This window comes from Xyrauchen texanus, chromosome 9, assembly GCF_025860055.1.
Source record: "Xyrauchen texanus isolate HMW12.3.18 chromosome 9, RBS_HiC_50CHRs, whole genome shotgun sequence".
NCBI classification, from domain to species: Eukaryota; Metazoa; Chordata; class Actinopteri; order Cypriniformes; family Catostomidae; genus Xyrauchen; species Xyrauchen texanus.
This window is the reverse complement of record NC_068284.1, coordinates 26,979,347-27,123,525: the sequence shown is the minus strand read 5'-3', so window position 1 is coordinate 27,123,525 and position 144,179 is coordinate 26,979,347. Positions and strand designations below refer to the sequence as shown.

Here is a 144,179-nt window from a genome sequence, read left to right as displayed (position 1 = left end):
ATCCTGTCTGAATAAGGTATATCCCAGGACTTCTAAATCTCACGATGGAGGTCTGGGGAAAAGGGAGCGGCCTACAAGGCATAGCTGCATGCTGGCCCGCTAAAAAACTGTCATCTAAGATCGATTTACAATCCTCAGACTGTGCTTCATCCAGCCAATCCAGGTGCAATTTTTCCACTGCACGTGTGATAACCTCCAGCAGTTCCACATAAGTTGCCAAAGGTCTTGAAATCCTACCGCTAGAAGGCAAGGCTGTCAGACATGAGCTGATAAAAGGGAAGGTCCTTTTTTCTTTTCTTATGTAAATTACTTTAAACACTGAAATCTGGGCTTGGATGCGCAAGGAAGATCCCAGGACCCAGGGAGTGGATAAAAAACAAACAAATCTGGAGTTTAATTAACTCCCTTCGAAGAAAGAACATTTCTATCGGGAAGACACGCAGGCTTGAGTGAGGTTTAAGATGCCATTTATTTGATGAATGAAAATTAATGTCTCCCTTTGGCGTAGGCCCCGTCTGGCGGTCTGAGGGAGTTGTACTTGGAACCATCATATCCTGCCGGAGATAGGAGGCAGGGTTGTGGAGCCTACCCCCAAAAGAGATGATACAGTTTGGTACAAACCAGGTCTTGTGTTATAGATGAAAAAATTATAGATGTGAGCATCTGAATTTGACATTAAATTTGCAATATATCTGGCATGCTTGTGTGAAGCCTTTGCAATAGGAAAGCATTTTTTTTTTCAAAAAATGTTTAGAGTGTGATATTGGGCTCCCCGTGGACATGGTTATGCAGAATCTTTGCCTAAGACGAGCAGCTTGATATGTGGCCCTATGTTAGGCCGGTGTTGCTGTGCACTATCTTGAAAGATAAACACCATTTGATTATGAAAACTTTCCGACAAGGGAAGAGTTGTTTGAGGTATCTTTGCCAAAGGTGGGCAACGTGCGTAAAGCCATACGAGAATGGTGACGTTGCGTGTAGTCCCTTCGTTGAAAGATGACATTTGATGTGAAAACCCTCCAATGAGGGAAGGGTTGTTTGAGAACATGTATGTATATGTATATGTGTATATTTACATTTACATTTATGCATTTGGCAGACGCTTTTATCCAAAGCGACTTACAGTGCACTTATTACAGGGACAGTCCCCCCCGGAGCAACCTGGAGTTAAGTGCCTTAGCTCAAGGACCCAACAGTGGCATCTTGGTGGTGCTGGGGCTTGAACCCCCAACCTTCTGGTCAGTCACCCTGAGCCTTAACCACTGAGCCACCACTGCCCCATATGTATATACATATATAATTGTGGCCATTTCCCTGTGATCCATGATCCTAGAAAGTAACCTCTGAACCCTGAAGAGCTAGTGTGAGGAAGCGGGAAATGAGGAGTGGCCTTGGAGAATGATAAGCATGGCAAAATTGAGGTGGCTTGATAGGGACTGGAGATTGCATTATGAGACCCAAACTGACCAGAGAACGACGGCAAATAAGCCTGATCCTGTCGTGTTTCTTTAAGCAGGGAAGTTTGCGTGTTTAGAGAATAGAGCGTGATGCCTAGAAATTTGAGAGATGCACAGGACAGTTTTATTTTTGAAAGAAATGCGCCCAAAAACATACAAAAATGTGTGTCTCAAGCATGGATGAGTACCAACTGTTCGTGTCAATATAAATCAGGATCTTCAAAAATGTGATTCTCAAGCATGGATGAGTACCAACTGTTCGTGTCCTAGCTTTACGTACTGAAGATGCATATCGGACTTTATATTTGTGAATATTTGCAAATCTCCTTTCCAAATGTGCTTGATGGCTGATTCCATGGCTAATGCGTTAAGCTACCATTGTCTCTGACTGCATTCACAGAGACCGGATATACATATATGGCTGAACTCTGAATATCATCAGAAACTGACTCATCTGATAAGTCTGACTGTGGAACAGAATTGGGACACACAGTTCAGCAGCAAGCATTAATGAATTACTTCACTAATTGGATTTTGTATACTTAAAAAGTATGCAAAACAACAATGCTGAAAGATATTAAAGGAGAAATCTGTTGACAATGAAATATGTATATTTCCAGGTATATGAAAAGAACTGAAATACTATACCAGTTGCCCAGAAACTGAATAGGTTGGGTCAGTTAAGGTGCCTCTCTTTTTGCACATTATTTTATTTTATTTATTTATTTATTAATTTTTTGAAGAATAAAAGTTGAACATACTGAATAAAGAAATCAAATTACATCCTATTCATTTGAGAACAGAGTCAGGTTGGTTCAACACTTTATAGTTATATTAACATTCATTCGATGAGACTAGGTTGCAGCGTAGCTTGGACATTCTGCTAGCCAGGTAACTCACACAGGTTTTAGGTGAATAAATAATGACACATTTTTGGGCCAACTTTCCCTTTAACAACCATGTCACGATGTTTATTGCCTATGAGGTATGATTGAGCAATTTTGTAAATTGTAGACCAGTAAATGTAAAAAAACCCAGAAAGACTTATAAGTATATTTGTAGTTCCACAACATCTCTGCCCTTTTTGATAAAATGGGCTTGGAGAGCGCTCATTGCTTCTCAGTGGGAAAAAAATGGTAGATAAACAAGTCTCTCTACAGCACAACTTCTTAGAAAGGCCATCCAGGTCCCTGGAAGTAATTACCCTCAATCTACACACAAACAGGCAGTGTGTCATCTATGGGCCGGTAATGAAATGGGCAATTATGTAGTTCATTATTTTTAATGCAAGCTGCCATGTTGAACAGTGGTGTGGAGAATCCACCAGCACTAGCTCTTGCACCATAAACGTAGTCATCAAAGGCAATATGGGAATTTGCTGCACTCCAGCAAGCTCTGTGTTGTACAGCTCATCACAGTTTGATTCCCCAAGCAATTTATGTGTACAGGATCAAATGCATTTGACATTGCGGAACTCATTCAAGGTCTATTTTTGTGGTAACTAGTACATCTGAAAAAGAAGAACAAAGAGATGACAAAAGCAGTATGAAAGAAAGAAGCACTTTTCTAAAATATCCAATACTGGGTTGTGCAGGAATATCCACATAGTTATGAGTGTGAAAACATTTTCAGAAGCATACAATCAATGATTTTTACAATTCTAGCAAGAAACATGGGCCTGCCAACTCCAAGGGCCCCTGACTACAATGTTTTTGTATGGTTACTTAGCTTTGCATATCTAGTTCAATATCTTTGTGTTGGACCGAACTTTTTTAATATCACAGTCGGAAAACTCATAAGTAAAGGTTCAAAAGCATTGCCACACATAAAACAATTATATTTCCCTGCAGCATTCCTAGGAAATCATTAGCTGCTGGATGGGCTCATTTTGAACAATCAGAATTAAAAGTAAGACGAAGCAGGACTACAAGGAAATAATCAATTACAAAAGAATAAATCATGAAAGAATAATGACTGGAGAGTCACATATGTAACGTTTGGCAGGAGGAGGCAGACGAGGATTGAGGATCTACACGCGGGTTTTATTAATCAAAGGTGAAAACAAGACAAACAGGAACAAACAAAACATCCACGTTGGGAAAATTGGAACTAAAACATGAAAACATCAGGGGCACACGAACAGGATGGATACAAGGCAAGACAGGCAAGACATCTACTTCTCAACATGAGCAAACAACGATCGACAAGGGAATGGAGGAACAGCGGAGTTTAAATACAGAGACATGATGATAACAAAACGACAATCAGGTGAGAACAATGACAGAGTGATGAGGGCCAGGAATCATGGGAATTGTTTTTCATACCAAGTGACAAGAGAAACACTGGGCAGACAACAAGGGATCGTAACAAGATAACGCCATGTGAGATTCGGACGTGTGAACTGCGAGCTCTGCGCACTTTGCTAGTTTTAATACTTTTTATGTCATAAACTGGTGAGATTCGATACAGCCAGTTCCATAAATGTTCTAGGAAGATAATATGTCAAATAATTAAAAATCCTTGGGTTCTGGAGACATCAAAAGACACTTGCGTGCTGAAGATGACACCCCTGAGGCCCAGAGCCAGGGAGCCGATTTGGCTGGGAAAGTGAGGGAAATTCAACGAAAATTGTTGAACATGACAGCAATGCTGACGAAGGACGTTGATGACTTGGAGGATCTTCCTGTAATACTTCAATCTATCACTGCCATGGAGATTAAATTCACTGAGGTGATTACAAGATTGGGGGATGTCGAGAAACAGATAGATTATCTGGAGTCATCGAGGGAATTATCTGCTAATCTCCTAGAGACCAAGGTGGATTTGGAGCACATCTGGGAGAAGTAAGAGGATATGGAGTTGGCAGAATATCATCCTTATTGTTGGAATTCCTGAGGTTGAAGAAGGATGGGATATGGTGAAATTCCTAGATGGGCTCTTTCAAAGTCTGCTCGACATAACAGGCCATAAGCTGGAAATCGAGCGAGCCCACAGGGATCCGGCTCGGCAATCTGCTGAGGGAGATAGGCCCTGATTTATTCTGGCAAAATTTCTGAGATCATCCAATAAAGATCTCGTGCTATGTGAGGCGAGGGTTAAAGGAAGGGTTTCTTGGAAGAACCACAGCATTTTCTTCTTCCCAGAATTTGCTAATTCGATAATAGTGAATCTTGATCGATTCAAGGAAAGGATGCAAGAAACTCTTACTTCAACGGAAGTTCGCTTTTGCACTTATGTTCCTGGACAAATTGAGAATAGATACTAAGGATGGCCTTAAAACAATTACATGTTCCCAGCATGCAATCTCCTTCATAAAGTTAATGGAGTGAGTTATTTTGTGGTTCTCACGTTGCAGCCAAGTGGACCAACTCACTAAACATTCACATGACTGTCTGAGGAAACTGAATGCCCTTTTTTGTTTCTTTTTGTGTTGTTCCACCTAGCGGCTGGAGTTTGTTATAGTGTAGTAACAATCCTTTTTTTTTTTTTGCTGATTCTGCCTAGTGGATGGAGTTTATTTGGTGGAGGAACTGCCTTCGGGCAGTTATGTGGATGAATCTTCACGTTCTTTGTGCTTATTCTGCCTATTGGCTGGAGTTTGTATTATAGATTATCTTCTGTTGTGCAATTCTGTCTCACAAAATTTGTATAGAAACACCAGACATGAGCAATCCGACTTCAAAGTTGTCATAGGGGCTCTATTACATGGACTGTTTGAGTTTAGAGGAATGGACACTAGTTCATGCTGTCGTGTGCAGGGTTAATGTGCACATTTTTCTTTCTTCTGTTTGTTTGGTTGTTGCACTAGTGTTGGAATGTGGTCTTTAGACACACAATCTATTTATTCTTGGGCTGTCAATCGATTACAATTTTTAATCAAATTAATTACATGGTGTACTGATTAATTAATCGCATTTAATCGCATATACAAATGTTTGCTGAGAAAGCCCCTCATATAACAACAATTCAATATATAATGATGAAATAATTATACATGGTTATCTTTAAATATTTTTAAATTGTATATATATATATATATATATATATATATATATATATATATATATATATATATATAAAAATAAAAAATATTCAGATAATTAAAATACATTACATTCTTCTTGCAGAAGAGTTAAACATTGAAAAGCAGCTTTAGAATACAATGTATTGTTTACTACCATATTATTGAACATAAGCCAATCATTGGCATACATTTCACAGCAATCCATTTCACAAGTGAATTTGTCAATCAGTTCGAGATTTATTATGAGGGCTTGTTTAAGGACCTGCCAATGTACGCCTGTGTCAGACATGCATGTGTAGCGTCTCGGGGGCGTTGCGTCATAAACAAAAATGTTTTAGGTCACTTTGTCAAGTTAAATATAGTTTAATACTTAAAACACACTTTGAGATCCCTTAGTTCGAATTTGCACTCTATCAAGTGTTTTGAACACAAGAACATAACACATGTTTGTGTTGTACTGCCTGCTGAAGGGTTGTTTTGTTCACTGTATAAACTGCGCATTGCCATACAGCTGAAGTTTCACTTACTGCCCTCTGGAGTAAACAGGTGGTACTACAAGCTTGCATTTCTCAGGAATCTTCCTTATTATGGTCCGGGGGCATTGCGATTAATTGCATAGATTTTTTTAACGCATTATTTTTAATAAAATTAATCGCACTGAATTAACACGTTAAATCGACAGCCCTAATTTTTTATAATATGTCAAAAGTTAATATGACTGGATTGTCTCTCTCTTATCTTTTTCAGGTTTGGGAATACTTTTATTGGATAGATTAAATTACTTTATAGACATCCAGTACGTACGGTACAAACAAATTGATTCATTTCAGGTTATTTTACTCTGGATAGGGGCACCCAGCAGGGATGCCCTCTTTCCCCATTATTGTTCTGTCTTGCCCTGGAATCATTAGCAGCCACGATAAAAAAGGAAGATGATTTTCCAGAAATAGAAATAGATTTCAAATTATGAGGGAATTATAATGCAAAAATACAAAATAATTAAATACAGAAGCACTCTCGTTGAGGAATAATCAGAGCTGTCGCTCGGCTAAAGCGAAACTTGCATGTCACGTGTCTTTAAAGGAAACACCCCAGCGTTACATATTTAAAACAGTTAATATAATGCGTTATAGCTTTATTAAAGTTCAAATAATAAGGAAGCAGGTCATGTAAATAATGAAACAAACTCTGAAACTGCCTCTTCTATGAGTAGCGCAAAGTGTCCCTATCTAAGGAGGAGAGATTGAAACTGCACCCGACTGAGGCACTCTGGTGCGGGTACACTCATCTCTTGAGCGTGCATGCTTTCTGCAGCTAGATTATAACATGATGGCTCGTGACTTATTTTAACATAATATATGCGTCACTGTGTGTTTATTATCATGAAGAAAATTGGCAATATGCACCTTTATTAATAGAGAGAGTTAAAAATGGATTGAAGTGAACAGAAAGGTGAGAGAGGGTAGTCTTCGTCCCATTATACACTGCAAAATTTTGTTTTGGCTTGTTTTCCAATATAAATATCTAAAATACATTTTAAAATAATGTACATTTACTTCTCCAGCTATACTATACTATATATAATATTAAAAATACAAATATTTTAAAACACCAACTAAAAATCCTTTAAAAAAAAAATTGCATTCACCTGAGAAGAAGCATATAAGATATTTAGACTTGCTTATAAAGAATAGATCTTGGACATAAGTATATTTAGTATTTACTAAAGTATAACCATGTGGAAAAAATACACTTATATACAAAATACACTTTTATTTGTCTCTTTAAGCAAGTGTAAACATCTTATGTTGCTTCTCAAGTAAATTTATTTTTTTAATGGAAAATAATACAAAAACACTTGATAACCACATGATTTTTTTAGTGAATTAAACTTAATAATACAAAATGTTTTCCCTTTAATTCAGTGAATGTCATTTAGAGGTATTTTTAAAAGATAATTTGTTTCCACTTTATTGTTAGAAAGCACATTTATTACAACCTTTTAAGTCTGGGCACAAGCTGAATAGTCGGTTAAGAGCTAATGATTAATCATTGCAATACTCACCAGAATAGTCGAACATTCATTCTAATAATTGTTAGATTAGTCGATTATCGTTAATAACAATCGTTAGTTGCAACCCTACATTATGCCATTTTCTATTTAGAGAATTTCACACAAAAATAACTCAACAAATAATGAAAAGATAGTTCGTTTTAAACTGTATCACAAACTGTTGTGATGTTTTAATTTCTTTGAGAGTATTACAATGGAAGAAAATACATATGGCGGGTCTGTTGGGGTGTCTTCCAAAATGTTTGCATAATGCATTAGTAGGCCTACAGTGAGCATTATTCCAACAGAGTTCTGTCACAACAAAAGTGTGCTAGTCATTAGCACAAATACTGTAGACAAACCTAATGTCACGATTCACTGTTGTCTGCCCTGTGTTATGCCTCTGTGCCCCCCTTGGACTGCCTGTTTGCCCCTTGTGCCCTCCTTGGACTGCCTGCCCCCCCGAGCCTCCCCTTCACTCCAGGGACGATTTGTTTTTTTTGGAGCGTCTAGAATCCGCTCCTTAGAGGGGGGGCTATGTCACTATTCACTGTTGTCTGCCCTGTGTTTTGCCTCTGTCATCTGTTCCCCTTGGACTACACTTCCCATAATTCACTACCCTCATCACTGCCAGCTGACTTCCATTGTCCTCACCTGTGTTTAATTTACTTATTAGCCTTTGTGTATATAATGCCCTGATTTCTGTTCAGTCTTGGTCAGTTGTTGAATGTAGTTGAATGTATTTGACCTACCGTGTTCTGCCCGTACCTTTCGTGGATGTTTTTGCCCGTTTATGTTTTGTTTCCCATTGTGGATGTCTTATTTTGTTCCCTGTGTTTTGGTGTATTCTGAGTTACATGGTTCATCTTTTGTTTTCATTAAAAGCTGCATGTAGTTCCTCATTCCTCGTCTGCCTCGTTACACCTAACTTCAACTCTGATTTATCAGAAAGAATCACAATAAAGGCATTTTATATAAAATGAACAATTATTAACAATTAAACGTATTTGAATGCATTTATTATACCCAGCAATTTTTTCTGAAACATTTGCTGGGTCAGCAGAAGCAAATTTCAAACAACTCATTTCACATTACAATGATGGTACATCTCACAGTTCAGAAATTTACTCATCTGATAAGTCTGACTGTGGAACAGAATTGGGACACTCAGCTCAGCAGCAAGCATTAACAAATTCCTACACTAATTGGACTCTGTATAAGTATTTTTATTTATTTATTTATTTTTATTTTTTTATTTAACCTTTATTTAACCAGAAGAGCTCTCTGAGATTAAAAATCTCTTTCACAGGAGTGTCCTGGCCAAAATGTGCAGCAGTACAATCAGTTCCATTACAGATAAACATCACACAGACAGACTAAAAACACTTAAAAACAATTGCATAATGTTAGATCAGCTTCTATTCGCCGGATAACTGATTTAAAACGTTCTAGAGTCAGCAGATTTTCTAATTTTAATTTAGATTGGAAAAGATTCCAATCAAACGGCGCTGCGTACATAAAAGACTTCTTACCTAACTCAGTTCGAGTAAAAGGAACAGAAAGAGTATAGAAGTTTTGCGAACAAAGAGAATAATTCTTGATAATTTTCTGCTGCATAAAACAACAGAGATAGGAAGGCAACAACCCCAAGATAGCTTTGTAAATAATTAAGTACCAGTGCATTTTTCTTCTGGTAGACAGAGAAGGCCAACCTACTCTATGGTACAAGGTGCAATGATGGGTTGAAGATTTACAATTTGATGTGAACCTTAAAGCACCATGATAAACGGCATCTAAAGAAGAAAGAAGATAAGAAGGTGCAAACTGATGTACAACATCACCATAATCAAGGACAGTAGAAGTAGAAGTAGAACAGGGTATGCAAAAAGACAACACTGAAAGATATTATATGGAGTTCTTAAACTGAAATTCCGAGAGTAGCTTCCTCATCTAATCAGCCTGAAGGCTGCACAGTGTATAAGCCCCCACTTGCCTCAAGACAGTTTTTCCCGGCATTTGGCCCCGCCCACTTACCCACATCAGATGCGACAGAAGACCTACTATGGGTGCTTCACATTTCCTAAATTTTGCTTCCTCGTTTCCTCACTCTTCTGTCCTCAAGCCTGTGACCTGGAAAACGATCAAAGTCTGCCATCATGAAGGATATATCAGTTCACTAAATGCACCATGAGGAGGCCAGTATCGAGGACCGAGGATGCTTGAGCGAGGAAACACAGGAGCTTCCTATCCGGAAGACTTTTTGGTCGAAGCACCTGACGCACGCATAAATTCTCCTCCTCCTTCACATCTGACACAACAGTTTTAATTCATGCTTCACCATTTGTTTTGGTTTAAATAAACCATAATTGTCACATACTTTAACTGTGCATCTTGAATGATTAGGTTTTGTAATGAAAATTTTAATTTATCAAGATTCAACAATATAATGGAAAGTGCTCCGATGTAATGCAGCTGTGCAAAGATCACACTCTGAAGTGACGCGTGAGTGAGCAGGACATTCCCTCGAATCTTCCTTCCATTCCTCTGTTCTCGTTTCCTTTCATTCCATCCTTTTCTCATTTCCTAATAGGGTGGAGAAAAGGAAATTAGGAAAGGAAGCAAGGATAGGAAACGAGGATGCACAATTTCAGAAATGAGAAGCACACTATGCACTTTCCGCAACGAGAGACATGGATGCAACTCCGGTGCGAAGTACTTGATCTATTCAGATAAGCCCCTCCAACGCAAATACTCAAGTTATTCAACAGATGCAGCCACAGCAGCTCTCTATTTGTATACCTTGCAGCAGTGGAAAGCACAGACCTCAGCAGAGACAGGGGCAAAATGATAAAAATTGCACTGATTTTTTTTATTTAATTTGTTCTGAATACTATGCACCCCCTCCCATTATAATTAAGTAAGCAGTCTACATTTGCAGGTGTGCCATGTGATATAAGAAATGCGGTAGCAATCGAGTATTAGTCTGTTGATGAACTTACAACGCATTACATAGAGTGGACATTTTCTCTGACATGTGTTGGTTTGCGTTTATAGTTCTGCGTTGATGTGTCTGCGTCATTATTTGAGTAGGCTACTCAGCCAAAATGCTAACTATATGCTTCATAAATAAACAATTCAAGCAATGTAATTTCTGGATTCAAAAGTTTAATAATTAATAATTTAATTATTGTAGTATCAAAAATTTGTTCAAAGTATGTGAACATGTTTAGTTACATTATTATTAATGTTGCATGCATTGCAGGAAGAAAATACATGAGGAAATTACTGTATGCATGCTCTTGTGTCATTTAACCTGTTGATATGTACCCCCTTTTTGAGCTCAAACCATGAAAATTACATACCTGAACTCAAATGTTGTATTTACTGGACCCTTTGGAGTATGGACACAGTTGTAGTATATTTTGAAAGAAGACACTTTGGGCTTTATTTCCAAAGTTTCAAAATTAATATATGTTGTTATTTTTAAAGTTAGAGAAGCTAAAGTTTATAGTAATGGAAATATTTTGGGCTGAAGATGATTTTATAATCTAAAAAACAATAAAATAATTGCCAAGACATCCCAGATATACAATTTTCTCAAAGCCACAAGTCTAAAGAAGTTATATTTCAAATTTGAAGATGATCTAACAAAAAAAGAGGTTCCTGCAATTTTCTCTGAAAATTGCTGCCGGTATACAGAGTAAAATTAAAGTTCCACCTTTCAAGACGACACAAAATCTGACTGCACTGCTTGGCTATTTTGTGTAAAAATATGCCGCATTTAAAAAAAATAGACTTTGGAGACATGCTCAATTTGTTTCTGAGACTCTAATATATAAGATAATATACAGTTTTACAACATGAATGCTGCTCAGATTGCATAGTTTGATGAAGAACGATGACGAAAGGCAATTCTTTCAGGCGAGATCTCATGTAAATAATGGAGAATATATCAATACTTCTCAGATTTATCACTTTTATGGACAAAAAGTGCCATTGGATGTTTTTCAATGAATGCTTACCATGGACAATTGACCCAAGTGTGGCGAAATGGATTCATCTGGTGATCGCATTTAATTACTGTTTCTGGAGCATTGCTATTGTAAAACAGAGATTTGATATCATTGTTGAACCCTTAAACCTTTGAAAAGATGTATAATTTGTTAACATTAATTACATTTATAGATGGTAAATTATATATTAAATGTAAGCAGAGTGACGTCACCACCGTGTGCGGGGTAATTGTGTATCAACAGGTTAAATAACAATACATAAACAGGTTTTTGCATACTTTTGACATTTCTTGCTGAAAAAGAAATCATCAAAATAATTAATAACTAGTCTACTCGCCTCAATAACACATAATTGGTGTTGTTTTAAAGAAGTTAATGCATGCAGGCAATATAACCTTTGCTGACAAATTAGAAGTGTTCCGTTTCCATAACTTATGAAATATGATTATTTACTCAACACAAACTGTCAAACATACGGTCAAATCATTGTGTCGATCGGAAAGTTTGCATTTAGAAAACAACATATTATTTCAGTCACGTATTAAATTATATCAAGTAATGGCCAGGAGAAAAAAAAAGCTTTTAGAGTGCAAATGCTGTGAACAGATATGTTCTGTCACATTTCACTCGTAACTTCATGAAACACAAACAGAATAAAAAACAGCTGATGCTCCATGACGCGACTTCGATGCTCCGGGGCGAAATCAAAACGACATTTTTGCTCCCTCAAAGGGCACTGCTGTGGGAGGGGATGCCACTCGAAAGCTCGTTCCAACAAAGTGAGAAAATGAATGGGCCCTTGCACTTGACATAGTGTACATTTATACAGTAATTCTCTGTTCCCTCAGATGACCTACTTTTCATTGGCTTTGGAGTGAGTAATGCATAGGGAGGATAACTTGCGATTAAATTGCATACCCCATCTGCTGTAGCATGCGCTGTTAAAGGCACCTACACGTCATTTTCTTTAATACCTCCGTGATTCACAAAGAAACCTCATAATAACACATTATTACTGTTATTGTGAGATTATTACGAGATTTTAATTTAGTTTTTTTTAACAGTTTTAATTTAATTATGAAAAATTCTCCTTTTTTTTTGGAAGACCAGAAGGGCACCTTTAAAATTGTGAATGAAATGCTCGTGCCCCTGCTGCCCCCGTTCAGTGCTTTGCCGCTTTGGCGGCTGCCATTTTAACTGCTGTGTTCTAACCTGTCTTTCCAATTGCAGCTTCATTACCAGGAGGCATTTTATTCCCACGCACTCCAGTGCTTCATCTAGTTCTACCGCACAGGTGGTTCCACTCAGTTTAATTACTGCACTTTAGCTGTCTCCCACTCTCTCACAGTTCCAGAGCAAACTCCTCATGCAAGTCAATCCATTCAATATTGATCGCAAATCGATTTGTCCTGCATATCCATATGCAGGCAGAGCTGCGGCTCTTTTTATTCTCAGATAATAATATGCTGTTGCTCACATAATTGTTTCAAAACCTGTAATTCCCAGCTAGACCATTTCTCCTGCATTTCAGTTTACAGTGCAGAGCTGCAGATCTTTTTATCCTTAAATAATTGTTTTGTTCTTGCTCACATTAAATTTGTTTCTAAAGCTGTATTCCCAGGAAGTCGTCAATACTATACAGCTGGTTGTGGATGGGGTTTCAGACCTCTACAATCAATATTCTCAATTATCCATTCATCATATCCCTCATACTGCATCAATTTCATTTCTCAAGTGGCAATATTTCAAGATACTAGATTACTCGGTTTGACTCATTAAATTGAGATGATGCTCCTCCGATTATGCTGGTCGCTGCTATCGCACATCAGATCACAAAAGTTTATTCATATGTCTACATCCACTGTTCTCCTAAAGGAGAAGTACCATCCATTGCTGTGTGTCCTCTGATACCTAGTGGTAGAAATTGCTCATTGCATTTCCTCTAATTCAAGATATATCAAGGTACAAATTACTATATCCGGCTATGTTACATGTTTCACTTCATTAGATTCATTCTGGCATCATGAAAGTTTAGAGATTTATATTTGACATTTTACTAAAGCTATTAACTATTTTATTAGAATAGGAACCCTTCAAAACAATGAGGCCTTCTAAACAATGTGGATTTATCACAAATGTATGAAATTCAAGTTTGTACATGCAGTTCATTTTCTGCATACGGTATGATGGTCAAAATATAAGCGTCCATTTAATGCTCTCTATATTAGTTTAACAATATTACAATTATTTAAAGTTATCAAAGCAATTTGGTAATTTGCTCCATTCACCACATACAGTATATGCTCGTGGTCGGGGAAGTAACACTTAGTAGCAGGTAAGTAATGTATTAGTATACATTTATTGAGATAAGGACAGAGCTGCAGCTTTTTTATTGCCATATTTTATTCTGTTGCTCACATTATTGTTCCTAAATGTTCCATATTTCACAGATTTGTGATAACTCCAATAGGTTCACCTTATTAAGATGATGCACCTGAGCAAATTATGATAATTTGTATTTTCTACAGGACACTCCTGCAACTGTGCCATCCTCATGGGCACCAATATTACTTCCAGCAGGTGTCTGTGAGAGTCCATTTACATTTCTTTCACAGGATTGTATGCAGGATTTATTCCACTTTCTATATAGGCATCTTTCCAAGAATTTACCACCTCCTTCCAAGGGATCTTGATTTGGCCACCTACTTAGCCCCACAGGGCTACGCCGTCACTCCCCACCCCACTTCCCATCCAGATGCAGTGTGAGTTCTATGATCCATTTGTGGGCTCTCCCATTCAAATCGCATTGTGAGCTCTCCCATCTGTATGCTACGTTGGCTCTCCCCTTCAAATTGCAGTGTGGGCTCCTCCAATTGAAGACAGTGTGAGCTTCAAATTTTATGTACAGTGGGCTCTCACATTCAAATTGCAGTGCAGGCCCTCCTTTTCCAAAGCACCACGCAATCTTTCATGCTCTTAATCAAGGGTATCTCCCATTCAGATCGCAGTGTGTGCTCTCCCGTCCGAACGACTTGACTGGAGGTGCCGGATCTCATCATCTGGGGGCACCGGGCCCCCTCATCTTTCCACGGATTCAGACACTCTTTTTGGGGGGAGGTCTATTTTGTGGTTCCCTCTTCCTGCCACTGGGGGTGCAGGGCTCTGCTTGGGTGTCTGTGGGCCAGTTTCTTCAAGGGTTACAAACTCTCGCCCCTTCTGCGACATCACAAGCTTCATGTGATATGATTCACAGTCTCCTTGTCATGGAGGTAGTGGAGGGAAGTGTCCCACTTGATACTGCCTCAGCAGTCTCCGTTCATGCTTGATAATGCTGCTTCAGTGCCCCGCTTGAATTTAATTGTAATCATCATGTTTTATAACCTTTGCTTCTCTCAAAGGTGTGTATAGCCAAGGCCAAAAGTATTGGCAGTGACATAAATTTTGTGTTTCGCAAAGTTTTCTGCTTCAGTTGTTGTGGTGTTGATTAACATTGTCAGATGCATTTTAAATAATTACAAAAATTGACCAAAAAAAAACACTATTGCAAAAACCCAAATTTCATAGTTTTTTTTGGTCCTGGAACAAAATGACCAGCTAACATATTTTCACTAATCATATCAGCAGCACCTGGGAAAGTGTGAACGGGTACTAGTCAGGTCTGATTGGATTATAAGAACAGACTGATTGCTATAAAAAGAGGGAAGAAGTGCTTCCAATCATTGTGTTATTGTTCACAATGGTTACCTCTAAAGAAAGACATGCAGCCATCATCGCTTTGCATCAAAATGGCCTCACATGCAATACATTTCAGCAAACAATATTGCACCTGAAAGAACCATTTACCTAGTCATCAAGAACTTCAAGGAGAAAGGTTCAACTGCAGTGAAGAAGGCTTCACAACGTCCCAGAGTGTCCAGCAAGCGCCAGGGCCTTCTCTTCCTGAGGAGTCAGCTACTGAATCGGATCACCACCAGTGCAGAGCTTGCTCAATATTGGCAGCAGGTTGGTGTGAGTGTATCTGCACGCACAGTAAGGCGAAGACTTTTGGACAATGGCCTGGTGTCAAGAAGGGCAGCAAAGAAGCCACTTCTCTACATGAAAAACATCATGGACAGACTGATATTCTGCAGGAACTACAAGGATTGGACAGCAGAAGACTGCTGCAAAGCTATTTTCTCCACCTTTCAGCTCCCTTCCGACTGTTTGGGACATCTGGTAAATCGATAGTCTGGAGAATAAAAGGTGAATGCTACCATGAGTCCTGTGTCGTGCCAACATCCTGAGACCATCCATGTGTGGGGTTTCTTTTCATCCAAGGGGGCTCTCTCACAATTCTGCCCAAAATCACTGCCACTAATAAAGAATGGTATCAAAACGTTCTGCAAGAGCAACCTCTCCCAGTGATCCAGGAGCAATTTGGTGATGCATTTTCCAGCATTTTTCCAGCATGATGGAGCACCATGTCACAAGGCTAGAGTGATAATGAATTGGCTCGGAGATCATTACATTGAAATTTTGAATCTGTGGCCAGATCTTAATCCCATAGAAAACCTGTGGTCAATCCTCAAAAGGTGAGTGGACAAGCAGAAGCCCACAAATTGTGATCAACTCCGAGCACTAACAAGGCAAGAATGGATCAGTCAGGATTTGACCCAGAAGCTGATATCCAGCATGCCAGAGTGATTTGCAGAGGTTATGAAGAACAAAGGTCAACACTGTAAATATTGACTCTTTGCATAAAAATAATGTTTTTGCCAATAAAAGCCTTTAAAACTCATGAAACGCTTATCATTGTTTTCCAGTATACCATAGAAACATGTGAAAAAAATTATCTACAAATACTGAAGCAACATTCTTTGCAAAATACAAAATTGATGTCACTGACAATACTTTTGGCCACGGCTGTACATATGTAATTGCCATGTTTTCCTAACTAACCTTTGTTTCCCTTACAGTCGCACACAAATTAAATTGGCATGTTTTTCCAACTAAACTTTTGCTTCTCTTACAGGTAAGAAAATATTTCTATTTTCTCCATAGTGTGATACATTTTTCAAAGTGCATCTACAACAATGGAAGCTCCTTTACTCCTCCAGCTTGAGCTTGATACTGCCGCAGCAGTACTCCATCCATGCCTGATACTGCCGCAGCAGTACCCCATCCACAGCTGATACAGCTGCAGCAGTACCCCATCCATGCCTGATACTGCCGTAGCAGTACCCCATTCACCACTGATATTGACACAGCAGTGACCCACTTGATACTGCAGCAGCAGTGCAGCTGCGACCTGCTCAAATGTGTGCACAAATAAAATTGTAAAGTTTCCCTAACTACCTTTCTGCTTTCCTGACAGGTGCTCTCAATTTGTAAATTCAATACCTTTATCGAATTGCTTCTACAACAATGGAAACACAGCAGTGCTCCCACAGGAGCTTCTTCACTTTGCTCAAATACTCAACTCCACTGCCATAGCAGTGCCATAACTCACATAACCCACTTTACTCTTCTGTCGCAGCATTATTTTACAATGCTTCTGCTGAAGCCCTTAGTCCTTAGTCGCTTTATGCCAGGTGCAATGAGCATTACAGAAATGGTTCCTCCTGTTCATTTATATAACCCACATTTTCCTGTCTCTTCCATCAGGAGCGAACCCTTGCGTGATGCTGCCTCCGCAAACTGGTTGCTTCTGTGCAATTTTTCCATGTTACAACCCCTTTTACTACATAAATGTCCTTTGTCTAAACCAACCACCCAGAGCAGGGTCTTGTGTGAGGCTGCCTCCACAAGCCGACTGCTTTGGTGCAGTTTACTAAGATTTAGCTCTTCTGTTAGCCTTTGATTTGGCATTTTTTATACACATTTTGGGGGAGGTTATACATTGCGCTTAAACTGTCCTACTACAGCATTATTTGTCATGTTCGTATACACGAGATAATATTCTATAAATATTTAGCTAAAAGCACTTATGATCTTTCCATTTGCTTGCTGTACTTTATTTTCAGCATCTTTTGGTGGGTCAATTTAGAGCTTGAGCTGAGCCTCTTCCTCGAGCACCTCCTTTGTGGACAGCAAGCATTTACCACTCAAAGATTATATGGGCAGGTGAACTCCTGACAGGAGAAATCTGTCAATAAAATCTATGTTGACTATGAAACAATTTTTCTATGGTTATGAAAAGAACTGAAAGACTATACCAGTTGCTCAGAAACTGAAGAGGTTGGGTCAGTTATCACCTTTTTTATGCCAACAATTTTAGATGCAAATGCATAATAGATCTATAGGAATGTGTTCCTCAACATTGATACTTTCATATAAAATGGTTGCACACTTCACCCATCAGAAGAGTAGCGAGGTCAAAACATAGTCTGTGAAGAAATGAGAAATCAGCTCACACCACAAATAAATGCAGCAGACCTTGGTCGCAAGGCTGCAAATCCTTGAAGTTATGAAAGTCTAAGTCTTGGGTCCCCATGGCTGTCCTTTTTATATTATCAGAAGTATTTTGAGTTGCCTGGTTTTATATCACACCTGTGTTATTACCTTTCTTGCTTCAGTCAGTGTGGTCTACACTGTGGACTACACGTAATAAATTTTTGTTGAATTCAAAATAACTAAATTAAAAAGAAAAGAATACAATAAAAGTATCAGATTTGAAATATAGCTCTATGAATAAGTCATACAGTGACAATTTTGGTCAGTTTGTAAAAATGCAGACCTCTTTCACCCCACTTCCAATTGCCTTAAATAAAACACTTTCTTTGCCTTGGGTTGCACAATAATGATGTATTCAGCTTGCAATAATCAGGGTCAGAGTGCTGATGAGCTGATAGATTGTGTAGGAAATGTCCATTTCTGTGATGAGGCTAATCAACAGTCTACATCATCATCACCACCATCATCATTAACTGCATAAAAAGCCTCTTCTTCAGTGCAAACTAAATCTACAAATGATAAATCACGATTAAAGGCTGAAAAATGCACTGGTGGATTGGGTGGGTGTGGTGTGTTGTTTTCTTTATGTGTGGATTTGGGTAAATAGGAAGAGGGAATTTCATGAAGGCATAGACATTATAGCATAAAAACAGGCTATTTGAGGCACATCACACAATAAAATATTTTAAGTGCTAAATTTGGTGGCTCAGTGGTTGAGGCTCAGGGTGACTGACCAGAAGGTCAGGGGTTCAAGCCCCAGCACCACCAAGATGCCACTGTTGGGCCCTTGAGCAAGGCCCTTAACCCTATCAGCTCCAGGTGCGCCGTATCATGGCTGACCCTGCACTCTGACCCCAGCTTAGCTGGAATATGTGAAAACTAATACATTTCACTGTATATATGCAAAAAACTGTGTGTATAATGTGTGACCAAAATAAAGGATTCTATTCTATTCTAAATGGTTTCAGTAAAATGACAGTATTAATGGAATTAACCAACAACATCATTAAATCATTTCTAATCCCAGACTGTATATGGTTCTCCAAACCTTCTGCCAAAAGTGTCACTGTGCAATGGAAACTATTCAAACTTATCCTCTCAAGACAACATATTTCACTTTCGTCTGTCCACCCTTCCTTTGTCTTTTGTCATTCTCAGTATTTCATGGTACATACAGTGCATCCGGAAAGTATTCACAGCGCTTCACTTTTTCCACATTTGTTATGTGCCTTATTCCAAAATGTATTATATTCATTATTTTCCTCAAAATTCTACAAACAATACCCCATAATGACAACGTGAAAGAAGTTTGTTTGAAATCTTTGCAAATTTATTACAAATAAAAAATGAAAAAGTCACATATATATATAAGTATTCACAGCCTTTGCCATGACACTCAAAATTGAAATCAGGTGCATCCTGTTTCCACTGATCATTCTTGAGATGTTTATACAACTTGATTGGAGTCCACCTGTGGTAAATTCAGTTGATTGGACATGATTTGGAAAGGCACACACCTGTCTATATAAGGTCCAACAGTTACAGTGCATGCCAGAGCACAAACCAAGCCATGAAATCCAAGTAATTTTCTGTAGACCTCCGAGACAGGATTGTATCGAGGCACAGATCTGGGGAAGGGTACAGAAAAATGTCTGCAGCATTGAAGGTCCCAATAAGCACACTGGCCTCCATCATCCATAAATGGATGAAGTTTGGAACCACCAGAACTCTTCCTAGAGTGGGTTGCCTGACCAAACTGAGAGATTGGGAGAGAAGGGCCTTTGTCAGGGAGGTGACTAAGAAAACGATGGTCACTCTGACAGAGCTCCAGCGTTTCTCTGTGGAGAGAGGAGGAACTTCCAGAAGAACAACCATCTCTGCAGCACTCCACCAATCAGGCCTGTATGGTAGAGTTGCCAGACAGAAGCCACTACTCAGTAAAAGGCACATGACTCAGACCATGAGAAACAAAATTCTCTGGTCTGATGAAACAAATATTGAACTCTTTGGCCTGCATGGCAAGTGTCATGTCTGGAGGATATCAGGCACCGCTCATCACCTGCCCAATACCATCCCTACAGTGAAGCCAGAGCGCTCTCGACCTCAGACTGGGGCGAAGGTTCATCTTCCAACAGGACAATGACCCTTATCACACAGCCAAGATAACAAAGGAGTGGCTACGGGACAACTCTGTGAATGTCCTTGAGTGGCCCAGCCAGAGCCCAGATTTGAACCCGATTGAACATCTCTGGAGAGATCGTCTCGGGTTACATGGTGTAACCCTTGTTCCCTGAAAAAAAGCGGAACGAGATGCTGCGTGGAGAAAAGCACTTTGGGAACAATCCTGCATTGTGACCAGCTGTGAATATGTGTGTAACACGTCACATGACATTGACCGGAATTTATAGCCTCGGCTGGTGAGATCATTGGATGCACCTGTGGCCAGGCTATAAATAGATGCATCACCAGCGTGTCGTCAGATATTTTTTCTGAAGAGCAGTCCTGGGACATCCCAGTGCGGTGAAGAAGCACAGCATCTCGTTCTGCTTTTTTCAGGGAACAAGGGTTACACCACGTAACCCGAGACGTTACGGCTGGCAAAAAAGCCTGTAGGTCCCCAATTCTCTTTAGAGAGGTAATCGCCATAAGAAAAACCATCTTGAGAGACAGAAGTCTGTCAGACGCTGACTCTAGAGGTTCAAAGGGGGTCTCAACCAGACCCTCAAGGACTATTGTTCATGGTCCTAGCAGGGGATGCCTCAAAGGGCACCCTGTCCATCAAGGCGTGGCAAGCCGAAATGGCGGCCACATAGAATCTGAAAGTGGTGGGGCATGTGCCTACTGACAGTTCTTCCTACAGAAAGTCCAGAACTGAAGCGATCTGGCAGTTAGCTGGTTCTGCAATATTAATTTTTAGTAGAGGGAAACGCATACAGGCGCATTCTGGGCATTGTATGTGCCACCACGTTCAGCCCCCGGGGGTGACTCGGGGAGAAGTAGAGGAGACATTGCACTGTTCATAGAGGCGAAGAGGTCCTCTTCTGCCCTGTAAAATCTACCCAGATTTGTTCCAAGTGGATGGAGCCCTAGCACTTAAAATGTTCTTGATAACCCCAGGAGAAAGCCCTGTGTACCTCAGTTGGTACCCAACAGGGTCCAAGCATGAAACGGTTCCACAATTCAGTCCGGGGATGAAATACAGTCCCCTGTGCCTGAGAAAAAGATCCTTCCTGTTCGGAATTGCCCGAGGCGAGCCGTCAAGGGGAGAATTTAACTCCGAGAACCATACCCTGTTCGGCCAGCGTGGCGCTATTAGTAGTAGGCAAGACCCTTGCTGGCAAACCTTGGCCAAGACTCCCAGGAGCAGGAAAACCGGGTAAAAAACGCTTTCAGATGCATTCTGGGTCTTGTATGTGCTCTTACATCCAGACCCAAGGGGCCTGGATGACTCAGGGAGAAGTAGAGGAGACATTGCGCTATTCCTAGAGGCAAAGAGGTCCTCTTCTGCCTGGGAAAAATCTCACCCACTACCTCAGGGTGGAGTTTCCACTCCCCCATCACTATTTTCTGTTTGCTCACATACATGGGCATCCAGGGATATAAACTGCCCTGAGTGACAGGAGCTACCCTGGGCCCCAAGGAGAATCCGACGTGCCACAAATTCAGCTGACATGTACGTGGATCTCGCTGATAGTTTATGTAAGAGACTACCACTGTATTGCCCACCCACACCAAGACATGGCAGCCTCTGGAGGAAGTATTTCAGTGCCAGAAATACAGCCATCAACTCGAGACAGTTACTTTAACAACCGAGCTGACGACCCTTCTATTCCCTTTAAGCTGAACGACCACTTAAGGCTGCTACCCAGATCATCTTGATAGGCAGCATCATGGACTTGAGCACCCAGACTGGGCAGTTCAAGCTTTAAGATCTAAGGCCAGACGCAACTCCTCACCCTCCATGGGAACCAGGAAGTCTTCAGTGTAATAACCTGACTCTCTCTCTGGAAGGGGAACATGTTCTATGGCCCCTTTAACCAGGAGATTTTGCAGTTTTCCCCCACAGTAGACATAACTGATCCGGTTTACGGTAGTGGGAACCATGGCGTTGAAACATGGAAGGCGGCAAGTGAATAAAATTCTGTAGCCCTTTTTTACTGTTCTTAGCACCCACAAAATAAATGGGTATAAATCTTTTAACACTTCCTGTTGAGGGGGTGTCAAGTGTTCCAAGTCCTGGATAAATGCAGGGAGCAGCGAAACACCCAACGTTTTGATGGGAGCCTCTACCACCCGAAAAACCAAAGGCGGCAGGAATGGAGAGGCTTCGCGGGGGTAACGGGAGGGGCGAAGTGGAGCATGCGCCCCGTACCTAGGGGAGCTACCCCCACAAGACTAGGCGCAAGACCATCGGTGTTTTCTTCTTTTAGAAATTAGGGTCCTGAGGTATTGCTTTAGGGGCTGCTGAGGGCGACGAGACTGTCCCCAATTCCTGGAAGGAGGAGCACGAATCACCATGCTTTGCTTTTGAGGCTCCCTTCAAACAGGACCTAGGTGGGTCTGGGTGGCCGACGGACCCGCCCCCTGAGTGCAGCGAGGGAGGAATTGCCCGAAGGCCTCCTCATAGCTTTTCGCCTCTTGGAACCTGAAGATAACCGTGCTCATGGCGTCTCCGAATAGGCCAATAGACAAAACCGGGGCATCAAGGAGGAAAACTTTATCCTTGTCCTTGATGCCCTAAAGGTTGAGCCAAGTTGCCTCCCCGTGCTGACCAAGGCAGACATAGACCGGCCAATAGCACGGGCTGTTTGCTTGGTTGCGCGGAGAGAAAGATCTGTGGCTCGACAAAGCTCAGAAAAAACTTGCTCGTCGAGCGCAGCACCCACACTCAGGTCGTCCAGCAGGTCAGCCTGGTGAGCCTGTAATACAGCCATTGTGTGCAGAGCAGCACCAGCCTGACCTGCTGCTTGATAAGCCCTCCCCACTAAAGTGGAGGTCATCCGGCAAGGCTTTGTGGGGAGAGAGGGCTTTTTAAATGACGATGCCGAGCCTGGCGAGAGATAGTCCGCAAGCGTCCCTTCGACCGGCGGCATCATTAAATACCCCCGTGTCTCAGCACCCATGATAGTCGACTATATTGACATCAAGGGCAAGAAGACACAGGATGTAAAAAGATTCCTCCATGAATGAGAAAGCTCATCATGGAGGTCATCAAAGAAAGGAAGGGACTAATATAGTGTAATATAGTTTTTTAATTTTTTTTTTGCCACCATACAGAAATCTGTCTTATAGTTTGGAGCATTTAGGGGGGGTCTCTTGTTTGCGTGGCCAGTCTAGCTGTAGTCTGGCCATAGCCCAAGTAACCACCTTGAGTAATTACTCAGCCACTTTATTATTATGCGTCGGATGTACAGAGGTTCAGCGCCCCCCTCGTGAAATGAAGAGGCACCGAGGCACTCTTCAGGCTTACGAGAAGGATCAGCTGGTGTTACACACATATTCACAGCTGGTCACAATGTAGGATTGTTCCCAAAGCGCTTTTCTCAGCGCAGCATCCTAGTGAAGCTTTTTGTAAAGGGAACTGAAAATGGCTGTGCACTGACGCTCCCCATCCAACCTGATGGAGCTTGAGAGGTCCTGCAAAGAAGAATGTGAGAAACTGCCCAAAAATAGGTGTGCCAAGCTTGTAGCATCATACACAAAAAGACTTGAGGCTGTAATTGGTTCCAAAGGTGCTTCAAAAAAGTATTTAGCAAAGGCTTTGAATACTTGTGTACAAGTGATTTATTTTTTATTTTAATACATTTACAAAGATTTCAAACAAACTTCTTTCACATTGTCATTATGGAGTATTGTTTGTAGAATTTTGAGGAAAATAAAGAATTTAATCAATTTTGGAATAAGGCAGTAACATAACAAAATGTAGAAAAAGTGTAGCGCTGTGAATATTTTCTGGATGCACTGTATATTGAGTATGTAAAGGAGGATTTGTAGAAGGAATGGGTACATCAAGGCTCATATTCTCAAATTATTACCCTCATTATTGAAATATTTTTAGTAATAGCTGCAAGGCAAGCTGTACAAAAAAACATATGCAAATTAGACTATATGCATAGACTGAGAATACACATGTGTGCCCATTTTGAGAATAGGCCTACCCATCCTTGACCATATGTATTTTATAACAAATCAAGACATAAAATCTATCTAAACAATATAATTCTGTAATGTCCTTCAAAACATAATTAAGAACCTTTGTGTAAAGCATTGTTCATGTATGCATAATATATCAGCATATTTATTCTAAGGGAAAACATATTTGTAAATGAAAAACATAATTTTAGCCTGAAGTGTCTTTCTTTATGAGATACAGTATTTATGAACATAAGCAACCAATAAACGCTTGAGATGGAGTCTTCCTTGTTTAAATCCTTAAATATTGCTATACTGTACTGTTTAAAAAAAAAAAAAACAGTTTCCATTTGTACTTTAAAGGTATCAATATGTTACAATATACAGCCGTGGCCAAAAGTATTTGCAGTGACATAAATGTTGTGTTTTGCAAAGTTTGCTACTTCAGTATTTGTAGATTATTCTTTCACATGTTTCTATGGTATAATGGAAAACAATGATAAGCATTTAATAAGTTTTAAAGGCTTGTATTGGCAAAAACACTCAATTTATATTTATTTATAGTGTTGACCCTTCTTCTTCATAACCTCTGCAATTCGCTCTGGCATGCTGGATATCAGCTTCTGTGCCAAATCCTGACTGATCCATTCTTCACTTATTAGTGCTCAGATTTGATCACAATTTGTGGGCTTCTGCTTGTCCACTCACCTTTTGAGGATAGACCACAGGTTCTCTACGGGATTAAGGGGGAGTTGCCTGGCCACAGATCCAAAATTTCTATATAATGATCTTGAGAAATGCAAGGATCATCATCAAATTGCTCCTGGATAGTTGGGAGAAGTTGCTCTTGCAGGATGTTGTGATACCAATCTTTATTCATGGCAGACTTTTTGGGCAGATTTGTGAGAGAGCACACTCCCTTGGAGGAAAAGCAATGCCACACATGGATAGTCTCAGGATGCATCACTTTTGGCAGGACACAGGACTCATGGTAGCATTCACCTTTTCTTCTTTGGACTATTGATTTTCCAGATGTCCCAAACAGTCAGAAGGGGGCCTTATCAGAGAAAATAACTTTGCACCAGTCTTCTGATGTCAAATCCTTGTACTTCCTGCAGAATTTCAGTCTGATCTTAGCTCACTCACTTAGACACGATCAACCAAGCCAGAGCTCCCTCTACCAGGCAGCTTTACGCCCTTAAGTGGTGTTCTTTCCGATCTGAAGACCCTTAGAGGTCCGCAGTCAGGTCAGTGCTCTCATTCCTACAGGAAAAGCACCTTAAATGTGTATGTAGCCGCTACAGAGGCCCACCACGATGCAGTGGATGGTAAGTCCCTAGGGAAGCAGGACTTGATTATCAGGTTTCTAAGAGGCGCCCGGAGGTTGAATCCTCCCAGGCCATGCCTTTTCCCCTCATAGGATCTCTCCGTGGTCCTTATGGGCCTTCAGAGAGCCCCCTTCAAGCCGCAAGAGTCAGTCTAGCAAAGTGCTCTCTTCCAGAAAACGGTTCTCCTTATTGTGCTTGCTTCCATCAAGAGAGTTGAAGACCTGCAAGCATTCTCTGTCAGTGACACTTGCCTAGAGTTCGGTCCAGCTGATGCTCCTGTCATCCTAAGACCTCGACCGAGCTATGTGCTCAAGGTTCCTATGACCCCTTTCAGTGACCAGGTAGTGAACCTGCATGCACTGCCATGGGAGGAGGCAGACCCAGCCTTATCGTTGCTGTGTCCGGTACATGCTTTGCGTACCTATTTGGACTGCACACAGCACTTTAGACTCTCTGAGCAGCTCTTTGTTTGCTTTGGTGGACAGTGGAAAGGGAACGCTGTATCCAAACAGAGGCTTGCCCACTAGGTAGTCAACGCCATCGCATTGGCCTATCGGACCCAGGCCATGCCTGCCCCCATGAGGGTTCGAGCACATTCTACAAGGAGTGTGACATCCTCGTGGGCAATGGCCAATGTTACCTCCTTAGCAGACATCTGCAGAGCAGCAGGCTGGGCAACACCAAATACCTTTGCGAGATTCTACAATCTACGGGTTTAGTCAGTTTCATCCTGTGATTTGTCAGGACCGAGCATATAGAACTCAGTAACACAGAACAACTGACCGGGTATACCTCTTGCACTAGTGCCTTTCCCCACCACTGAGGCAAACACGTGCGCTTTTACTCCCAGTTGAGCCCACAAACTTGCGCTCCAGAGGGCTGATGTTCTTCCTCCCCAGCCCTCTGGCTCGCAAATTCAGCAGAGGAATTCCTGACCAGACCCACTACAGGTTCTAATTACTCTGTACTGGAATAAGTGCTCCAGAGGTGCTGGTTATCATGGTAACCCCCTGGAATGTATTTTCTGTGATGCGGTCCCCCTGTCAGGTGGACCCGCTTCTCCTTTGGGCAGTCCCTGCTGCCGCGGTCGCAGTGTTTGTAGAGCCCCTCCCTCATTAGGCAGGACCTACCACCGTGCCACTCCCATTGTGTGGCGTAACACATGGTATGTGGTCTCCGGTCTTTTCCCCCTGAAGGAATAGGACTGGTAACAAACACTTTCCCCGATGCGTGTTATAGCTAGATGGCACCAGCAGAATCTAACACTCTATGAGGAGAAACATACAGAGAGAAAAGGCCTGCTCCCATGCTTGTCACATCGCTTGTTCCCACCCCTCAAGGAAAATGCTTGATCGGACGCCGGGAACCTAATAAAAATAATATGAGGCCTTAGTGGGGCGATGGGGAATTTTACTTGCAGTCTGATGCTCCTTTGGCACCAACAGCTTGCTTAAGCCGGCATCAGCAGATCACATAACATGGTTCAGTGTGAGTGGCATTATTTAATGGGACCCCTGGTGTCACTACAATCAACACAACGTCAAGTGAGTGACAGACGGGGAACATCTAGGTTACTATTGTAACCCCCGTTCCCTGATGGATGGAACGAGACATTGTGACCCTCTTGCCACAACACTGTACCAAGCCACTGTAATGGCCGAACCTTATTCTCGACTCCTCAGTGCAGAACCTGACTGAACAGATGCACAATTCTTCACCTTTATACCCATCCGTGGGCGGAACACGCATATTTTTCATTAGCCTTTTCTCAAATTCAGAGGTAACCAAGGCTCTCGAAAGAAGCCCCTAGTGTGACCACAATCAACACAACGTCTCGTTCCCTCCATCAGGGAATGGGGGTTACTATAGTAACCTAGACATTTTTGTGAGTTTAATTTTTTTGGCCAATGAAGATTTTTGCAATTATTTAAAATGAATCTGATCACTCTGCACAATAATCTAGAAACAATCTGAATCAACACCACAAAAACTGAAGCAGAAAAATTTGTGAAACACTACATTTATGTCACTGACAATATTTTTGGCCACAGCTGTACAGCTTTCAGTAGCATTGATGTTATTTGATCATGTTCAGGCAATGGCCTGATTACAGAGTGCAAATGATATTATCATAACAATTATGTTTGTCACTGTTATGGTCTTAAATACCAGTCAAAATAAAATCAATTGGATCTACACATGCCTCTATATTTACTGGCTGTACCAAAGTCATAAACGTACCGATTTCTATAGAAGGCCTAGAGGAAAAGCTTATTGTAATTTAATACACCCTGTCTAAAGAACAATCATGAGGCAACGTATTATTCAGGATATGACCATTATCATCTAATATTCCTTGCAAAATGACATTTTGTGCTAAAGATGGTTATGAAACAAGGCCTTATCTTGCTCCTAAATACAAATCACAATTTTCAAAGGCACTCATCTACAACTAATTACATTCATTTTTTGGAAGTAAAATGAATTAGCCTGCCAAAAACAGGGATACCTTGTGTTTATTTTAACCAATTTAATTTTCTTTTTAAAATCACTGATTTATCTGTCAGTAGTTATATTTTTGTACTAGGCTTGCTAATTAGATAATGCTGCTGTCAGAGAAAAATAACCCACATTTAAAACTCCCTCAGCTTTCAAAAAGTGGTCCTCAAAAATAATTCAACACTACTTCTGACAGCTGAGCACGTTTAGATCAGATAAATCTGCGTGTGGAAGGTTTGAAGTCATCATCATCATTACGGTGGGTATTAAAGCGGTCTTTTGGCTCTTTATCTGCATGTTTTAAGGCTCGTGGGAATTGATCAGGACTGGATTGCAACACACAGTTGATTTATAAGTCCTAGGAAAGTAATAAAAGCTGCCCACTCAAGCATTTGAATCCAATTATCTTTCACAGAATGCTGTTGCTATCCAATTAAAACTCTCGGTGCTCAGGAGATTTATAATAAGGTAGTTCTTGGTTTTGACAGACTTGATTTTACTGAATGTTGTACATTCTATTTTGAATGTTGATCAAGTAAAGAAGGTTCTTCATAATGGGTAAGAATGGTAACTTAAAAACTACAAGCTGCAGAAACATAAATCAAATTTGTACTGTTTAATAATAAATCTGAAATGAAAATAATCTGTTTTGTATGAAACATTTCACCATAAAACAGATGGTAAATTGAAGTGGAGTGTATTTTGGATCGTTTCTGCTATATTAGCACACTGAAAAAAAGACAAATATGCAACAGAGGTACATTTTACTTATCTGTAGCCATGAATTTTATTAAGCAATAGAAAATATACACCAGGGAAAATAGCTTCCTTTATGAGTTCAAATTTTTTTCTCGATTTTAAACTTTATCTTCAAAAACGTAATTTCTCCACTTGTAGAGGCCAGTGAAAAACAACAGTCAAATAATCCCACAGCAAAACTGGATGACAAATTTTTTTTTTCTGCTGTCCCATTTGACCAGACATCAGGAATACAACGAACATCTTCTGGTTTTACAAAACATGCACAGCCATTATGGTGTGTGCTGGTTGCCTTTCTCTTGAAAGAGTCTGGAGAGTATTTGTACCTCAGGACCCCAGTTGTCAACCTCACTGAGGTCCAGGTCTGACTGAGGCTCAGGCAGATCCAGAGAACTGATGGAACCAGATGGCGAACCACGGCCCTCGTAAGCATACGTCTGAAGAGAATCATATGGAGGCCATTTCATATCCCCGTTGGCCTTATCCAACTTCCGTTTAATCACCTCATTGATGTCCTCATCTGGTAAGGTCAAAGAAGGTGTAAGAGCCTCTGTCTCCATTGCTCTCCATACCTCCAACTGAAGGTCCTTTCTCAACCTCATCTCCTCCGCCACAGCAGGGTTCCTTAGTGCTGCTATGTCAAAGGCCTCCGTATCTTCCTCGCCTCCTCCCTCATCATCGTACGTCACTACGTTCTCCCTAATATCCTCCGCCGAAATGATAAGAGGCTCCTTCTTGCTCTTCTTACTTCGCAGAGTGACAAACAGAACCACGATGGCTACAAGGGAGAAGACACAAGCTCAATTTTTTCATCCTTGTTAATGGTGATTTGAATTAGCTTTACTGTTATCATTTCTGAGTTTGCAGTGTACAGGCGTGCAAAACATTTGTGCAAAATGTACAGTCTCCCTGATGACATTTCAAAAGGGGGCTGTTACGAGGAGGGTGTGGCCAGGCTGTGATGGGGCACGGCCTGCGCTGAATCAGCTGATTAGCGGGAGAGCGCGATAAAGGGACGGCCGGAGATACCGGTTTGGAGAGAGAGATGCACGCAGACGTATGTTTGTTTATGTTGGTTTTAAGTTATTGTTAAACCATTAAAGTTTAGATTTACTGTTCAGCCGATTCCCACCTACTCCTTGCCTGTCCTTTTACTGTTACAGTTGTGCCGAAACCCAGGAGGGATGAGGGATGTGCTATTGCGGAGTCCTTGCCACTGCCATCCACCAGGGGAGCAGCCGTGGCTGTCTGCCTGGGGACGGAGGGGTCGCTGCTGGCTGCCGAGAGCCGGAGAAACCGCAACCGTCTGCCGAGAAGGGGAGGTGTGAGCTGGCGTCCGCCAGAGGGCGGAGGAGCAGTTGAGGACTGGGCAACAGCATGTCCGGGAGCTGGCGAGAAAGTTCTTCTCTCTCTTCTCTCTCTCTGCTCGCCTCTCACCATGCCTCCTCTCGTCTCTCCACCCAGGATCACAGGAGGCGGGGTGGGCCACCGGCTGACAGAACGGCCGGAAGGGCAGTGTATCTGTTAAGGCAGGGGTTAGTCAGGGGGGTTACTTATCGGGTGGGCCAGGAGTGACAGAGGAAAAGGAGGGCGTGGCTGGACCGTGATGGAGCACGGCTGGCGCTGAATCAGCTGATCAGCGGGAGAGTGAAATAAAGGGGTGGCTGGAGATGCCAGTTCGGAGATAGAGACACACGGCCACGCTGCACATTTGTTTATGTTGGTTTTATTGTAGGTTTACCAATAAAATTTATTTTTACTGTTCAGCCGGTTCCCGCCTCCTCCTTGCCCATCCTTATACTGTTATGGTGCAAAGCTTTGTCTGGATAAATAATAATTTATTCACTGATGTGAAAACAATGATGTTTTGCTATAAATGGTGGTGTCTCTTAAATAAATAATTCACCCAAAAATTATACATCACTCCTCCTTCACTAACACTTCTGTTGAATCAAACTGGTATGACTTTTTTTCCACGGAACACAAATGTAGATGTTTTAATGGAGTTATGATGTCTGTTTGTCCATACAATACAACTAATAATCAAATTTTTAAGATCCAAAAAGGACATAAAGGCAGCATAAAGGTAATCCATAAGACTCCGGTAGTTTCATCTTCTGAAGCAATCCAATTGGTTTTGGGAGAGAACAAACCAAAATATAATGCATTTTTTACTATAAATCAGTGCAGTCTCCTTAACGATCATGATTTCAAGCTCAATTACACTTCCTATAGTGCCATCTAGCACTCTGCACATGCGTCAAGTGCTAGGAAGTGTAATCGAGCTTGAAATCATGAGCATTCCTTGAGAATGCAATGGCAAGATGTAAAGTTAAGAAAGAGTTACAGTGCATCCGGAAAGTATTCACAGCACTTCACTTTTTTCATATTTTGTTATGTTACAGCCTTATTCCAAAATTGATTAAATTCATTATTTTCCTCAAAATTCTACAAACAATACCCCATAATGACAGTGTTTAAGAAGTTTGTTTGAAATCTTTGCAAATGTTATAAAAATAAAAAATAAAAAAAAACAATCACATGTACATAAGTATTCACAGCCTTTGCTCAATACTTTGTTGAAGCACCTTTGGCACCAATTACAGCCTCAAGTCTTTTTGTGCATGATGCTACAAGCTTGGCACACCTATTTTTGGGTAGTTTCTCCCATTCTTCTTTGCAGGACCTCTCAAGCTCCATCAGGTTGGATCGGGAGCATCGGTGCACAGCCATTTTCAGATCACTCCAGAGATGTTCAATCAGGTTCAAGTCTGGGATCTGGCTGGGCCAATCAAGGACATTCACAGAGTTGACCCGTAGCCACTCCTTTGTTATCTTGGCTGTATGCTTAGGGTCATTGTCCTGTTGGAAGATGAACATTCGCACCACTCTGAGGTCCAGAGCGCTATGGAGCAGGTTTTCATCAAGAATGTCTCTGTATATTGCTGAATTCATCTTTCCCTCGATCCTGACTTGTCTCCCAGTTCCTGCCACTGAAAAATATCCCCACAGCATGACGCTGCCACCACCATGCTTCACTGTAGGGATGATATTGGCCAGGTGATGAGGTTTACTCCAGACATATGACGCTTGCCATTCAGGCCAAAGAGATCAATATTTGTTTCATCAGACCAGATAATTTTGTTTCTCATGGTCTGAGAGTCCTTCAGGTGCCTTTTGGCAAACTCCAGGCAGGCTGTCATGTGCCTTTTACTGAGGAGTGACTTCCGTCTGGCCACTCTACCATACAGGCCTGATTGGTGGAGTACTGAAGAGATGGTTGTTCTTCTGGAAGTTTCTCCTCTCTCCACAAAGAAATGCTGGAGCTCTGTCAGAGTGACCATCAGTTTCTTGCTCACCTCCCTGACTAAGGCCCTTCTCCCCCGATCGCTCAGTTTGGCCGGGTGGCCAGCTCTAGGAAGAGTCCCGGTGGTTCCAAACTTCTTCCTTTTACGGATGATGGAGGCCACTGTGCTCATTGGGACCTTCAACGCTGCAGACATTTTTCTGTACCCTTCCCCAGATCTGAGCTTCGATACAATCCTGTAATAGTCTTGGAGGTCTACAGACAATTACTTGGACTTCATGGCTCGGTTTGTGCTCTGACATGCACTGTTAACTATAGGATCTTATATAGACAGGTGTGTGCCTTTCCAAATCATGTCCAATCAACTGAATTTACCACAGGTGGACTCCAATCAAGTTGTAGAAACATCTCAAGGATGATCAGTGGAAACAGGATGCACCTGATCTCAATTTTGAGTGTCATGGCAAAGGCTGTGAATACTTATGTACATGTGATTTTTTTTCATAAATTTGCAAAGATTTCAAACAAACTTCTTTCAAGTTGTCATTATGTGTTATTGTTTGTAGGATTTTAAGGAAAATAATGAATTTAATCCATTTTAGAATAAGGCTGTAACATTTGGAAAAAGTGAAGCGCTGTGAATACTTTCCGGATGCACTGTATATTTTGGTCTCACCCAAATCTGATTGGATTGCTTCAGAAATCATGGATTAAGCCACTGGAGTTTTATGGATTACCTTTATGCTGCCTTTACAGTAAGTCCTTTAAGGAGTTTGAAAATTTGTTCATTTAAACTTTTTTCTTTTTTGGATTTTAAAAGATTTACAACAAATACATGTTATGGTATAAAAGATTCTATACATTTAGCCCACAAATCAAATAAGCACATTTGTGACATAGACCGTTAACTTCTTTGTATACAAAGACAAGATGCTCTTTGGAACATTCTCAAATCATGCTGTAGTGTTGTAGTACTCTAGACCGGACTCTGTACCACTTTTTGAAGGTCTCGTCTTAGAATCTACAGCATTTTACTGGGATTTTACAGCATCTTGTCTCGGTCTCAGACAAAGAGGACTCAGGATTTTATTTCAAGACCGGTCAAGACCACAACTGCGGGAATATCACTAAATTGTATGTGCATTGTTTAATTTATTTGCTAATATCATTACTGTGATTGGATGTAAAACGTCACGCTTCAAATGCAACCAATAACTTCACTCATTTTTATTTGAAATTACCCATCACCCCTCCCCGCACCCCAAAAGTGAATGAGGGAGATAGGTGAAGCAGCGGCTATCTGCCTGGAAGTTGTCAGCAAAATCAGTGATTAATTAAATTTGGTTACCTGAACCACAAAGAATTTACAGTTGCATCCAAAAGAAAACACAGCAGTGTGTAAATTCTGCAATGAGATGCTCACCGAGATGGCTGGGACCACATCAAACATTTACCGGCATTTAGAAAGAAAACATAAAAAAGGTAATCTAAGTGGAAGTGATGCTAGCAAAGCTAGTTACACAACATTTGCAATCTCAATGTCATTTTTAAGTAAGTGTCAGTGAATTTGAATGGTGTTTGGAGCAGACACGTGGAGCTCCTCAAGTAGGGCTGAAACTGAAATATTGAGTGTTTTGCCACAGCAATTGTTCAGGTTTTGCATATTATGTCATCATTTTTTAAACTCATTTACAGCTTTCCTGCATTTTATATGTTGGATGTTTGGCATTCTTTGTTCTATTTTCTATGTGGTTAGCAAAACTGCACACACTTGTTGGTTCAAAATAACAACAACAACAATATATATATATATATATATATATATATATATATATATATATATATATATACATATTTGTATGTATGTGTGTGTGGCAATAAAAGATGTGAATGCTTTTTGTGGGTGTTTTTATAGGAACGTGGATCTTTCAGGTAAATTTGGATCTTTCAGGTAAACTCGCACTGGTTTGTCTTGACCCGGTCTCGCCCTGCCTTGGTCTTAGTCTTGACTCGGTCTCGCCCTGTCTTGGTCTTGGTCTTGACTCGGTCTTGACCCCTCAAAATCTTGGTCTTATCTCGGTCTCGATACACTCTGGTCTTGGCCATGGCTTGGTCTCGGTTTAGGTGGTCTTGACTACAACACTGTCATGCTGGGATAACTTTGATCATCAGGTTTTGCACAAACTTGTGGAGTCCATGTCAGCTCGAGTGCATGCTGTCTTTAAAGTAAAATGAGGACATACTAAAAACTAAGAAATTATGATTATATAAAAATTTTCACTGATAATATCATTTGTGATAAAAAAAAAAAAATGCAAAAACTGGAAAATGCAAAATAGGAGCATTTTGACTAGACTTTTGAACCCCAATTTATCAATGTTTTTCCCCTGACTGCACATAAGCACATGAAAGATAGAAATAGCCTATTTTCATGGCCAATGTGTTTCCAATCTTACCCAAGAGGATGAGCACACAGAGCAGGATGGCAATGAGGGCTCCAGTGCTGAGTCCTGCTGAGGAGAGGAAGGGTTGAGCCCTGCACACAGGCAATCTGGCCCCGCTCTGGCATGGACATACCCTCAGCGTAATTGTGATAGTGCTACTGAGGACAGGCTCTCCTCCATCCCACACAACCACGGGCAGTTGGTACAGCTCCTGTTCTGCCTGGCTGAAGCCTTTTCTGCGCACCAACACGCTCGCGCTGCTATCTGTCAAAGAAATTAGAGGTTTATTCTCGCTGGCTGCATGCATGAGGATGCTATGCAACACAAGGCAAACAAAAAAAATTGCTTCCCATCCTTGGCAGTTGCTTCTGAGAATGGAGAACATATTTTTGTTTGCATCACTTTGTTTCTTCATTTTCAAGCTGCTTGCTCTAGTTTTGGATTTAGTTCACAGTTAAAATGAGAACAGCTATGTGTAGATGTACCTCCACACTTTACCAAAATTATTTAGAATTTATGTGAATGCGATACATAACTGCTGTTGCCTTTAGAGCTGTCATCAAAGCAATTTTTGCCACCTCTTGTTTATAGATTTTAATAGCCACATTAAATGCAGACATATTTCACTGCCCAGCATCAGCATTATCGCTGAAGTGAACTTAAAGGAATATTCTGGGTTCAGTACAAGTTCAGCTTAATCGACAGCATTTGTGGCATAATGTTGGTTACCACAAAAATGTATTATGACTTGTTCCTCGTATTCTTAAAAAAAAAAAAAAAAAAAAGTGAAGCACTTTCAAAACAAGTTAATGGGGTCAATTTTTGAGTTTAAGGTAAAAATGTGAAGCTTATAATTTTGCACTTTGTTGCCGATCTCACTGCCTTCCTTATCAAGGAGGAAGTAGGAGGCAGCTGGGCAGATCTCGTAGACTTTACTTACATACAGTTCACGTAGACACAACATACACAGTGGGCTCTTGCCAGCAGACACGCACACAGTTGCAAAGCTCACTCCGTTGACTTTTCAGCCCAACGCAGATTGCGATCTGTGTGCAACTCTCTCTCTCACACTGGTGTCCCTGTATCCTCTTTATCTCCCTCTCTAGCTGATTGATTAACTCAGTGCCTTGGCCTGGCCAAGCTGTCCTCCTTGTCACACACTTACATTAATTCTTCTGTTAAAACGTGTATTATTTGAGCTGTAATGTTGTTTACATCATCATTACAGTCTTTTTATGGTTTTAGGGTTTGTTAACATTACATCGGCATGGCAACAAAGTTGTAAAATTGGATATAACTTTACACAGAAAAGGTTAGTAAAATATTTTATTACACAAAAATCACATTAACAAACATAATGTTTACGTCTTGTGACCATACTTACAAACAGTGAGTATTTTAATGTTTACGGATTGGTCCCCATTCACTTCCATTGTCAGTGCCTCACTGGAACCCAGATTTTTGCTTATTTTAAATTAAAGGAGGGGCAAATCAAAATAATTTTTTGTGGTAATCAATATTAGGCCTATGTCACAAATGCTGTCAATTTACCTTAACTTGTATTGAACCCCAAATATTCCTTTAAGTGTCACATTTGCATATAGCATGGTTCATGCATATAGTAGTTCAGATTTGTTTACTTTGCTCAACTATGTTGCCAAGTGTAAATGGAATGTGCATACCCAATCATACACATGAAGAGACTGTGGGTGGTTTGCACATATAAGGATTAAATTAAGCAGAGTTTAGAGCTAATCCAGGGTTTGTTGATCTAACCTCTTAATTTTAAACACGGTGTAAACTTTTAACCTGTGATTAAAACCTTTACCTGCGATCAATTTTGTCCACCATGATGGATTTTGACCACAGGTGTTAGATCGTTAGTACACAGTGCCAATCAAGCAGGTTAGGAAAATATTAAAACAGTGTGAAAAGTGTCACAAGCTTTAAAATATGGCACCTTAATTTAAGAAAAAAGGACCACACAGGTCTCGGATTGGCCACCTCCCCTCGTAACGCCACTATTGTGGACAGAAATTAACAGCCCTGGCTGCCAACTGAAATGAGTAGAAAGGAGGGGAGCAATTACGATTAGGTTATTTCAGTAAGGGGCGGGATATTTCCGTAACCATAATTTGCACTAATAAAAGTACATAAACATATGTACATTGTGACTCCAGTCAGGCTTCCTAAGCAACCAATTGGCCTTGTTGCTAGGGTGGGTAGAGTCACATTGTGTTAACCTACTCGTGGTCACTATAATATGGTTTTCGCTCTCGATAGGGCGCATGGTGAGTTGTGTGTGAATGCCGAGGAGAATAGCGTCATCCTCCGCCACCCCGATTGAGGCGAGTCACTATGCCACCACGAGGACCTAGAGCACATTGGGAATTGGGCATGCTAAATTGGGGAGAATATCCCAAAAATCAAAAACACATACTGCAGGTTATTGCACAAGTCTGTCACTCACTTCGACGTTGTGTCGAAGAAGCGACACTAGGGGTCTCGCTTGAGTGCCGAATATACCTCTGATCTATGAAAAAAGGCCAATGAGAAGTTGGCAGACATAATTTGCATGCCCCGCCCCGACATACGAATAAAGGCAGGGAAATGCGTCTGTTTCATTCAGAAATTTTCTTCTGAGCCGATTGTCGTGTATGCAGCGAGCTGCGAGTCACAAACCTGTTCCTCTACCTCTGAGCGATCTGCTGTTGGATCTGCGGCACACTTCACTGCGGCTTTCTCCTTCTCTGTGCAGTTTACCCCTGGGCGCTTCGACAGCGCTAACTGTTGTTTAGAGTGTTGTTAAAAGAGTGATTTTCTCTAAAAGAGTATTTTCCTCTAAAAGAGCAATACACAGCGGCGTTGAACGTCCTTTTCAGGATGCTCTCAGGAGGCTCCTGGGGCATATGGCGCCCTCCGCGGCGGTCGCACCGCTGGGGTTGATGCATATGATACCGCTTCAGCACTGGCTCCATACTCGAGTCCCGAGATGAACATGGCGCCGCGGCACACACTGTGTGATGGTCACCCCCGCCTGCCGCCAAACATTCAAACCCTGGACAGACCTCTGCTTTTTGCGGGCAGGAGTCCCCTTGCAGCAGGTGTCCCGACGCGTCTTGATCACGACCGACGGCTACAAATTGGGTTGGGGCGCTGTGTGCAACGGGCACACAGCCGCTGGCTGTTGGAAAGGGGCCCCGCTGCGCTGGCACATCAACTACATAGAGTTGTTGACAGTATTCTTTGCCCTGCGTAGGTTTCTCCCACTGGTTCAGGGCAAACACGTCTTGATCAGATCAGACAGCACCACCGCGGTAGCATACATAAATCGCCATGGCGCTGTACGCCCCCGCCACATGTCTATGCGAGAAACATAGAGAGAAAGAGGCCCGGCTAGGCTCGACCCATTCCCAGGTTGGCAAGCGTCACCTTGTTCCCCTGTCTAGGGTAACTATAAGGATTCCGACAACTTTATGGGGCATTGGGGAAGGGTACGTGCAGTCTGATACAGCTGGTCATTTTGGCACGTCAAGTACCTGCCCGCTCCTGTGTCAGCAGTACATGTACACGGCTCAGTGCATGGCGATTTAAATTGGACCCCAAGTTTTGCTTCTTCGACACAACGTCGAAGTGAGCGACAGACGGGGAATGTCTAGGTTATGGATGTAACCTCCATTCCCTGATGGAGGGAACGAGACGTTGTGTCCTTCCGGCCATGTCGCTGAGCTGAGCCACTGTTGTGCAGTGTACAGTGTCCACTGTTTTCCGGCTCCTCAGAAAAATCCTGAATGAAACAGATGTATTTCCCCGCCTTTATACCCATATCTCCGGGAGCGGGACATGCAAATTCTGTCTGCCAACTTCTCATTGGCCTTTTTTCATAGATCAGAGGTATATTCGTCACTCAAGAGAGAGACCCCTAGTGTCGCTTCTTCATTCCATCCATCAGGGAACGAGGTTACATCTGTAACCTAGACGTTCTTAATAGTGTATTGAACACCATGCCAGCAAGAAACTTAAACTGCTGTACAATTTGTAAATTTATGTGGGACTATAATTACAACACTTTTTACATATGTACTCTATATAAATGTCAAGAGATCTGGTGCATGTGTTTTTTTTTTGTTTTTTGTTTTTTGTTTAGTTGTTTATGGGGGGTCTTTCATAAATTCACTGTATGCCCACTTCTTAAGACACTACTACACCATTGCTTCTGGAGTAAATTCATGCCAAAATAACAACATACTGTATCTAAAGGTGACATTTCTTATAATTGTGTGTAATTGTTGTAAAATAATTAGCTAACCATGGTTTTACTAAAGTAACATTGTAATAACCATAATTTTTTATAAAAATTATTTATTTTTTTTGGCTGAAACCATGGTTTTTCTACAGTAATATTGTAGTAGTAACCATTGTTAATTGTGTGGTAACTAAGATTTATCTAAATATCATGGTTAAACTATAGTTACTTTAGTGAAACCATGGTTAATTTTTGTAAGGGTAAACAAAAGAGAAGTTTAATCATTTTCTATTTAGGCCTACAGATGTAAAAAAAAAAACAACAAAAAAAAACATTATTAATTCTGACAAAATAATATTTTAAATTACCCATTTTATCCTGCGAAAACAAAATCATATTGGATTTGAAATTATTGGTGTTGGATCGAAAGGAAAAAAGTGGTATCGTCCATCCCTAATAACGTTCAAATGTTGCTTGTTACCGCTCTCCTTAAATACCAAATCACTCTCTACTCTTGCTTGTCTTTGAGAGACCTGTCTCTGTCCCTTGTCCGCATGTAAAGGATGGGGAAATTAGAAGAGCCGCCATACTCGCACCCCGAATTTGAAAGCATGTATCGCGACCAATGAACCAAGATTACGGATCGTAATTAACATTAATAATATGATAAACGTCTCACAGAGGGCTGACAGAACATTCGTTGTTTCTTTACCTAGTCATTCACGTTTAATAATAGATCTTTTTTTTTTATTATTTAAACCAGCTCAGCTGCAAGTTCAAAGTTAATCCTTATATAAGATTTAAATAAGAGTTTCAAGTATTGGAGCAACAGGATTAAAATGAATTCAGATTTACCGTGAAATTTAAATCAGGATCATCGATGGTAAAAATGTAACCCTCTTTATTTTTAAACAAGGTTTAAAGTGTGGTGCAAGACAAATATCAGATAAACCTTGATTTAATCTAAATTTAAAATGAATCCAGGTTGGTGCAAACCACCCTAAGTGTAATTATATCACGGTACTCTGGAAGACTCGATTCTGACTGGCCAATGGCGACATCTAGCGGTCTGATATCTCTGAGCAACCACCTGATTAAAAATCAGACCGGTGATCTGGGAATTAAAAGTAATCTTTCCTGCTTCTCAGCATGGATGGTTTACTGACCGTGCCAATGGGGCCAGTGCCCAGTCCCCTTGACGGCCCGGGGGAGCCCTGGGCTTTAAGTTTGCACGATCCAGATTGGCAATCCCCCCACTCGAAAACCCAACTTTTGGGCATGAAATAAAAAGGTCAACAACTTTTGGAGGGTGCCCCTTAGAGATAATTGGTCCTGGGGCCTTTGCAAGTCATTACCCGTCCATGCTTCTCAGATCACTGCGATCTCTACAATTAAGCTAATAAACAAATTTCAGCTCAAGTCAATGTTTCATGTCCATTTATCAATTTATTTATTTGGAAAAATATTCTTGTAATAGGCTGGATAATGATGAGTCAGACGGTCATTTTCACAAAATAAACAGCAACGCAACTCATGTCAGATGTCAGTTGTTCAGCAATAATTTTTTCTTACTTAAATAAATAATTAATTTCAACACAATTCAATATCTTATGTCAATTTATTTATTAATTTGGTTAGAAACCGCATAATAAGCCAGGTTGAAACGTCTGACTGTACATTATCCCTTACCTACATGTTCATCTATCTCCACACTTTAAAAAACAACAACAACAAAAAAAACATTGCATTCTGACATAATCAATCAATTTCATTAAGGTTTAATTTCTTTTTCAGAGTCACACTGGCCCATCTTGACTTGTGTATGATGACTTGACATTATTGACTTGACAGCATGCTATACTGCTGTACCTCTGAAAAATAAGTGTTTGAGCACTCGTTTGCTTAAAGTGTGTAAACTCCACACAGTGACAAAAGCGTCATGCTTTATTAACTCCCCACAGTGCACCAACTTTTCTCATTTTTGAGAGGCTTGTGCAGGCTTTTTCACCCTCTCTCTAGCTGTCTCTATCTTCATTTCTCACATACTCACCAACCCACCCACAGGCAAATTCTAAGCACCTCAATGTATGCAGAGTCATGCAGCTTTTGCACATTGCAGATGTGTGTTGAACAGGGAAGTGTCATTCGACTCTTGAGCCTGTGGGAGATTTGTGGAAAGGACTGGGGCTGCAAAGGCAAACCCTGTTTCCCTTTGGCTGTTTTTCTCCAGGGATTTAAGGCATTCAGAACCAGCAGATATTGTGCATGCATTATAAATTACAGGGAGCAGTGTACAAATTGAAGGGGTGCCTGGGGGGAACACCATATTAAAAAAAAAAAAATATATATATATATATATATATATATATTTGGGGGCCTGTTCTTTTTCATTGAAAAATCTAATTGTTTCCATGACAGAAAATTAATATTATTAATATTTTTAACCATTTTTCCATAAGTTATTAAAAAACTGATTTTGCGTCTGAAAGTTCTAAAATTGCCCAAGTCATCACAAGGATTTGTGAGGCATTTACAACATGGGACTGACACTGCTGATCCTAGTATTCACATTAAAAGTTATTTTTTATGACACAATCTAACATAACTACCTGCTAGGTAACGTTAACAGTAGTAGTTAGAGCATGATTAGGTAAAGTCAAGCTGCCACAGAAAATGCAGAATTCATCACTGCTTTGAAGTGAAGTTAATCAATTCAATGACATAACTAGTTAAAATTGAACAAATGAGACCAGTTCATTTCATACATCCATTGGCATGCATTTAACTTTTTTTCTTAAGGAGAATTCTATGTATTCCAGCAAGGGGGATTGAACCCGTTCAATGCTAACAATTTAGTAAAAATGTGTTCTTGAAGATGCAAATATATAGTTGAGCAGGGGTTTTAATGTTATGATTTTTACTTGATAGGATACATTAAAGCACAAACTTTTTAATTTGATTTTGCATGTGCATTTTTAACCCCTGGTATGCTTCTGATAGAGGTCTTCAATGAACTAAGAGAGAGCTTGTTCAGGAGGAGAATTTAAAAACCCAGGGCTATGGATAACACCACTGTAATTAGCATCTCAGAAATATTTATGCATAAATCAGCTCTTCATGTGGTGATCCTTAGGTTTACCGAGTTTGTGTTTGATTTCATGCTGTAGGTGTTTTATTAAATGGCCTGCAAGTGGATGCTATTTAATTTGTCCCAACAATACATTTAAAAAAAATTATAATAAAATGACAGAAGGTAGAATGATCATTAGTGACACTGGGCTAAGTGGAAAATGCATCTAAAATTATAAATGGATGGGAAATTCAAGCAAGCGAATCATGTATGCACTGCAGATAATTATTCTTCCTCCCTGTGAGATGTGTTGAGCAATAAATAAAAAAAAAATAAATAAATAAATAGAAAATAGCAACAACAACAAATACTGTCAATACTGCATTTCTGGCATGAGTCCTGATTGCTCTAGCTGTTGTGAGTGTTCAAATGGTGGAGATAAATGACTTGCAGGAGAATTGGCCCAGGAGGTACCCTCTCAATGTTATGTCCCACATCTCAAATGAGATATGCTATTACACATGCATAACAGACACACATTTAAACTCTTGCCAAAGCTATGGCACAGCATCAAATTTTACTTTCACCATCTTTGTTTACTGGGGCACACCAGGGGCTTTCCAAATCCTAGTAAGCTGTGTTGCAGCCTCCTGCCTACATAATAAGCATGTTCATATTTATAATAGAAAATGATCTCGCTTCATATGCAATCTTGCATTTATTTGTCCACCAAACTTAACAAAGTACATTTTAAAATAGCCTACGCTGTGAATTATACATGTGATGCTGCTTTAGAATTTGGCCAAAAATGTAACAAAGTTGCCTACCTTCTGGAACAGCCTTCATGTCAATAGCATGCCTATGATGCCTTAAAATGCTGCATCCATAGGCAGATCACTAAGTTTTGGAACAGAGCTCATGTGTTTCATCACCCATTCTACAGAAATTCAGATTCAGAATAAGAACTATGTCAAACAATATAAAAGTCAAGATATTATTACATTGAACCTACTGCCATTTCCCAGAGGGAGAATAAGAATACCTTCAGAAGGAAATTTTTTCCATCACCACACCTGTCTCACCCTGTCAAGCAGTGTGGTCATGTGGACACTGGCACAATCAGTACATTGCCACAAGCACAATTGAAGAAACATCATTGTGATCTAGGATGACAGTCCTACACACCCACACAGTCAGCAAGCAATTGGTTGCAACAGAGCACTCTTTAAAGGAATTGTTCTCCTAAAAATGTATTCTATTTTTTATTTTAGATTAGTTTTCGTTTGATAAATTGTTGTTTTTTATTTTTATTTAAATTATCAAAAATGTTTAGGTTTCTTTTTAGCTTTTGTTAACAATAAATCACAATGACTGTTTCTGAGGAGTAACCCAACCCCAATGTGTAAAACTATTAATAATAGTCCATCCACAGGGATATTTTTTTATAAGAATGGAACAGCCTGAGGGGGCCTTGGCATGTGTTGTAAGATACAAACTGAAATAAAGATCTAAAGCACTACTGCTCTGAACTTTGTGGTCACTATTCATTATGTTTGTTCAGAATCAGCTTTATTGCAAAGTATGCTTACACATACAAGGAATTTGTCTAGGTGACAGGAGCTTCCAGTCAACAACAATACAAACAATACCAAAAACAGCAGCAAGACATAGGTAATTAAAAACAAAAAAGAACACAAAATAAATAATTATACATATACGCACATACACTCACCTTCATACATACCCACATACACACACGTAGTGCAAATCTAATACAATCTGTTATATAAATTATGTACATTATGTATTATGTTGTTGAAATGTTATCACATATAAATTGCATAAGTTTGTGAATAATTTCCTTATCGTAATTTTAAGATGTGTTTTTTAGGCGAAACGGAACAACGCTACACAAATACAGCTGTAACAGGGTTTTAAAATGTGTCCGATACAAACACATTCAAACATTGTGCTCCTAGTGCCACAGCAGCAGAGATCTCCCTAATAATTTTTTTTTAAACTTTGTCGGATATTTAAAGCATGCACATTAGAAGCTCAGCAACAGTTACTGAACTAAAATGACTTTACAGATTACAGAAGGAAAGAAAAGAAAAAAGTGGCAGTAAATTATTCCAAATTATGTAAATATTATATGCATACATACATACTGTATATACATATAGTAATAAACAGACTTAGTTTTTTATGTATGTCCTCATGAAATCAGAGACTCTCCCCTCAAAATAAGAACACAAATTGTCAAAAGAGATGACTATATATAACTGTGAAGTGTCTCGCTTTAACAATTGTGATCAGTTCACCCAAAACACATCTTAATGCCATTTGTACACAGGGCCTCAGTCGGGGACGTTGATATACCCAGTCTGCGATCAGCTGTGTAGTGTGCACTCCAACACGACAGACAGTGAGTCGCAGGGCTCTGATTGCAAGTCATTTAGTGTGCGCTTGGTAATAGTTTCCATTAGTTTTCCATCTATTTTTGTAATTTTTAGTTAAGTTTTAGTATTTTACAGCTGACAAATTTCTTGCTTTAATATAATTTAAATATGTTTAACAGTTACATTTCTTGCAATCTAGTGTTATTGCAATTATTTACTTCATTTTATATTATTTTAGTTCATTTTGGAGTCATGACAATTTATTTTAGTTTAGTTTCCATTTGATAAATTGTTGGTTTTTATTTTTGTATTTAAATTATATATAAAAAAAAAGGTTTCTTTTTAGCTTTTGTTAACAATAAATCACATTGACTGTTTCTGAGGAGTACCCCAACCCCAATGTGTAAACCTATTCATAATAGTCCATCCACAGGGATGTTATTTTCTTAGAATGGAACAGCCTGAGTGGGCCTTGGCACATGTTGTTTGTAAGATACAAACTGAAATAAAGCTCTAAAGCACTGTTGCTCTGAACTCTGGGTTCTTAGTGTCTGTCTCTTATCTCACTAATTGCCCTGTTAAACTTCCAGTCCACCTGCAGCTCCCCACTCAGCCCTGATTCCCCACTCAGTCCTGATTCACAAAAGATGTAGTGCAGCACTAAAAGGAATCATTATAGCCCAGCCGTCTCCACCAGGGAGCCTTGAGCTAACATAAACACAGACCTGGTTTCCTGGGAAACAGCACCACTGGCATTGCAAAGATATGTATAAAAAAAGAGCAAGAAGGGGAGGAGAAGCCAGAAAAGTAGGGTGATCTGTGTGACAACATGTAGTACTAAATATGTTTGTGGAGAGTCACTGAGGGTTTGCCCCGAGCAAACATCAGGAAATCAGTCGGAAAACAGAAAGATTCCATTACTGAGAGAGTCTCTTAAGATCAGTCGGATCTTATTTGACTTTTTTTTAACTAAATACAGATATTGTTTTTCTAATCAACTCCTAAAACACAGGCTTGACTTGTCAAACAGTTTTAAACTCATCCGGCAATTTAGATTATTTATGATCAAGTCAAAACAAACTCATTGGCACTGTGGAGTAGTTTATGTAAGGAATAATTGACAACAGACTGTTTTATTTATACTAAATGCACATGCAGTTACAGGAAACTATTACCTTCATTGTCCTTCAGGGTAAAGTTTGGATTCTCTGGAAGGTCTTCTGGTAAAGCAAATGAGAACCCACCATTGGCAAAGTTATCCTTGTCTGTGGCCCTGATGGTTTGAATCACCTACGAGAAAAAAAAAAAAAACACAAAAAGAGATAGAGAACAGGTGAAACAAGAAAAAAAGGAGGAACGAAAAGAAGCTTAGTTTGTTCTCCATTCAAAAAATGAAGGATGAATTGAATGAAAAATGGCACTTAAAATATCTAGAAGAGGCACTTTGCTTCTCCAAGAGAAAGGGTTTGTCACTCCCTATAACCCATAAATGTAATTGCACCACCTGGGCTTCTTCTTCCTCTCCACATTTGAAAGACATTAACTTCAGACTGCTGACCTAAAGCCCCATGCCCAGTGGGTTGTCTGGATCACAGACATTGAATAGATAGCTGGCTTCAAGCATAGCTCAGTCTTATGATGTTTTGTCAGCTTGTTAACCTAATTGGCTCCTGCTAGCACATCAACTACAAGTGGGAATCTCCTCATGCAGAGTATAGGCCAATTATTGAAGCTCTTCATCTGTCTGTGCTGCACAATCTATATGAGATCAGGGATTTCTCTCTCTAGGGCAATTTCACACTAGAGATTTTGGAACATACCCAATTCTGATTGCTGTTAGAGTTCAGTTTCTTTGGTAGGTGTGTAAGTGGTTTTAAAACTCAAAAGCAAACTACAAACATCAACTGCTTGAAAAAGGTGGCCTGCACCTTTTAGCATGCACTAATCAGCTGTGAGCTCGAGGTGACTGTGGCAGCAGGGGTGTGGTCGAGCGCCAGTCCGGAGAATGAGAACGCGGTAAGGGCTCTTGCACCTGAGCTAAATTATGTCCAACACCTGTCTCTAATTCCAGTGAGCATGGGGAGAGTGGCATATAAATGGCCACACCGCCGTCAGAGAGAGAGAGAATTACACGAGTGAGCACTGACTGGCATGTCTTATTGAGTGTTTTTATGTTATTGTGAAGCTGAAGACTCAGATAATTTTGTTAACAAAGTACCTATTGTGAAGCTGAAGACTCAGAGAAGTTTATGTTGAGAAAGACACTGATCTGATTATACTGAGAAAAGCACAGAGAAGAGTGCACGCAGAGTGTTGAAGGCATAGAATTAAAGAGCCTTACTTGACTGTATCACTGCTCTCTGTCTCCTCCCTTCCATCTCTGAGCTTGAACGTGTTACACTGGTGCAAAAACCTGGGATCTGGAAGTACACACCATGGAGTCCTCCCGGATGGCCGAGATCCTCCAGTCCCTCGCCAGCCTACATCAGAGTCTCCAACAATCCCTGCTTGAGCTGCGTCAAGACCAGGATCACCGGTTCTTTGAGATCCTGCGAGCACAAGAAGAGGACCGGCATGCAATCCAGAGCCTCCTCGGCCATGAGAGAGCCCCGGCCGTGACCCTGGAAAACCACAGCTCCCTTCCCCCACCCAAGCTCTTGAAAATTGGGGCAGAAAATGACAGCAAGGCTTTCCTCAATCTGTTTAAACAGACCGCCGAGATCTGGGGCTGGCCGTGTGAACAGTGGGTTGCCAGGCGCCTTCCGTTGTTGTCCGGGTAAGCCCAGCTTGCTGCCCAAAAATTGCCGCTGGCCAGTCTGCAGGGGGTGGGTCGTAGTCCAGAGCAGTACCGCCAGCTCTTCCGGTCCTTGAAGCTGGGGAAGACCGCCCATTTGCCTTATCCCATCGGCTCCGAGATGCATGCCAGAAATTGCTGCTGGCGGGGAACCGTGATGTCGTGGGAGTGCTCGACCAGGTGGTACTGGAGCAGCTAATCCTTCGTCTGCCAAAAGGAATGGCGGAATGGGTCCAGTGCCACCGCCCGACGTCGCTGGAGGAAGCTGTCCAACTTGCTGAGGATCATATGGTGGAGTACCCAAGGGCAGAAGAGCCCTCCCCTCTCTCTCTCTTTCTCTCCCCTCCCCCTGTGTGTTCCCCATTTCCTCTTACTCTCCTCTCTCCCCAGAGACCATTCCTGCCCCGCGGAGGGGAGGAGCTCCACCTCTGTGGCCAGTTTCCTCCTGCCTCTAGAGTGCCCCGCCACTTTCCTCCTCAGGTGGAAGTGTCCACCGACACAGGTGTGGGCATGGCGTCTGGGCCAGCCTACTGGGGTTGCAGGGATCAGGGGCACTTCCGGGATCAATGCACTGTGATGGAGCTGGGGACAGTGGTCCGGATCCCCGACACCCCGCAGGCTGCCCCCGACCTGGCCGGAGCGTACCAGATATCGGTAAGGATCAAGGGTGTACTCACCAAGCATTGGTGGACACAGGTTGTAATCAAACCATGGTCCACCAATGCTTGGTTCAACACAAGGCATTGGGCACAGATAAAATGGTGAGGGTGAAGTCTGTGCATGGGGATATTCATAAATACTCTATGATGACCCTGCGGATTAAATTTCAGGGAACAAAACAGTGTAGAGGACGCGGTTAGTTCCCGCCTCAACCATCTGCTGATTTTGGGGACTAATTGGCCTGAATTCAGAAATATATTAAAGGGAATATGTGCAGATGGGTCCTGCTTAAAAGCGATGAGATGTGATTTGTATGATGCTCTGGCAGGGAAGGCGGAGCCAGGGCGGTCTTGTCAGCTCCACGTCAAGATGACGTGAGAGGGGATTTCCCGAAGGGGATTTCAGTCGAGAGATGAAACCCTTAAGCATGCCTTCGACCAAGTGAGAGTGATAGATGTTCAACAACTACGGCCAAGTGTCGCACTTTCATATCCCTATTTTATGATTATAAACAAGCGGTTGTATAGAGTGACGCAGGACACGCAAACAAAATAAGATACAATCCAGCTTTTAATACCACGGAGCCACTGGAAATGGTGTTCCAGGTGGCTCACTATAATCCGATGGCAGGTCACCTAGGGGAAAGGAAAACATTGAACCGCTTAATCCAATTTTATTGGCCGGGCATTGGCGGTGATGTCCACAGGTGGTGTGCGGCATGCCGGGAATGTCAGCTGTTGAATCCACCGGCCACCCCAAAAGTGTCTTTGCGCCCCGTTCCTCTAATCAAGGTCCCCTTCCAGAGAATTGGTATGGACCTCACCGGGCCATTAGAGCAGACAGCACGTGACATGTCTTTGTATTAATCCTAGTGTATTATGCAATGCGATATCCAGAAGCAGTGCCTCTGTGCAACATCTCAGCACATAGTGTTGCAGAAGCACTCTTCAAAATAATCTCCTGGGTGGGTATTCCAAAAGAAATCCTCACCGATCAGGGCAAAACCTTTATGTCATGGACACTATGCAAGCTTTATGAATTACAATCCACAAACCGATGGCCTGGTGGAGCAATTTAATAAAACCCTTAAGAACATGATTCGTAAACTTGTTCACAAGAATGCTAGAAATTGGGATAAATGGCTCGATCCCCTTTTATTTGCAGTACAAGAGGTCCTGCAAGCCTCCACAGGGTTTTCCCCATTCGAGCTGCTATATGGCCGGTGCCCACGTGGGGTGCTTGACATCATCCACGAAGCTTGGGAGGAGGGACCTTCAGATAGCAAGAATGCATTTCAATACATTCTTGATCTTAGAGCAAAACTCTACACTTTGGGGCAACTAACACAGGAGAATTTGCTCCAAGCTCAATAACGACTGAGCCGACTGTATAATAGGGGAGCTCGTCTGCGGGAATTTGCACAGGGAGATAAGGTACTCATATTACTCCCCACATTGAACTCCAAATTACTCACCAAGTGGCAAGGACACTTTGAGGTCACACGAAGAGTGGGGGACTTCGATTATGAGGTTAAGCGAACCGACAGAGGGGGTGCATGTCAAATATATCACCTCAACCTCCTTAAATTCCGGAGAGGGCGGAGCTTGGGCCGAAGGTGAATATAAAACCTAAACATAGCACTCCAGTCACTCCTGAGTCAGGCAGTGGGGATATGTGGCAGCGGGGGCGTGGTCGAGCGCCCGTCTAGAGAGAAAGAAAGCAGTAAGGGCACTTGCACCTGAGCTAATTTATGTCTAACACCTGTCTCTTATTCCAGTGAGCATGGGGAGAGCGGCATAAAAATGGCCATGCCGCCGCCAGACGAGAGAGACAGAACGACACAAGTGACCAACCATATATGTTGCAGCCTCCCTGAACATGTGCCAGTCAGTACACTCAAAACAGTCCTCAAGAGCAGAGATGGCTCCTGCTGGCCAGGTTTTCACCTGCTTCTGAAGCAGTTTTGTGCATCTGAAGAGCGGTCTGTATGCTGGAATTAACATAACAGAGATGTGGTCTGAGTAGACGAGGTGGGGGTGGGGCTCCGCCCAGTATGCACCTGGGATGTTTGTGTAAACAAGATCAAGCGCGTTCACCCCTCTTGTTGCAAAGTCCACATACTGATGGAACAGCTAAGTGCATTCAATTCTAAAACCCATCCGAAAGTTCAGTTTCAGGCAGCATATGATGTTAAGACAACACAAAATGTTTGACAGACATGGGACAATGGTAATCAGTACATAGATTCAGAATTTTATAATGCTACATTTTATTTAACATGGTTGGTAGTAGGGTTGGGAACCGAGAACTAGTTCTTGTTCAGAATCAGTTCCATTCTTTACAAAATACCGGAAACGGATGATCTTAGTGACTTTCAGTTCACGGTTCCCCTGCGTAAATTTTCCACCGATGCGTCTGGAACACTGTACTGAAATATTCTGACAGTGTTTCCAGCAGTGCATTTCTGCAGCAGCGCTGCCCTCTACTGGGTCTGTAGTGCAAAACACACAAACAAATTACTCTTACGAGCCAGCAATGTTGAATCTACAGTAAAAAACAGACAGTGCCTCCGATATGGTCCGATTCATGAAAGAATGTTTTACCTGGTTCTTTTGAATATACAATGTGAAACATACAGCGCTTCTGGAACAGTCTGATTCCCGAAAGGATGACCCATATAAGCCGATTAATTTGAATCTAAAGCACGAAACATAGCACTTCTGGTCTAGTCATTATTCTAGTCTAGTCAAGTTATTAATGTCTTCATGTCCCCCCGGCATGACATAAATTACCCCCCCTCATCCGTCATCCCTATCTACCTGGAAGAGGGAGGGGACAAGGGGAGGGAAACCAAAACAAATTTGGCACCTACGAGCCGTAATGCCGATTGTGCCAAATTAACAAAAACATTTCAAAAAGAGAGGGAAAGGCCAACACGGAGCAGCAGTGTGAGAGAGAGAGGAGAGAGAGAGAGAGAAAACCAAAAAAAACACTTACTAGTCGATTCTCTGATACACCGGAAATTGGTCTACACCTCGGTCACTCCTCCAACCTCCAATGGATGACAGCCGCGCCTCCCCGGACGGATCGGAGGCAGTATTCCAGCCCCTGGTGGATGGAACGCCCCGTCGTGTTCTTGGGAAACAGAAGGGGACTCCCCTGCCCCTGGCAGCGATTCTTCAGCTCCAGTGCAGGAGGGCCAGGTGAGCCCCCCACCCGCTCGCGGTCGGCGGTCTCATACCCCATCGCGTTTCAGCGGCTGGTAGGGATCTCCTCCGCCCCTGGCAGCGGTCCTGATCGCTCCAGGTGGTCAGTTAGGAGCCCCTTCTCCCTTCATGGTCGACGGCCGTTTGTCTGCTCTCAGGTGGATGGGCTCCTCTGTCCTAAAGCAGATGGTCACGGCTGCTCCATTGGGGTGGACGGTAGTGGCGAGGACTCTACTATGGGGCATACCTCCTCCTTCCCGGATTTTGGCACCAGTGTAAAGAGATTAATGGATAGGAGGTGGCGAGATCCGGCTTGAAAATATAAATAATAGTTTAATGTAGAACTAAACAAAAAGACAAACACAGAAAGTTGTTTGACAGCTGCCCTTAAATCTCTCTCTCTCTGTCCCACTGCAGCTTCCAGTCAGCCTTTATCCCTCTCTGAGGCTTGATTAGCCTGATTGGAGCCATGTGTGTAGCATCACGACCCGGCCCTGCCCTCCACCCTGTTAGACAAATGTACTGTGTTTCGTACCCCAAAGCACAATGTGAGTGGTGCAAGAGTGGTGGAATCGAACTTGGGTTTGAATCATGGCAATCGGAACAATTGTGCAAAGAAGCTAAGAGACTGCACAACAGCTTTTTGTTAAATTACGGTGAATGGTTTCATGCAGCACAGTGTTGTGGATCAATGAAGATCAGATCAAACGGAGAAAAGCTTGCTGTGAGTTGATGCCAGTACATGCAATATGGTTTAGCCTTATCTTTGTGGAAACACTTAATAAAGGACCACAGTATGACAGCAATCTATGATCATCTTGCGCAGTTACAATCACAAATTTTGGTAATTGGAAAGGTTTAATTTCAAAAATGGATAGACCAGTTCGAGCTCAGCAAACCAAAAGTCATTTTCTGCACTTATGAATGGAACTCTGCCTTCTAATGACACGTAAATGGGTTACTTGGATTGGATTAAGTTGCATATAAAAAAGCTCCATGGTGCCTTAAAAGCAGCCTTTAATTAGGCAAAAGTCCAAGATGAAGACTGCAACTTTGTATATAAATAAAAGACTCCCAGTTCCAGGAAGAATGATTTGCCATACCTTTATTTAAAAACAGTTAAGGTTTATCTCCAATACTGTGAACAGAATTGTTTGGAGAGGTCCAGTGATATTAAATCTTAAAATGGCCACCTTCCCTCTGTGTTTAAATTTTGTGTATCCAACTGTTTGTCCGTGGCAGGTGTGAGCACTGGCTCATAGAGCGGAGGCAGGCCTGGCTCATCGACTGGGACGTGGGACACTGGCTTGACCATGACATGGGATACTGGCTCATCGACCGTGATGTGGGATGCTGGCTTATCAGCCATGAAGTGGGTCGCTGGCTCTGCAGCCGTGACTTGGGACGCTGGCTCAGAGGCCGTGCCGTGGGACGCTGACTCTGCACCCATGATGTGGGACACTGGCTCGGCGCCCGTGACGTGGTAAGCTGGCTAGGCGACAGTGATGTGGGAGCCTGGCTCGGCAACCATGACTTGTGACTCTAGCTCGGCGTCCTTGACGTGGGACACTGGCTCGGTGGCCGTGAAGTGGGACCCTGACTCAGCAGCCATGACATGTGAGGCTGGCTCGGTGGCAGTGACTTAAGACCCTGGCTCGGCGGCCGTGACTTGGGACTCTGGCTCGCCGGCCATGATGTGGGACTCTGGCTCGGCAGCCGTGATGTGGGACTCTGGCTCGGCGAGTTCTCTACATATTCCCTCAGGCATGATTCCCCTGACGTAAATGAAGAAGCTGAATTGCTGGGTTAATTTTGTTGTCAGGAATTCTGTAAGGATGCTGGCAATGACAGAGAGACGATGATGATGAATTGTAGAACCAAAGAGCAGTTTATTATTTGAAGCATGAAAACCAAAAACGTGACTACAAAACATAAACATGAACTAAACAAGAATTAACATTACTTGACTTGACTTCCAAACAATGTTACAACACAATTCCTGACCAAGGACCATAGCAAACATGAGGGTACAAATACATGGACAAGGGTAACAAGACAACCAATGAACAGACAGAACTATAAACCAGATAACAAGACTAATATACTTAATAAACCAATGACAAACTAGAACTGAAAATGAGTTAAGACAATAAACCAATGAAAACAAGACACACGAACATGGAGGGAAACAGTATGATCACATGACTTGACATGGGTTCAGGAAATCACATGAAATGGCAGGGAAATAGGTAATACCATGACAAGGAACAACATTTCAAAATAAAATACATAAAAACAAAACATTAACAAAAACACATCTAGACATAACATGTGTTGTTCCCGTGTTTACCTGTGCGTCTATTGCATGGGTGTAGATGTGAATTTGTGTATGTTTTCATTTGTCAAGTCAAGTCAATTTTATTTGTATAGCGCCTTTCACAACACACATCGTTTCAAAGCAGCTTTACAGAAGATAAGGCATTAACAGACAATAAAACGAATGTCTATAATGTCGATGAATCATCATTGTGTAATTAGATAAAATACGATTGTTTATCGCGTGTGGCCCTGCGATGGACTGGCGACCTGTCCAGGGTGTCCCCTGCCTTTCGCCCAATGTTAGCTGGGATAGGCTCCAGCCCCCCGCGACCCTGTACACAGGATAAGCGGTTGACGATGGATGGATGGATGTTTATCGCGTTTAAAAACAAGTAATTAAATAATATTTGTATTAATAACCCTAGTGAGCAAGCTGAAAGCGACTGTGGCAAGGAACACAAAACTCCATAAGATGTTGATTAATGGAGGAAAAATAACATTGGGAGAAACCAGACTCACTGTGGGGGCCAGTTCCCCTCTGGATAACATCATGAATATAATGTAAATATTATGTATGTATAGTTAAAGTCATGGTTTAAAATGATTAAACTAAGTAAGTGTTAAGGGTCAGTGTTTAAACATCGATTTTGTTTGAACTGTAAGATTAATGACCAGTATCTTTGAAGTCCATCTTGGATTAACTGCAGAATTTCACATAGGTGCAATTGTCCTTGTTAATTGGCTGATGAAGGCTTTTGTTAGCAATTGTTAGTCTATGCATTCCATTTCAAGATCGTAGTCCATCAATAGACTGAGGTGATGCAGGCAGAGATCAGGGATGTGAAATGCAGTTCAACCCGAGGTTGAGACAGGGAAAAAAATTAAATAATATAAGCATAGATGCCATTCAATTTATTGAAGAGATATAAATCATGATCAAATTTTCTGGTTTCTGGTTCCGGCAGACTAAACTAAAGCAGCCTAATTGTGGGTTGGAGGATAAATTAGGTGTATGCCTGGCTAAATAGATGAGTCTTTATTCTAGACTTAAACTTAGTGAGTGTGTCTGAGTCCCGAACATTGTTAGGGAGACTATTCCATAGTTTAGGAGCCAAATATGAAAAGGATCTTCCTCCTTTTGTGGATTTGGATATTCTAGGAACTATTAACAGGCCAGAATTTTGCGATCGTAATGAACGTGATGGAATATAGCGTGGTAGAAGGTCACTTAAGTATTGCGGAGCTAGACCATTCAAAGCTTTGTATGTAGTTAACAGAATTTAAAAATTAATACGGAATTTAACAGGTAGCCAATGTAACGATGATAAAATGGGTCTAATATGATCATATTTCTTGGTTCTTGTTAGCACTCTGGCTGCTGCATTTTGAACCAATTGCAGATTATGTATTGATTTTGCTGGACATCCTACCAGTAATGCATTACATAATCTAGTCTTGAGGTCATGAATGCATGAATTCGTTTGAATTTGTCAGCAACAGTGAGCATGTGCTGTAATTTAGCAATATTTCTTAGGTGGAAGAATGCTGTTCTACAAACATTGGTAATTAAATTTTCAAATTACAGATTGTTTTAAAATATAACACCTAAGTTCTTCGCTGTTTAAGATGATGTAACAGTACATCCATCTAGAGTCAAATTATATTTTAGCGGCTTATTTTCAGAGTTTTTTGGTTCAATAATTAGTACCTCTGTTTTGTCAGAATTGAGTAGAAGGAACTTTCTGGCCATCCAATCATTTATTTCATTGATACATGCAGCTAATTTCGAGAATTGTGAAATCTCATCAGGTTTTGAAGAAATATAAAGTTGTGTATTGTCGGCATAGCAGTGGAAACTTATTCCACGATTCCTGATAATATCTCCCAGGGGAAGCATATACATGGAGAAAAGCAGAGGCCCTAAAACTGATCCCTGTGGCACTCCATATTTTACTTTTGTTTGGTTTGACAAATCATCATTTACATAGACAAAGTAGTAGCGGTCTGATAAATATGACCAAAACCATGCTAATACAACTCCACAAATTCCATCATAATTCTACAGCCCATTCAAGAGAATGTTGTGATCTATCGTGTCGAATGCATCACTAAGATCTAAAAGCACTAGAAGAGAAATGCAGCTGCGATCAGTTGATAAGAGCAAATCATTGTAAACTTTAAGTGCAGTCTCTGTACTGTGATGAGTCCTAAATCCTGACTAAAATTCTTCGTATATACTATTTCTCTGTATAAATGAACATATTTGGGAGGATACTTCTTTTTCTAGTATTTTTGACATAAACGGGAGATTTGAAATCGGTCTATAATTAGCCAATTCTCCAGGATCAAGTTGTGGCTTCTTAATAAGTGGTTTGATATCTGCCATTTTAAAGTTTCTTGGGACATGTCCTAAGCATAGCGAGGAGTTAATAATATTAAGAGGAGGTTCTGAGATTACAGGGGATACCTCTTTTAAGAGCTTAGTTGGTATAGCATCTAACAAACATGTTGTGGCTGTTGATGTTTCGATAAGTTTTGTTAGCTCTTTATGACCTATGACAGAGAAGGATTGAAGTTTCACGTGAGGAAAATGATTAGACATTGTTTTCTGAGGTGCTATGACAGATGATTGCATAATTCCAAATTTATTTCTGATTATTTCAATTTTATCTGTAAAGAAATTCATGAAGTCATTACTCTTGTGCTGCAATGGAATATCTGGTTCTGTTGAGGCTTTATTCCTAACCAATTTAGCCACAGTACTGAATAAACATCTAGGACTGTTGTGGTTTTTTTCTATGAGTTTACTCAAATATGCTGACCTGGCTGATCCATGCACCACGAAATACTTCTAATTTTGTATTTTTCCACATGCGCTCCATTTTCTGAGCTGCTCTCTTGATAGCATGAGTGTGATCATTGTACCATGGTGCAGGGTATATTTCTTTAATTTTCTTTAATTGAAGTGGGACGACAATATCAAGAGTGGTAGAGAAGACTGCATTTATATTTTTTGTTATTTCATGAAGTTCTTCTGGACTCTGGAAGATTATTAGTGAAGCTATCTTTAGTGGTCGAAAGAATAGTTCTATCTGAAGGATAGCATGGTGTAGATTGAGTAATATTAGCTGATTGCAGCATACAAGAGACGAGGTAATGATCCGAGATGTCATCGCTCTGCTGCAGAATTTCTATATTATCAACATCAACTCAATATTACAGAATTAAATCTAGTGTATGATTATGGAGATGAGTTGGTCCTGTTACATTTTGTCTGACTCCAAGAGAGTTGAGAATATTGATAAATGCTAATCCCAATGTATCATTTTCATTATCTATGTGAATATTAAAGTCACCAACAACTAAAGCTCTATCTACAGTAACTACAAGATCTGATAAAAAATTAGCAAATTCACCAAGGAATTCAGAATAAGGCCCGGGTGATCTATACATTGTAGCAAGGACAAAAGACGACAGAGATTTTTTATTTATATCTGACGGTGTCACATTAAGCATTATTAGTTCAAAAGACTTATATTTATATCCTGTCCTCTGAGTAACACCAAAAACTTCACTGTAAATTGTAGCAACACCTCCTTCTCGACCCTTCAGACAAGGCTCATTTTTATAACAATAACCTGGGGGAGTAGATTCATTTAAATGAATATATTCACCCGGTTTAAGCCAGGTTTCAGTCAAACAGAGTGCATCCAATATATGATCTGTAATCATTTAATTAACAATTAGTGCTTTGGTAGAAAGAGCTCTAATGTTTAGTAGCCCTATTTTTATAGGATGTGTATTTTTTATTTGTTTGTTTTGTTCAGGTTTGACCTTAAGCAAATTTTTTATAAATGATTTAGTGAGGGTATTGTGTTTGGTAGTTCGGGGAACAGACACAGTCTATATGAGATGTCTAGGTGATACAGTCTCTATGTGTTGTAGTTTATGTGACCTGTGTGTCATCTCAAGGCAGCTCGCAGACGTTTGGATTAACCAGTTTGTCTGCTTCCTGACCTGGGCCCCAGTTAGTCAAATACTATCATTAAGACTATAAGTCAAATTACTAGAGAGGAGAACGGCACCTTCCCTGGAGTTTGTCTCTCTTTAACAGGTCAGGTCTACACCAAAAACTCTTCCAATTGTCTTTAAATCCTATTTTATTCTTCAGACACCACTCAGACATCCAGCCATTCAGTGACACTAATCTACTATAAACCTCGTCACCACGACGAGCAGGAAGGGGACCAGAGCATATTACAGTGTCTGACATTGTTTTTGCAAATTCACACACCTCTTTAACATTATCTTTAGTGATCTCCGACTGGCGAAGCAGGATGTCGTTAGTGCCGACATGGATAACAATTTTAGAAAATCTACATTTAGCATTAGCCAGCATTTGTAAATTTTATTTGATGTCAGACACTCTGGCCCCCGAAATGCAATCAACAATAGTGGCTGGAGTCTCTAGTTCCATGTTACTTACAATAGAATTGCCGATAACAAGGGCTTTTTCAACATGATTCTCAGTGGGTGTATCACTGAGTGGGGAGAATCGATTGCAAACTCTATCAGGAACGGGAGAGTTGTGTCTCTTTGCTGAGCGAGTATGCCGCTGAGACATCACCCAAATGCCCTGCTGCAGGGGCTGTACAGCCGGAACCAAAGTTTTTATGTTGCTCTCTCTACTACTCGTATCCGAAACAGTATCTACAGTCTTCTCTTTCTCACTGACCTCCACTAGCGTTCGGATGCGAGTCTCTAACTCATTAACCTTCTCTGTCAGCCTGACTAGTTCCTTACATTTATCACAAGCGAATCTATTGAATTAGTCTGCATGAGAAGGAAAAATATAGTATTAAAAGGAAAGTACACCCAAACCTTACAATTCTGTTGTCATTTACTCACCCTCATCATGTTTTTCTAAACAGTATGACCTAATTTCAACAGCTCTATGGAAAAAAGATGCCATAAAAGTGAATGGTGACTGAGGCTAACATTCTGTCTGAAATCTAATTTTGTGTTCCACGAAAGAAACAAAGTCTATATCATAAAGTCTAGGTTTATATCAAAGTGGTTGCAGAATTTTCATTTTTGGATGAACCTACCTTTTAACCACAGCAAAAGGAAGAGGCTTGAGAAAACAGAAAAAAATTCAGAAAAAGTGCAGGGGCAAAAGGAAGGAAAGAAAGAGACAGTATAGCAGATAGGAGAATGACGCAGGGAGGGAGTTTCATGGTTCAGATGGAAGACGAACACGGAATGAGACAGGTTGAAACTGAATGATAGGTAACTGAGTAAAAAGGGACACTTAGAAAAGGACTGAGTGGAGATAACTAACCTGGCCAGCCTTGGAGCTTTCACACACAATGAGGGTGCTGTCTTTGGCAATATAGGGGGCATTGTCATTGACATCCAAGACCTGGACTGTGACTGGAACAAAGCTCACCAGATTTGGATTGTCTAGAAAACAAACATGCAATCATGGGGGTGTTGATTTATTTATAAGAAGAAAAAAAGCCCTTGAAGATTGATGTATGAGGGATTTTGCATGATTTCATTCACGGCATATCTGGACAAGACAGAGACAGGCGTACAATTTGGATCAACATTTGAAGATGAATACCATCTTTTATGCCAAAGAAAGTTATTGTTGCCCTGAAATCTGGTTCAAGTAATTTACAATCCAATTTTATTATAGAACATTGTATTATACACTAAATGTCCAAAAGTATGCGTACACCCAAATGCCACACACATAGGATCTGCAAGAGGTCTGCAACCCGACCAAGGCCCAACAGGACCTGAGAAACTGACAGGGTTTCTGGCAGGGTTCGGTCACTTTTTCAAGTTTGATGTCTGGTTTGGGTTCGGGTTTGTAATTAACAAATAAATAAAAACTGACTTCCTCGCTTGTTTCTGTTATGAATACCCTGTCTTGTTTCACTGTTGCCCTTTTGTTTTACCATTGTTGTCACTTTTGCATTTCTTAGTTTTCACTTTAGTCCCTTATGTAACTCCATAGTCTCTTTGTTAGCGTTCGTGTTTCCTCTGTTCATTGTTTTCACCTGTTCTCATTAGTTTGCCTTTTACTTCTGTTAATCACCTTGTTATCTTGTTTGAGTTCTGTTTGTTCATTGGTCCCTTTTTCCCTTGTTTATGTATTTATACCCTGTGTCTTTGTTCAGTCTTCGTCTATCGTTGTTTGGTGTTAACCCAGTGTGTGTTTCCTCCTCGAGTCCCCTGTTTTGCTCACGTCGTGTGTAGTTTACTATTTTATGTTTATTTCCCCATCGTGGGTTGTTCCTTTGTGTTTTCCTGTTTTGGTTCGCTCAATAAAGTTCAAGCTGCGTTTGGATCCGCATTTCCTCGTCTGCCTCGTTACTCAAGCATAACAGTTTCACACATGCAATCTCATTCACAGACCCAGTGAATTTACACTGAACATGTTTTTGCGAGCGTCGACTGCTCTGTTTTTCCATTGTTTTCCTATGTTAACACATGCTGGATAGACATGTTTGACTGTTGCACCATGTCTCGCTGTTCTTCAGCATCTCGAGCAGGACCAGCAAATTATTTTAGACATTATGTCAAGTTAAAAAATCTTGCCCTGCATGTTGAGACACCTGTGTTCTGTTTCATTCGTTGCGTAGCAGCTAGCTTGTTTTTAGCGCAGATGTCCTGCTGAATGTTCTGAACAATTTCAGGCTGCAAAGACAGGGACTGTTACATTGATTTACATTATTCCATAAGCACTACAACAACTGTGCATTTGTTTTCCACATTCATACAAATCAGGTGTACTACTGTTTATGACTTTATAAATATGTATTTTTCGCACTACTACTCACGCACTGCTATGTTATGATATCGAAACACTTTTACTCTAATGCATCATTTGAAAAACAATATATTTTAGCGCTTGTATTGCAGACCCACCTACATTGTCACACATATTCAAACATGACTAGCTTCCACTTTAGCTCATCTGATAAGAGTTTTGGACTTTGGACTTAGAGGCTGAGCCTCGAGCCTGGTCAAGGGCATTCAGAGTGAAAATTAAGTGAAAGTGCCATAGTAGCGTCACAAAATAAGGTGGTTGCTTCAGTGTGGTTTTCATGTCAAAATTTGCTTTTAAAACACTGTTTGGTTAAGGCTTTGGTTTAGCACAAGGATGTCTGTTTTGTTCACCTGTCATTAATATTTTTGAACACTATTGGTTAGGTTTTGGTTTAGTGAAAGGATGTCTGTTTTGTTCGCCTATCATTTATCTTTTAGAACACTATTGGTTAGGTTAAGTCTAAAGTTTAAGGTTAGGGAGGTACATTTTACTCATCCATCCATCAAAACATCCATCTACTAGAATATTCACCTTAAAAACCTTGTCTGATTACAACATAATTTTCCTCACTTTCACTAAGAAACTGCAGCCAAAAGTGTAATGAAGCAGATCATTTTGGTTTTGAAACATTTAGCCATTGTCATGTAAATTAATGAGATCAGGCTGTAGATGCTTGTTGAACATATATTTTTAAAACCATTGACATAGATGGTAGATGGTTCTTCCTAATGACTCTCCTGCAAAGGTTTCCACTCTTGATATTGGAAGATGTCTGCAAGGAATTTGGTCCTATTTAGTCACAATAGCATCAGTGTGGTCAGGTACTGGTGGTGGCCCATAGGGCCTTTTCATCCCAAAGGTGTTCAGTGAGGTTCTAAGTCTAAGTTTAGTGCTGGCTGTCAATTCTTCAGTACAAAGCCTTAAACCATACTTGTCCTTATGGATCTCACTTCCTTCCTTCCTTCTTTCTTTCTTTCTTTTCTTTCTTTCTTTCTTTCTTTCTATCCATTAATTTTTAATGGTGTCATTCTTACAGTGATATTAAAATTAATGGTTACATTCTTATAGTGAGATACAAATAAGCTTTTATATTATAGTAGATTCTTACTTCTCTTGTGGGCTTTACTGGTGTGGGAATGTACATTTGGAGTGGGAACATTAAATTATGAGTCAGTTTGTGCAAGTTACATAGTTCAGTATGATTGCACTGATATTAACTACCGTGACCTAACATTATCAGCCTAGTATCAGCAAGCACTATCAGAGGACAGTCTCATCCCTTTAGCTGAACACCATTGTGAAGAAAGGGGCAGAGGAAATATAATTGCATAGATATGCATCTGTAAGAAGAAAAAATAAAAAGGAAACATGTAATGAACCTGTCCACCCTCAAAACCACACCAGCATGCTACCTGCCACCACAGAATCGGTCCCACTATTCAACACTCAGTCAAGAAGCTATTAATTTTGGTCAATATCGATGATTTAGAATTCAGGTCCAATGATTCCTCTTGGACAAGCTTTTTCAAGTCCATACTTCAAGAAGAATGCTTGTTTCAAAATGAAGATATCATTAGTTAAATTGTTCCCTGTGTTTTTCTCAGAAACCCACATAAAAATTGATGAGTGCAGACAGGACTCTGGCCTTATAGCAGTACATACCAATCTCTGAAGCCATAACAGTGATGTTGTGCCAGGCCACCTCCTCTCGGTCTAGACTCCTGGTGGTTTTAATGAGTCCACTGTTGGCATCAATGCTGAAAAGTGTACCTCCTTCTGCACTTTGGTCAATGGAGTACCTAAAATTGCAATATTAGAGTTCTTCAAAAGAATTTCAAAGTAAAAAAATGCAAATATGATGAGAATAATTGTACTTTAAAGGAGTTTTAATGATGTAAGGTGACCTTATCTTCAAAAAATTGTCATAAGACTTGCTGTTAATCAGTGATGGTACTTATACAACCAGATTTTAATAATAATAATAATAATATAATAATAATAAATTTTATTTATAGGCGCCTTTCACAACACTCAATGTCACCGTACAAACAGAACACAAAAAAGTAAACCATGAAAGCATCAATAGTAAAAACATAAAGCAAACATTACTATGATATACAATAAAACATTGGAAGATACAATTGATAAACTTAAAGCATGCACAGCCATAAAAAAGCCTGTTTGAAAAGATGTTTTAATATGAGATATAAAAGTATGAATACTTTCACTTTTACGAATGTCCAGAGGAAGCAAATTCCATAAGTGAGGGGCAGTGTAACTAAAAGCTCTTGAACCCATAGTGTTCAGACGGATACGTGGTATGACACGAAGAGTTGACGAGGAAGATCTGATATAGGTATGAAAAAAATCAGAGAGGTATGAAAGAGTAAGATTATTTAGCAAAATTTTGAAATCAATTCGGTACTTAAATGGAAGCCAGTGCAAATGTTTAAAAACAGGTGAAATGTGTTCAATAGAGGGGTTCTAGAAATTATTTGTGCAGCTGAGTTCTGGACCAGCTGAAGTTCATGGAGAAATTCGGAAGGAAGACCAGAGAGGAGAGCATTGCAGTAATCAATATGTGATTTAACCAGTGCATGAATAAGAATGGGAGTGCTGTTCAATGTGAGAGAGGGATGAAGACGATTAATGTTACGTAATTTAAAGTATGCAGAGCGAGTTATGTTATTAATATGGGTTTCAAAGGATAAGGTGCTATCAAGGACGACACCCTGTGCTAGCTACTCAGATATAAATCATCAGCAACTCACATCATCTTTTTATACAAAGCATTTCATTATTTGAGTGGATTCTGCTGCTTTATCAACCTAAACAGATTATCCGTAAATATTTATAATGAAAACACTTAACCAGAACAAAAAACATGAACAACCTATAATCATTCATAAGAATTCAAACATCCATACCCTGTTCATCACTCACTGAAAACCATGTTAATTTTATCTAAAGAATATTTCTCCTCAAAAACTATTGGCAAATGTATTGTATGTTCTTTTTACTAAGCACTATAATTTGCTCTGAAAGCATTTAATACCATTTAGAATATACTTCAAGGTGCCATACCAGTATTGCTGTCTTGGGAAACTCACCTGACTTTACTTCTAGTGCTGTCGGGGTCTTGAGCAGTTATCATGCCAACCTCTGTCCCACCTGGAGAATTCTCATACACATCCATGATATAGTAGTCCATAGTAAAGACTGGAGCCTCATCAACATCCCCAATAATGAGCTTTAGCGTGGTGGTATCTTTAAAGGGGCCCAGATAAGAAAAACGAGGATCCAGATGAGTGTTGATGCCTTCTATGTTCAAAGAGTAGGCCTTCTTCTTCTCATAGTCCAGAGGCTGGAATGAACATCAGTTATAATATCAAGGGAGAAGCAGAAATTACATTTTGGTCAAAGACAAGACATGGCTGTTCGATCAGACATAAATTTATTTGGCAGCAGAACAACAAATTTGAAGCTATCAGTTTGTGGTATGTCTGTGTGAATGGGGCAAGTCGTGTTCAGACCTTTCTGAGGGAGATGATGCCTTCTCTCTTATCACTGTCAGTAGAGATGGAAAACATGGCAGCCCCTTCTTCATTGGTAATTCTGTATGTCATCTCAGCATTGATGCCAAGGTCTTCATCATTGGCTTTGATTTTGCCTACAGCTTTCCCTACCTGAGCAGATTCTGGAACGTACAACTGATAGTTCTCTGAAGCAGAGAATAAACAAATGGAACAGATTAGATTTTATTAAACATTAGAAAGCTTTGGATTCAAATTCTAAGGAGTGATACTTGTGCTGAGCTAATTTCGAGGGTTTATAGAGGATAAGCTCAAGTTTACTCAATAAAAGTTGTTTACTTGCACAAAATAAAGCTCAAATGAATGCAACCATTTGGCATAAATTCACAGGATATTCAAAGGGATTTAGGGATTAGATGGTTTCTGTAGTAAAAAGCCTAAAATCCAGATTTTCCATGATGAGAGAGAGAGAAGGAGATGGCATACTTTGAGAGAATCTTGGTGGATTGTCATTGACATCAGTCAGTGTGATGTTTACTGTGGTGGATCCAGACAGACCCCCCACAGAGCCGGCCATGTCTTTGGCTTGGATGATGACAGAGTACATCTCTCTACTTTCTCTGTCCATGTTTGGCAAAGCAGTCCTGATGACACCTGTGACCGAGAGGGTAAAAAGGATAAATATAGCTTCTGCTGACCTAAATAACCCAGTTCCCTTCATTGTAGGTTCAAAATGAAATTCCAGTTTTTTGCAAGTACACATTCCTACACCAGACAGAAGGCTTAATGGGAAAGCTTAATGAAAACTCTGTTTCAGTAACTAACCCTCAATTTGTTCACAACCCGTATGAGTTTCTTTCTTCTGTGGAACACAAAATGAGAAGTTTTGAATAATGTTCATGCTGCTCATTTCCATACATCTAAGTGGATGGGGATCAGAGGCTATCAAGCTCCAAAAATGACAAATAAGTCCACACGACTTCTGCACAATATTCCATGTCTTCAGAAGACAAATGGTAGCTTTGTGTAAGGAAGCTGCTCTTCATTGACCACCTTTGCTCAGCTAAAACTCTGAAATGGACTACAAAAGTAATATGGACAACAAAAACGGTACATGGATATCATTTGGAGACAGCAACAGCAAACATAATAGGTTCTTGCATGTTGAGACCAAACATAATTTAAGTCAATGGTACCACACCTGTTATGAGAACTATAGTGAAGGAGAATATTTTCAGTGAATAAAAACTTACATCAGTCTGTTCCTCACACCAAGCTATAACTACTATACAGTAGCTTCAGAAAACTTGGAATATAGTGCCTGAGTAGTAATAGACTGCTTTTATGATATTTACAGGTGCTATTTTTGTCATTTTGGATTTTGACAGATCCAGTTCTCTTTTACTTTCATTATGTGGAAATGATTGTCCAGGGTCACCTTTTACGTTCCACAAAATAAAGAAAGTCAAGCAAGTTTGGAATGGTATGAATGTGTGTAAATGACAAAAAATTGTTTAATGAAGCTGCTAGCTACACCTGCTGGCATTTCCAGCAATAACAGCCCAGTCTGTTGGAAGGGCACCTGTTCAGAATATCATGTGTATACTGCAAATCATTGACCTCTGTTTATTGAGGTGGTGAGTTAACACTGCATGTTTTTATCCAGTTTTGTCCCTTCTCCAACTTGTTGAAGGATCTCTTTGAATTTGACAATGCACCAGCAGGCATGGACCGAACCCTAACCTCCCCGTACTTTATGTATGAGTTGAAATCAGCTGATCTAACAATAAATTATATCCCCTAACCCTACCTCTAAACGTAACCCTCACAGAAACCTTTTTGCATTTCTTTAGCAAAAATCATCTAGTATGTTTTATAAGCCATTTCCGCATGCTGGGCCCCACAAGGTAGGCGATCTCAAGTTTTACTATCCTTAGACATTTGGTCCCCACAATGTAGTATAAACATGTACACACACACACATACAAAGCACCAAGCATAATGGCCATCATCTCCCACACACACCACAGATCTTTGGCAAAGTCTGCCATCTGCTCCGGCCATTCCCATATTAGGAGGAGGATAGAAAGACAGAGGGATGAAGGGATGGCTGGAGAGCTGAACAGCCTGGGTTTGCAAGGCGAACTTGCAATTGTGCCCATTTATACCATGAGATCCCATGGTAATGTTGACAAGACACACCCAGGTCCCTGTGCACAGCATAGGCAGAAAAGTTTAAAGACAAAAAGTGAAATGCATAATCTGAAATAGCAAGGCCTTTGCCAGTATATAAAAGTAGGTAAATAATATTTCATGTTTATTATAGTATTGTGTAAAGAAGTTCAATGGAAAGGAGGAGGCGAAAACCAGCTTGATAATATAAATAATGTTTTAATTATAAACTTAAACAAAAGACAACAACACACATGATGGACATGTCCATAAAATATCTCTCTCTCCCGCAGTCGGCCTTTATCCCTCTCGGAGGCTTGATTAGTGTGTAGAATCACGACCCGGCTTGCCACATTCCTCCCTTGTTCTCTCAGGCAGGGGAGCCCCAGGCATGACGTACACCCCCCCTTTCCCTGGGGGAGGGCGTGCCCAAAGCCCCATCTGCTGGCAGGTCATCCCCGTCCACCTGGATGAGGGAGGGGACAAGGGGAGGGAAACAGAAATAATAAAAATGGGGGGTACTTCCTGTAACAGTGTAGTAGCCCCCCAAAAAACACTGTAAGACTGAAACGAGAGGGAAAAGGCCAATGCGGAGCGGCAGTGAGAGAGAGAGGAGAGAGAGATGAAAAAAAAAACACTTACTCGCCAGTTCTCCGATACTCCATAGATTGTTCCTCGGCCACTCCTCCACCCTCTAACGGACGACAGCCGCGCCTCTCTGGGCGGATCGGAGGCAGTCCTCCAGCCCCTGGTGGACAGAACGCCCCGCTGCGTTCTTGGGGAACAGAAGGGGTCTCCCCCGACCCTGGCAGAGGTTCTCCCGCTCCAGGAGGTCGGCAGCGAGCCCCTCCCCGCTCACGGTCGGTGGTCTCAGACCCTGCCGCGTTTCAGCGGCTGGTAGGGGACTCTTCCTCACCTGGCAGCGGCCCTTACCGCTCCAGGCAGTCGGTTAGGAGCCCCTTCTCCCCTTGTGGTCAGCAGCTATCCTCTGCTTCCAGGCAGCCAGGCTCCTCATCCCCCGGCAGATGGCTGCGGCTGCTCCGTTGGGGTGGATGGTAGTGGCGAGAACTCCACTATGGCATATCCCTCCTTCCCGGATTTCGGCACCAGTGTAAAGAAGTTCAATGGAAAGGAGGAGGCGAGAACCACTTGATAATATAAATGTTTTAATTATAAACGTAAACAAAAGACAACAACACACATGACAGACTTGTCCATAAACTATCTCTCTCTCCTGCACAATCCTCCGCTGTCGGCCTTTATCTCTCTCGGAGGCTTGATTAGCCTGATAAGGGACCGGGTGTGTAGAATCACGACCCGGCCCCACCCTCCGGCCTGCCACATATTTATTTTCATACCCATACATTTTTTTTGGGGGTGTCTAAAAACTGAGACGAAAGACAGTGGCAAAGCCTAACATGCCAAATATATATATATTTGTCATCCTTTTTTTAACCACTCTTAATGAATCTACAAACAAATAGAGAAAAACTGAAAAGTTTATCCAGTCAGAATTTATTCTTTGATGCTTACAAGCTAAGTGTGACAACTGTTTCACAAATCGCACGAAAATTCAGTGTCGGATCAAGTTTTGAAAAGTAATGCTGCATTCCATTCAACTTGGAATGTCATATTTTACAAATTTCTACTAGGAAAAGTTCAATGGAATGCATCTTTAAGAAAGAATTACAACTTGTAGGCTCATGCAGAAATTCTCAACCGGCTTGATAATATAAATGATAGTTTAATGGTAAACTTAAAACAAAGACACAAACACATATGACGGACATGTCCACTAACGATCTCTCTCTCCCGCACGGCCCTCTGCAGTTAGCCTTTAAACCTCACGGAGGCATAATTAGCCTAATACAAGACCGGGTGTGTAGTATCATGACCCGGCCCCGCCCTCCACCCTGCCACAGATAAACATTCACTTTTTTAAGTAATAGCGATAAATGAGTTCATTTCCACATTACATGATATTAAAGCTTGTTTAACAAACTGCAGAAACAGGTGTATAAAACGATAATCGTACACCTGAAGCACAAATGCTAGCACTGCAGTATTGTTAATCAGTTGGGTTGGTAGGAGATATCTCTAATGAGAGTCAAACCCCTGCTAAACTGACACGAGCATTGCAGTTGTTTCCTTAAACATCATCTTTCGAATATCGGGGAATGGAATGCATTTATGGTTGGAGATATCAAGTAGGAATATCCCACATCCAACTTGAACTGTGTACCCTAGCAAAACAAAATATATTGCAAGCAACATTTAAATCGCAAATATTATTAGATAGATTTATACAGGTATTATAGACCTCCTTTGTTGATTCATATAAAAATAATGATTTTTGAATGTCTGTTCGGGAGACGTTGATATCACAAAACAGTCATGCTGCATTACGTTAAGAATTAAGTGTCATTCCCCTTCTGTCACTCACTTGACATTGTGTCGATGTATTGACACTAGGGGTCTCCCTTGAGAGCCTCTCTACCCACGGGTAAAGGCTGGCACTGGAGGCAATTTTGGGAATTTAACAGGTGCCGTTTTGCTGGATAAATTCATACGGACCACCCATACCCCATAAACTCGTTTGCCCCATCCGGTTCAGAGATGAAGCCAGCTCGCCTTACAGCAACTCTGATGTTTCTTTCGGAGCTCCTGAGCTGGATGAGAGTTTTGCCGCTGCATCGGAGAGCGTCTTGGTGGACTCCGACGCTAAGAACTCGACAGGGCTAGCTCCTTTAGGTGTGCCAGCCCAGTCTGAGGCCAACGGCGAGCTGTCCGCTATGCTTACCCGGGCTGCCGCAAGAGTCGGACTGTAACCCTCCATCCTCCCCTCAACCCTTGCAGCTAGACGATTGGTTCTTGGGTTTGGGGCGCTGCTCACAGCCACGACCCCCCACTCCCCCACCCCCCCTGGTACCTTTCTTTCTGGAAGTGCATGATGAGCTGATGAAGTCATGGAGGGCACCTTTCACTGCCCGAAACCGACTTACTCGCTTGACCGCTCTCACTACCCTTGACGGCGGGACGGTCCACGGGTACATAGAACTCCCCCAGGTGGATAAGTCAGTTGTGGTCACTCCCTCCAAGGCCTGTAGGTTGACGTCGTCTCTGGCGACCAAGGCCTACAACGTCGTTGGACAGGCCGCCTCCGCCCTCCATGCCATGGCCCTCCTGCAAGTCCACCAGGACAAGGCATAAAAAGATCTGCACCTGTGTAGTCCTGATCCTGATGTGCTGCAGGAACTGCGCTCGGCAACTGTCCTCGCCCTCCGGGCCACGAAGGTCACAGTGCATGCACTCGGACAGGCGATGGCCACCCTCGTGGTCCAGGAACGCCACATGTGGCTGAATTTGTTTGAGATGTGGGACTTTGAAACGTCTCACTTTCTCAACGCCCCCATTTCACAGTTCAGCCGAGGGTGTCCCCCTGCAGCGGTGAAAACCCAGGCAGCTCTGCCAGCAGCTCGGGCCCAGCTCTCAGCCTCAGCGTAGAGCCACCCGCAGGAAGCGGACCCCCCCCCCAATTTCACGAACCACCTCCCGGACACAGAAGGCTCCAAAGTGCTCCGGAAATGGCCAACCCGGGGAGAGAGAGGCGGCTGCCACGGAGCTGGTATCCAGACCACACCATCCCCTGGTGGAGGGCCAGGTGGAGAATCTTTTGTTTCCTTCTCTTTGCTTGCCACACACCCAAAGGGCTGCGGAACCCACGTTGTCACAAAGGAAGCAGTTTCCTCACTCCCTGGGTCATTTAGCCGGTGCCCACAACTGCTGTTCTCATGGTGATCAGACACCGAGCACTTGCAGTCGGGCCCCTATGAACACGAACCTTCCGCCTTCACATGCCCAACTGCACCCACACTCGTACCTCAGGCTGGCAGGTAGTGATGAGTCTAGAGGTTGTCTCTATATCTGCCCCAGGCCAGGTACGTGGAGCAAGTTAAGCGCTTCGACCTTCTCCTCAGCACAACCACCTTGGGATGAATAAATGCTCCCCGCCGTGACGTCACCTACAGGTACATAACACGTGATCATCCCCTTAGTGCCCCTCGCCTAGACGCATGGCTTATGCTTTCCAACCCATCGCGGTGGCTGGCCAGGACCATCCGACTCGATATGCGATTCAGTTCGCCAGGCGCTCGCCACGCTTCAGCAGCATCCGCTTCACCTCGATGCAGGGCAAAAAACGCCTCCACTCTGCATGCGGAGATCACAACCCTTCGGCGCGATAGAGCCTGTCCCTCCAGGCGAGATGGAGAAGGGATTTTAGAGCCCTTTCTTCACCGTACCCAAGAAAGGCGGTGGGTTGCGGCCAATCTTGGACCTGCGAGTTCTGAACCGGGCCTTACACAGACTTCAGTTAAAGATGCTAATGCAGGAACGTATTCTGACATGTGTCTGGCATGAAGGACACATACATTAACGTCTGAATATTACACCGTCAGAGACCCTTTCTATGGTTCACTTTTGATGGCCAGGCATATCAGTACAAAGTCCTCCCTTTCGTTCTGTCCCTGTCTTCTCACATCTTCACGAAAGTTGCAGAGGTAGCTCTTGCCCCGGTAAGGGAAGTGGGCATTCGCATACTCAACTACCTCGATGACAGGCTAATCTTAGCGCACTCTCGACAGTTGCTCTGTGCACACAGGGAACTTGTGCTCATACACCTCAGCCATTTAGGGCTTCTGGTCAACAGGGAAAAGAGCAAGCTCTCCCCGGTTCAGAGCATCGCTTTTCTCGGCATGGAGTTAGACTCAGTCTCACAAGCGAGCATACACAGTTGATGCTGAACTGCCTGAGTACGTTCAGACCGGGCACAGTGGTTCCAATGAAACAATTTCAGAGGCTCATGAGTTGATGCATATGATACCCCTTCAGCACTGGCTTCAGACTCAAGTCCCGAGATGGGTATGGTGCCATGGCACATACCGTGTGACCCTCACCCCTTCCTGCCATCACCTATTCATCTGAAGACCCACAGAGGTGCGCAGACGGGTCAGTGCTCATATTCCTGCAGGAGAGGCTGGAGTGGCGGCTGTGCCCCTCCACCTTGAAGGTTAATGTAGCCGCCATAATGGCTCATCACGATGAAGGGTAAGTCATTAGGGAAGCACAACCTGATCAGGTTCCTTAGAGGCGCTCACTTCCATCAAGAGGGTTGGGGAAGCATTCTCTGTCATTGATACTTGCCTGGAGTTTGATCCGACAGACTCTCACATCATCCTGAGACCCCTTTCTGGGATAAGGTAGTGAACTTGCAAGCGCTGCCCCAGGAGGAGGCAGACCCAGCCTTAATGTTACTGTGTCCGGTGCGTTCTTTGCGCACCTATTTGGATCGAACACAGAGCTTTAGACCCTCTGAACAGCTCTTTGTCTGCTTTAGTGGCCTATCCAGAGGCTTGCCCACTGGATCGTGGATGGCATTGCGTTGGCCTAAAAAACCCAAGACCCCTTGCGGGTTCGAGCACACTCTACAAGGAGTGTGGCATCTTCGTGGGCGCTGGCCAATGGCACCTCTCTAGCAGACATCTGAAGAGCGGTGGGCTGGGCAACACCCAATACTGAACACGTATAATTCAGTAATATGGTACAGCTGGCCGTGTGTATCACTTGCGCATATTGCCTTTCCCCTCCCCTGAGGTGAAAATGTGCACTCTACTCCCCCAGTCAAGTCCACAAGTCACGGACCCTGGGTGTCCTTCTTCCCTAGCCCTCTGGCTCCGAATTCAGTGGAGGAAGTTCACAGCCAGACCCACCGCAGGAACCGGCTTGCCTGTACTGGAACAGGTGCTCCACAGGTTATGATTATTCCAATATCTCCTGTGATGTATTTTCCGCGGTACAGTCCCCCTGTCGGCAGACCCGAGTCTCCCTTGGGCAGAGTTCCTTCTGGCCCCCGGTCGCCGTGTTTGTAGAGCTCCTCCCCATCAAGGCAGGACCTACCACCACACCACTTCCATATGTGTCTGGTAAGCCCATGTGATGTATTTGCTACATGTTAACCCCCCCAGCTGGACAGGATGTGGTCTCCTCTGGGTCTTTTCCCCCTGAAAGAATAGGATTGGAAAACAACACCTTCCCCGATGCATGTTATAGCGTTAGATGGCCCCAGCCGCATCTATCACTCTATAGAGAGAAAACATAGAGAGAGAAATGTCCGCGGCTGGCGTGGCCTGCTCCCATGCTAGTTATGTTGCTTCCCTCCCTCAGGGATGTGGGGAACTATATTTTGGGGCATTGGGGAAGGTTACATTCAGTCTGATGCACCTGCTATTTTCAAACGCAACAGCTTGCTTGCACTTGCGCTGCATCAGCAGTCCGCGTAACTAGGTACAGTATTGTGGCTTTTTTGATAGGGACCCCTAGTGTCACTATATCGACACAACGTTGAGTGACAGAAGGGGAATGTCTCGGTTACTGTCGTAACCTCCATTCCCTGCTGGATGCTGAAATGGCCGGGACCTTACTCTTGGCTTCTCAGCTCAAAACCTGTCAGAACAGACGCACGCTTCCCTCTTTTTATACCCGTATGTCCAGGGGAGGGTCATGCAAATTCTGTTCGCCAAATCTCATTAACCTTTTCTCAAAGATAAAGGTAACCGAGGCTCTCAAGAGAGACCCCTAGTGTCACTACATCGACACAACATCTCACTGTCGGCGTTGGTCCTCGAACGGAAGTTACGACAGTAACCGAGAAGTTTCAATTTCTGGCTTTCGTGCGTGGATGTCTTTTAAAATGTCAATTGGTATTATTAGTTAGCTGCAACATAATGTGTGATGCCCAAAAGTATAGGTTGTCTTATTTATTGTGAAACTGTGTTTACTTAATGGCATGAATCACACTGAAGGACTAGACTTAAAATCCACTGTCGAAAGGCATTTTTAAACTTAATTGTCAAATGGATAAAGCAAAGCCAAATTGAATTGAAAAAGAAAAGCCAAAGTAAAATGAAAAAGAAAAGGCATTGGCAAATATATGAAGAAAAGCAACTGGCAAATTAATGAAGAAAAGGAATTGCCAAATGCTTTTTTAAAACACAAATTAAAAGCTGCATTTAAAAATTATTGATTAATGTGCTATTTTATTGTTATGTTTCATTTCATTTTAAAAATAAATTAAATACACAATTTATTAATGCACAATTTAATTGAATTAAATGTGAATTAAACACATTTAAATGTGTTTAAATTTATAAATGTATTTGTCCATTTATAAAATTGTTTATTTATTTGTCTTTTTTATAATTAATAAGCTTCCATAGTTACTTGCAGTTTTTTACTCTGCAAAAAAAAAAAAAAAAACATTGCAGCTATTTTGAATGGCTGTCAAAGGAGAAAAATGCTATAATATGGTGATTATACTATAGTATATGAGTAGATGTTTTTTCATACTAGAAATGTTTATGAGAAAACAACATTTTTATATTCTCTGCCCTATGCTTTATTATTGATTAATTGTTTTAAAATCATGTGCTATCTGATGATATCATCACCCACTAAATGGTGTTCATTTGGGGTTTTGCCTGATTGCATTGTTGAAAAATTGCATTGTTCGAATATATTTTGGACCAATAATTTCAGTGTGCACACATTGTCTTTTTTTTTCTCATCCACCATTTCTCATACTTTTCCAGATGACTGTACAGCCTTGAAGGATATGAAGCACAGCCCTTTGAAAGACCAGTTAAAATGCCTCTACAATGGCAAAATTTGTTCCTTCAAGACAGCGATTCATCTCTCATCTTAGAAGCCCTCTACATTTGTCACCATAGAAATACACGAGTCAGTGGACGGAATCTCTGTAAGCTTAGAAGACTCTTCGCTTCCCTGCCGTGTTCCTGCGGACATTCTACACCTTGCCGTTAGACACTTCATTGGTGAATGGGTCCTTGTTTCAGCAGCACACCTATTCCGCACAGAGCTTTGGCCTGAGAATCCTTTATTGCTTTATCTGCTAAATTTAGATAAAGATATATAATATGTAAAAGAGCCGCTTGTGTGTTAGCTTCTTTTTAAAGATGTCGTTCGGAAAGTGTACCATATGTATGGGGCACATCCCACCGTCAAATCATCTTGAGACAGACTGCCCTTATGAAGCTTCCGAATCACCCTCCCACCTGCCTGTTCTGTGACTCCAGAGGGATCACATGAGGAGGCACGGAGGGGCTGTGAGGTTGAGCAGGATGAATTTGAGGTTGACCTCATGCTTGCACACACCCTGTAAGCCCCTAAATCTACATGTACTGTGTCCGTGCCAGTACAGTATATGGGTGACGAGCTTCGACCATCTCCAGGAGTGCACAACCTTGTCACGTTCTGCAGTTCTGATGTTGGGGTTGATGTTATATCTCTCACTGCATCTGACACTGGCAAGTGGTCAATGGGGGACACTGCCACCCCTTCCCCCAGAAAGGGTGAGGAGCATCCATGCACCACTGACAAGGAGATGCTTCATGTCCTTTCAAGGGCAGTTGAAGAGCTCGGACTCGAGTGGTCTCCTCCAGAGGAACCGGAAAAATCTCACCTTGATGAGTGGTTCCTGCAGTCCGGATGTCATCAAGTGACCACATCCCGCTGATCTGCCCCGTTCTTCCTGGAGGTTCATAATGAACTGAAAAAAAACCTGCACTGCGCCCTCTTCAGCTCGCTCGCTCAGCGATTCCACTCTCCTCACTAAAGTGGACCACAGGAAAGACAAAGTTTATGCCCAACCACCCCCTGTGGAAGAGGTGGTAGCAGCACACCTCATGCCCCACTCATCCTTTCAAGCTGTGTCGGCTAATGTCCGCACTGACAGAAAAAGCATACTCAGCAGCAGGCCAAGCTGGTTTAGCACTCCACGCGATGACTGTGCTCCAAGTTTTCCAAGCTAAGCTCCTAAAGTAAATGGATGAGCAAGACTACGGTCCAGAGATGTTTAAAGAGCTCCACAACACTATGGACTTAGCACTGAGGCCCACTATAGACACTGCACAGGCCATTGGCAAATCAATGGGCAACCTGGTGGTCCTTGATCATCACATATGGCTGACCCTCAGAGAAATGCGAGATGCGGAATAAGCCACCCTCCTGACGAGCACAGCCTTATGGAATGGAATTCAAAGCTCTCCATTCCTTCTGGACCTGTCCCGAAGAAGGCTCTATTTGAAACTCACAATGCTGTTCCCCTCTTTCCCACCGCTGTTTGTCGGTAAATTAATATCTTTAATCAAAATATTGTTTAAAATATTGCTTCTGTGTCTCACACTCAAACAAAGAATGTAAAAAAGTACATCGCTCGTTGCATATGCATGAGACGCTCACACTTTGGAGCTCTTTTCCACTTCAAAGCCCACACACTATGCATAACCGCTTCCCAATGGTGAGTAAGTATATCTTATAATGAATGAACCAAATCGCCCTCTGTCCCATTACGCTGACGCATTGCAAGCTCTTACTGTCATTTCCGACTGGGTGCTAAAATGTATCGAACATGGTTATGCGCGATCCAATTTGCACATCAGCCACCCTGTTTCAATGCCGTTCTGTCTTCCACGGTTCCGCACGAAGATACGCCAGTGTTATGAGCTGAAATACACAATCTTCTTGCAAAGAATGCAAGAGGTTGTTCCAGATTGTCCGGATTGTTCCAGATTGTCTCACAAAGTGCATCGATGTGGTACTCGCTCATCTGAAACTGAATGATGTGCGCATTTTGAATTACTTTGACGATTGGTTATTACTGGCCTAATCAGAGGCTCTGTTTTGCCAGCACAGGGACTTATTGCTCCAACATCTTAACCTGGGCCTCAATGTCAAATTGGCAAATACCACACTCTCCCACAGCAAAATAATCTCCTTTCTGGGAGTCCGTCTCGACTCCATATGTGAGCGTGCATATCTCACGTGTGAGCGCGTTCAGGCCATTCTCAATTATCTGTTTCAGTTCAGACTGGGGAGAACACTTCCACTGAAACTGTTTCAAAAAGCATTGAGGCTTATGGCTGTGACATCCTTCCATTAGGTATTTTACACATGAAACCTCTTCAGTACTGCACCATGTTCTATGACATGCCTGGCACAAAGGATGCATGCACTTCACTATAACTCACAGCTGTCTATCTGCTATAGCACCCTTGGACAGCTCCTGCTTTCTACCATCAAGGTGTCATTTTGGGGCAGGTTTTCAGGTGGAAAGTGGTGACCTCAAACGCTTCCAACGCAGGTTGGGGTGCATTGTGTAATGAACTTCAGCACCTGGACAGGTGCGATGAGGGAATGCACATCAGCTGCTTTCCTAGCATTGAAGGATTTTCAATCCGAAATAGCAAATTATCATATTCTGATTCATTTAGACAGCACGACAGCTGTGGCATACATAACCTACCATGGTGGAATCCATTCCCTGCCAATGATGAGACTGACACGTCATCACCTCCGGTCCTTTCTGGTACTCCAAGTTCCAAGATCTGCTAGGAGTGGACGCAATGGCCAACAAATTACCTTCACTCTGTCATATGCAAAGTCCGAGAGGACAAGGAATCGATTATATTGGTTGCGCCGAAATGGCCCAATCAGTCCTGGTTTCCAGAAATGATAGAGATTTTGAATGGCACTCCATGGGAAATACTGGTGAGGAGGGCAGTGCAGCACAAGCTGTGGAACCTGCATGTGTGGCCCCTATAATGGAATATGTTTACTAATTTGTGCTTTTCACACAGCAAAGACACCGTGAACTGCTCCATACCTGAATTTCTTATATTTCTTTAAGAGTGTTTGGACGCAGGTCTCACTCCATCAATGCTCAAAGTTTATGTAGAGACTATCTCTGCATATCAAACACCTGAAGCCAGTAGTACTATAAAGTTCCTTTGGGGAGTGAGGTGGCTAAATACCACTCGCCCGGCTACATTTCTGATTTGGGACCTAACTTTAGTCCTAATAGCGCTCACGGGGTCCCCCTTTGAGCGTCTGAACTTGTGTGTGCTTTCTCTTAAGACCACATTACTGCTGGCTCTGGGCTCAGTAAATTGGGTTGGTGATTTGCAAGCACTGTCATTCAACAATTCATGTCTGGAGTTTGGTCTTTCAAAAGCCATCGTCAAACCCAGAAAAGGCTATTTACCTAAGGTTTTATCCACACCTTTCAGAGCTCAGGTATTTAAAGTTTAAGATTTTTTCCCTCCACCATTTAATTTGGATGAGGAACAGTCATTTCATTGGTTATGCCCGGTGTGAGCACAACTCAACAAACTGTATGTTGAGTGCACTTGCCAGTTCAGACTGTCTGACCAGCTCTTTGTGTCCATCTCCAAACAAAGACTTTCTCACTGGATCATTGATACGATCGCCCTGGCTTACAAGTTGCAGGGTGTGAATTGCCCAATTGGTGTTAAAGCACACTCAACTAGAGGCTTGGCCTCTTCATGGGCATGGACGAACGGTGTGTCCTTACAAGTCATATGTTTTGCAGCAGGTTGGTGTTCTCAAATCACATTAGCAAGGTTTTACAACCTAGATGTAACGTCTCTCTATTCGCAAGTCCTTTCTGAGTGCGTGCTATTTTGTTGGTCAAATATAAACTTGTGCCCCTTTATAAATTTGGGCTCCCCTACCATTTTACACAACCGCCTGCATTCAGGCCGTTGTTATTTCCCATAAAGTAACAAGCTCTTTCATTGTAAATAAAACTTCCTTCCCGACTGGGTTTGTGAAGTCGTTAATTCATACTGTACTAAATGACTACAGTTCATATGTCCATTATAAGTTCTCCCCTCCTCGCTCACCATGAGGGTTATTCACTGTGGCATGTCCCATAGGACTGCAAAATCATGTTCTTTCGAGCATGCTTCGGTATCCCTCTCTGCGAGGGTTATGTCGTGTAGTGCAGCATGATGGGATTCTGTTCCATCATATGTGTCAGCATGACACAATGTTGAGTGAATTGTCATCGTAAGGGAATGTCTTGGTTACGTATGTAACCTCAGTTCCCTGAGATGAAGGGAACGAAACATTGCATATGCTGGATACACTACAGACTCTCAGAATTTTTTGAGGTGCGACCGATGCACTTTTTCAGAAAATTCTGAGAAATTGTGTTTTTGCGCCCGCTTATATACAGTTTTGCGCCTAAAAGGCTGGGCTTAAACACCATGGCCAATCTTAGAATTGCCGTTATTGTATAAGGGTTTCAACTAGGTCATCGGAAAAGGAATTTCCCCATGATGCAATGTCTCCCTTCATCTCAGTGAACCAAGGTTACATCCATAACAGAGACGTTATGTGTGAAAGTGTAAGATGGACAGTTTTTATATATAAAAAAATGCAATGTTCCCTTTTTAAATGGACAAGACCAGTGGGAGTGAGAGAAAATATGCAAACAGATACCTCAATCTGCCAGAACAAATAAACACACTGCAGTGTTCAGCCCCAGAGAATGTCATAGAGATTGCACCCAGCTCATTGAGAGCAGATGCCACCTGCCAGGACAGGGGATTTCAGCAGGCAACTAACTAAACAAGCAAAATGTTCATGTTAAACAGGCTCTTAGTACTCAGCTGGTAGCTAAAAAGCAGAGACAAAAATAAATAACATAAACAGGAACAGACACTGATGCAGAGCAGGGTAAGCCCATTTCTTTGTGCTCTGAGTAAAGTTCCTATTGCACAACAGATAGTCAGCCCTTTCTAGTGAAAGTGTGAAACATCAGGTAGCCTTACCCACAGGTAGATAGGGGATGCTAACTACTACACAAAGATGGAGTGGAGTTAACTCTCAGCCATGTTTGTATAGAAAATGGGTGGCAGCAGCAGATTAGGAAAAATACAGAAAATAAATATAGCTTATACTCTACTATGATATGCTATGCTATGATACCAATTTGTATTACAGTTTGGTGGCAACAGAAGTTTGGGACAAATACAGAATATAAATATAGCTATACTATATTATGCTACATTAAACTGCACTGTACTGTTCTGCACTATATTATACTATAGTATTCACCTTTTTCAGCACCACTCTTTCACAGTTTGTCATCTAGCCTCCTGTTTGCATTGAAGCTACTGAGAAAAGGCAATCAACAAGGATTATGTGGCTCAGAATATTTTTTAAAAACAAGATTTGTTGGTGTGTGCCTGCACCACTGCTTTGCTATGTGAAAATGCTATAGGCATGGATACTCAAAAGACTCCTTGCTACCCTGAGACAAGTGAATGAAACCAAAGTCTCTACTATGTTCTGGTGCAGAGATATATGTTTTGTTATTTGTTTGCTAGCTGCCTAGCAACTGCCTGGTTGCTAGGCAGTTGCCAGTTGATACTCAAAAGGCTCCTTGCTACCCTAAGTAAAATTACCCAACCTGGAAATCTCTATGATATTCTGGTACAGAGATATGTATTTTGCTACTTGATTGCTAGGGTGAGCTCATATGGTTGATAGGCAGTTACCAAAGTAATAGTAACTCCTGGCTCCTTGCTAGCCTGAGTGAAATTAACAAAACTGGAGCACTCTATGGTGTTATGGTGCAGATATATGTGATTTGTTATTTGTTTGATGGGGTAACACCATCTGGTTCCTAAACAGTTACAAAGGTGATACTTTAAAGGTCCAATGCTACCCTGAGTCAAATAAACAAAACCATAAATATCTATGATGTTCTGATGCAGAGATATGTGACTTGATACTTGGCTGCTAGGGTATCCACATCTGGTTGCTAGGCAGTTGCCAAGTTGATATTCAAAAGGCTCCTTGCTACCCTGAGTCAAATGAACGAAACCAGAAATCTCTATGATGTTCTAATGCAGAGATATGTTATTTGTTACTTGGTTGCTAGGGTAACCCCATCTGATTGCTAGGCAGTTACCAAGGTGTTACTCTAAAGGCTTCTTGCAATCCTGAGTCAAATTAATGAAACTAGAAGTCTCTGCAATATTCTTGTGCAGAGATATGTGATTTGTTACTTGGTTGCTGGGGTACCCCATCTGGTTGCTAGGCAGTTACCTAGTATATACTCAAAAGGTTCTTGCTACAATGAGTCAAATGAACAAAACCGGAAGTTTCTACGATGTTTTAGTGCAGAGATATGTGATTTGTTACTTGGTTGCTAGGGTAACCCCATCTGGTTGCTAAGCAGTTTCTAGGGTAGTCCTAAAAATGCTGATTGCTGAACTGAGTGTAATGAGTCGAACCTGAAGTCTCTATGATATTTTGATCAGGAGATATCCAACTAAGCCAATTTGAATGGAAGTTAATGGGTTTTAGTTGCTTGGGTGAACTAAATGGTTGCTATGGCGTGGCTAAGTATTTTATAGCAGGATATCTTATGGCTCCTTGCTGGTCTGAGTCAAATAAGCCAAAGTTGAAATCTCTACATTGTTCTGGTGCAGAGATATGTTTTGCTACTTAGTGTTATGAGTCACACCTGAAGTCTCTATGATATTTTGATCAGGAGATATCCAACTAAGCCATTTTGAATGGCAGTCAATGGGGTTTTGGTTGCTAGGGTGCACTAAATGGTTGTTTGGTAGTATGCAGTTGCTAGGGTGTTAAAGTGATGAAGTGAAAGAAAGAAGAAAAGGGAGTGATGGAAAGATAGAAAAAATGTGATGGAGTGATAGTAAGTAGAGTGGTGGAGTGATAGTAAGTAGATTGAAACCTCTAAAGGAGTTATTACAGTTAAAAGTTTACACACCAAAAATGGGAGTCAATTTAAAAATCAGTCTTGAAGTTTGGAAATCTGATACGGGAATATTGTAATTCTGATCAGTTAGAAAACATTCAGCGTAAAACTTCAAAACACCCTGAAGTTCTGTTGCGAATTTGGTGGTTATAGCTTAAAAACATTAGGTGTTACTCTTGATAATTCTGTCTAAGAATAATAATTAAAAAAAGTTATAATAAGCTTAAATAGTAGATCAGTAGGTTGGCTTTTTAAGTCAACCTAATAAATGCACAGTGGAGTACCCATGAAGCAATTCTGTATAAAATGGCTGGGTTTCAATGTGGCTTTCAAAGTGATGGAAGTGTATATTGCTGCTGAGTTGAGTCTCTTGGGTCAGCAGCTCATGTTGTTGCTGACAGTGCACTGCTAAACTATAGACACATTAACAGCTGGAACAGATGCTGCAAACCATTTTACCTTTAACAGTACTGATAGAGGTTCACACATACACACACTCCATCCTGGCACACTCAGCTGCAAACAAACACATATAGGCCAAGCATATTTATCCTGCACCAAATTTGCACTGGGATGAACACACTGCAGGTTGGTGCATTCAAACTGGTACAAACTCCCTCCCGGTGCATTCAACTTGAAATAAACAAACACCATAACTGTTGAAATTTAACCGAATTGTTTCTAAGCACAGAGTGAAAACAAAAGAGGTAGGAGGGGAGACATTAAATTAGGATACACATTGTAGGCGAGTGGTATATCATATCAAGTAGGCCAGAGCTTGAGCGTTTGCCCCCCACCAGTGTAGCTTAGGACATACAGTGCTATGCATCCATGATGTGTTGATACTGCAGTTTCACAAGGACAATTTGTTTATCTGCCCTGGTTTTGCAAGAGTACTTGAGTGTGCTATGTAAGTCCATCCATTAACATTATTCGAATTAAGGTTTATTGATTTTTATTTTTTATATACAATTGAGAGTGATAGTTCTCACATTTCCTGCATGATGGATTGTAATTTAAATTTGGAAGCCTAAGTTCAAGCCCCACTCATGAGAGCAATAAATACTATCCTCTGTTTGTTTGTCTAAAAAAACCCAAATCCATTCTTTTAACCCTCTGAGAGATCCCAAGGCCATTCATAGCTTGAAAAACAAACTTAACATTCAAGTATCAGGTCGATAAGGCATGACTTTTCCTGATCTTATAATAACGTAATACTTATAAAAAAAATAAAGGAACTTGACAACATTATTAAGCAGTGCAAAATGTATTGTCTTCCTCAGTATTATTGCCTTGTTTCCAGTAAACATTTTTAAACATTCCTAAAACAAGATATTTTACATGACATAACTCATAAGATATTAATATATTAAGTCTAGTGTTTACAGAAATCTGACAAACATTTTGTGATGTGTATGCTTAAAATAAGAGAAATAAATTAGGTTAAAAAATCTACTTTATTCAAAGGGATAACAAGTTTATTTTTCTTACCCCACTGACACATTTTGTTCCCTTTACAAAAAGCTTCACTATGATGCTGCGCTTTGCTAAGCCCTTTTGGGAACAATCCTGCATTGTGACCAGCTGTGAATATGTGTGTAACACGTCAATGAACATTGACCGGAATTTATAGCCTCGGCTGGTGAGATCATCAGATGCACCTGTGGCCAGGCTATAAATAGACACGTCACCAGCGTGTCGTCAGATCCGTTTTCTTCAGAGCAAACTGTGCTGTGTGTCTCACAAGCCTGTCAGAAACGTTCTTTCCTCTGCTAGGATTTAGAATTTGTTAGGCAGTGCACAGTGAACCTTTTCTCCTTTCCCTCTTTCTATATATATATTTAAAATAGAAAAGAAAAAGGTGGAAAAATGTCAGAGAAGCAAAGCATATGATGCGTGTTTCCCTGTCAACGTTCTATGACTGTCAGGGACACGCATCAATTTTGTTTTGTTTGTTTGGGGGAAGAGCATGCTGCTTTCGCGTTGGGGCAGGGCGAGTGCGCGCATTGCGACCTACTTTTGGGGAAATGCTTCGCGCTCGCCTCGCTTACTTCCAGGAGTCAGCGCCCACTCTTTCATCGTGGGGCTCTCGCATAAATTTGGCTGAGGAGCGAGAGACGGGTCCGTCCCTATTGCTCGCTCTCTCCCCAGATCCAGCTGATCCTTCTCGTAATCTGAAGCACGCCTCGGCGCCTCTTCGTTTCACGAGGGGGGCGCTGCACCTCTGTACATTTCACGCATAATAATAAAGTGGCTGAGAAATTAATTGAGGTGGTTACTCGGGCTGTGGCCAGACTACAGCTAGACTGGCCACGCGAACAAGAGACAACCAATCCCCCAAACGCTCCAAACTATAAGACAGATTTCTGTCTCGTGGCCAAGAAAATGTATAAATTATATAATAATAAAAAAGAAAAGAAAAAGGAAACGATATATTAGTCCCTTCCTTTCTTTGATGACCTCCATGACAAGCTTTCTCACTCATGGAGGAACCCATATACTTCCCGTGTTCACGTACCCTCGACGTATTTATACTCTACTATCATAAGTGCTGAGACACGGGGGTATTCAATGATGCCGGGCTATCTCTCACCGGGTTCGGCATCATCACTCAAGAAACCCACTCTCCCCACTAAGCCATGCAGGACTACCTCCATGCTAGTGGGGAGGGCTTATCAAGCAGCAGGTCAGGCTGGTGCTGCGCTGCACACCATGGCTGTGTTACAGGCGTACCAGGCTGAGCTACTGAAAAACCTGAGTGCGGGTGCAATGCTCGATGAAGAAGCCTTTTCTGAACTTCATCGGGCCACAGATTTATCTCTCCTTGTGACCAAGCAGACAGCCCGTGCCATTGGTCGGTCTATGTCCACTTTAGTCAGCACGGAGATGCATTTATGGCTTAACCTTTTGGGCATCAAGGATAAGGACAGAGTTTTCCCACTCGATGCCCCGGTTTCGCCTTCCGGTCTCTTTGGAGACGCCATGAATACGGTTATCTCCAGATTCCAGGAGGCGAAAAGCCACGAGGAAGCCTTCGGGCAGTTTTTTCCTCGCCGCACTCAGGGGGGTGGGGTAATCCGCCACCCAGTCCCGCCCCGACACTGCTAAGCAGAACATGGCGAGTCGTGCTCCCCCTCGTAAAGACTGGGGACAGGCTCATCACCCTCAGCAGCTCCCGAAGCAGGACTTCAGGGTCGTGATTTCTAAAAGAAAGAAACCCTGACGGTCTTGTACAAAGCCTTGTTGGGGTGGTTCCTCTCGGGACCAGAACTCCTTCGTGGGACTTAGCAATAGTCCTGTAGGGTCTGGTTGAGTCCCCCTTTTGAACCTCTAGAGTCAGCATCTGACAGACTTCTGACTCTCAAGATGGCCTTTCTTATGGCGATTACCTCTCTTAAGAGGATTGGGGATCTACAGGCTCTGTCTGTTTTGCCGGCCTGTTTAGATTTTGCCCCAGGTATGGCCAAAGCTATTCTGCATCCTCATCCTGACTACCTTCCTAAGGTGCCTTTTTCAACACTACGTCCTGTCACTCTGGAAGCCTTCTGCTCCCAGCCGTTTTTAACGCCGGAGCAGGAAAGTCTTGACAGACTCTGCCCAGTCCGTGCCCTTCAGACTTATGTCCACCGCACTACCCAGTGGCGTAAGTCAGGCAATTATTTGTCTGCTATGGGGGCTGCAACAGGGGGTGGCCGCTACCAAGCAGACTGTCACATTGGGTGAGGGATGCTATTGCCCTGGCCTATGAGGTGCGCGGTCAAGCTTCACCAGTAGGTGTCAGGGCTTACTCCACCAGAGGGGTCGCCTCATCTAAAGCCTTGGCTAGAGGGGTCCCTCTGCAGCAGGTTTGTGATGTGGCAGGCTGGTCCTCTCCACACACATTCATCAGATTTTATAGTTTGGATGTTCATGCTACTCCGGACTCCTACCTCCTTGAGTCAACATCTCAAGCTGATGCCTGAACAAGGTTGTGATGTGGCAGTCTGGTCCTGTCCGAGCACATTCATCAGTTTTTATGGCAGGCTCATGCCTTAACAAGTTCGTGATGCGGCAGGCTGGTCCTCACCGCTCACGTTCATCGAACTTTATGGGTTAGATGTTTTTGCTACTCCGGACTCTTACGTCCTTGAGTCGACATCTCAAGCTCATGTCTGAGACCTCTCGCGTTCTTGTGAGCACACTTCACATCCGTAGGGATCCTGGGTATTGCGTTCCCAAAAGCGCTTAGCAAAGCGCAGCATCATAGTGAAGCTTTTTGTAAAGGGAACGAGATGCTGCGCTTCTTTGCCAAACTGGGACGTCCCAGGACTGCTCTTCAGAAAAAGATATCTGACGACACGCTGGTGACGCGTCTATTTATAGCCTGGCCACAGGTGCATCTAATGATCTTACCAGCCGAGGCTATAAATTCCGGTCAATGTTCATTGACGTGTTACACACATATTCACAGCTGGTCACAAAGCAGGATTGTTCGCAAAAGCGTTTAGCAAAGCGCAGCATCTCGTTCCACTTTTTTTAGGGAACAAGGGTTACACATGTAACCTGAGACGTTTTAAGGGTAAACCTCTGTAAATTTTGTTGAAAATAATTGTTTATATATTGTTCATATATATAAATATATATAAAAATGTATTCTATTAAGCTGAGTGTCCTCGATGAAAATTTTTACATTACTTCTGTTTGAGTTCTCAATATCAAATAAAAGCAGGTATAAATGCAAGACACGTTCTCATGCTAAGATTATCTGATTGGTGTTTGTTGTTGATTTGTTTCATGTATTTTTTTTACAATGTGTTTTCCTGAGGTTAAATTAACCCTAAGGAGAAATAATGTTACTATTCTCAATAACAATCAATTTTCAGAGAAGTTATTTTTATACTATAAAATATGGTTTTAATTTTCCTGCTGGATTGTGATTAGATCAGATAAACATTTTAGAAGAACTATAAGAGAACGTAAGATGTTAATTGTGTATAATAATTTTGAAATGACTTATTAATTTTTGCATGGACAACATTTTGTCTCCCTATGACCCCAAACTTTAATACATTTTAACAGAACATGAGGGTTAATTCTTGACTAAGATCCTCTGAAAGTCACTGCATGAAAAGATGAATTGTGTAAGTAGCAGGGAGCATTTCATTTTCTTATTTTTTCAAAGGAGGTAACAACATGTATGAAAGGGCCCATCAATTGTGGTTCACAGAGGGCAGCACAATACATTTTAAGTTACTTTGTGAGCCAGAAATCTGTTTAATGGAGAAACGTCTCGGGTTACATGTGTAACCCGAGACGTTCCCTTTACAAAAAGCTTCACTATGATGCTGCGCTTTTGCTAAGCGCAACGGGGAACGCAATACCCACGCCGCACTGGGGCTGTCCGGACCCCTACGGTTGTGGTGTGCTCACAAGAATGCGAGAGGTCTCAGACATGAGCTTGAGATGTCGACTCAAGGGCGTAAGAGCCCGGAGTAGCATAAACATCTAAACCATAAAATTTGATTAATGTGCGCAGAGAGGACCAACCTGCCGCACCAAAAACTTGCTGCAGATGGAGACCTCTAGCCTAGGCTTTAGAGGAGGTGAGCCCTCTGGTAGAGTGTGCCCTAAAACCTACTGGCGAAGCTTGACCGCGCGCCTCGTAGGCCCGGGCAGTAAGGTCCCTCACCCAAAGCGACAACCCGGTCACGGCTTCAAAGTGAAGAACTGCTGCCCTGACTTTACGCCACTAGCAAATGCGGTGGACATAATTCTGAAGGGCACAGACTGGACAAAGTCTGAGTAGTCTTTAGCTGCTCCGGCATTACAAACGGCAGGGAGTAGAAGGCATAGAGAATGACTGGCCAAGCAAGGGTCGCGAAAGGCACCTTGGGCAGGTAGTCAGGGTGAGGGTGCAAAGAATGCTTTTGGTCCTACCTGGAGCAACTCAAAACAGGCCGGCAAAAGAGACAGAGCCTGTAGGTACCCAAGTCTCCTTAGAGAAGTAATTGCCATAAGAAAAACCATCTTGAGATTCAGAGGTCTACCAAACGCTGACTCTAGAGGTTTTAAAAGGGGGGTCTTACCCCATCAAGAGGTCCTAGCAAGGATGCCTCTTAGAGGGCACCCCGCCCACTAAGGCGTGGCAAACCGAAGTGGAGGCCACATAGAACCTGGCAGTGGTGAGGCAAGTGCCCGCTGACAGTTCTTTCTACAGAGACTCCAAAACTGAAGCAAACTGGCAGTTAGCTGGTTCTGTAATATGAACTTATTAGAAGGAAACACATGCAGGCACATTTGTGCCATGTATGCGCCACCACGATCAGGGGGGGCTTATTGACTCAGGGAGAAGTAGAGGAGACATTGCGCTATCAACATAGGCGAAGAGGTCCTCTTCTGCCCTGTAAAATCTACCCAGATAAGTTCCAAGTGGAGGGAGCCCTAGCACTTGAAATGGTCTCGATAACCTCAGGAGAAAGCCCTGCTACCTCAGTTGGTACCCTACAGGGGCCAAGCATGAAAGGTTTCACAATTCGGGCCGGGGATGTATATGTCCCCTGAGCCTGAGAAAGAAGGTCCTCCCTGTTCGGAATCGACCAAGGCGAACCGTGGAGGAGAGATATTAACTCCGAGAACCATACCCTGTTCGGCCAGCGCAGCGCCATAAGTAGAGGCAAGACCCTTGCTGGTGAACATTGGCCAATACTCCTGGGAGCAGAGAAACCGGGGAAAGAAATGCATACAGACGCGCTGTGGGTCATGTATGTGTCTTAACTTCCAGACCCAAGGGGGGGCTGGGTGAATTAGGGAGAAGTAGAGGAGACATTGCGCTATTCATAGAGGCGAAGAGGTCCTCTTCTGCCCTAAGATCTCACCCAAACTTGTTCCAAGTGGAAAAAGCCCAGCATTTAAAATGGTCTCGATAACCTCAGGAGAAAGCCCCGTGTCCTTCAGTTGGTACCCTTAGGGGCCGAACATGAAAGATTCCACAATTCGGGGCATGGATGAAATATTGCCCTGTGCCTGAGATAGAGGATCCTTCCTGTTCAGAATCGCCAAGGTGAGCCGTCGAGGGAAGAGATTAGCTCCGAGAACCAAGCCCTGTTACGGCCAGCGCGGTGCTATCAGTAAGAAGCAAAAAACCCTTGCTGGCGAACTCTGGCCAACTACTACCTTAGGGTGGAGTTTTCACTACCCCATTGGTATTTTCTATCTAGACAGTAAATCTGCTCCCACATACGGGCATCCAGGGATATAACTGCCCTGTGTGACAGGAGCTTACCCTGGGCCCTAAGGAGAATCCGACGCATCAGAAATACAGCTGACAAGAACGTGGATTTCGCTGATGATTTATGTGAGAGGCTACTGCTGTATTGCCCAACCGCACAAAGACATGGCAGCCTCAGGAGGAAGTATTTCCAGAAATACAGCCATCAACTCGAGACAGTGACTGTGACAACCGAGCTGATGACCCTCCTATCCCCTTAAGCTGGACGACCACTTAAAACCCTTCAAAGTCGCCTGACGCACTAGAGCGTCAAAGTGCGCAGCCCTGACATATCTATTAATAACTTCGGAATGGATCAAGGTATTAACTTACTTTTTTTTTATGAAAAAGCTGCCATTCGACTGCATAGACTGTGTTAACTTCGGCGAATGATAAGCCTTCCATAGTTTAGTGCAAATCTATAGCATTATTATTATAGATTTTACCGCAAAACAAAGACATTGTACTTTATTTTATCTAATGATATAAAATGCTGTTGGTGTGTGTAAACCAATCACAAAGCTGTGTGTGTGTGTGAACCAATCACAGACCTGTGTGTGTGTGTGTGTGTGTGTGTGTGTGTGGTGTGTGTGTGTGTGTGTGTGTGTGTGTGTGTGTGGTGGAACCAATCACAGACCAAAAACAAAGAATGATGTTGTCAGATGTCATTGGAGTAAAAGGGGGGAGGGGTGTGAAATTCCTACAGCCAGAGCCTGTGGCACCTAATGACTGATGAAAAGCACATCAATCATTCAAATGCAGTAAACAGTTCCATCTAGTGGTGTTTTTGGATATTACTCCATTTATACAGAATAGTCCATTCAAATGAACGGTTTTATTTCTTTTATATTTTCTTATGTTTTTCAACCAAAAAAAAAAAAAAGGTATGGTGACTATAGTCACAGAAATGTAAATAGTTGTTTTGTTTCTTTATATTTTTTCACCCAATTTCTTTTGAAGTTGTTCTAAAGCCTTTGAGGAATAAATATTTGTTGTAAAATTCATTATTCATTTATGTTTAATATTTTTTATATAATAAAAACAACAAAATTGAATTTCCGTTTTTGTATTTTTTGGTGATATATCACATAAGAACATGTACAAATGTCTCAAGAAGTGTATTTACAATGCATCCACATTGTAGATGAGAATCTATAGAATCCAGAAATATGACTCTCTTCACTCTGCTATGAAAATTGACCATTCCAGAAGCCAAAATATCAAAATAGTGCCAGGCGGACTTAAGACCCCTTAGACCAAGAAGGGTTAAGGCCGCTACCCAGCCCGTCAGGGAGGCGTCTGTCGTTAGCAGCCTGCGACAACAAGACACACCTAGAGTGGGACCCAAGGTAGAAAACCGGGGTCTGAACCACATAGAAAGGGAACGAAGCCCGAGGCAGGAACAGCGGTACACCCAACTTTTAGTTAGAAACCTCTGCTTCCTAAAACACCAAAGGCAGCGGGGAAGGAGAGGATTTGTGAGGGTACCGGGAGGGGCGTAGTGAATAGGACATGCGCCCCATCCCGAGGGGAGCTACCCCCACCGGGTTAAGTGCAAGACACTCAGGGTTTTTTCCTCCTTGAGATAACTGCCCTGAGGTCTTGCTTTGGAGGCTGTCGGGGGCGACAAGCCTGTCCCCAGTCCTGACGAGGGACAGGCTTTTTGAGTTTTTGAGCCTCTCTTCTAAGAGCACCGGGGTGGGACTGGGTGGCCGATGGCCCCGCCCCCTGAGTGTGGCGAGGGAAGAATTGCCCAAACGCTTCCTCATGGCTTTTTGCCTCCTGGAACCTGGAGATAACCGTAGTCATAGCGTCTCCAAAAAGCCCAGAAGGCGAAATTGGGGCATCAAGGAGAAAAGTTTTATCTTTTTCCTTGATGCCTGATAGGTTGAGCCATAAATGTCTCTCCGTGCTGACCAATGCGGACATAGACCGGCCAATAGCACGGGCTGTCTGCTTGGTCACACGAAGAGACAGGTCCGTAGCTCGACGAAGCTCAGAAAATGCTTCCTCGTCGAGCGCGGAACCTGCACTCAGGTCCTTAAGCAGATCAGCCTGGTATGTCTGCAAGACCGCCATGGTGTGCAGGCAGCACCAGCCTGACCCGCCGCTTGATACGCCTTCCCCACTAGCGTGGAGGTGGTCCTGCCACAGCATGAGTAACGACGTCTAGCAATTCCTTTGTTGATTTATCAAACCCGGAATGCCCGGAGGTGGATAGCTCTATCTCCGCTGAACCAAATGAGTCACGGTCTTCCTCATGAACTGAAGAGGCGCCGTAGCGCGCTTCAAGATCACGGGAAGGACCGGCTGGATCTGAGGAGAGAGCGAGCGAAAGGGACAAACCCGTCTCTCGCTCCTCTGCCAGATCCATGCGAGAGCCCCACGAATGAAGTGTGGGCGCTGACTCCCGGAAGTGAGCGAGGCGAGCGCAAAGCATTTTGCCCGAAAGCAGATCACAATGCTCGCACCTGCCCTGCCCCAATGAGAGCAGCATGCTCTTACCCCAAACAAATGAAACAAAACTGATGCGTGGCCGTTTCGGGCATAGAGCGGAGACAGGGAAACATGCATCGTTTGCCTTGATTCTCAGTCATTTTTTATATATATATATATATATATATATATATATATATATATATATTCTTTTCTTTTCAGAGGAAACAGAAAGGAGAAAAGGTATCAACTGCACACTGCCTAACAGAATCTAACTCCTAACAGAGGAAAGAAAGTTTGACAGATTGTGAAAGCACACATCACAGAATGGCTCTGAAGACGAAATGTGTGATGATGCACCGGTGACGCATCTATTTATAGCCACTGTGCCAGGTGCGTCCAATGATTACATCGGCAGAGGCTATAAATTCCAGTCAATGTTCATTGACGTGTTGCATACATATTCACAGCTGGTCACACTGAGACGTGTTCCCCGTAGCGCTTAGCAAAAGCGCAGCATCATAGTGAAGCTTTTTGTAAAGGGAACTATATATGTGCTTCCTATGGCATCTTATTGTAGAATGACTCATTATCTGATGACATTGACCACAGAGACAATCAGTAAATATTCTAGTGGAGCCATCCATAATAAATGGCATCTCAAAACATTTACCCATTCCACGCTATTGTGGGTCTTCTTTTTTATTTTTGGCTTTTTTGCCTTTATTCATTGTTAAGTAGACCTGATTGTGAATATTTTTTGCAGAATTAAGATTAAGTTTTGACATAGACTCACTGCAACTTAACGTCAACTTTCAGCTTGAAACTTTACAACATCCTATACAGATGTGATTTAAACCTGGCAATGTAAAATGCTTTTGCTCTCACCATATCTCTCCTACAAGTTTAGTCACAAATAGCAAATTGTGACTCTTAAGCTTTGATTTGTCATGTACTGTAGGGTAAATCTGACCCAGTAACAATATGCATCCAACCAACAAAACGGTATATCCATATATAGATAGAGCAATATAGATGTTTTCCTACCAGTTTTGGGGTCAACAGTGAAGTAAGGCTGCCCTTGCAGAATACTGTAGATGATCTTGGCACTGTTCCCATAGGTGGGGTCATCAGCGTCTGTGGCACTGATCTGCAATAATGACGTTCCTGGGTGGACAAACAATATTTCTAATGAATAATGTTTAATGCATTCACATACTTTGAAGAAACTTTGAAACTGTAGCTTGCCAAGCTACTCATAAATTAATTAAACTTTATGTCTAGCTACTTAAAAAATTATTACAAAGAAATAATGCTAGCTATGCTACTTGCAAAAAGTAGCTAACTACATTTAATGCTACTTCATAGGGAAATATATGTATTTTTTTCATATCAAACTATACAATTATATCAATTAAATATAGCAACATTTTCTGTTACAAAAAATAGTGAGGGTTTTTGACAATGACAAAATGAATCACAATTAGGGTGACAGCATACAGATACAACCCAATAAAAGTTGTAATTGGAATACATCATAATTTATATAACCAATTCGAAAACATAATAATGAACAATAGCATTTAAAAAATTATTTTGCTATAAAAATATGTTTTTGTCATAATTATTGTTTTTTAATCAGAGCAAACTGATTCACTAGAAAGAGTCAACCTTTGAAACGTTATGTACATGAAAGCAAGGAAATTTTAGAAGAGTGCATTTGATTACTGCCTCTGTAAGGCTGCCTGCGCAAACAATGTGATATTAAACATAACAATGTAGCTTGATGTTTTTTTTAATTACTTCCCAACATGGCTTGCTAATACTAAGATTTACATCTATTCCCATGAATGCATGCCACAAGCATGTTCCAATTCCTTGGCAAACTGAAGCAGATGCGGTTCTCATATGCCTTGATTTTTCTTTTGATAACTCAAGTGATTCATCTCATCCCTCCTTGATGTGTGCCTTGTTGAATTCACCTGTCACGAGCCTCTTCTTCAAATCTTAAAGCATCTAATGAAATTATAAATTGTGAAGCTTGGACAGTGGAGATAATACTGCTCTAGTCTGAGGCACATTCTTAGTTTAAAAAAGATCAGAACCTTGACACAAAAGAGAAAAAGCACCTGGCTCTAGAATAGCCCCTCTTTAATAGCCAGAGACACCAGTAGACTGGAGTGGAATGGTCTTTCAGTGGTGCTAGTGATTAATCCATCACAGGCTAGGAAGTGGGATCAGGGAGCTTACCAGCTCAGTGGTGGTGTTTGTGTTATATTTTATAAGACTCAGACTCATGATGCACAGTATCATTGTGACGTGCTGCAGGGCTGATGTGCATGGCCATTGATTCAGTCTACAAGCTCTGCATGTGGATTACTTATATATTAGATTGGGTAACACAAAACTATTTCACACTGACAATAAAAATGATATATTTAGTGTAAAAGAAGGTAAACACAACACTGTGCTGGTGTTTGTTTTTTAAATGCAGCTAAATTAGTGTGGAAGCTCTTCAGAATAATATTTTTTGAAAACTTAAATAAATATAGTCACCCAAATGAAAATTCTCTCATAATTTACTCACCCTCATGCCATCCTAGAGATGTTTATGGCTTTCTTTCTTCTGCTGAAAAAAAAACAGAATTTTTAGAAGAATAGCTCAGTAGGTCCATACAATACAAGTGAATGTGAACAACAGACCTTTCAAGTTCCAAAAATCACATAAACGAAGCATACAAGCTATCCAGTGGTTTAATATATGTCATCTGAAGTGATGCAATCACTGTGGGTGAGAAAACATTTTTCAATCCCTTTTTACTATAAATCTCTCAATTTCACTTTCAGAATGTGAAAGTGGAGATTTATAGTAAAAAATTACTTATATATTGATCTGTTTCTCACCCACACCTGTAATAATTCTGAAGACATGGATTTAACCACTAGAGTCATATGGAATACTTTTATTCTGCCTCTATGTGATTTTTTAAGCTTGAAAAGTCTGGTCACATTCAATTCCATTGCATTGTATGAACCTACATAGCTGAAATATTATTCTAAAAATCTTTGTTTGTGTTCATACTCATAAACAAAGTCATACACTTCAGGGATGGCATGAGAGCGAGTAAATGATGAGAGATTTATAATTTTTGGGGGAACTATCCCTTTAAAGCAAGTCAGTTGACTCAGCGGCCATCTTTGTAATGCCTCTGGGCAGCTAAATTTGTATGTAGATAATAGACATACAAGTGCACCTCCAATTGCCTTGAATGAAGAGAGACCAAAATCTCCCAAAGTGTCTTTAAAGATTATGCTTCAATAACATATTTTAAATCAGTAATAAAATCTGACAACAATGGTATCATAAATGTTGCTTCTTCAGCTTAAACCACACTAAAAAGTGTATCAAAAAGATAATTTAATATTTTTAAATGACAGGTAGGATTGCCACCCATCCTGTAAAATATGTGATCATCCCGTATTTAAAGATGAAATGATGCACCCCATACGTATCTAATCAATACGGCACACGATTTATCCCGTATTTAAGCCGATTCGATGGTGTCATGGCAAAATCATTCAAGACAGTTAATTTAACCTTGATATTCCTTGGAATTTGTGCCTACGAGAGGTAAGGGACTGTCTGATAAGTCCTCACATTTTGCTATATCTGTTGATGGTGTGGTAAGGGACCATCTGAAAACTTCAGCCAGCAGCACCCCCATCAACAAATCTAGAGAAATTGTCCAATATTTTATAACTTCAAAAGTGGCAACCCTACTGACAGGCAAGACTTCCATTCCTACTGCTGCTATATTGAGCAGTACAGGTTCTCCTATTCATTGTCCTACAAGTTATTCGTCTACACCAATACAGTCTCTGGTGTGAGTGAATATATTTTCATGGAGATATTGGTATGAATTTGAGACTATTATGTTGGAGTGTGTAATACTCCAACATAACTAAGGGGTTCCTGAAAACACTTTTTCTCTTTCTAAACAACAGACAATACACAGCATCCCCTTGAGAGGCTTTCTATTAGAAACCATAGATTTAATAAAATCACACCATAAATCCAACCAGCAGCGCGATATGAGCTCCAGTCCAAGCCAGCAAGGCTCAGATCTGCAATAGGACTCTATAGTGCTGCTGAAACTGATGACCTAGCTTATAAAACCTTTGCTCTACTGACAAAATGTTCTCTTGCTTCCTTAGCACAGCACCAGACAACTCCTACTACAGCCCAGAGGTTCTGACCATTGACTCACCGATGTCTGCCATCTCAGGCACAGAGGCTGAAAAGGGGCCATCTGGGAACTTGGGGGCATTGTCATTCACATCCTGGACCTTGATGATGAATTCAGACTCAGGTTCCACAGCTTGGTTGGTGAATCGGTCGATGGCTTGAGCATGGAGGACATAATGGCTCTTTTTTTCCCTGTCCAGGCTTTTCTTTGCATGAATGTCACCTGTTATCTCATTGATTATGAATATGGTAGAGGCACCTTCTCCAGAGAGCAGATACTGGACCGAGCCATCACCTTTGTCTGAGTTTGAGTGTAACTGAAAGACAAAAGAAAATATGTTTTTTTTTTGTTTATTTTTGTTACACTGCTATTTCACCATGACCCAATATGAATGTACTGTGGAGTTAAACCACATGATTGCTTAGTTTAGCACATCCTGTATGTTGGAATACCGATTAGCTGGCTGTATTTTAGAATAGTTTAGATATTTAAATAAGAATGATTTAAGATTCTACACTGTTTCTATAAACTAGGTCACAAATCAAATAAGCATATTTGTAAAATTGGCTTTATTAACTATTTTGTTCAAAAGGTCAGATTTCCTTGCTTCTATTCAAGCACACAAGATGCTCTTGGACCATTCTCCAGCCATTCTGGGATAAAATGGATCGTAAGGTTTTGCAAAAACTTGTGAAGTCCATGTAAACTGTAGTGCACGTTTTCCTTATAGTAACAGGGGGACACACAAAATACAAAACAATTATGAAATTCATGTTCATTTTAAAAATAGAAGCATTTTCGCATGGACTCTGGAACCCCACAGTATGTAGTACTTTCATGAGTTTGCATGTCCACTGAAGTGGAAATGGTAAACATATTGTTAAGGGTAAACAAATTGGGTTTGCTGTCCATAAAGGAGAGGCTCGAAGTTTCCCTCATTCAGGACTACTTAAGTAATGTTAAATAAGGTTAAGAATCAAGGAGAAGAAGTGGTGGTGGAGGAATGCAAGTAGAATAGTCATGTTAATGCATGGTAAGCAGCTGCTTATTTGTGCTTGCATTATTGACAGGACAAGCTTGACAAGCTCCTCTTGAACCTTTGTTTAGAACTCAATTTTGAACCCCACTGTGTACATATTCACTGTAACAAATGTCTGTAGTTTTCACAGCATTATTATTCTATAATGAACAAATGCGTACTGTAAAACCTGTAAAGCATCAAAGTTAAATTTATTTGGAAGGGGAATTCTACAGTAAATATTTTTTTTTCCTGTGAATCACAATACAGTTATTTTGAGCAGGGTTTTTTGTTTGTTTGTTTTTTTCAACAGTAGAAACAATAATCTGTCTTTGCTGATGGAACACTATGCACATTCCAACACAGACGTTTTCTAGTTTTTGTTATCACGCAGGCAGAGGAGGATCCGACATGTTTATAGCCTCCGTAACATTAACAGTTACACAAATTATGGGAGTATAACAATATGCTGATGGCCATCTGCTTTTCTCCACACTATTTTGTTGCAACAGCTTACTGAAACTATTCCACACTTTCTTCAGCCTATTCCAGACTTTAGCAATGTAACTTTGATCATTATTTTGCAATGCTATGTTAATCACAGTTTTCTTATGTAAAGTTACTTGTGTGTTTAACTTTAAGAGTGCACTGGGAGAGAGAAGTAGAAAGAGGCCCCCTCCTAATATTACCAAAAGAAAATATTTGCACATGAAATTCTGTTAGATTTTGTTATCTGGTGACATTTAGTTGATATCATTATCAGTTTGGTGTAGGAGTAACATTATTGAATAAAAGTTAAATTGGAATAGTGTGTGTGTGTGTGTGTGTGTGTGTGTGTGTGTGTGTGTGACAGGGCAAGCTCCTGTTAATCAGAGCAGCTTATATCCCTGGATGCCTGAATGGGAGCAGATTTACTGTCCAGACAGAAAATACCAACGGGGAGTGGAAACTCCACACCGAGATAGTGGAACAAATCTGGTTGAGATTTTACAAGAGCAGAAGTGGACAGTGCAATGTCACTTCTACTTCTCTCTGAGTCACCCAGCCCACCCTTGGTCTGAACGCGATGGCACAAACATGGCCCAGAATGCGCCTGTATGCGTTTCAGCCGGTTTCTCTGCTCCCGGTAGTCTTGGCCAGAGTTCGCCAGCAAGGGGCCTGCCTCTTACTGATAGCGCTGCGCTGCTGAACAGGATATTGTCTCGGAGATAATATCTCTCCTTGACGGCTCGACTTGGCCGATTCCGTACAGGAGGGACCTTCTGTCTCAGGCACAGGGGACAATATTTCATCCCCGGCCCGAGCTGTGGAACCTTCATGTTTGGCCCCTGAAGGGTACCAACTGAGGGACACTGGGCTTTCGCATTAAGTTATCGAGACCATTCTAAGTGCTAGGGCTCCCTCTACTAGATGAAGTTACGCTGATAAATGGGGTGTCTTTGAAAGATAATGCAGATCCAGTTAACTGCCAGATTGCTTCAGTTCTGGACTTTCTGCAGGAAAAATTGTCAGCAAACACATGCCCCGCCACTCTCAGGGTTTACGTGGCCGCTCTATCGGCTTGCCACGCCTTGATTTATGGGGTGCCGTTGTGAGACATCCTCTTCTCGCTCGCTTCGTTCGTGGAGCCATGCGACTGAGACCTCCTGCTAGGACCAGGATCCCTTCATGGGACTTAGCAATAGTCCTTGAGGGTCTGGTTGAGACCCCCTTCAAACCTCTAGAGTCAGCGTCTGATAAACTTCTGACTCTCAAGATGTTTTTTCTTATGGCAATTACTTTTCTAAATAGAATTGGGTTTCTACAGTCTCTGTCTGTCTTGCCAGCCTGCTTAGATTGCCAGCCTGCTTAGAATTGGGTTTCTACAGTCTCTGTCTGTCTTGCCAGCCTGCTTAGATTTTGCCACAGGAATGGCTAAAGCAATTTTCCACCCTCATCCTGACTACCTGGCTAAGGTTCCTTTCTCGACTGTACAGCCAGTCACTCTCGAAGCCTTCTGCTCCCCGCCATTTGCAATGCTGGAGCAGGAAAGACTTCACAGACTTTGTCCAGTCTGTGCCTTTCAGACTTCTCACTGCACTAGCCAGTGGTGTATGTCAGGGCAACTATTCGTTTGCCATGGGGGCTGCAACAGGGGGCGGCCACCAGCAAGCAGACTATGTTGCATTGGGTGAGGGACGCTATTGCCCTGGCCTACGAGGCACGTGGTCAAGATTCGCCAGTAGGTATCAGGGCTCTACCAGAGGAGTTGCCTCCTCTAAAGCCATGGTTAGAGGTGTCCCTCTGCAGCGTGTTTGTGATGCGGCAGGCTGGTCCTCTCCGCACACATTCATAAGATTTTATAGTTTGGATGCCACTCTGCGCTCTTATGTTCTTGAGTCAACATCACAAGATCATGTCTGAGTTCTCTCACGCTCTTATGAGCACACTACACAACTGTAAGAGGTCCGGACATCCACAGTGCGGCGGCGTGGGTATTCTCGTTCCCAAAGCGCAATGTCAGCGCAGCATCAAAGTGTAGCTTTTTGACAGGGATTACTTAGTCTCGGGTTACTTAACTGTAACCCCTGTTCCCTGATAAAAGCTGAACGAGATGCTGCGCTTCATTGCCGCACTGGGATGCCCCACGACTGCTCTTCAGACAAAATACCTGACAATTCACCTGTGACGCATCTATTTATAGCCCTGCTACAGGTGCATCCAATGATGTCACCAGCAGAAGCTATAAATTCTGGTCAATTTCATTGATGTGTTGCACACATATTCACAGCTGGTCACTTCTAAAGTTGTTCCCAAAGCACTAAGTCAGCGCAGCATCTCGTTCCGCTTTTATCAGGGAACAGGGGTTACAGTTAAGTAACCAGAGACGTACATTTTTATACTGTGAAAATATCTTTCATTTAACCAAAATTCTATTATCATCAGCAAGCTAACTGAGTGATAAGTATTATGGTGTCAAAATAAAAGTCCCTCAAGAAATATGTATGAATGAACCTGCCGTTGTCCATGTTTCCCATTCTATTCCGACAACAAAGTATGTAAAAAGGATGTACTCATAATTACCACTTCAGAAGCAGGAAGTAGGATAATTCCGATATCACATGAAGGCAGCATAAGTGCGCTTCCAAGTTCCAGGTGAGCAGAAGGACTGGCAAGATGGTCCAATGAACGAATGAGTCCCTCAATCCACACATTCATCAGGGACTTCATGGAGTATGACTGGCAGAACAACTGATACCAGGTGTGACTGTTCATACATTTTTAATACTTTAATACTTGAATACTCTCCAAATATACATTACATTAAACTTCAAGTTTATTTATAGACCTTATTCACTGTGTGTGTGTGTGTGTGTGTGTGTGTGTGTGTGTGTGTGTGTGTGTGTGTGTGCCATTGCACCATGCTACTGCCCTTTATGTAGTGTTGCCAGTAGTAGAGACATTTCATAGTATTTTGAATGGGAAGTAATGAGTCAACAAAAATGGTCATTGAGCCATCAGCCTTGTCTATACATTTCTACATTAGTAACTAATTCCTTCCACTGCAGGGAAGAAGACTTCAGCCCAGGAATAAGTATCCAGTTCAGGAAGAAGAATACAGTTCAGGAACAATAAAGTATCCTTAGACATTTTATTGTTTAAAATTCTACAGTTTTTGGTTTATATTTATTTTGTGTTTTTATGCATTTCCACTTTTAACTGAACATTTGAATTGCTTCTAGTGCTTGGATTTTACTGTTTTGTTTGTAAAAATATCTTGTGTGACAAGAGTTTTCTACAAAGTGATGTGTTTGTGTGTTTTTTCACATTGAATCAATGTTACTAGGATACATGTGACTGTCAGCAAGTCTCAGAAAGCAAATGAAAAACAATAGAGGACTTGCACACATCTTTATGTTTAACGTCTTGGTTACTATCGTAACCTCCGTTCCCGGATGGAGGGAATGAGACATTGTGTCGATGTAGTGACACTGTGGGTCTCTCTTGAGAGCCTTGGTTACCACTTATCTTTGAGAAAAGGCCAATGAGAATTGCTGAACAGAATTTGCATGCCCCTCCCCCGGACATTTGAGTATAAAAGGAGGGAAGCATGCATCTGTTCAGACAGGTTTTGAGCTGAGGAGCCACTACATCGACACAACGTCGAGTGAGTGACAGAAGGGGAAAAACTCCTTCCCTTTGTTTTTAATTTTTCTTTTATATTTGTCTCTGGATATAGTCAAAGTAACTAAAACTTTCAATAATTTTAAAACTCTCTAAATATGCTTGAAAGATTAACAAAACAATTTCAGGCCATGCAAGTTACCCATTGTCTGGGTAACTTGAACAAAGAAAAATGAGTTGTATGTTCAGGAAATTAGTGTTGTTGTTTACAAAATAATAATTTTTTACAAAATAAAGAATGTTTACAAAATGAAAAATACAAAATAAAATCTATATAGTGCCTATGTATTTTCAAATTTAAAATGTTGAAATTTGAATGAAATTATACAATAAATGTCATTTTTGTAAGAAAAACAGTGACTTCATTTTACAGTATGTAATTATTTTATAGTTATTAATTTACAGTATTACCATTAATGCAGTAACGCCTGTTACAGTAGTATAATATTTGCTGTGATAACAAAATACAGCATCCTATTACTCTGATAAGAATTACATACTGTGGAATGTACTACAGCAACTTACAAGCTAATTGCTGCCAGCCAGTTACTGTACATTTCACAGAGTTCTTTTTACAGTGTAGTAACTCCATATAGTAAAGCTGTATTTGTCAGTTGTTTTACCTGTAAATCAACTCATTTTTAAGAAAATGTAAGGGCATAGACCCAGAAATAAATGATCAAATTCAGAAGTGATGAAATAAAGACAAAGAAACACTCCTGTCTTAAATAATGCTTCTAAAATATGCAAACCTGTACATTTGGGGGGATGAGTGAAGAATTGCAAGTCTCTTGTACAATTCAAGCTTTTGCATTTGTTTTTTTATGACACATTTATCACAGTAATGATGGTAGCATGTCCCAGCTCCTGTCACATAAATCTCTTGGTTTGCAATTAGCATACTATTTAAATACAACTCACATTACATATTAGAAATGAGCAGGAGGATATCCAATGTGTTCTGAGGAAATACTTGCAAAGTAAATGTTTGTCACTCAATTTCCACAGACTGAAAAATGACTAACAGCATACACTTGCTGTAATTTCCCATTTCTGCATTGCAATATAAATTCTTTCATGATAGATTTTTAATACATGGGTAAAAAAGCATGGTAGATACTCAGCTACAGTGACACTTTGAGGCTAAAGCCTGTGGGTCCCAAGTCCCAAATAGAACAAATATATACAGTACCTTCATTACAGGGGTGAAAGGATACTTTCTAATAAACACGGGTTAATTCCACCACATTTCTATTAGTTATGAAATAATATATTCCATCACAGAATATTGACTATGCTTTGAGGTAAGAATTTTCTATGATGCGGTCTAAATATCCAAATAAGTAGTTTGGATATTTAGACCGCAGAGAAAATGTGCAGCCTCTAGCTATCACGCTGATGCTTCAAAGACCTCATTCTGTTAATAGCTCCAACCAGTCTGATGTCCTAGGGCAGACAACATACCCTTACCACATACATTAAAAATACAAATATAATGAACATACAAATTAAGACTGTGGCAGGGCCTAATACGGGACACGTTGTGTAGGATCACGGCCCGGCCCTGCCCTCCACCCTGCCACAAAGACAAATATAAAACAGACATTACCAACACTCAACATTTTAATGATATGACTTGATGTCAAACTATTAATTCAAGCCATCCAAAAACAATGTGCAAAGAAAATAAATTCAATAAGCTCCCCTATGCAGGATACTGACTCTCTCCATGCCACAGTATCTAAGACTAGACACTCAGTGTTTAAATTTAAAAAGATGCATCGCCACCACACTACTAATAATAGTGGTGCGTATATTGCAACAATATTCATATTTATACAGTATTATAAATAACCTGATATTTTAAATAACCTGAACTGTTTCATTGTTTTGAGTTTAATTAACTTGTCTCTTTAAATTTACAGGAACTTAAATGTAACTGAAACTGGGCAGAGGATTTCTATTTTCCAGTGTCCATTGCATGACACTCTACAGGGAGAGCTAATGTTAAAATTAAGTGAGTCTTTGTGCAAGATGAATGTAAAGAGGAGTATTTGTTAGTTTTTAAGGTTTTTGTGTGTGTGTGTGTGTGTGTGTGTGTGTGTGTGTGTGTGTGTGTGTGTGTGTGTGTGTGAGCGTGTATTTATCACTTTGTGGGGACCAAATGTCCCCATAAGGATAGTAAAACCCGAAATGTTTGACCTTGTGGGGACATTTTGTCATTCCCCATGAGGAAAACAGCTTATAAATCATACTAAATTATGTTTTTTGAAAATGTAAAAATGCAAGGTTTTCTGTGAGGGTTAGGTTTAGGGGATAGAATATAAAGTTTGTACAGTATAAAAACCATTATGTCTATGGAAAGTCCCCATAAAACATGGAAACACTACGTGTGTGTGTGTGTGTGTGTGTGTGTGTGTATTTATAATTTATAGTAGTATAATAATAATAGTTTATTGCTTTAATTGCTATGCTTATAAAACCTAGTGCTACATATTAGCATGATGTCAGCATGCTAGAATTCACTTTAAAAGCTAGTCCTACCTAGTTAGGTTCCCTTTACTTGAAGTATTTAAAGGTGTATTCAGTAATTATTCCTCATTAAAAAGTGTATAGGAAAGACATGCATTTTAATTTTGCAATATATGTAGGAAATAATGACCACTCACATTGAAATGAAGACTCCAGTCATATAAGAGTGGGAGTGGTGTGGTGTAGTGGGCTAAAGTACTAAAACTGTTAAACAGAAGGTTGTCGGTTCGATCCCCACAGCCACCACCATTGTGTCCTTAAGCAAGTCACTTAACTCCAGGTTGCTCTGGGGGGATTGTCCCCGTAATAAGGGCTTTGTACGTCGCTTTGGATGAAAGAGTCTGCCAAATGCATAAATGTAAATGTAAATATCAGTATCCTTATAAAAGCTGTTTTATTCTACATGGAGTTGGTCTGCACATGGGGGTTCCCATGGTAGAATCACATGACAATCTGAATACTACTTGCTTAATTTCAGTACCCATCCTGTTATTTGACACTTTCACTCATTGATTTAATAATCATGGCTGACTGTGAATACAAAATGTCTGCAATGCAATCTGAAACTGAAAACTACTGATTTAAAATTATGCTGCATCCAAGCTGCTAGGTGTCATTGTACTGTAAGTCTGACACAAAGACAAAAGTTACTGAGTGCACCATTAAGTTGATCTTACATAGTAATTTTAAGTTCAGCCAGAGTTAAATTTAGACTTGTGTGTGGGTCGAAGCAGTTGACCACATGGTTACTTATTTGGAGCAGTAAGTGTGCAATCTTTTTCTGATTTGAGACTATTCTATTGGACTCAGCACCTAACAAACATTGCTTTGGTGTGTGCATGTTTTTACAAACATTTTGACTATTCATTTTATTTGTACATGTTAATAACTGCAAATGCTATTATATTAATATAAATTCAGAAAAGACATATATGTTTATAGAAAAACATCATGAAAGCTCACTTCTGTTCAAGTCAGCCTTCAGTAAAGCACCCTGTAAAATTCATATACAAAACCATCTGTGGCACATACTTCATTAGTCATACATATGCCGTGCACATACAATTATTGTTATGTTCATTGCGAAATATGCATAATAAACAGCAGAAAGCTTGAAGTAGTGATGCACAGGGAGTTGAATAAGAGCCCCAACCTGAGACTGAGATACACAGCAATTTTCAGGCCACTTATCCAACAATAAATGCAGCCATTTCTGTCACTAATGATCGCTAATATGGCCACACAAAAATAGCAATGAGTTTGATCCAAAAAAAAAAAAAACGGAGCAGCAGAAATTGGCAGAGCATAGCCCTTGGTGTGAAAAAAATAAAAAAAACACATTACTTGGCATGTTGCTGGGGTTGCTATTCAAGCAGCTTTCTTTTTCCCTCTGTGTTCTCATAATTCTTGGCAGCCCCTGTAATCCCACTGCTGTGAGCAATTAGTCAGAATGACGTTCACCTTCCAAACCTTTTCCCCTGGCTAAGAGGAACATTTACCTTCACTGATATATAAATATATATGGCAGGTGAGCCTGAAACCACACTACTCCTGGGGCTATTGCTTTATCTACAAATCTTTCTGTATGCCTGGTTAAAGCTGCAATGCAGCAAAGCACATATTAAGCCACACAGGCACATAGAAACATACACTCGTGCACAAAAAGACCAAAACCTATTGCTTGAGGATGCTCAACTCAACCTTTCATCTTGCTTGTGTATTCTCATATTCACCTGCTGCAACAGTGTGAAAGATTTGAAGAATCCTCCCACATTGTACTTGAAATGAAGTGACCCATGTTTAGAACCTGCCTCCGACATTTATCGTGAAATCATTTGTTTCACTGAGAAAAAAGGTTCGACATAGAGTATCATAATCATGTTTACCGATTATTCAACTCCTTAATCAGAGGATAAATTAAGCAAAGACTTTATAGGATATATCCCAGTGCTGTTCCTTTTTATTATGCAATTTTTATTTCGGAGTGACTATTTTCACCAGGTGTAAAAAACACCTGCCACACAGCTATTTGCACCCCAATAGTCTATTGCAAATTGGGTTGGGATCGATGCCTTTTTCACGCATCTATAATCGAAAGCTATTCCAGATGATTATCGATATACACTCACCTAAAGGATTATTAGGAACACCATACTAATACTGTGTTTGACCCCCTTTCGCCTTCAGAACTGCCTTAATTCTACGTGGCATTGATTCAACAAGGTGCTGAAAGCATTCTTTAGAAATGTTGGCCCATATTGATAGGATAGCATCTTGCAGTTGATGGAGATTTGTGGGATGCACATCCAGGGCACGAAGCTCCCGTTCCACCACATCCCAAAGATGCTCTATTGGGTTGAGATCTGGTGACTGTGGGGGCCATTTTAGTACAGTGAACTCATTGTCATGTTCAAGAAACCAATTTGAAGTGATTCGAGCTTTGTGACATGGTGCATTATCCTGCTGGAATTAGCCATCAGAGGATGGGTACATGGTGGCCATAAAGGGATGGACATGGTCAGAAACAATGCTCAGGTAGGCCGTGGCATTTAAACGATGCCCAATTGACACTAAGGGGCCTAAAGTGTGCCAAGAAAACATCCCCCACACCATTACACCACCACCACCAGCCTGCACAGTGGTAACAAGGCATGATGGATCCATGTTCTCATTCTGTTTACGCCAAATTCTGACTCTACCATCTGAATGTCTCAACAGAAATCGAGACTCATCAGACCAGGCAACATTTTTCCAGTCTTCAACTGTCCAATTTTGGTGAGCTCTTGCAAATTGTAGCCTCTTTTTCCTTTTTGTAGTGGAGATGAGTGGTACCCGGTGGGGTCTTCTGTTGTTGTAGCCCATCCGCCTCAAGGTTGTGCGTGTTGTGGCTTCACAAATGCTTTGCTGCATACCTCGGTTGTAACGAGTGTTTATTTCAGGCAAAGTTGCTCTTCTATCAGCTTGAATCAGTCGGCCCATTCTCCTCTGACCTCTAGCATCAACAAGGCATTTTCGCCCACAGGACTGCTGCATACTGGATGTTTTTCCCTTTTCACACCATTCTTAGTAAACCCTAGAAATGGTTGTGTGTGAAAATCCCAGTAACTGAGCAGATTGTGAAATACTCAGACCGGCCCGTCTGGCACCAACAACCATGCCACGCTCAAAATTGCTTAAATCACCTTTCTTTCCCATTCTGACATTCAGTTTGGAGTTCAGGAGATTGTCTTGACCAGGACCACACCCCTAAATGCATTGAAGCAACTGCCATGTGATTGGTTGATTAGATAATTGCATTAATGAGAAATTGAACAGGTGTTCCTAATAATCCTTTAGGTGAGTGTATATTGGGAATTTTCATATATAAATAGGCCTACCCATTGCATAATAGTCTGTCTTTTCAAACATATTTCCAACACAATTTTGGTAAAGTGTGAGTGGCAGAGTAAATTAAAGGGGATCGCAAACCGGACATGTCTAATGGACAACATGGCTTGTTCTTGTTTTCTAAGAAAGTATTTATGTACAACTCAATGGGCTCACCATCTCTCGTGGCTGCTAAACAGCTCCAGAGCCACAGGGCTTTCTTGAATAGTTTTCAAGAAAAGATAATCAATATCAAAAGACAAAGATTATTTACTCCAGCCATCAGTGGATGATATTGTGTATATGCATCTTTTATCTAGTCAAAACAATGCATTTTCAGTTGCAAGTATATTTGTGGTTTGACAGCTTGAATAAAACCTCTTCAAAGATGCAGTAAGTAAAATTGCTTAACCAGTTTCATACACTAACTTGCAAACGAATCTGTGTCACTTATCGTTGGCAATGAACACCACAATCCCATGCCTGTCAAGCTCCGAGATGAGACCAGCTCGCCTCACGGCCAGCTTATGATGCCACCCTGCAGGTGGAGATCATGACCCTTCTGTGCAAAGGCACGATAGAGCCTGTCCCTCCAGCCCTTACTCCATCATGCCAAAGAAAGGCGGTGGGTTGCGGCCAATCTTGGGCCTGCAAGTTCTGAACTGGGCCCTGTACAGACTCCTGTTCAAGATGCTGATGTGGAAAAGCATTTGCTGTGCGTCTGGCATCAAGATTGGTTCGTGCCAGTAGACCTGAAGGATGTGTACTTTCACATCTCGGTTTTACCTCATCACAGACCCTTCCTAGGGTTTGTTTTTGACAGCCGGGCGTATAAGTACAAGGTCCTCCCCTTCGGCCTGTCCCTGTCCCCTCGTGTCTTCACGAAGGTCGCAGAGGCAACTCTTACCCCGTTAAGGGAAGTGGGCGTACGCATACTCAACTACCTTGATGACTGACTAATTCTAACACACTCTTGAGAGTTGAAGGTGTTATACTCAGTCTCCTTGATAGCACACCTCACTAGTGAGTGTGTGCAGTCGGTGCTGAACTGCCTGAAGTCCTTCAGGCAGAGTATGGGGCAGATGACATCCTCGGTGATGGCAGCACCACGCGGGTTGTGCATATGAGGCAGCTCCAGCACTGGCAAGCGCCCAGGCGCGACTGAGGTCTCTGCGGGCCACTCAAATCCCGAGCAGCCTCAACGCCACAGCGGACATGCAATTGCAGCTGGCAATGCTCAGTGGAGAGTGGAGACTCTACCCCAGGTGGTCCAGCTGATTTTGAGTCAATTCGGCAAAGCACAGGTGGAACTGTATCTTCCCGGGAATCCTCCCACTGCCTGCTCTGGTATTTCCAGCATGGAACCCCCCTCGGGACAGATACACTGGCACACAGCTGGCCCCGTTTGTTTGAAAATTAGTGTTCCTCCTGGAGATGTGCAGTTGGTCAGTGCTTTCCCTCCTGCGGGAGAGGCTGGAACGACAGCTGTCCCCCTCCAACTTGAAGGTGTATGTTGCCGCTATAGTGGCGCACCATGACACGGTGAATGGTAAGTCCTTGAAGAAGTACGACCTGATCATCAGGTTCCTCAGAGGCACCCGGAGGCTGAATCCTCCAAGGCCATGCCTCTACCCCTCATGGGATCTCTCCGTGATCCTCCTGGGCCTCCGGAGAGCCCCATTTGAGCTGCTAGAGCCAGTTGAGCTGAAAACCCTCTCCTTAAAGATGGCCCTCCTGATTGCGCTCACCTCCATCAAGAGGGTTGGGGACCTGCATGCGTTTTCTCTCATCGACAATTGCTTAGAGTTTGGTACGGTATATTCTCCCGTGATCCTGAGACCCCGAATGGGCTATGTGCCCAAGGTTCCCACAACCCCTTTTGGGGTCAGATGGTGAGCCTGCAAGCATGGCTGCCCCAGAGAAGGCAGACCCAGCCTTATCGTTGTCCGATGCGTGCATTGCACACCTATTTGGATCACATGCAGAGCTCTAGATGCTCTGAGCAGCTCTTTGTCTGTTTTCCCCTTTGGAAATACGAGCACACTCTACGAGGAGTCTGGCATCCTCATGGGCACTGGTCGGTGGCACCTCTCTAGCAGACATCTGCAGGGCAGCGGCCTGGGCAACACCCAATACCTTCGAGAATTTTTTATCTCTGGGTTGAGCTGGTTTCATCCCGTGCATTTTCAGGTACGAACAGGTAAGGTTACAGGACAGCTGGCCGGGTATACCATTTGCATACATTGCCTTTCCCCTCCATGAGGTGAAGATCTGCGCTTCTATCCCATATGAGTTCACAAACCTGTGAACACTGGATGCCTTCCTCCATAGCCCTAAGTTCGCAGCCAGACCCACTACGGGTACTAATATGCCCTGTACTGGGATAGGTGCTCCACAGGTGCCGACTACTCCGGTACCCCTGTGATATATTTTACGCGATACAGTCTCACTGCCGGCAGACTGGAGTCAGTTGTTGTGTTTGTAGAGCTCCTTTCAAGGTAGGACCTACCACCAAACCTCTTCCATGTGTGGCGGATGAGCCCAGGTGTCGTATTGCCACATGTTACCTCCCCATCAGGCAGCATGTGGTCTCCGTGGTGTCTTTTCCCCCTGAGAGAATAGGAAAGAACACCTTCCCCGATGCGTATAATAGCATTAGATGGACCCAGCCGACTATAATAACCTGTGGAGAGAAAACATAGAGAGAAAAGGCTAGTTACATCACTTCCCCCCTTCAGGGGGGTGGGGAACTACATGACGTCTTGTGGGGCATTGGGGAATGTTACGTGCAGACTGATGCACCTGTTATTATGCAAGCAGCAGCTTGCTTGCTCCTGCATCGGCAGTTCACATAACACGGTTCAGCTGTTGTGGCATTTTTCTATAGATACCCCTGGTGTCACTACATCGACACAATGTCAAGTGAGTGACAGAATGGGAATGTCTCGGTTACTGTTGCAACCTCCACTCCCTGATGGAAGGAACAAGGCATTGTGTCCCTCTTGCCGCAATGCTGTACTATCCGCTGAAATGGCCGGAACCTTGTCTCGGTTCCTCAGCACAAAACCTGAATGAGTGGCCACATCCCAGCTCCTTTTATACCCGTATGTCCGGAGGAGTGGCATGTAAATTCCACTTGCCAATTCTGATTGGCCTTTTCTCAAAGATTGTATGTGTTTGGGGCTCCCAAGAGCGACCCCTAGTGTAACTAAATTGACACACCGTCTCGTTCCCTCCATCAGGAAACGGAGGTTACAACAGTAACCAAGACTTTTCGGCTGGCCTATGGCTCTGTGTGTGCCACGTTCTTTTTTCCCCTGGTGATTTTGCTGTACATTATCATATGTCGATATATTACCAGTATACAGCACTCGTGTCGAGTGATGTCTGCAAACAGTGCTTGTTTCATAAAAGTTTTTTGACCATCACTGTTGTAATTAACAGCAAAAAAAAAAATGTTTCCAGACAGGAGACCCAAATAACACATTGGGCTTCTCCATCAGCGGCACCAGAAAGTCCACTGGCTGCCCTTATCACACGTTATACATTTTTCAAGGACCCGAAAGCAGTTGCAGAACACAGATGATTGCTTTGTGCTCATGTCACGCGAACCCCCACCCGGGAAAGACGATCGTTTCATGCTCATCCCTCCCCCCCAGACTATCACTTCACGCGATATGATGTCTTAGTATTTAAAATACCCCCCTTTTTCTTGACAACATGCATTCAAGGAAGCATGTACTCCACTATGCAAACACTGTTGATCCATTTTCTGCCAGCATGAATTGAAAAGTTTTCAAAGAGAATCTTGTATACTTTTTTAAAAAAAAATTGTGACAAAGAAATAGTGCAGAATTTTTCTTAAATATTTCTCATTAGATTTACGTTAGCCTATATCGTTCTCCAAACCCTCTGAATGTTTAGAATGAGGATTGTATTAAAAAAGACTTTTGGAGTCAAAATTCTTAGTGAAAATGTCTTGAAGTTACATAAAAACAGGGGAGTAGAGTAGAGAGAAGACTAGTGGGAGATAAAACGCATAGACTTCTGCAGCAAAAGGTGTGAAGTTGTACCCTAGCATGGCATTACCACAGAGATAAAAGGGTTTGAGAAGCCCACCTGACAGATATACAATCAAATCTGAAAGCAGTCAGCATAGAATATACAAACGTTTCAAACGCAATTAATATGATTACAAATGAAAGGACACACTTGATTACAATGAAAACTTATTAACCATTTGAAACCAGCTGGGTATGTTGCACTTGCTGCATGATAAGCAGACTAAAGCAGCTTGAAATACATTCTTCTAATACATTATATGGTGAATATAGGTAAAGTGGGACATTTTCTGAGAATTTGTTATTATTGCCATTGCTAATAATTAAAAATTAATAATATCAAAATGGCTACTTCAGTGTCATCCTGTTTTGTATGGCTGATATTTAGTAATGGAAAAAAATATACATAATGATAGATGATTATGTTTAAGTGTCCACTTTACCTGCATTCACCCTACACCTAGTCAAATGCACACAACTCACACCCACTCTAGTCTATGCTTCATTCAGACTGAGCTCTAAGACATTTTATTGTGGTACTAAATTGATGCATTTACATCATTTAAATGAATTAGAACACCTATTATGGATTAGAAGCCATTTAATTCCTGCATATTCGGAGGAGTAAGGAGGTGACAATATTGCTACAAAATATTGCAATGTGAAAATTCAGTTGAGTATTATACTGGCATTCTCTTTAAAGTGTCTGTGTGTGTGAGTGTGTGTGAGTAGGCCTATATAAATGAGACTTTGAAGAAACATTATCCCGTATTGTCAAAACAAGCTCCTTCATTAAGACTGGCCTCATTATGAAAGCTGTATCAATATTCATAACAATTTCTACATTACGAATGCTCTAAAAGAATATATAAGAATATATATTTTGGTATACGCATCTCTCAACAGACATGCCAGCAACACAGGGTTTGCCGAGCCCAGGTTGCCTTGTGCCAGGCTTGATAAACTGCCCACGCTACAAGAAGGAAAGGACTGATTAAATCTGGGCTCAGCCTTCGCCGCTAACTGCAAATTAAAGCAGGCGTGCTGATGGAAAGGTCAATTTTACACTGCACCAAGAGTCCTTCACATCAGAATAAGGAGGCATGCATGGGTGGCACTGAGTTTGGTAATTTGCCATTAGTGAGAGGGAGGTGAGTGGTTAAATATATTCCCCCATCTTAAAGCTGTGATGACAGATATTCATCAGCCAGACTGACTTTGGCCAGTTGAATAGCATTGCAGTGGACTTGGTCTCAATCTCTGTGTCCTGTCTTCCTCAGTTCCAAAGTCTGCTTCACTATAGACCCTCTCCACCATATAGACCATTTATCACACATTCACACTAATGTGTGCTACCAGTATGCTTCTAAAGAGATTAAGAGACCTTTCAGAGTGCCAGTAGCTTGGTAGCTCTCTATTACAGGTTTCAAAGCTTAAGCTGTTTTTGTGTGTGTAATTGTATGTGTGTGTCTTTCCATCTCTCTCTGATTTAGGTGTGTGCGTGTGTGCCTTTTCAAGGAAAACACATGAAAGGGGAGCATATTTACCAAAGCAATAATCAACAGTATAATGAACAAATTGTATCTGCTAGGCAAAATACACACAAAAAAATATTTTCAATTTTCTTTTTTTCTTCCTAACTAAAGGAGTGCTGGAGTTCTTGCTGTCAGTGTTTTCATGTTATTTATTCAATATAAAAAGAAGAGTGGACTTTATCAAAGAGCCTCTGAATCAAACCCCATAAGAGAGTGCGTTTCTCACTTAGCCTAAAACTTAGTCTACTATTGTGTAGAAGACACTTAGCAACCAATGGATACCACAGATATTTCACTCCTTTGATTCCTACAATGAGTGTATTACTACTGTATGACAGGATCAGAAAAATATTGTGGATTTTATTTTTTAATGTCATTTTTAAAAGGATTTTTTGTGGGTGATACTCTTCAGCATATTACAATACAGTAATTGGAAGAACAGTCTCTCCTAGAGCAACCTGTGGTGCCTTGTTCAAGAGCAGGACTATGACATTAGTAACTTTCTATTTCTTGGTTCATCTTTTTTAACCCTAAGGTTCTGACCCCAAGCCCCTTTTAGTGGCTTAACAAAAAATGTTAACATTGACAGGATTGGGAATTACTTGTAACGGTTTGTGGAGCGGAGGGGGGCGGGGCTGGGTCGTAATATCGCGCGCACGGTCCCCAATCGGCCTGATGAGGCGCGCGAGGGATAAAGGCGGCCGGTGACGATTGTTCGAGAGAGAGAGAATTACGGGCATGTCCGCTTGTGTGTTTGTTTATGTTGTGTTTTAAGTTTCTTATTAAATTATTATTTATGTTGACAAGCTGGTTCTCGCCTCCTCCTTGCCCATCCTTTAACTGTTTTACATTGGAAACACACAAGCGGACATGCCCATAATTCTCTCTCTCTCGAACAATCGTCACCGGCCGCCTTTATCCCTCGCGCGCCTCATCAGGCCGATTGGGGACCGGGCGCACGATATTACAACCCGGCCCCGCCCCCCTCTGCTCCACACGGTTTTAAGTAATCAGGATATAAATTGTATGTAACTGTAATCCGTTACAGTTTCAAAAACACATCGTAATCAGAATACAGCTACATTTTCCAAAAATTGGGATTACAGTCAGAATTACACATTTTAATTTATGACAAAAGAAATAGTAAATTTTCCTGCCATAAAGTGATACAGACATATGTTTCTTTATAGTGAGAGATGGTTTAGATGCGTGTTCTCTTCGGATTCTCTCTCATGACTCACTTTATGGAGCGCCTCCTACTGTCGCATGCGTAACACCAGTCTCACATCAGCACTCGAGGCAGACAGCTGCTTCATCGTGATGGCCACGGAAAAATTTGCATTAGTTTCTTGGAAATTTCGACATTATACGCTCTTTAAAAGAGAATAGCGAAACGTTAAAGTTCAGTGGAATTTATGCCTTCCAGCTGTCAAAATGCTCTCATTATCCAAGGACCTGAAAATTGTAAGGTAATAAGAGCCACACGGAAATCACATTAGCTAGGTTATCTAAAATTATTTAATATTAAAATGTGTTAAATTGAGTTAGCCTTAGTGCTCAAAGAAATCCGTGACCCTCACCGTTTGGCGGGAGCAGGAATAGCTGCCAATACTGACACGATTTGCGCATCATCGCTGGTACAGCATAGAAATCCCCTGGTTTGCATGGTTGCAAATGTAAACTGTAATATCTTAGCCAGGATGTATGTTGTTCCATGCTGAACTGAAGCTGAAAAATGACCCCTTCCAAAGGTGAACTCTATACTTAAACATTCATAATTTAAGAAAAAAACGTTTTGAATAGAATAACAATACAAAAATCAACTGAATAATATCCATGGAAAACTTGCCATGACTCTCTCTCCTTTTTCACCTCTCATAATTTTGCATCCCTGAAAATTATTAACTAATCCAATTTGTACACATAAATAAATTAATTGAAAATGTGTTTTAAGTTCATAGGAAAGAAAGTTCAATTAAGAATTTATCTAATTTTGATAAAATATTGTTGAGAACTGTTCAAATGTCTGGCTGAAGGAGACATTCTGGCAAATGTAACATGTTCAACACATAGAAATTAGGAATAAGTAATTGAAAAGACACACTAAATGTTATGATCTATCTATTTATGATAAATCTGTTATGATCTATCTATTCTTTAAAACGATATGTTGTTTTCTTTTGGGAATCAAAACATTCCCCTCACTTTAAAATCCTCCTTAAACATAAACATTGAAATCAGCCATAAACTAGCTGATGATGTTTGACTTTGGATCATGAGCAAGCAGAGGAAAGACACTCTCTCCAGCATCTAATATTACAATAATAACAGTGATGATGATGATGATGATGATGATAATGTGTGATCTACCTATTGGATACAGTCTGAAGTTAATGAATAGTGCAAATTACAATTGCATATACACACTAACAGCAATTATATAATTACACTTTGCAGTGTTTTGGAATCTGAGGTATATCCTGTCAGATTTAGTTAAATGTTAATCAAGACAAAATTCAGTGCATCTGTTCTTATTTTATTTTTTTATGAGAAATTTTCTTTTTCTGTTTCAGACAGAGAAGCACCTGATTTCTATAAATAAAACTAGCTGTTCTTCATTAACAGCTCCTTTTCTGTTTTCTTGGTAGGGTGCAGTGTACATGTTTATTTTCCTTAGATATAATAACAGCTACAACAGTTCTCATAATATTACTCAAACATGCTTTTTTGCACTCAAGGCATAATTAAAAGTTTTAGAGATCTTATTGACATTTGTGCCAATCTATGTAATCCAAAAGAAATTAAAAGTAATCTAATTACATTACTTTGGATTAAATTACTGATAAAATGTATTAAGTAATCAGTGATCTGTAACGGATTACGTTAAAAAGTAACCCCCAACCCTGAAAATTCAAATATCAGATTGACAGTTCATGACTTTCCTTATTTTATAATATGTACTCATGGAGATAATTTGTTGAAACCCCCATTCAAACATTTTGTAACAGCAGTAATTGTCAGTTACCCTTCTGTCACTTAATCAACATTGTGTCGAATGAAGTGACACAAGGGGTCTTCCTGGGACGCCAAATGTACCTCTGAACCTGAGAAAAGGCCAATGTCAAGTTGGCAGACAGAATCTGCATGCCCCGCCCCGGACATACGGGTATAAATGGAAGCTGGGCAGCAAGTACCAGTCAGAATTTTTCTTCAGAGCCGAACGGTTGTGCAACAGCAAGCTGAGCCACTCTACTGGTGATAAGCACTGCTGATGGATCTACGGCGTTTTTCCAGCTGGCGTTCTCTCTCTTTGCACGCTGTGCAGTCCACCCCCTTGGGTACTTTGACAGTGTTTTCATTGCCTGAAAGAGTTAATTTCCTCTAACAGAGTTTGAGTTCCCACTCATAAAAGAGCAATACACAGATTGATCTCTTTGCCTCCCAAGACAACTCCCACTGTCCGCTCTGGTACTCCCTGACAGGAGCTCCTCTCGGGACAGACGCGCTGGCACACAGCTGGCAAGTACGCATTTCCCCCAGTGAGCCTTCTTGCACCGGTGCTGTGCAAAATCAGGGAGGACGAGAAACAGGTCATCCTGGTGGCCCCTTTCTGGCCCACCCAGGCCTGGTTCTCAGATCTTACACTCCTCGTGACAGCACCTCCCTGGAAATTTCCCCTGAGGAAGAACCTTCTTTCTCAGGGATGGAGCACTTTCTGGCACCCGCACCCAGACCCCTGGAACCTCCATATCTGGCCCCTGGACGGGATGCGGAAGTTCTAGTGGATTTACCACCTGCAGTCGTAGACACGATAAACCAAGCCAGAGCTCCCTCCACCAGGCAACAGTAGCCTGCTTCTAGTTCACCTAACACGGTCAGTGCGTGGCGTTTTTATATGGGACCCCTTGTGTCATTTCATTCGACACAATGTCGAGTGAGTGACAGAAGGGGAACGTCATGGTTACTGTTGTAACCTCCGTTCCCCGAGGGAAGGAACAAGATGTTGTGTCCCTCCTGCCACAGCACTAGACCTACCACTGTAAACGGCCGTACCTTATTTTCGGCTTAGTTTCAGTTTTATACCCATATGTCCGGGGCGGGGCATGCAAATTCTGTCTGCCAACTTGACATTGGCCTTTTCTCAGGTTCAGAGGTACGTTTGGTGTCCCAGAAAGACCCCTTGTGTCACTTCATTCGACACAACTTCTCGTTCCTTCCCTCGGGGAACGGAGGTTACAACAGTAACCATGACATTTATTTTACATAGATTTTACATATAGTTTGTATTTCACAGTTCCTTTAACTCTTTCCCTGCCAAACACGTAATTTTCCGTGTTTTATTAAAAAACGCTTCCCTGCCAAACACGGAATTTTCCGGGTTTCCGTGTTTTAGGTGTTATACGGTAAGGAAGACCCCTGCGCATGTTTTGAAAGAGTACGCAACTCTTTGATCAAAGAAACAGACTGCGATCGTCTCAAACATGAAGAAGTGGAGTATGAGAAGCTCAAAATATCAGACATAAACATGCCTTTTTCTCAGCTTTTTGTCTGAAATGTTGTTTTTTGACAAAACCTACCTCTGTTCAAGTCGCAATAAAAAAAGAACAAATGAAGATAAAATTAAATCGTTTTTTTTTTGCCTAAAAGCAGAGGCCCAGATCTTTATTTTTATATATAGCATCTTCATATATTCATGGAAGAAAATATTCTGCGGGCCATTAAATTTAGCGAAAATCGTCAAAAACCCTGGCGGTGGCTGGCAACTTTTTTTTTAAAACGCTGGCGGGGAAAGAGTTAAAGGGGAGATTTTGGGCTAGTTGTCACATGGGGAATTCCCAATTTCAGTAACTATAATATTTTGAGTAAAAAGTCAAATTAAAATAAAAAGGCTTAGGGTTACAGTTGGGCAGCTCACTTGAAGATTTTGCAACATAAGCCCTATTTGGACGGGACTAGTTTCCCTGAAGAGGTTAGGGAAATTCATGTTCCACAGACCTACTTGGTTATTTTAATCCCATCTGAATCTGACAAGTCTGTGTTTTTCTCATACAATCTCTGTAAAAATTACAGAGCAAATTACCTACTGTTTTTAGGCTAACTCAAGAGTACTCTGAGAAATCGAATCCCTTCCGAATGCGAATGTCTGTTATTGCTGATACTGAATTTTCACAACCCTTCTCCTTATGTATTTTGACCTACATGAACCATTAAGATCATACTTTTGCATGGCAATCTTCTGCCTGCTGCGTGTTTTTCAGATTGGATGTAGATTTTTTGCCATTCGACAAAAAATAAATAAATAAATAAAAACAAATAACAATGAAAGCCAAATCACAGAAACTGCTAAGAATGGCCACTTTAATATCATGTAAGATACTCATCTTTTTATATCTCTGCTCAATTACATAATGTTATAATTATATAATTCACAGATAAGTATAGTTAATTTTACTGGGTGTATAAGCAGCCACTTCTATAAATGTATGCAGCCTTTTTAAAATAAGTAACTTATAATGTATAAATAATAAACTACAATTAAATCATACATTAAATAATACATTATTTTAAATTCATTTTTTAAATGGTAAGTAGTTTTACATTTAAACTGATAAAGTTTAAAAGATATATACATTTTTCACGAAAATTATGTGTTCAACCTTCTGTAATGCCCACATCTAGAAAACAGACACTCCAGCCTCTGTAATAAACATGGAGATCTTTAGTCCCATCGGAATCAGCACACTCAATTTCAGATGTCAGATGATAATAATTGAAACTAAAATGTTGTTTAGAAAACTAGTTCTGTCTGAATATGGCTATAGTATCATAAGAATTCATCATAATACTACGAGATGGAAAATTTGTACCAATTCGTGGGACATCATTTGTATGAAAACATACAACTTATACATCAACCAATCTGGTTCAGTAGGGGTGAGCAATATATACAGGTAGACAAGAAAACCGGAGAAATTTGAATACATTTTGCTCTCTATCTCGGATACGCGATGTGCACAGCATTCTATTAATGTTACACAATGAGTACAAATTCTGTCGGAAAAATAGGAAGACAGCAGAGGAGAAGGTAGTTTCTCAAATCCCTGTGAAAGAAAAGATGATGATGAGATTGTGAAGAAGAAAAGATATGTTCTCTGATGTGTGGAGATGGTTTGGCTTTAGAAGAAGCGACACAGAGCGTGCGAGACCAGCAAGGCTTCCCGTTTGTGCTCTAGAGCAGTGGCTCCCAAACTTTTTGAAAGCATGGCACCCCTTTGTAGTGTATTTTTTTCCACAGCAACCCAACCCAATTAAACTAAACGTACATGCATACATACATACAGGTGCTGGTCATATAATTAGAATATAATCAAAAAGTTGAAAAAAGTGAAACTTGGATATTCATTCATTCATTCATTACACACAGACTGATATATTTCAAATGTTTATTTCTTTTAATTGTGATGATTAAAATTGACAACTAATGAAAATCCCAAATTCAGTATCTCTGAAAATTAGAATATTACTTAAGACCAATACAATAAAAGGATTTTTAGAAATGTTAGCCAACTGAAAAATATGAACATGAAAAGTATGAGCATGTACAGCACTCAATACTTAGTTGGGGCTCCTTTTGCCTGAATTACTGCAGCAATGCGGCATGGCATGGAGTCGATCAGTCTGTGGCACTGCTCGGGTGTTATGAGAGCCCAGGTTGCTCTGATAGTGGCCTTCAGCTCTTCTGCATTGTTGGGTCTGGTGTATCGCATCTTCCTCTTCACAATACCCCATAGATTTTCTATAGGGTTAAGGTCAGGCGAGTTTGCTGGCCAATTAAGAACAGGGATACCATGGTCCTTAAACCAGGTACTGGTAGCTTTGGCACTGTGTGCAGGCACCAAGTCCTGTTGGAAAATGAAATCTGCATCTCCATAAAGTTGGTCAGCAGCAGGAAGCATGAAGTGCTCCAAAACTTCCTGGTAGACGGCTGCGTTGACCTTGGACCTCAGAAAACACACAGGACCAACACCAGCAGATGACATGGCACCCCAAACCATCACTGACTGTGGAAACTTTACACTGGACATCAAGCAACGTGGATTCTGTGCCTCTCCTCTCTTCCTCCAGACTCTGGAGACCTTGATTTCCAAAGGAAATGCAAAATTTACCTTTCATCAGAGAACATAACTTTGGACCACTCAGCAGCAGTCCAGTCCTTTTTGTCTTTAGCCCAGGCGAGACGCTTCTGACGCTGTGTCTTGTTCAAGAGTGGCTTGACACAAGGAATGCGACAGCTGAAACCCATGTCTTGCATACGTCTGTGCATGGTGGTTCTTGAAGCACTGACTCCAGCTGCAGTCAACTCTTTGTGAATCTCCCCAACATTTTTGAATGGGTTTTGTTTCACAATCCTCTCCAGGGTGTGGTTATCCCTATTGCTTGTACACTTTTTTCTACCACATCTTTTCCTTCCCTTCGCCTCTCTATTAATGTGCTTGGACACAGAGCTCTGTGAACAGCCAGCCTCTTTAGCAATGACCTTTTGTGTCTTGCCCTCCTTGTGCAAGGTGTCAATGGTTGTCTTTTGGACAGCTGTCAAGTCAGCAGTCTTCCCCATAATTGTGTAGCCTACAGAACTAGACTGAGAGACCGTTTAAAGGCCTTTGCAGGTGTTTTGAGTTAATTAGCTGATTAGAGTGTGTCTTCAATATTGAACCTTTTCACAATATTCTAATTTTCTGAGATACTGATTTTGGGGTTTTTCAGTAGTTGTCAGTTATAATCATCAAAATTAAAAGGAATGAACACTTGAAATATATCAGTCTGTGTGGAATGATATACATTATTCAAGTTTCACTTTTTGAATGGAATTACTGAAATAAATCAACTTTTTGATGATATTCTAATTATATGACCAGCACCTGTACATATATAAAATTAAATCCAGATGAGCAAACAACAAATGAAGCATAAACAGCAGCATGAATTTACTATGAATGCATCACAACAGACATAATATGAGGTGATACAACCCATTCAAATGAACCATCTGTCTTTTACAACTGGAAGACACATGTCAACAGACTGATTTGAACCATTTACTGTATGTGGAATCATTGGAACAAAAAATATTTAAAGATTGATACTTAACTCTTTAAATAATAATAAACAACTCAAATAAAAAAAATTCTTTAGTTTCTCATTTGCTTTGTTCAAACCTGACCTTATAACTTAAAAAATGAAACTAAAATATCTGTGCATGAAATTGTGTCACAGGCATTTTAATGGGATACATGTGCCTGCTTTTGCAAGCACAGCCTCTTGATACGGGGGTAGATAGTGCAACTCGTAGATCGTGCTCCACTGACAGGCGCTGCCTTTTTTGTTTTTCACGTATGCCACGGATGAGAACGCTAGTTCACACAAGTAAGAGGTTGAAAACGGCAACAGCAGAAAGGAGGAGGCAAGAACCGGCTTTTCAATGTAAATAATATTTTAATTAACAACTTAAAACAAGGACACAAACACACACGACGGACATGTCCGTAAACGATCTCTCTCTCCCGCACGATCCTTTGCAGTCGACCTTTATCCCTCTCGGGAGGCTTGATTAGCCTAATACGGGACCGGGTGTGTAGGATCTCACACGCCCTCCACCCTGCCACAAGCACATTGACGGCGCATTCTGATAGATGGGTATTCGTGTCCCACATGCAGCCAAAATTAATACGAAGACATTTCTCCAAATAAACATTTTAAAGTGTGATCCATATGGAGTTCCGACAGTTCTTCTTGCACTTTGATTGGCAACATCTTTGTCGATTCTGATGAGAGAGGGTTAAAAGTATCACGGATCAAGTCAAAGTTTTCATTAGGAGTGGGGAAGTTAAACGCAATCCTTTCTTGTAGCGTTTTCAGATGTGCAGCTATAGATTTTAATAGAACTGGTGTCTTACGAGCGGGGTCCTCTGCTGTTAAGGGAAACATGTCGATGTTTTTATTTTTCAGTATTTCTTGTCACAGATTGAGTTTAGCCTTGAAACCGTTAAGTTTGTCTGTTGCTGTTAAAATATTTTCGTTCTTTCCTTGCATCTTTGTGTGCAAGGTATGCAATCTTAGCCCACCAGTCGTATTTGATCTGTTTATGTGGGGGTATGTCGTCCTCAGTTGAAAACTGCCTGAGTTCATCTCGAAGCTCATAGACACGGGAAAACACCTTGCCCCGTGACAGCAGCGCACATCCGTATGCAGCAACAGACTCTGATGCTCAGACCACATTTCATTGCACAGTATGGTAAACAATCAGGACTTCAAAGGTCGTGACTTAATGTTGTTAGAAATGCAGACGAGGGCAGACGAGGAGTGGGGATCTAACTGCGGGTTCTTTATTTTTAATCAAAGTGAAGACAAAACAAACAGGAACAAAAGAAACATCCATGGGGGGAAAAACTGAAACTAAAACATGACACAAATGTTTACAAACAAGACAGGCAATGGCTCAAACATCTGAACATAAACACATCTGAAAAATCAAACGATCGACAAATGAATGGAGAAACAAACAGGGTTTAAATACACAGACACAGGATGATCACAAACGACAATCAGGTGCAAACAATGACAGAGTGCTGGCAGTGATGAGGGCCGGGAATTGTGGGAAGTGGAGTTTTTTACAAAGACTAGTGAAACACAGGGCAGACAACAAGGGAATAGTGACAAATGTAGTTCACAATTTTGATAACTTATAATGCTACAGTCAGGTCTGGGGGCATTGCTTTTGCGACAAGTGCTTCGCGGTGCAGCATGCAGTGGGTAATCTGCATATCTGGGTTTTTGGTTCTTCACCATAGATTTCAGTCCTTTTACATTTCCAGTCATAGATGCCGCTCCATCTGTGCATATACTATGACACATGCCCCAGTTGAGACCACGTTCTTTCAAGTATGTAGCGATGACAATAAACATTTCTTCGACTGGGTAGTTCTTTGCAGAAAAAATAATTCTTCAAAATGAATTCCTCATCAGTATATCGCACACTGGCCAGGAGATGACAGTGTCTGCTGCAATCTGTAGAATCATCAATTTGGAGTGCAAATTTGGCACTTTTTCTGTTAGTAGTGTTTCTATATCAGCAGCCATGTCGTCAATGCGATGTTTAATCATGTTGTCAAATAACAGGATTTTGTCAATTTCTTTGACAGCGTCCTCCCCTATCATTAACCCTACGAATTTCTTGCAGGCTGGCAAAATGAGTGATTCAGCAATGGTATGGGGCTTCTTTGATTTGGCGATTAGCTCTGCTACTAAGAGTATGTGTAAGGACCCACATAATATTGTATACCTTTGTAAATATGCATTGCATATATGTATGTTTTTATATTAACACTCATGTTGGTATATCTAAAGGAACCTGTCATATGATGTTGATGGAACACAGCACACACATTTGGCTCAGTTCCTGAGGGATGTAGATGTAGCCAACTGAAACTGATGACTGCTCAGCTATTTCTTCAAAAACGACTTTCTTCATTTTAACCTTCACCTCACTGAGTCAATGTCAAATGCTGTCAGTGTCACATTGGATTATTCCAATTCATAAAACACAGTGGTTTCATTAGTCAGGCAGTCTTCAAAAAAAAAAAAAAAAAAAAACTGAATGGGCACAAAATAATTGATTGTGCTCCTGTTGAATTTTATAATCTTGGAGTTTAGATTTCAAAGTCACAAAATATAAGACATCATTATAATGATTAGCATAAGAATATGTTAGCTGTTTACAATGCTGTATATCAAGACAAAGAATTAAACAGATTAAACAGAAAAACAGAAAAAAAAATAATGTAATTGTTATCACTGACCACAAAAATCCCTCTGGATCTGTTCTTTTCTCTGTAGCACAGCATCAAAATAATTATGCTGTTATTAGTGGGATGGATGTTACGGGTCAGCCTTTAATTTGCAAGCCAAATCAATTTTCTTTAAAAAATAAATAAATACATTTAACACGCTGTTCAAAGGAAAATGCAATCTGTTTGTGGTTAGTCTCCAACACTGTTTACTGAGTTCCAAGTAAATAACATGATTACAGGAACACACTGATGTTGTAAAGACTACATTTCAATTACAATGTAGTAATCTGACACACAGCCATTGTAAAATCTCAGGTTAACAGCTCACAACTCCGCTCTTTTAAGGAATTGTGCCATTCAATGTACAACAAACCATAATGTACCCTTGCGAGTACTTCTCAGTTTGATTTAGATAATCAGCTGTGTTTTCAGCTCATTCCCGATACCTGTGCATGGACAGCTATATGGCAGCAAACAAATTCTCAATCAGAATGAAAGGGCTATTACCTTCCCCACATACTGTGCATCTGGTCCAATGTGCTCTTCCAAAACGAAGAACTGATTCCAGATCCAACCTCTTTTGGGCCGATGGTGTGCATCCTTCTCTCCATCGGGCAGTTTGGTTGGGTTGTGGTTGAGCGTGGATCTGACGGGGCTTGTTAGAGAAGGGCTCCCATAGCTCCTATGGAGCACATACAGGCATAGCAGAAGAGGGGGCAGGCAGGCAGGGCTGCTGGCTGCTCTCATGTTAAAGAGTTGCAACATTAGAACTCCCACTCTAGCACACCTAGAGTTCTCCCACAGCGGGCAGCTTTAGACGTTACTCAGACCATTTCGCAGGGATTGACTAAAGGCCATGGTTAAAATCCTGTTGTCGACAAGACCAAGCAGGCAGCACTTACATCCTGGGACGAGAACGAGAGACGTTGATTATTGGAGCGGGGGTGTCCACTGAAGTCTCATTAGAGGCAGATATCCACGAAACATCTGTGTGAAGGAAGATTACAAAATGTAATTTCATGGGGGCAAAGTGAAACACAGCCAGCAATTACATTCATTCCATCTTAAATGTTGGATTAACCCTTCCGGCAAGGCTCTAAACAAGGAAAGATATGACAATTCCCATGTGAACGAAACCTTTTTTTTAATATAATTTTAAGGTTAAGTTGTTGTTCTTAGACAGCAAAGAGATGAAATGGTGATCTAAAATCTCCTCCTTCTCAGATGTTTCTCCTGAGAAAAAGACCCCAGTAATCTTACAAGTGTCTTCTCTAGAGTGACCTTAAAGAGATAGTTCACCCAAAAATTGTAATCCAGTCATTATCTACTCACCCTCATGTTGTTCTAAACCAACATGACTCTTTTTCAGTACACAGAGACATTTGGAGAAGAAAAAAAATCTGCTTACTGATGTCATACAATGGCAGTGAAAGGTGACCTTTCTTCTACTTCAAAAAGACACAAAAGTGTAATTTAGAAGTCTTATAAATTATTCCATGCAAATCATGCCTTGTTATTAAGGCATACAAAAATAAGGTTTTGTGAGAAACAAACTGAAATGAAATATTTTGTTTAGTGAAAATCTTCAAAGACTGTTGCTCTTCTGTGCACTATAATGATAGTGCACAAGATCAGCAGTTTATGCAGCCAATGTTCGCAAGTTGGACGTTCAAGCTAGATCTTGTTTTGTTTTTTTATTTGTTTTTGCTACAACTGGACCACCACAGAAATATTTAGAGAGAACATATTTTATACTTAAATGAAACATAACTGAGATCTTTGAGATATGAAAGAGTTACCTCTAAGTAATAAAAAAGTTCCGTGAATTCAGTGAAACATCTATAAATTTTTGATGGAACAGCCATTCCAGTATCACTGTGAAAAAAATAAGAAAAAAATTAAAAATGATTGGTTGTGTGGTGATGTTAAGAGCTTGATGTTTGTGGATTGTCAGCATTATTGAGGTTTGTGTGTCAAGTGTTGCGGTCTATGTGCCTCCAAAACAAGACTATTGCACATTCTGGCTTTGGAGATCAAGCCAGTCTCCTCAACAGTATTTATGGATTTATCAAAAATATGAGTTTCCCACTCGGAAGTTGCACATGAATGACCCCTCAAGTCGTAATTACGATTGGGAAACTCTGAGATAATTCTGATACCCAAATTTCCGAGATGGAAAAAGTCCTAAACTTTTAACATGCATGGAGGAGACTACGGTTTCTGTAGTGAATGACAGGTTTTTATCATTTTTCGAAATACAGCTAATTGTTCACCATCTGTTGCTCACTTCGTCGTTGTGTCGAAGAAGCGACACTAGCGCCACTCTTCATGAAGGTCGCATAGGCAGCCATTCCCCCGCGGAAGCAGGCATCCGCATTCTCAACCACCTAGACGACTGGCTTATTCTGGCCCACTCCCGAGAGTTACTATGTGCCCACAGAGACCAGGTGCTCGGGCACCTTAGCCGTTTAGGGCTTCAGGTCAACTGGGAAAAGAGCAAGCTCACCCCGGTTAAGAGCATCTCTTTTCTCAGCATGGAGTTCTCAGTCTCAATGTTAGCGCGCCTCACCAACAAGCGTGCACAGTCAATGCTGAAATCCCTTACTGCATTCAGGCCGCGCACGGCGGTCCCCTTAAAACATTTCCAGAGGCTCCTGGGGCATATGGTGTCCTCCGCGGCGGTCGTGCCGCTGGGGTTGATGCATATGAGACCGCTTCAGCACTGGCTTCAGACTCGAGTCCCGAGATGAGCATGGCGCCGTGGCATGCACTGTGTGTTCATCACCGCCACCTGCCGCCAAACTTTCAAACCCTGGACAGACCTCTGCTTTCTACGGATGGGAGTCCCCTTGCTGCAGGTGTCCCGACGCGTCCTGATCACCACAGACGCCTCCAAATTGGGTTGGGGCGCCGTGTGCAACAGGCACGCAGCTGTGGGCCATTGAAAAGGGGCCCCACTAGCACATCAACTGCCTAGAGTTGTTGGCTGTACTTTTTGCCCTGCGGATGTTTCTCTCACTAATTCAGGGCAAACACGCCTTGATCCGATAAGACAGCACCACCATGGTAGCGTACATAAATCTCCAAGGCGGCGAATGCTCCCATCACATGTCACAACTCGCCCGTCGTCTCCTCCTTTGGAGCCAGCATCAACTCAAGTCGCTGCGTGCCACTCACATCCTGGGCAACCTCAACGTGGTAGCGGACGTGGTATGACAACGCTTGCCCATTGGAGAGTGGAGGCTACACCCCCAGTAGGTCCAGCTGATTTGGGAATGATTCAGCAAGGCCCAGGTAGACATGTTCGCCTCCAGAGAGACCTCCCACTGCCCGCACTCATACGCCCGAACAGAGGCTCCACTCGGGGCAGACGCGCTGGTACACAGCTGGCCCACAGGGTTGCGCAAGTACACATTTTCCCCATTGAGCCTACTTGCACAGGTGCTGTGCAAGGTCAGAGAGGACAGGGAACAAGTCATTCAAGTGGCTCCCTATTGGATCTCGTACTCCTCGTGACAGCCCCTCCCTGGAAAATCCCCCTGAGGATGGACCTTCTTTTTCAGGGACGGGGCACGCTCTGGCGTCCGCACCTAGACCTCTGGAACCTCCACGTCTGGCCCCTGGACAGGATGCGGAAGATCTAGCTGATCTACCACCTGCTGTCATAGACACGATCAACCAAGCCAGAGCCCCTTCTAACAAGCAACTTTACGCCCTGAAGTGTCACTTGTTCACAAATTGGTGTTCTTCCCAGGCTGAAGACCCACAGAGGTGCGCAGTTAGGTCACTGCTTTCATTCCTGCAGGAGAGGTTGGAGGGGAGGCTGTCCTCCTCCACCTTGAAGGTGTATGTAGCTGCTATCACAGCCCACCACGACACAGTAGACGGCAAGTCTAAGTATGCACGACTTAATTATCAGGTTCCTAAGAGGCGCCCGGAGGTTAAATCCCTCCCGGCCAAGCCTGTTCCCCTCCTGGGATCTCACAGTGGTCCTTTCGGGCCTTCAGATATCCCCCTTCGATCCGCTAGAATCAGTCCTCCTTGAGGACGGCCCTCCTGATCGCGCTCGCCTCCATCAAAAGGGTCGGGGACCTGCAAGCATTTTCTGTCAGCGACACATGCCTGGAGTTCGGTCCGGCAGACACTCACATGATCCTAAGAACGTGATCGGGCTATGTGCCCAAGGATCCTACCACTCCCTTTAGGGACCAGGTAGTGAACCTGCAAGTGCTGCCCCGGGAGGAGGCAAGCCCAGCCTCTTCGTTGCTGTGTCCGGTACATGATTTACGTATCTACTACCGCATGCAGAAGTTCTGAGCAGCTCTTTGTCTTCTTTGGTGGACAGCGGAAAGGGAATGCTGTCTCCAAACAGAGACTTTCCCACTGGGTAGTGGACGCCATTACGTTGGCCTATCACACCCTTTGGCACGTAAAATACCTTCCCGCTCCTGTGTCAGCAGTACACATACACGGCTCAGTGCATGGTGTGATTTAAACTGGACCCCTAGTGTTGCTCCTTCGACACAACGTCGAAGTGAGCGACAGATGGGGAACGTGTAGGTTACAGATGTATGATGGAGGGAACGAGACGTTGTGTCCTCCCGGCCACATCGCTGAACCCAGCCACTGTTGCGGCCGAACCTCATTGTCGGCTCCTCAGAAAAATCTTGAATGAAACAGATGCATTTCCCTCCCTTTATACCCATATGTCCGGGGCGGGACATGCAAATTCTGTCTGCAAATTTCTCATTGGCCTTTTCTCATAGATCAGAGATGCAAAAGGCTCTCAAGAGAGACCCCCAGTGTCGCTTCTTCGACACAACGTCTCGTTCCGTCCATCAGGGAACGGAGGTTACATCCGTAACCTAGACGAAAGTGCTTGCCGTTTTGGTCAAATTAATTTATTTATATCAGCAACCATTCTATGCATGTTGTACATTTTGACACTGTGAAAATAGCTTGTATTTTACCAAAATTCCATTATCGTCATCAAGCTAACTGAGTAATATGTATTGTGGTGTCAACATAGTTCCTAAAGAAATATGTATGATTGAACCTGGTGCCGTCCATGTTTCACATTCTTTCTGATAACAAAGCATATGAACATATCGTACTCGTAATTACCACTTCAGAAGTGGGAAGTAGTATAATTCCAATGAAGGCATCATAAATAGTATTTCTTGACATGTAAGTCAATTTCACTAAACTTGTGACAGTGATAGAATAAACAGATCAAAGCTTATAATGCTTGAAATAATGCTACTTTACTCCTAAATGGTGAGCAAATAAAACAAAAAAAATTAAACATATGAGATTATGGATACTTAACTATTCATTGAAACCATTGGCTTATTGAGTTAATTAATCAGAACATAAAACATCAAAACTGTGGGTGCTGCAATGCATCCTGGTAACCCTGGCTGCCAGAATATTCAAGTTATTTGAACAAATCATATTAAGTCCACACAATTTAAAATAAAAACATTTGTCAATGGATTATTTAGTTGTCTCAACAAAATATTGTTTGTTGAATCCACTCTAATGGTATGTCACATTAATATTATTGTAAGTTAAGTCAAAATTTTAAAGCAGCAGGGTAATTTTAGTTTTTTAACAGTGACTATCATGGATCATGACTGGTGGTGCAAGGCTCCTCTGTAATGAGGGCTCAGCATGGCAAGTGGATTGAAATGGCTGAACAGTATTCTGAAGATAATTGTTGTACAATGTATATCCCTGTTGCTTTGAAAAAGAAGCTGAGAGCTCTTGACTCCTCTGGCTCCGTGTCAATTCTGATTCATCATTTGTGGAGAAACTCCCTTGTACTCTTCATTCTCCAACAGCATAAGATATACTGACACACACAAATAAAATACCAGTGCCTAAGGGTTAATGCATCACTTTTTCTCAAAATGAATACAATTCATACAAAGCTAAAAAACAAAACAATCAACAAACAGTGAAATTGCTGCATGGTCAGCATTGCTGGTTACCTTAGCTACATCTAAACATTTCATTTGGAAGACATGTTTAAAATAGTCACAGTAATGCAAACAATGCAAACAATGCCCCAAGGGTCTAGCATTACATGACCAGAATTAATATTTCTTGGTGCATAACAAAGTGAGATATCTGAAAAACTTTTTTCAGTTTGTGCAGAAGATGCTGGTATGACATCTTAATTTAAATGTAATCTCTCAAGAGTAGCAGGCCATAAACACCATACGCACTGTACCGGGGTTCTGGAAAGGAAGAGGTGGGAACCGGATCAACATTCATCAAGACTTTAAATATAACTTCACATCAAACTGAACTGGAACATAATATGTAGACGATACACACACAGCTCCATGTCTCTCTCTCTCTCTCTCTCTCTCACACTGGCATCCCCGACTCCTCTTATCACTCTCCCACCGATTGAGCCGCTCAGCGCCAGGTGTGTACCGTCACGGACCGGCCATGCCTTCCTCCTTGTCACAAGCACTTTTATTTTTATATTTTCACAGTGTTTTCAGCAGAAATTGTATTTAATAAAGATATTCAGATTTTCAAGATGTTTATTTATTAGTCCACATCAGTGTTATTAATTCAGTATCAGTGGCACACTGAGTGCAGGAAGAGTCTTTAATTTTCATTGAAAGTGCTATTTTTGATATAGCTTTCTAATATTTCTGTGAAAGAGGTACTGATATATCAAATGATGAACACGCTGAGAGAATAATTCTAGACCACAACACCAGAAAAAAAAGAGCTTTTTAATCAAAATTGTATTGAAGTCAGAAAGAGCCTAAGTTAGGTTAGATTAAATATTCATTAGCAGATTCTGAAAGAGTAAAGATGTGATATATTGTAAACACTGATTTACATCAACACAGAAGTTTCTGTCAAAAGCAGTTAACTCTTCTTTTGCTGAACCATGCTTTTGGGGTAAATTAACATTTCATTTTTTTTATTTTTTTATTTGAAGGCTAGTGTATGGTGTACAAAACAGAACAACAAGAATCTAGATCAATTAATTTTTATGACATCTTATCATCAAATCTATCTAAATGAATGAGCCAATAAATAGGAAAAAGACGGAAACAAAGATTCTACTCTTAAAATAACCCAATTCACTGGCTTGGCCACTAATGTCACTTTTTTTCAATTTGTTAAAGGGATAGTTCATCCACAAATTGTAATTCTCTCACCATTTACTCACCCTCAAGAAATCACAGATGTGTATGACTTTTTTTCTTCTGCTGAACACAAACACAGGTTTTTAGAAAAAATGTCTTTGCTCTGTTGGTCCATTCAATGTAACTAAATGGTGGCCAGAACTTTGAAGCTCCAAAAAGCACATAAAGGCAGCAATAATGAATCCATATGACTCCAGGGGTTAAATCCATGGATGCTTCTCATTTCCTAAATTGTGCATCCTCGTTTCCTCATTCTTCCATTCGCCATCATGAAGAATGTATCAATTCTAAAAATGCACCTTTAGGAGGCAAGGACAGAGGATGGAAGAAGCTTACTGAGCATCCTATGCAGGAGACAATTTGGTCGAAGCACCAGATGCACGTCTTAATTCTCCTCCCCTTTCACATCTGACACAATGGTTTTAATTTATCTATCACCTTTGCAGTTTAAATAAACCATAATTGATTCATACTTCAACAGTGCATCTTGAATTATTTGGATTTATTATTAATATATGAATTAATAACGTTTTAATAATATAACGGCTAGCGTGCCAAGGTACAGCAGCTAAGCAAAAACACAATTGGAAGTGATGTTTGAGTGAGCAGGACATTTCATTTTACAAATCTGTCTTGCTTTGATACCTCCATCTTTGTTTCCTTTCCTTGGATCTTTTCCTCAATTCCTAAGAGGGTGGAGCTAGGAAGCGAGGAAAGCAAGCAAGGAAAGGAAACGAGGATGCATCATTTTAGAAATGAGAAGCACCCCCTGTCTTAAGAAGTGATATGATAGTGTTGGTGAGAAACAGATTATTTTTTATTTTTTTACAATAAATCTACACTTTCACCAGCACTCCTTTAATGAGAGGACAGAGTTCTTCTTCATCCGTTTTTTGGTGATTCACATTCTTTGTGTATTGCTTCCTACTAGGCAGGGAGTAGAAAGAAAAAAAGTAAGAGTAAAGGAAAGTAAAAGAATAAATAAATAATATTTGCAAAACAGGCCAGTAGGTGGCAATATGCACAAAGTTGTGAAAAAAAGGAGACCTTTTTTGAATGTGCGTCAAAGTAGAGGTGTAGAGTAAAAAAGGACTTAAATATTGATCTGTTTCTTACCCACATCTATCATATCGCTTCTGAAGACATGAATTTAACCACCAAAGTTGTATTGATTAATTTAATGCTGCATTGATGTGCTTTTTGGAGCTTCAAAGATCTGGACAACATTCACTTGCATTGAATGGACCAACAGAGCGGAGATATTCTTTTAAAAATCTTGATTTGTATTCAGGAGAAGAAAGTCACACATCTAGGATGGCATGCGGGTGATTAAATGATGAGACAAGTTCCCTTTTTGGGTGAACTATTCCTTTAAAGCAGGAACATTCCCCTTTCAGACACTTCTTCTTGTGTCACATTTAGAATCTTTCATGAACTAACTTTAAAAGGATCTAAGGAATAAAAACCCAGATTCTGCTATAGAGATCAGGTTTTCAGACATTCATGGCCCCTCTAGCACATAGGGACTCAAAAGCCCAGTCCACATGAGATATTCATCAATTGTTCTCCAAAAACAAAATTCAGAGATGACAGCAATGTTCTGAAAGTAATATGCGCAGATGTGTGTACAAAAACAATCTTCTACGCCACAAAACCTAGCTGAAAAAAAAAACATCAGCCTTTTGCAGAGACAGCTATAAGTAAGATATCTGTAGGTTGTTTTTTCTATTATATTTTTGATATTGTAAAAGGTCTCTGTAGTGCTATAACAATTACTCTGTTTGAGCGACCCTTCCTAAAATCCATTGAAAACCAAGCAAACCAGACCAACCTGAGAGCTTAGAGTGGTGTTGTTGCTCATATATCATTAAGACCAGGTTAGACTTGCATTTCAACCTGTATAGACGATTGTGATGAGCACTGGGCTGAACATAAACATCTATAAATACATCATGTCAAGTTTTTTACCTTATCTGTGCAATGAAAAAAAACTGATGTAAGCATGCCTGATTGAACTAGATGGGGTTGATGCAACTCTGTGCACCAGTCTGGCTAAGGTTTCTCAGACTGTTGGCCCCAGGCCACTGGATGGTGACGCTGTCATAAGAGAGGAAAAAGTTAATCATATTGTAGAAGGAACCTACATTTTTACAAGGAACCCCAGCACGCTTGACATTTGTACCTCTGTCTCTGAACAGACAAAAATACTTAGTGTACAAGTCCCAGTTTCATAATTTATGCTAATTGCACTCAAATTAAATTCCAATTATGTAAATTAAGGATTTTTTTTTATTATTTGTTTTGCATTTCTCATGAGAATCAGCAAGTCATGCAAGCCAGTCGTGTGTTGTACTATGCTCTCAACCCTTTTTTATTTTAAAAAGGAAAATGTACAAAATGTGATTGCTTTTTACTGGTTAAATATGAAAGGAGAATAAAACAAGTACATTGATTCAAAGAATTATATCTGAAGGCCTGAGTCTAGTATTGGAACACAAAACTCCATAAGATGTTGATTAATGGAGAAAAATAAACTCGGGAGAAACCAGACACACTGTGGGGGCCAGTTCCCCTCTGGCTAACATCATGAATATAATATAAATATTACTTATGTATAGTTCAAGTCATGGTTTAAAATTATGAAACTAAGTAAGCGTTAAGGGTCAGTATTTAAACATTGATTTTGTTTGAACTGTAAGATTAATGACCAATGATCCATCCTGGATTAGAGAATAATGTCCATCTTCTCAATCAGAAATGCAACTTATTTACTGAGGCTTGTTGTTGATTTTTCAAGAGTAGATGTGAGAGCAAAGCCTTTATGCATTTTCAAGCTTATTGTGTTGCCATAAAACAACATTTATTTTTGTATGCATTTTGACATACTGTGCAACAGCTTATTTCAATTTGTTCCAGTGGTTTATGTTAACAGACAGTTGTCATAAGTTTTCTGTTCCTGAAACCACATCTTCGCAATTTGTTATGCACACTCTATCTTTGTTATCTCTAAATTAATGTTCTATATTAGAAGTCAAGACCAGTTTAAACAAAACACATTTTCATCTGCTGATTTATATTACTACCAATTTCCACATTCAAGTCTCTTTTAAACAAACAGTTTTGGTGACATTGTACCACAGTGCAAATTTTATGCTTATTCAAAACAGACTTGTAACTGACAGCCTATAAAGAATAAAAGGATCAATTCATTAGTTAATACGTGAATTGAGCTGAGATGTTGGAACTGTTTAAACAGAACCAGTATGCTATTTAAGGTTAATGAATGTGCACCCTGAGCAAAAAAAAGGTGTTACACATCCAAACAAATAACCATTCAAGCAACACCTGAAACCAAACATGCTGGGAGGCACTGATAACTCATGTGCCCTTGATCTGCATTTCAACAGCAAAGGTGTCTCAGCTGATTCATTCAGGTTTCTTGAGGTCTTCAAAACAAATTTGAAATACTGATTAGAATACAGTGTAGCTAATTAGGATGCTAATTGGAATGGAGTGGGGCTGGAATGAAACTTGGCTGAAAGGTGTATTCTCACACTGACAATTCTTCCATGTTTGTTCTATCTCTCCGCTCCACAAATTGCCTGTGTTATTAATCAAATGGGGATCATGTTAACTGAGTATGTGTGGGTGCACGTGAATAATTTTACTTGTATTTTCAGTAGATTAGTTCTATGTGAATTGCCAAGGAGCCAAGAAAAGACATCATAAAAAAGTGGTATCATTATTAACCCGCTTTGTGTGATTGATGTCTGTTCCAATTAATTTTACATAGTTTAAGAGTGATTTTAATGGTTTCACAGGGTAACATGGTTGCCCATGTTAACGTGGGACATTGGTTTGAATGGGAACTGGTGATTACATTTGTCAGAGCAGTAAATCGCATGTGGAAATCTTTAATATGCAACACTAAAGCATCAGGCTTAAATGTGTCAACAATATGCCAATACTCTTAAATTACTTTTATTTATAAAAACAAAACAAAATACAATAGCTTGATACAGTTAATAATACAATTGTTACTGTTCACATTGAAGGTCTGTTTGTTTAGGGGTTGTGTATTTGCTAGCCATGCATACAGACCTGGGTTTAATTCTTTGTGAATGTTTGCATTTTTATTTAAATTGTTATATAAATCTTTTACTTTTCCAAGGAGTGCATGGCAATGTCGTATGTTTGACTACCCATGACACTGCCAAAAGATGATCTTTCAGAACAGTGCAATATTTCTGTTGGTGTCACGAACCCCGCTCCTCTGCCCCATCTCCGCTTCCTTGAGCACGCACACATGCACTCCGCGAGCGTGCTCGCTTCCCGGTCCCTCGCTCTGCCCCCTTGAGCTTGTACGCTCTTTTTCCTCCCTCGGGCTTCCACGACCGGTTTTGATATTACGAGCTCTCGCTCGTAAACTATCTCCCCCCTCTGGCTCACATGCCCGCTTCAGCCAGAACATTATGACCACCTGCACTCACGCGCTTCCAATCCCCACACATTAGTTTCACCTGCACTCGTCTCATCACCCGTCATTTTACACCTGCACTCGCACCTATATATATCACCATCCTTTCGTTTGTATCTGGTTGGTTATTGTATTTAGTTCCCCGTATCTTTGCCCCGATAGTCTCGTCTAGTTTTGACCTCCCTACTATTCTTCCTCTTAGCTTGCCAGCTCCCCTAGTTCCCCTGTCTTTGCTCCCACTTGTTATACATCCTGTTTACCCTGGCTTTGACCCTCGCTCCCCTCGACTACTCTCCCGGATTTGCCCCCTTTACTCTCCTTGATTCCCCGGCTTCCGACTCTATGCTTTCCCTGACCATTCTTCACTGGATTTGCACTGTTTTTGTACTGTTGCCTGCTCTTATACTAATAAAAGCAGTTTTTCTCCGACATTGTGACTGCCTCATCTTGTGTGTTTGTGTGCGGGTTACAGAATAACCAACCTAACCGAAGGCAGTCACAATGCACCCCACGGATTCGCGCAGCTCACTAGAGCGGATTTTCGTGGCATGTTCCGAGCGCGGATTTGCGGCTGGGAGAGATTACCACGCACTCACGGCCCAGGGACAGCAGGTAAGCACTTTGTTTGACTTTTGTCACCCTGTTCTGCCTGTGTCTGTCCCTGAGCCCGTTTATACTCCCAGCGCATTTCTGAGCGCCGTGAGCCTTCAACCCCCTGAGAGGTTTGACGGCTCTTTTGACGCTAACCTAGGGTTTTTTATGCGAGGCAGCGGTTGTGTAACTCATAACTCCGCCCTCGACATCATGGACCCAGCGGCCCAACTCATGGTTTTGCGTCAGGGGAGCCAAACCTTGGAGGCTTATGTTACTGATTTTTGTGCCCTGGCCAACCAGGTGAATTTTGATGAGGTGGTTCTGAAAGACATTTTTCAAGATGGACTGAATGAGCCAGCCTCATCATACATGCCTGGTGGTCACTGCTCTCTCAACCTGGCTCAGTTTATTGACCTCGCCCTGCTGTGCATTGGTTCCTCGTTTACTGTGGGGGAGGCAGATACTGAACCAGCGCTCTACACCACGGCCCCCGTCTCGAGGCCTACCACGGCCCCTGTCTCGAAGCCTACCACGGCCCCCGTCTCGAAGCCTACCACGCCCCCGTCTCGAAGCCTTACACGGCCCCCGTCTTGAAGCCTTACACGGCCCCCATCCTGAAGCCTTACACGGCCCCCGTCCTGAAGCCTTACACGGCCCTAGTCCGAAGCCTTACACGGCCCTAGTCCCGAAGCCTGACACGGCCCCAATCCCGAGGCCTGTCACGGCCCCAGCCTCGAAGCCTGGCACGGCCAGCGAGTCAACGCCCATGCCTGTCACGGCCCCAGCCTCGAAGCCTGCCACGGCCAGCGAGTCAACGCCCATGCCTGCCACGGCCAACGAGCCAGCGCCCACGGCCAACGAGCCAGCGCCCATGCCCGCCACGGCCAACGAGCCAGCGCCCGTGCCCGCCACGGCCAACGCCCCTGCCTGCCACGGTCAGCGAGCCAGCGCCCATGTCTGCCACGGTCAGCGAGCCAGCGCCTGTAGCCTCGACCGTCCCCATGGCCACATCCCCTGTTGGCCGAAGACGTAAGAGAAGGAAGAGGGCCCCTTCTCCCCAGTCTCGTCTTGTGCTCAAGACCGCAGAGATTCCCTCAGAGTCTTCCACGGCTCTGCCGGGTTCTGCTCCGCCCTCAGAGTCTTCCACGGCTCTGCCGGGTTCTGCTCCACCCTCAGAGTCATCCACGGCTCTGCCGGGTTCTGCTCAGCCCTCAGAGTCTTCCACGGCTCTGCCGGGTTCTGCTCCGCCCTCAGAGTCTTCCACGGCTCTGCAGACCTCTGCTCCGCCCTCAGAGTCTTCCACAGCTCTGTCAGCCTCTGCTCGCCCCTCAGAGCCCTCCCGGGCTCCGCCTCATGAGTTTCTCAGGGCTCCTCCTCTCGAGCCTCCCAGGGCTCCTCCTCTCGAGTCTCCAAGGGCCCCTCCTCACAAGCCTCCTAGGGCTCCTCCTCACGAGCCTCCCAGAGCTCTACCCCTCAAGTCCCTCAGGGCTCCCCCTCTTTCCAAGCTTCTCACGGCTTCGCCTCTCGAGTCTCTCAGGGCTCCATCCCTCGAGTCTTTCATGGCTCCACCCCTCAAGCCTCTGACGGCTTCGCCTTTCGAGTCTCTCAGGGCTCCATCCCTCGAGTCTTTCATGGCTCCACCCCTCAAGCCTCTCACGGCTTCGCCCCTCGAGTCTCTCAGGGCTCCATCCCTCGAGTCTTTCATGGCTCCACCCCTCAAGCCTCTCACGGCTTCACCTCTCGAGTCTCTCAGGGCTCCATCCCTCGAGTCTTTCATGGCTCCACCCCTCAAGCCTCTCACGGCTCTGCCCCTCGAGTCTCTCATGGCTCCACCCCCTCTCAAGCCTCTCACGGCTTCGCCTCTCGAGTCTCTCAGGGCTCCTCCCCCTCTCAAGCCTCTCAGGGCTCCCCCTCTCGAGTCTTTCATGGCTCCCCCCCTCAAGCCTCTCGAGCCTTCCAGGGCTCGGCCACTAGAGGCTCCTATGGCTCTGCCTCCCGAGCCTCCTACGGCTCCCCCTCCAGAGCCTCCTACGGCTCCACCTCCCGAGCCTCTCATGGCTCTGCTCCCAAAGACTCCAGAGCTTCCTAGGGCTCCGCCTCTCGAGCCTTCCACGGCTCCACCACCCGAGCCTCCTACGGCTCTGCTCCCTAAGACTCCAGAGCCTTCTAGAGATTCGCCTCCCGAGCCTCCTGCGGCTCCGCCTCCCAAGCCTCCTATGGCTCCACCTCCCCCGGCTCTGCCTCCAGAGGCTACCAGGGCTTCACTCCTGGAGCCTTCTACGGCGCCACCTCCCACGGCGTCACCTCCTTTGGCTCTGCCTCCAGAGCCTTCCAGGGCTTCACCTCTGGAGCCTCCTACGGCGCCACCTCCATGGGCTCCACTTCCTGAGCCTTCCAGGCCTTCGCCCCTAAAGCCCCCCTTGGCTCCACCTCCAGGGCCTTCCAGGCCTTCGCCCCTAAAGCCTCCTTCGGCTCCACCCCCAGAGCCTTCCAGGCCTTCGCCCCTAAAGCCTCCTTCGGCTCCACCTCCAGAGCCTTCCAGGCCTTCGCCCCTAAAGCCTCTGTCGGCTCCACCTCCGGAGCCTTCCAGGACCCCACCTCCAGAGCCACCTATGGTGCCGCCTCTGATGGCTCCGCCTTTCACGGCTCAGCCCGGACTGCCTGACCCTCTCCCTGTCCTGTGGCCTCTTCCCTGGCCTCCGGACCCTATTCCTGTCCGGTGGTCACCCTCCAGACCCCCGGACCCAGTCCCTGTCCTCCAGACGCCTTCCAGACCCCCTGACCCAGTCTCTGCCCTACGGCTGCCCCCTAGATCTCCCGACCACCCGCCTGTCCACTATGTTCCCCCTGACCTTACCTTGAACTGGCCGTGGACTGTTTCATTTCCCTTTGTACCTTCTATCCCCCTTGGACTGCCCTCATGTGTGTTTTGTGGGTTTTCTGTTCCCTCGAGCTTACACGCTCGTTCTACCCCCGCGAGCTCACACGCTCGTTCTGCTCCCTCGAGCTCACACGCTCGTTCTGCCCCCCGCGAGCTCACATGCTCGTTCTGCCCCCTGTGAGCTCACACGCTCGTTCTGCCCCCGCGAGCTCACACGCTCGTTCTGCCCCCGCGAGCTCACACGCTCGTTCTGCTCCCTCGAGCTCACACGCTCGTTCTGCTCCCTCGAGCTCACATGCTCGTTCTGCTCCCGGCGAGCTCACACGCTCGTTCTGTTCCCTCGAGCTTAACAGCCGAGCGCGGCCATCAGCAGCCGTCCGTTATAGAGGGGGGAGTACTGTCACGAACCCCGCTCCTCTGCCCCATCTCCGCTTCCTCGAGCACGCACACATGCACTCCGCGAGCGTGCTCGCTTCCCGCTCCCTCGCTCCACCCCTTTGAGCTCGTATGCTCTTTTTCCTCCCTCGGGCTTCCACGCCCGGTTTTGCTATTACGAGCTCTCGCTCGTAAACTATCTCCCCCCTCTGGCTCACATGCCCGCTTCAGCCAGAACATTATGATCACCTACACTCACGCGCTTCCAATCCCCACACATTAGTTTCACCTGCAATCGTCTCATCACCCGTCATTGTTTACACCTGCACTAGCACCTATATATATCACCATCCTTTCGTTTGTATCTGGTTGGTTATTGTATTTAGTTCCCCGTATCTTTGCCCCGCTAGTCTCGTCTAGTTTTGACCTCCCTACTATTCTTCCTCTTAGCTTGCCAGCTCCCCTAGTTCCCCTGTCTTTGCTCCCACTTGTTATACATCCTGTTTACCCCGGCTTTGACCCTTGCTCCCCTCGACTACTCTCCCGGATTTGCCCCCTTTACTCTCCTTGATTCCCCGGCTTTCGACTCATAATGGCTCTTCAGAATCATAATGGTTTGTTTGTTGTTTGAAAATTTAAAAAACCTTCTAAACTTTAGAAAATGTAGTTCATGCTTTCTCAGTATTTCATTAAATTATGTATACTGTACGCTGTAATTACTGGCTGTTGGATTCAGTTACAATTTTGATTCATCTATTTAAAACAATATAATAAATTGTGTCTGTGCATGTGATTTACAAAATTTTCAATAGACCTGTTAAAAATATATTATAATCTGCAGTAAAGATTAAAATGTATCCCGATTAATCAGGATTTGAACCCAGGTTGCTATGCTTAATACCAGTATGACTTACTGCTGGACGAGTGTCCCACCTATAATTATCCATTCACTTTGTTGGAAAAAGTTACTCAAACTATTAGTTCATCAAGCCATTATTCATAATAAAGAAACAAAAACAACTGAAAGTATATTATAGACACATATATACATATGCTGCTTTAGCGTTGCAAATAAAATAATTCAACATGTGATTTACTGCTCTGACAAATGCAATCGTCAGTTCCCATTCAAACCAAAGTTACACGTTAACATTGGTGTAACAGTGGGGCGTGGTCAAGTGCCCGTCCGAGAGAGAGAAGCGGTAAGGGCACTTACACCTGAGCTAAATTATGTCTAACACCTGTCTCTAATTCCAGTGAGCATGGGGAGAGCGGATAAAACAACCCACGCCACCAGCAGTCGAGAGAGAGAGTCTGGGGCTTGAACAATTGCAAAGCTGTATATGTGTAAATAAGAGTGTTAATGTGAAGCTGTAAGCTCAGAAGAGTTGACAATTAAAAATCCTTACCTGAGAGGAGTTACTCACCTTCCGTGTCCTCCTTCCAAACCCGTTACACTGGTGCCGAAACCTGGGATCTAAGTACGCCCATGTAGTCCTCCCAGTTGCCCGAGCTCCTCCAGTCCCTCGCCGGTATGCATCAGGCAAACCAACAATCCCTGATTGAGCTGCGCCAAGACCAGGACCGACGGTTCTTCGAGATCCTGCGGGCTCAAGCAGAGGACTGGCACACGATCCGGAGCCTCCTTAGCCAGGAGAGAGCCCCGGCCACAACCCCGGACATCCGCAGCCAGCTGTCACCCCCGCGCTTCTAAAATGGGGCCGGAAGATGATACCGAGGCCTTCATCGACCTGTTTGAGAGTGGAGATCTGGGGCTGGCCGCATGATCAGTGGGTGGCCAGGCTCCTTCCATTTCTCTCCGGGGAAGCCCAGCTTGCTGCCCAACAGTTGCCGTGGCTAATCTCCTGGCCTATGCGGACCTGAAGAAGGCTATCCTGCAGCGGGTGGGTCGCAGTGCGGAACAGTATCACCAGCTGTTCCGGTCCTTGAAGCTGGGGAAAAACGACCATCCGTTTGCATTCTCCCAGCGGCTCCGAGACGCATGCCAAAAATGGCTGCTGGTGGGGAATTGTGATGTCGGGAGAATGGTCGACCAGGTGGTACTGGAGCAGCTTGTTCGTGGACTGCCAAAGCGGACAGCGCCCGGCGTCGCTGGAGGAAGCTGTCCAGCTTGCAGAGGACCATTTGGTGGCATACCCGAGGGTGGAAGAGCCCTTTTCTCCCTCTCTCTCTCTTCCCCATCCCCCTGTGTGTTCCCCTCCTCCCTCTCACTCTGCTCTCTCCCCAGAGCCCGTTCCTGCCCTGTGGAGGCGAGGAGCTCCGCCAACGTGACCAGTTCCCCACACAAGGCGGTGGACATACCCCCCCTCCTCTACAGCGCCCCACCGCCCTCCCCCTCAGTTGGAAGTGTCCTCCGACACAGGTGCGGGTGTAAAGTCTGGACCGGCCTACTGGGGTTGCAGGGATCAATGCCCCGTGATGGAGCTGGGGACTGTGGTCCGGGTCCCCAACACCCCCTCAGGCTGCCCTCGACCAAGCCAGAGAGTACCGAATTCTGGTAAGGGCCAAGCAATCAAACCACGATCCACCAACGCTTGGTTCAACCCGAGGCATTGGGCACAGCTAAGATGGTGAGGGTGAAATGTGTGCATGGGGATATTTAAAAATACCCTGTGGTGACCCTGGTGATTACATGTTGGGGAACAAAGCATAGAGTGGAGGCCACGGTTAGTTCCCGCCTATCACCCATCCGCTGATTTTGGGGACGAATTGGCCTGAATTTAGAAATGTATTGAAGGGAATATGTGCGGATGGGTCCTGCGTAAAAGAGATGAGGTGTGATACGTGCGATGCTCTGACAGGAGAGGCGGAGCTGGGGCTGTCTTCATCGGCTCCACGTCATGATGACGTGAGGGGGGAGAGGCTGCGGCCCCTCCCATCCTTAGGGGATTTCCAGAAGGGGATTTCCCTTTCGAGCAGTCGCGAGACGAAACCTTCAAGCATGTCTTTGACCAAGTGAGAGTGTAATGGGTTTGTAAGGAGGACATGGAAAGCGAGTAACTCCTCTCAGGTAAAGATTTTTAACTGTCAACTCTTCTGAGCTTACAGCTTCACATTAACACTCTTATTTACCCATATACAGCTTTGCAATTGTTCAGGCCCCAGACTCTCTCTCTCGACTGCTAGTGGCGTGGGTCGTTTTATCCGCTCTCTCCATGCTCACTGGAATTAGAGACAGGTGTTAGACATAATTTAGCTCAGGTGTAAGTGCCCTCACCACTTCTCTCTCTCCAGACGGGCACTTGACCACGCCCCCGCTGCCACAATGGGCAACCATGTTACTCTGTAAAATGGTTATAATCGCTCTTAAACTGTCACATTCATAAGAACAGACATTGATAAAAAAAATTAATAAATAAAAATAAATTATGTGCAAAATGTATTTTCTTTGCTCCATGATAATTCACATGAAACGAATGTGCTGATAAGCCAAGTAAAATTATTCACGTGCACATGCACATCCCATCACAGTTGATCCATAACACCAGAATTAATCTCTTTTTTACATTCAAAGAAAAGTAACTGATAGAATATTAATTGAAATTTGAATCTATGAGTCATTAGTTATTGTGAGATAATATTAATATAGACCACGATCAGTCAGAACTACAGCCAAAAAAAAAAAGAAAATATTTAATTTGAGACACAGAGCATTAAAATGTTCCCAATGTAGTTGGCTCAGCCCACATGATTCAATTTCATATTTTCCCCTTCTTCTCCTCATGTCTTATTCACTTCGCAGTACTAAATTGCAGTTATTTTTATAGAACTGAAGTGGTTTTGTAACCTCACAGCTTCTGTGCTGGCCCTCCCTGCATTTATACTCAATCCAGTGTCTTGAGGAGTAAGTGATGCTGAGACTGATTGCTCGCTACAGAATTAGCAATATCAAGGGAGGGACCCCAGGGATCCATTGATGTGTGTTTGTCACCTTGGCATGTCCACTGCACAGAGGCATTAGCTCAAGCACTGCTGACCCTGCAGATCACACAACTTCCCACATGCATCATATCAAAGCTTGGAAAATCACTTTATCATTCTCAGACAGCCCTCAGTTTCTGATTGTTATGCATCCCCAATTTACTCTGAATACCTAAATGCTTTTCCAAAGCGCTTGTACACTGATAAAGAATTCCTGCAACTATGTGAGCATTCCCCAAACATGCAAATGGAAACTTGTGAGATATGAAGGTGTGGAAACTTAAGATAAAGATGATGATCATGGTGAAAATGATTATTTATTTACTTATGACACCATGATATTTTTGAGCCAACAACTGTGGATTACCTAAAGAAGACTAAGAGAGAGAGAAAATCAAGCAATCAAGACGCACTAGAGAATCAGACACAACAGCATTCAACAGCTTCACTTGCTGTGCCGTTTGTTCACAGGAAATTGAGTCAAAGCTTTGAGTAATTAAATGCAGCCAGGATAATGTGCTGTAGTAATGAAAGATGCAGAGGTCAATGGACATGCACTGCCTTCCTGTTCTTTTCCCGTTGTTCTTTTTTGTCAACGACCACATGCCTGAACACAGACCAACTCTCAGACTTTATTTCTGAACCCTGCCTCACCACAAGCCAGACAAACAGCGGCAGCACTCCGATTTCAATCAGCCAAACAAGAGAGCCAAACACAATAAAGAGTGTTTCTTACCTTCTCAGCCTTTCCTTAATAGACGACAAGGCTTTGGAATATGCAGGAGTGCTGCCAATGTTCCTAGACATTTTTTAAGTCACACTGAGACTATGTATGCTGCTTGCAATCCACCCCAGAACATACCGCTAGCTCCCAAGTCTGCCAGCCTGCTGCAGCTCAGGAGGAGTGTTCTGATTGGCCAGCTGCATGTACTGTCATATCCACACACACACACTCACACACACACACACACACACACTGAAAGTCATCCCTTATTTTTTCCCTCTCACATTTCCTATCCTTCTTTCTCTCGTCATTTCCCTTGCTTTACATCATTAACTATAGCTCTCTCAATTTATCTTTCAGTCTCCCTTTCTTTCTCTCCCTCCATCTGCAGTTCGGAGAGGCACACAGGTTCTCAGCACTGAGCAGTGCAGGCAATATTGGTTTAAGGCAATAATGTGGATCCAGAAGGACACCTAATTAATAATATAGGAGGAGCACGGGGTATGTGAAGCGTGTGCGGGAAGCCCCTCAAGACTGAAGGCCATTTTTTTCTTTTTTGGAGAGAAGGCTACCCAGTCAGCTCATAACATAAGAGAGGGCATGATGAACAGGGCGGAAGCTCTGTGGAAAGGTAAGATGAAAATGTGATGAAACAAAGGCCTTGAGGGAGAAGAAGGAGCTTTATGTACCACAACTCCAAGTCATCAAACCCTCCTCTTACTCTCAGAGCACATCCATCATTTACCTTCAGGTCTCCCCCATCCTTTCAGCCTCTGCAAAGGTTGATGATTTATCTTTTTGACTCCATTTATTTATTTAAATTGTTCCATATTCTCAGCTCTGCTGGCATCCTTGCAGGGGAACTAGAGGTTGGGTTATGGAAAATGGAGCTGCCTCGCACTTAGTTTATGATGTTAAATGCCATCATTTAAATTACGCACAATCATGTTGATGGAACTTTGTGGTTTACCATAGACAAAATACTGTAAGGAGAGGAGATGGACCACTAATTTACAAGTGAATAGTAGTAGTAGTAGTAGTAGTCCTTTATTGTCACATAGTAAACCAGTGAAATTGGCCATCGACCTATTTCACTGAATAGGATAAATCATGATGCTTAATATGATGGCTGTAGTCCCGCCTTATTCTAGCCAAACATGATCACAGAAACTTGACATGTTGCTACCAAATGTTCCGGTATCCAGACATCGACTGTATTCTGCTGATTCAAAGGTTGCATCTTACTACCATGGCTGTATAGTGCAAAACAAAACAACAAATCTGAAACACAAAATAACAATTCAAAGACTCAACAACAAATAATAAAACACAATGGCAGATCCGAAAACAAAGTAAAAAATCAGAAAGCACAATATGGAAATATGGAAGCAAAACAACAAGTTATAAAACACAACTGCAAGTCAGAATATAGAAAAGCAAGACAGAAAACACAACAACCAGGCAGAAGAAATGGAAAGGGTAAGTACCATAGCATCTCACCTTTTGAGAGTGGGGATGATGCCTAGCCCTTTCTTCATGATTGATTCACTGTCCACTTAGTTATTATTTCAAAAGCCATGGCAACATCTTAGTGAGTGAAGAACTGAGTCATTTGGTGTGGTTTCTCACTATGCAAAACTGTAACAGGATACTTTATAACACAGACAGTATAAAAACGAGCGGGATAAAGTTATGCTTGTAAGGGACCATCTAAAAATTCCACAAACTGTGCTAAAACATCAGTTGTACACAAGCATTAATTCAACTGACTCATCTCTAACTAACTAACTAACTAACTAACCAAACACTGTTTTTTTCCTATCTTTTTTTTTAAGTTACATTCTAAAGGTTGCAGTATGCTGCCAGTGTGATGGCTGAATTGCTAAATATGAAGTTTTGCCAGCATGTCCAATTATATGTACGAAGTGATCAATAATTTTTGAAAAACAAAAGTTCACCAAGATATTATTTTCACATTCTAAAGGTTTTAGTAGGTAGTTGTATTCACTGCTAGTGAATAGCCTGGATAATTTCAGGTAAGATTTTCAAAATTATACAAAAACAGATTTAAAAATTAGTATTTTTTTATTTATAAAACAATTAAATCCATAAAATAAGTTAAACATTCACACCAATGGCAGCTTTCTACAAACTTTGGAATGTGAAAATAATTTCTTGATGATTTTAAATGATCTAA

At 42.1% G+C, this 144,179-nt stretch overlaps 1 protein-coding gene across 1 annotated transcript; it reads right to left on the bottom strand.

The window, feature by feature from the left end:
* Positions 1–28,721: 28,721 nt before the first annotated feature.
* On the bottom strand, positions 28,722–142,104 carry LOC127649039 (cadherin-18-like). The gene is made up of 12 exons (XM_052133925.1): positions 141,995–142,104; positions 122,319–122,798; positions 94,310–94,604; positions 91,089–91,208; positions 64,003–64,170; positions 63,517–63,704; positions 63,094–63,347; positions 61,646–61,782; positions 58,484–58,605; positions 45,339–45,453; positions 34,461–34,712; positions 28,722–29,475 (listed from the first exon to the last, which is right to left on the bottom strand). The coding sequence occupies exons 2-12, from the start codon at positions 122,574–122,576 to the stop codon at positions 28,970–28,972; spliced, it is 2,415 nt and encodes an 804-aa protein (XP_051989885.1). The 5' UTR covers positions 122,577–122,798; positions 141,995–142,104; the 3' UTR covers positions 28,722–28,969.
* Positions 142,105–144,179: the final 2,075 nt, after the last annotated feature.

Bases quoted from the DNA above. Each gene is read 5' to 3' on its own strand.
- LOC127649039 (XM_052133925.1), bottom strand. From the start codon at position 122,576: ATGTTGCAACTCTTTAACATGAGAGCAGCCAGCAGCCCTGCCTGCCTG. The intron at 94,605-122,318 runs GTAATAGCCCTT...TTTGTCTTTCAG, and splicing joins ATGCACAGTATGTGGGGAAG to TTACACTCAAACTCAGACAA. The intron at 45,454-58,483 runs GTTAGTTATCTC...TTTTTCTCGTAG, and splicing joins AAAGCTCCAAGGCTGGCCAG to GTGATTCAAACCATCAGGGC.